Raw genomic sequence first — 121,896 nt, forward strand, 5'->3', positions numbered from 1 at the left:
CACTATTTTACCATTCTAAAATTTGCTTTTCTTGTTGAAAGGTACTTGTAAGTTTTAGTTGAACAGTTTTTAGTACTGTGCTTCTCGAAAAAAAAAGAAAAAAAAAAAAAAAAGAATATGTTTGGAATGTTTCCTCCTGTTGAAATTTCTAAATTGTGTTACTGTTTTAGTGGATAATTTCCGTCATGCACAGTGCATATTGAGCAGGGAAGATACAACTGGTTAAGGAGAGCACTATCAACTTGTCATTGAAAGAAGGGGGATGTTGTGGTACTATATGAACAACACCAATAGTTCATTGATGTGCGTAATGAGGCCGCGATTGGCGGAAGGATATGGGAATAAAGCACTTTCAAGATGGCCACTTATACATGAACATTGTCTACAGTGATCTCTTATTTATCCGTTCATCTGATCTTTCAACACCCTCTTCCCCTCCTGCGCGAGGCTTTGACGTTTTATTATTAGAGAAAGAAAACGATGCGTTTTACCGTTCTCTATACTCTTAATCCTTGTCTGAATTTCAAAGAGGTGGGGTCGAGGCGGCGGAGCCGGCCCCGGAAGCTCAGGGGTTTTAGGCGTTTAATTAAGGTCAGATGAGCATATTTTTGTGTATACCTTATTATTTTGTGACACTGGCAAGTCACTATTTGGCGTGGGGTCCAGGGGGCGGAGCCCAATAAATCAGGGGTTTTAGGCATTAAATTACCGTCAGATGATCATCTAAGGGCCCGCCGTAGGGCCCTAGATGGAATCCAGGGGGCAAAGCCCCCGGAAGCTTAGGGGTTTTAGGCATTTAATCACGGTCAGATGAGCATATTTTGATGCCTCGAGGCTCTCGATACCCGCCGTACCTTGGGCCCTGACATGTAGGAATCTCAAGAATCATATTTTTTGCCTGGTTGTAAATTTAGGAATTTTTTAATTTTCCAACAAACACATACAAACGTATAATTTACTAAAAAGTGTCGAAAAATTTCGGAAATTATGTCATTTCAGCATTATTTGTAATACACCGTTGTGGAATCAGAAATAAACCACGTTTGAATTTGATTTCCCCCAAGCCCCCCCCCCCCTCTATCAGTACGCCAGTATCTCCTCTTTTCCTTCTTTTTCTTTCCCTTTCCTTCCTTCTCTCTTATTTTTTTTTTTTATTGGGGGGGGGGGGGGGGGGTAACAGCCTGGGAGGCAAGGCCCTTTCGGCCCTCCCCCCGATCTCCTTCTTCCCCTTTACTTTTCTTCTTCCTCTTCTTTCTTTCCCTTTTTCTCCTTTTTCCCTTTCTCCCTTCTTTTCCTTCTTCTCTCTTTTTTTTTTTTGCGGGGGGGGGGGGGGGGGCCAAGGCCCGCTCGGCCCCCCCCCCTGGATCCGTGTTTTCAGGTAAGAAATTATTTTAATATTATTATCATCAATTCTAAGATTGTAAGGAAGAAGTGAAATGAGGTTCTTGCTCAAATCAAAAACGATTTGTGTCCCCTAGGCTTTTTGAGCTCAACCAATATAAGTAACATTTTACTTGCACCGTGCACCTGGCTCTCTCGTAAGCACACACACACACTCATCAGTCTGCAAGAATCTTCATCCGTAAAGGAGGCAGACCCAATTACAGAAGGAGAAGTGTAGGCCTATTACGGATCACCTACCCAAATTGCATGCATGAATAATAATCTTATTTTTTAAATCTAATTGTATCTAATTGTTTAAAACAATTAAATATAAAATAAGATGTCATCATAAAGTGAAACGTCTTTATGCATGCAATTTAGGTAGGTCATCCGTTACACTTACTGGCTGAGCTACAACCTACGGGCCGGGACACAAAGCGTTTTTAATTTGAGCGAGAACCTTATTTCACTTCTTCCTTACAATCTTAGCATTAATTTCTTACCTGCAAACACGAGGATAAGACTTCCAAACCCCCGTAAGTTTAACCAACAGTGGTTATAACTGTAACCAACAACCCACTAAAGTTTAACCAACATCGTGTGAATCAAAAAGGAATTAACCTACAATGGTTACAATTTTAACCAACGACCCATGTAAGTTTAACCAACATCATGTGAATCAGCCCCAAACAAAGCATAAATAACCAACAAAAGATTAAATTTGTAATCAACAAATGGTTAAAGTTTAATCAACACCATTTTAACCAACATTGAGCAAATTTTTTTAACCAATAATTGATTAAAATTTTTAATCAACCACAGGTTAAATTTTAATCAACAGGCTGTTGGTTAAAGTTTAACCAACGATTGTGTGATTCACCTGGTAATCCGTGGTTGATTAAAATTTTAACCAACTTGATTAAAAATTGTAATACTTGTTCTAACAGTGCGCTCTACGAAAAACGTTCCGCGGGACCTGCATATGTAACGTGTAAGACATGTGGTGATGCACATTTTTCGTCTGCCCCCCCCCCCTTCCGAACGTTTTTTCTCATTACGTCACTGCCCCTGGAAGGTGAGCCCCCTGGAATGTTCCCCCCCCCAATCCCAAACTGCTTCCGGCGCGCCTGATAAGCACTTTTACACTTTATCGTATACCAGTACTGTTGTCTAAATCTTGTTTCAGTTTATTTACTTATTTTCTCTATGTTTTCACCACCTATGTCTTCATGTAACATCTCATACAATCTGTTTTACTTCTATTTCTATTTTCATAATTTTATAGTACTTTTTTAATTCTTGCATAACTGACGCGATATTTTTCAATCTTATATTTACATATTTCCCATTGTATATTTTGTTTACTCATGCTATTCGTTTCCACCTTAACTTTTTGTATCAAATTCTTAACATTTTCTACATAAATATCGTCTTTTAACAGCGAAATATATTTATCTTCCAACATCCTTTGCCCCTTTTCGCCTGGGATATTTTAATGTTTAACGATATAGCATTTATGGTCGCATTTTTAGTGCTGGTCTAAATCATTTAAAAAGATTGAACCTAAAATATCTCTACTAATCAACCAATAATCCAGTCTTGAATATAGATTTAATAATGATTATCGCCATGTGAACTGCTTTTTTTTTCCTGATTACACTTTCTCCATATATCGACTTATATGTTTTTTGCTTGAAGACTTTTAAATTCCTTCTTTGGCAGATAGATATACCATAAGCATCTAGTCTTTTATTTTGCACACAATTCCAATCTCTATCTGCTATAATTATTTCACAACCAGGCTTGCGAGCTTTTATGAATCTACCGACTTACACAAAATTTCTTTTTCTCTATTCTTTGCCGGAGCGTAAATGGGGCCTGTCACCACGAAATGAGTCCAGTTGGTCAAAAATTTTATTCCAGTTTTTAAGTATTATATGAATCTACATTAAGTAAGCTTTAAATTAAGGGGTCACACATTAAAATTGATAAATTATATCCAGAAATATGAACAAAAACCTAATTGAACTTTATAAACAATGGGATTACCCAGTTTTGAGATAATTAGGTGTAAAGTTAATGATGCGTAACATAGCCTATATTATTTGCCAAAAAATGTTAGGAGATATTTTCGTGACCTAAGCTCTGGGGACATAAACTACAAGACATTAATAAGTCGATTTTTGGAAAAATCTTAAATGTGGTAGGTGGGTCAATTTTCAGTACATACACACTATACATCGCTATTACTACGATTGAGCCTAATGCGACACTGGACTCATTTCGTGGTGACTGGCCCCAAATATTGATACCAAAATAGGATTTAGAATGACATGAAAATCTAACAATGATGGCTCTCCCGTCTCTTTTTATAGTAAGCTGAGAGTGAAATTCAATGAAAGACCTTCACGCACTAGAATGGCCACCCCTTTTGAGTGGTTAGTACCATGGTCAAAGTAACATTGACCCTTCCAATCCATTTTCACACTTTGCTCAATCTGACCAAAAGTTTCTTGTAACAAAGCAATATCACATTTTCTGGTTATTCAACCATAATCAAATTTATTCCTTTTAAAGGGCCCATGCCATCCAAATACAAGTGTATTCATGTTGGTGTCCTGCATTCATCTCATATTTTGATATGTAAACTTCTGAATGTGCTTCATAGATGTAACTGTGCCAAAGTTGACCACCTGTTACAATACCACAAACAATAGCAACATATAAGTTGCTATGTAAGACATGTCAGACTAAACTAATATTCTAGAATAGACAATGGTATGTAATTTCCCCCAGCTCAGCACACGTTCATAATAGAATTGCATGCTTTCGTACATTATGTACAATACATCATCATTGTCTTTGTCTTCCTGGTGATGCTACAGCATGTCTGACATACACTGGCGTACTGGTGGGGGGGGCTTGGGGGGCGCCAGCCCCCCCAAATAAAATTGAACCATGACTTATTTTCACAAGTGTTTAATGTTCGTGATATCAAATGATTTTCAACAAAATGCTAGTTTCTCCATTATTTCTTGCAAACTGACCCATTCCCAAATAGCTAGGGAGAGCATATGTTTTTTATAGTCACTAAGGTCCTTACAGTGGCCACTAACAGCAGGCGCGGATCCAGGATTTTCCAATAGGGGGGGGGGGGCCGGATATTTGAAAATCGCGCAGACCGTTATTTCAACTCGACTTACCAATACTGACAAGGTTATATTAAAAGCACCGTACCGGTACATACAAGCGGGTACAATTTTTTTTCTTTTTTTTTCTCTTGTCCGATATCAACATTCCCTAAGTTTAAGTTATGTGCGAGCAATTTTTTTTACATTTTCATCAGGGCGGGGGGAGGGGGCTGAATCCACTTGCTAAAATATTAATTTTCTGGGTACACAATTTCGCGAGCGAGCGAGCGAGCGAGCGAAAAATTAAGCATATGTATGTTGTGAAAGTGTTATTTATCCCCAAAATACGCGAGATAAGACATACACAAATGCATATTCGGTCAGGTTGTAATTTTTAAATTTGCGGGGAAAGAGAGGCTGTACCCCACATTAACTGCAAGAAATGAAATTTGAATGCCTGTGGAGTAAATAAAGAAACAGCTCTAGCTACAACCATGATTACATGAGAGCTTCCATTATTTTGGAAATCCAGAACAATTAAACTCTTGTGGTGTTATATCTGTGTTTCATGACTGTCAAAATATGTTTAACACTTTCTTTATATCTTTACATATTTATATTCATGAATTACTTCATCACTATTGTTCGCTTATAAAATGCCAAGGTGCTCGTCGTGCTGAGTTATTTGCTATAACTATGATTGCAATGAAAACTTCCATTTATTTGGAAAATCCAGAACAATTAACTTGTGGTGCTCTATATGTGTTTCATGACTGTCAAAATATATTTAACACTTTCTTTATATCTTTACATATTTACATTCATGAATGACTTCATCACTAACGGTTCGCTTAAAAATACGATCGTGCCGAGTTGTTCGCTACAACCAATATTGCAATGTGAACTTCCTTTTATTTGGAAATCCAGAACAATTAACTTGTGGTGCTCTATATGTGTTTCATGACTGTCATAATATATTAAACACTTTCTTTATATCTTTACATGTTTGTATTACTTTATCACTCTCGTTCGCTTACAAATGACAACGTGCTCATTTTACTCCGTATTCATATGAATACAATATAAATATTTTTAACAAATCCGCATCACCACCAATGTGACATGCAGGCCCCGCAGAACGTTTTTCAAAGTTGGTGGGGGAGGGGCTAAAGTATTTACGATCAGGTAGAGCGTAGCGAGAGAAGCGAGTGAAGCGTAAATTGGCTTGGGGTCCAGGGGGAAAAGCCCCAGCGGGGGGTCAAAGGGCAGACCCCTCGGAAGCTCAGGAGTTCAGTTTAGGAATTTAATTACGGTCAGATGAGCATATTTTGATACCTTATTTATACCTTATCACTAATTAGCCCGGGGTCCAGGGGACTGAGCCCCATGAAGCTCAGGGTTTTAGGCATTTAATATCTTACACATACTTTTTTCTAGTGAGGGGGTGTGCCCATGCCTTGAGCCATAATGTATGGCCGTACAGAGGATTTTTTTCATGTTGGGTACCGGGGTAAAATGCAAAGAATTATTGATAATTTATTGCATTTTCTTATTTTTTTATTTTATTTGTGGGAACTGCCCCCTACCCTATAGCCCCCGCTGCGTACAGTCATGGTTCAGTGGCAAAGCAATGGCCTCGTAACTGTGAGGCCCCAGGATCAAAACCGTGTCGATGTGCCATATTAGTGCCCTTTTGTGGGGCATTAATCCTCATTACTGTCATTTATGACTTAATGGCTTAATTAGCATACACATGCTTTAGCAGTCACGCAAAACAAACACTGGCAAATCATTATTCAATAATATCTGAGAATGTATACTATTATCTAGATCTATTAGGAATAAATCATTGTCAAAATAATTCCATAAATTGGGGTAAAAAATAAATATTCCACATTATGAGCGACAGTTTATATTCTCATAGTAATAACATATTGTTTTTTATCATAATCATACCTTGTCACATCAATACTTTCATAAAAAACATTATATTCTTGCATCACATGATATCATATCTTATAATAAACATTTTGTTATCATTTCGTGCAATGTTAAGTCAGGTGATATCACATGAATGCAATAACATAAAGATATCATATTTATATCATGATCATATTATGTTATGTAATATCAATCATGTCGATCATATCTCCTTTGTATCATGATATTCATATGATTGTGCTGATAAAGTGTAAATTTGATTTCTTCAATCGTTAAGAGTTCATTTTACTGTACAAGTGCTGCCGTAATAATATGTCGCAATTATAATTTTGAAATATGAATGTAAATGTATTTATTCCTGTTATATTCTGGCCCGTTTCCTTGGTCCAGTGGTCAAGACATTGGCGTTCTAATAGCCAGTGACCCTTGTTCGATTCCCGGCGGAGACATTTTTCCACATTCGCAATCAATTCCGAAAAGGGATGACAGCAACTTAAAGTATCAAGGAAATCAATGTATTTCCCTGGCTTTGGATTTCTTTTTTGTCTTCGATTTCCATACTTACTTTCAAAATAATCTTTCAACCTTAAATTCCTGCAAAATTCAGAACCATCTTATTTTTATGAAACTGCGGACGTAGTAAAAAGTTAATTTCAAGGATTTGTATTTCAATTGTTTTAATCAGCATTAATATACTCTCTTAGAGTAGGTTAGATAGAAACTTTATAATGGAAAAATATGCATCAGTATTAACAAACTTAACACTTCTGTGGCGTGGGAAAGTGGTGTACCCTATTGTTCAGTGCTATCGTAAACAGACAGTAAGGTGGCAATTTAATTGTACTGAAAATTCAATAACCAACAGATGGAGCGTTCTCTTTTATACAAATATTGTTGTATCTACCAAAGAAAATCCACACTGTAGGCCTAGGCATACATACATGTACATCACAAGCAATAGATCCAATATTTAATACCAGCGAGAGCCCCCCCCCCCCCCCCACGTTCGGAATAGTATAGGGCTGCTGCTATTATCTCTCAGGAAAGTACCTATATAGTACATGTACATTCTTTTACCGTGTGCGTAGGCCATTTAAGGGTTTTTAGAGGGTAGATTTTCCAAATACGAACTTGTTTATGATGCTTAAAATTTGTTTTTAATGTAATGGTAGTTGACATTAATTATTATAGCACAGGAAACCATTTATCCAGGCGCGTATCAAGGATTTTCCAATAGGGGGGTGGGGTGGGGGGGGGGGGGGGGGGGGGGGGCGGAAATTTGAAAATCGCACAGACCGGAGTAAGAGTAATAATTTATTGAAACGTCAAAGCTTCCGCATTTCGCGCGAGATGGGGAGACGGACTAAATTCAGACAAGGATTAAGAGTCTAGAACGGTACAACGGATCGTCTTCTTTCTCTAATAATTTGATGAAGTGTCAAAGCATCCGCGCTTTGCGCGTGAGGGGGAAACTGAAAAATAACTTAGTTCCTGGCCCCGAGTTTAAAGGGTTAAATTTGTAGACATTTGGACATTGGCATTTTTATATTTGTCGGTAATTGGTGGCTCGTTTTGTCGGTAATCGGTGGCCTCTACACCCTCCACCCCCTCCCTAACTGAAAAAGATCTAGCGACGCCCCTGATAACGACACGGTTTATACACTCGAGATAATGTTTGCAAGTACTACTGGTGAAGTACCCGACCACCGTCTTTGTGCATTGTGCGGCATCAAAGCATAATTTATACTACGTCTCACGACCCCGGCCCCCCCACTCAGAGGTCGGAATGACCGCATGCGTGTTGCCAAAATGTCCGGTAAAGGGGTACTTTTCGTGCGACAAAGTCCGGCCCGAGAATAGTAAAAAAAAGGGGTGTATTTGACTTTTCACCCGGAGATTTCTTTAAAAAGGGGGTGTTTTTTCTTTTTCTCTCTCATCTCTTTGGACTCCTGAGAAATTATTCCGAATTTAGGGCGGTACATAGAGCATTTTTCCTGATTTAGGGGGGTCTCCAAGACAGGAAAAGCCCGCGAAAGGGTGGTTCGAAAAGGTTGGCAGTCCTCAGATAGGGGGTGCTTTCAAAAAGAGGGAACAAGCATATGCGTACCCTGAATAACACTGAGTGGGGGGGGGGGGGGGGCCGGGCTCACGACGTGACAGATCACTTTTCTCTTTCTTCTAACCAATCAGAAGGCCTCTTTTTTTTCTCCAGGAAGTGCCGGTGGACATTAATACGCCAACTGTGCTTCTCAAATTGCAAAAGATCCCTACTCTTGGAAGGGGTAGGAGAAAGCAAATTTACGTCATATTACTCCAGGAAGTGCCTGAAAATGCGTCTAATTTGGTTCTAAAATTGCAAATGCTTTTTACTCTGCTGGCCCCCTCCTAGACCCAACCCCTGCTTGGTCGCTCTGCTTCCTCGCCGTTGAAGCCTCGTTCTGACGCTTCATCGTTTTACATATATTTCACCCCATGCCATTTTGTGCGTGCCCCCCCCCCCCCCCGGTAAGAAATTCCTGGATCCGCCACTGATGCCCATACCCCTTGAGCTTCGGGGGCTCCGCCCTTGACCCCCGCCGGGGCTTTGCCCCTAGACCCCACCTTGAGAAACGTTCAGCGGGGCCTGCATGTTAGAGTGGGTTGGTTCAGACTTTTTTTGTCAGCCCCCCCCCCCCCCCCCAAACGTTTTTGCTCATTACGCCACTGCTGACATACCAACTTGTATGTTGCTATTGTATTACGTATTGTAACAGGTGGTCGACTTCGGCTAAGATACATACCACTTTCTCAAGTTAGCTCATATGACTGACAGATGATGTCACAAGGGGAATGAGATCTGGAGGTTTTTAGGGTGGAGCACAGCAAGATTGAAAAAAATTATTTAAAAAAAAAAATTAAAAATCTATGAAACACATTCAGAAGTTTACATATCAAAATATGAGATGTTTGCAGGACTACACACCAACAGGAATACACTTGTATTTGGATGGCATTGGCCCTTTGACTTAATCACTTTAGTAGTTATAAGATTTTTATATTCTCTTTGTTGATTTCTTTTTTGTGATTATATTTCTCAAATATAAGAAAAACAGACTGTTTATTATGCGATTTATAAATATTGTATTATTATTATTATTATTATGTGAATAGAATGAACAGGGGTTCGGGAGAGAAATGTGCCTAAATAGAATTTAATAAACAGGTGTATTATCTATGAATGAAATTTTATATGCGATTTAATTCAGGCTTTTATTATTGTTATGTTCTTTTGGGTTAAAAAAGCAAACCATCTTTCACTATGAACATAACGGACAAAGAAAGAGGAAAAAATATACAGTTCCTCAGGTAGATAAAGGAATATCCCTTCACTGCTATTATGTAAAAATGTGTAGAATAGGTGAATATGCATGTGACACCTGTTAAACACATCTTTACATAATACCAGTGAAGGGATGTTCCTTTGTCTACCTGAGGAAGTGTATATTTTGTCCTCTTTCTTTGTCCGTCATGTTCATAGTGACAATAGTGTTTACTCCGTTACTGCTTTTCTTTTTTTTCTTTTTTTCTTTTTTTTTTTTGGGGGGGGGGGGCAAAAATGCGCTATACCCCGACTTTTGGGGTTAATTCCCCCCTGCCCCCCCCCCCACTTCCGGTGCCTATGCAACCAGTCATAATTACGTCACTCATGTTGATACATTATTGATAACCCGCAGTCGATCTTGAAAATGTCTTCAAATACATTTACTTACAACACACTTTGGTACTGAAATATCTTCACCCTTACCAAGATTTTAAGGCCATTTTAAGGAATAATGACATACATGTATTACTTTGTATGAATATACAACACAATATCTGACGAATTGATCACCATTTCCAGTCTACACAGTCATCATTTGCCATGTTTTCCTTTATAAATAACACTTCTATCATGTTCATGCTTTTTGGTTTCTCTAACTTGGTGAAGTTGTATAGGTGTCAATGATGAAATACATGTAACAGCTTATATGTCACATATTATGATGTAATCACATTGTAGTAGTTGTTGTCAATCTCTGACAAATAAATTATGCCTAATGATAATGTGGCGTATTAGCAGCATGACTACCTGTTGAAAAATACCTATATTAACAATTGTTTGTTTTTATCCTGTAATAAATATAATACTGGTACTTATCATCATTATTAAAAAGTATCAAATTTTCTTTTTTTACTAAGATGTGACAGAGAATCTACGGGATGATAAAGTACAGGCATTTGGAACTATATTAACGTTACAATTTCCACGGAGAGAAGACATTCAAATTATGATAATGTTTGAACTTCAAAGTCTACAAATACCAAACAGATTTCAGGTGCCTAGTTTTAATGTTAACATTTCAAAACTGTTCAAAACTTTCAAACTGTTACACTATGAATGAAGCCATTCACTATTACCCTACCCGTAATTCCTCAAATTTTCATCTAGTCAACAAGAAATTTCTTATTGCCCATAGATCCATAAGACACCATGGTCCAAACCTATGGAACTCTCTCCCAGAATCTATTAAATTATGTTGATCCCTCTACTTAGTTAAGGCCAAAGTTAACATGATGTTATCTTAATTCAATTCATTTTCAATTCATTTATTTATTCAACCATCAAAATATATATACAATCAAAATAAGTTACATCAAAAATTTAGCAGAACACAATGATGGTTTGGTGACCCCGGAGAAAGCAGGGCTTATACAAAGGGGCCACCAAATTGAAATACATAAAAACTTAAAGGTCAACAATACTTATACACAAAAACAAACATTGAACATTAATATAAACAAGGAAAAAAGAGAAGTACACTTCTGCAGCAGCAGCAAGATCTATATCTACATGTTTATGAGGGCAAAGAGAAAAGAAGAGCGAACAAGAATATCAAAAACATATTATGAAGAAGTTAAGATTTCCCTGCTTAACTTTTTGAATCTGGAAAGGGTTGAACTGTTTTTAATATCGTTGGAGAGTTTATTCCATAACTTAGGAAAATGAATTTGAGGAAACGGAAGAGCGAACCTGAGGTAAATGTAAGTGTATAATTACTTTGCCAGTATGAATTGAGGAATTATCAAGTAATCTGCTTACAATGACAGTCCTTTTTCCGTAAATAATGTTATAATGGTTGAGGAAATTTAGTACTTATGACAGTTTCTCATTTCATTTTTGAAAATAACAATTGTTATATATATTTGCTTATTGTGAAAATATGGATAAAGGTTTATAAAATAGTCCTCAATGTTAATCCACTGTAAAATGCATAAAACGGTTTAATCACCTAAATAAAAGAAATAGAAATAGATTTCTTTCCTACCTTGTCTCGTAGAAACACCTGTTAAGTACAGATACTTGGAACATATATTATATCACAAGTAGTAGTTCAAATATTGCACAGCACCCGTAGAAAGAATATGTAAGACCATGTACAAAGTAATGACGCTTCTTCGCGAGTTAAGTAAAGAAGAAGAAACTTATAATCTCTATAAAGTAATAAGGCCTCAGAACCGAGTAGAGAAACAAGCGAAGAAATAGGACAAGAATTAAGATGAAGCTGAATTAGCTTTGCTGTAGATCGATCGACTCTCTAGAATAGGTGTGCTCTATATGAACAGCTCAGGAGAAGTGATGAAAATAGGTGTGGCAAATAAAGCAAGCAAGTGTAATGTACCTGTACAGTATAAGCTATACCAGTACATTAGGTGGTTGCACATCCCAACCCATAGGGTATGGAATGTGCTTGCCAGAGTAAGTATTTGTGGCACTCTAGTAATGCAACAGGTGTCACTAAAGAAATGAGTGACAATGGAATAAAAGGCTAGACTTCAAGCCACACAATAAAGACAAGACAATAATATTTACAAATGCAAAGTTCTCCAAAGGTCAAGTCACTACAGACCTTTAAAATCGGAAAGGGGTATCTATACAAAAAACGCCAGCACCTGAAGTTTACTAGCTAGGCTCGCGTTAGCCCACAATGTATGTCATCACATCTAAACTTATAGATTTTTAATGTGGCGATGAAGTTTAAGTGTATCTTTAATACTTAGAGTGAGACTTCCTTCCTTAAAACCAAAATAATATATTAATAATTTTTATGCATTTTCTGATGCATGCTTGGTATAGTCGACATAAAGATGAATTAGTCAATGTGAGGAAGGGAAACTATACGACAGAGCACACTCTATCACATGGTACAGTACCATTTTACCTTACATCACTGCAAGCAGACACTACTTTACCTCATTCAACATATGTGTTTCTCTAAAATAAACTAAAAATTATACTAAATTATATCCAATTTGACATGGTTATAATGCATTTAATGCTAATCACCTTACACTGGTACACACATTTGAATATAGCCGAGAGGGAAAGATACCAAATACATTGCATTTCTCCTCATAATTAAATTCATTAAAACGATTAAATGTACAGATATTGTAGTTTATTATAACTTATAATCATTATCATCATTAACATTATCATTTGAATGTGATCCCCAAGCGAACATTATCATGCATTACCATTTGCCTTTAACACGTTTTAGTTTATTTAACACGTTTTTTTTATGTGTGGAGAAATAAGTCCACATGGACACCTGCTAATGCTAAATATGAATACAAATTTCATCATCTGTTAATATTATTTCTCCAAACATGTAGAAATAGTACAGGCGGTCATGAAATGAACAGAACATCTATACGGTTTTCAGTATCATCTTTTTTTTGTCCAATCTATTATAAAACCCAAGGATTCAAACTTTATAGAAATAAATTTACTCATTAAAATCATCATTAAAAATCTGGTATGTTCCATGATATACATGTACACATCACTGTAGATGAGTAATCCAATTAACATAATTATATACATTTGTTTTTCAAGATATCTGGGAAATAATACATGTAATTCATAAGATGTAATAAACACTTTGTGTGGAGAAATAAGTCCACATGGACACTTGCTCATGCTAAATATGAATACAAATTCCATCATCTGTTAATAGTATTTCTCCAAAAATGTCGAAATAGTACAGGCGGTTTTAAAAACAAACACATAACACCTGAAATTCAGGAGTGTTGAACCACCACTTGCATGAAACTATTGAGAACGGGTGCATATGGTATAGGTACACTTGAAGCCACTCTCTTTTTGTAGTGTCTAGCATCAGTCATTTTTTTCCACATAAGCAGGCTGATTTTTACAAGCTTCATATCAATCATATTTTGTTTTTGTAATACATCCATACGGTAGCTGCACTAACTTCAAATCCAAATTGAAAAAAAGGAACATCAACTCTCCCGTATCTCCTTTGTATCATGAAATGAACTGAACATGTTCGGTTTTCAGTATCATCTTTATTATAAAAATCCAGGGATTCAAACTTTATAGAACTAAATTTACTCATTAAATCATCATTACAAATCTGGAATGATACAATGATAATAATAGTAAATAAAAAAAAAAAAAAAATAATAATAATAATAATAGCCTAATAGTCCACTCCAAATTTTACATGTACACAACACTGTAGCTGAATAATCCAATTAACATATTATAAACATTTGTTTTTCAAGATATCTGGGAAATGATACAATGTAGTTCATAAGATGTAATAAACAATTAAATGAAACTGAAATGAAAGATACACAATACATCGCAAGTTTTCCTCATTAACAATGCTAAATGTGTATATAGTTATATCTTTAATCTGATTTATCAATTTAAATTGGACATTCAAATGCATTATATAGTTGTTTATATAGTTGCACGTGCCCCCCCCCCTAAAATTTCCAAGATCGGTTGGACTTTTTTAGACCCCTTTTTTTGACCTCGATCGATTACTGCTATGCTCGATTGCATTTATTGTCTTAATCATTCTTTCATTATGAGATTGTGCTTAAAACCCCATAAGGATTGTTGATTTCACGTAAATAATTTACATGTAATATCTAATCGGTCGAAATCAATGCGACTTTACAAATCTTAACTTTTTTGCTCGCTCGCAAATGAATCTTCAGACAATTACACGTATCTGCAAAGTATAGTTCTAAAGCAAGTATCACGCAAAGAGAAAAGTGTTTAAGTTCATCCCAGATATACCAATTGTCTAAGAACTCGATTTTCACTTGAAGTTTATCTTTTGTAGGTGCCCCTATTATTCAGAAAGTGTCCTTTTTTATTGGTGCACCTCCACCTTGAAAGAGGCTCCGCCGCCCCTGTCGGAGGGAACTATTTGGGGCTCCGTGAATTTGATGGTGTCTTATCTCTCAAAGTACGCTATGGGTTGTTTGTTATGCTGCCATCTACGCCGAATTTCGTTGGTTTTATATTCTCACAGGTGTCTGCTCATAGAGTTCGTTGGCTCATGCTATAGGCAGCGCAGGCAGCAGGCAACTGCATCGATATGGCGATATGGCGATGATGCTAGCCAGCGGTAAGACGGCTGAAAAAGATGTGCATCCTTCACGCCCAGCCTAGCCTATAGCCTGCAACTTAACCGAGGGTGTGAGTGTTTCGATACCTAGCTTCTCGGCGGCATAGTTGTCAAGCGCTTGATCATCACTGTCTATATTCTACCAGAAAATCTCTCAGGGTGCGCCGAATTGTTATCGTTTTCCAGAAAAGAAGGCAAAACACTTGTGAAATTACTGTGGATTCGAATCAAAGGTGACGGAAATAGAAATTTGAGGTGAGAACCAGGCCAGTGGCGTATTTATCACTTTTATCAAGTTTAATTTTTAGCCCTTGTCATCAGTCACTCATGTCAGGAGGCCGAGGGACACCCCGACTCAAACACACAGGATCATGAGGATGATCCACATCATTGACATACATGTAGATGGGTTGGGTGGGGGAGCGGAGGGTAGGAGGGTGGTGCATGGTGGTGGAGCAGCAGGGAAATAAATTTCCTCATCTCTACATAATTTTTTTTTTTTGGGGGGGGGGGGGGGAAGGGGGTGGAGGTGGAGTGGTAGGAGATGGATTGCCTCATCTCTAAATAATTTGTAAATTTGTATTGTTTTTATTTTGATGATTATTGTTTGCAAAATACTGAAACAGTTAGCATATAGAAGGTCTAGTCTAGTCAGTGTTATTCAAATAAATTTGAGGGAAATGAGCTGAGTGAGCTACCTCTGGCTCCAATGACCACCTCTATAGGTTAAGCAATGTAGATTGTGCGCAGGACTGCGTGGTTGTCGATCTCATCATGTAGCCTCAAGAAAACGGACAGATTAGCTTAAAATAAGTCCTCATACAATTGTATTTTTAAGTTTTTACGATGATTTTCAATGTTATTTTTCAGTAGTTTATTGAGATCTATAAGATCTATCTTCTTTCCAATCATTATTTAAAAAAAATCAAACTGAATAAGTCTAAAAAAAGAAGAACCAAAGACAATTTTTGTGCAAAATATCCGGTGAAAATCTGCTAGTTAATGCCTTTCCGTGTGTGTGTGTGTGTGGCAAGGGTTGCTGTTTGTGTATGGGGAAGGTTGACAAATGTCAGTCTTATTAAAGAATTTCCCATACCAAATGGTAATTTCTGTCTAGACTTCTATACATGTATGTTCAGATGTGCTCTATTAGGCCAGGCCTTCTATGAGGAGATATAGATCTATGTATAGTTAACCCAGTCTCTCCTTTTCATCTGCATCTTGCCCATGTATCCTGTTCTTCCTGTCACCATTTTATGACGTACGTTGCATTAATTGTGGCCAAGCAGATTGATGTTTCACATACCCTGCAATAAATGAGTGAAAAGTCAGCGTTTTGGGGGTGTTTTTTTTTCCTGATTGGAAACTGGTTGTAAGATGGGGGAGGGGGGCAGATTTGCCCCCGTGCCCAGCCTTCATTGCCAACTTGGTGAAACTGAAGTTGGATCAATCAATTGTCTTTCTATGACTCTCCTGTTGATGAAAAAATAATGCGTGTTTGAATGGTGTTTCCTAGTCATAAGGCATGCAGGGCTGGCTCCATGCACACTTGACTTTTCTTTGGGGGAACCAGACTGGCATTTAGGGGCCTTCATGCATTGAGCCTATTAATTGAGCCCTATGTTGTGGGAGCAGGGAATCTTCATTTATTTTGCAATGATCTGGACAGAGATGTGAGGACATGTCCAAATCGGTCTGGGTAGGGTTATGGGTGAATTGCCATGTGGTCTACAACCAGTCTGTTCACTACCAAGTTAATCTATTCACAGCCTGTCTACTACTATCCACATGGTCTAATAAAAGTTCCATCTCTTTATCATTTGGTATTATAACTACCATTTAGGCTTAGAATAGCCTAATATTCATTTGGTCTAGTCTAAAATAAGTCTCCTACCCATTTGGTGTATTGTTCATTTAGTCTGATATTAAACCAGTTATTCTAATTTCTAGTTTGTCTAATGCCCATTTCGTTGACTATCCGTAATCTAATTTATCATTTGATGATGATTATCATTTATGATTTAATGATCAGGGCAAGTAAAAAAAATTATGTGTTTCTCGTCCAGACTTTTTTTAAAATCAGTGAGGGAAGCCCGTACTATTTGGAATTTTTTATTATTCTTTTCAAGATGGCCGCTGAGACAAAGCATTTTGATCATATATTGTATCTACATGTAGATGTAAAGCAGATGATATTTTATCACATAAGTTTGACTTCAGTTTGTCAATTCAGAAACAAAAATCAGAAATTAAATGATTTTCTCTCTCTTTCACAGACCACAGACAAGTACTAAATACATGCAGTGGCTAAATGTTTAATACCGTACAGTGCAAAAAGTTAGTGCCTATATAGAGATGTTAAAAATATCTAAAGTGCAAGATGTCAAAATTACTTGTCGATGACTATGGGACCTCAACATTCAACTGCAGTATCATACATGTACAGTAGCTACATGTAAATGTACCTCACCTTCGACGCCTTCTTACGCCCGCTCTAGGAAAACAATGGAAAACAAAATACCACATACAAATCATGTGAAACTTTTATTGCAAGTTGGTAGACAATGGGAACGTCTTCACTATCTCAAGATTGCCAAATATCCAGCTATTTGAACTATCCCGATCGCAAACTATCCAGCTAATTTGCGTCTTCATCAGACCGAAGTAGCAATTAGAAGGATATTTGGTCGGGATTGTCATCCCAACATATCTTGGGATAGTTTGCAAAATATCCCACTATTTGGCAAAATATCCAGCTACACTGTATTTGTCCCGTGCGTCTTCACTAGACCGAAAATTCGCAGTACGCGCTAATGCTGAGTAAAATATCTCGAGCTAATTTCTCAAGGTCGAGTTTCAAGTTTCGAGGTCGAATCTCGAGCTAATGAAGACGCGATTTGTAACTTCGGGATTATTTCCCAAATCAGAAATAGCGGGCTATTTGGCAATCTCGAGATGATGAAGACACGCCTACTGTGTATTCAAGGAAAGGTGTGTTCATGCAAACCATGAGTTGCCTCTTCCCTGCTTTCAAGCTGTCAGTCATTTCTTTTCCCCTCTATCTATCAATCATCCAGCCACTGCCAAATAAAGCACCCTCCAAACTTAGATAACATGCATACATGTAGATACTTTTTGAAAGCCCCCCCCCCCCCTAACAAAAACACAAAAACAAAGCAGCAATGAAATATTTGTTTCAAAGAATTTGTATACTGGTAACAGTTTGAAGTAAAACAATAAACATTTATTTATAGGTTTTAATGATTTATGAAAAACTAGAAAATGCACAATTGACCAATTCTTTAGAGTTTAAACGATGCCATTTCTTATATCAGGTAGAATGTTGGGTAGGGAATTCGTGTTGATTCTACCATGAACCTAATACTTCTTCAGACACTGTCCTGTTTGTTTTGCATTATCTCTTCGGGTGGATCCATTGGTTCAAAGAGCGTTCAATTGACCTCTTTAATAGTCAAATACTGAAATACATGTAGAGGGAAAATACTATGAAAGGCTAAAACTTAATGTACCATAGCTGCTAATTTGTGTTTGCTCTCTATAGAGGAATGGGAAAGGGTATCTGATTTGGGATACAGGAAAATGTTCATATATGTAGCATTTTCCAACAACAAAATAATAATATGAGCTTCCCTCATAGTGTACTTGTGTACATCCTTTTCAAAGTTTTGACTCAAATAGCATCTCATAAAATCTGATAATGGAACTGTGCCCCCTATTAAATCTCCATCTGCCCTGGGGATGAATAATCTTTTGATGGGAACTCAGGTTTTTGTAGAAGATTTGTTTTTCTTTCCCTTAGTTTACTCTTTTAAAATGTGAGCAATACTTAAGTCACATAATTTCAGCAAGTGTTTTTCATCTACATAAGTTATGCCTTTCAGGTTTAATTTATTCCTCTCTGTTTTTCCTGTGTTGTATTTACACAGAGCAAATTTGTCTCTTGGTGTTTGTGATGAACAAGAACTTTAACATTGTTCAAATCCGTGCCCCCAGGGCCTTTATAATCATGCACAAAACGTAGATCAACAAAGACTGCGCCTCACATCTCTCATATACCACTGACAAATAATGACCGGTGGAGCATGGAAATATTAAGAAACAAGGACTAGAAATACTAATCCGTGTAGGATAAAGGAAAGACTTATGAGTGAACATTGCACCCATGGAACTCCTCTTCCCCTCTATGTTGGGGATAAAGTTTAATCTTTTGATCAAGTTCACACAGATTTGGCTTCAGCATTGTGATGAGGACATGGGTGGAACCGTGCCATGGGTTGTTCTCTCCTTTTTTTAAATGTGACTAGTACTGAACATTTGCTTAGCAGCCTAGGCGTAGATGCAAGGTTTCTACATGGGAAAATGCAAATGTTCAGTGAGGGAGCTGTGAATCATGATTTATAGAGTCACACTATTTTTCTTTGCTTGAACCGGAGAGTTGCTGTGCAAGTGTTGGGAATATGGAGTTCTTTGTATGAGCCAGGAATGGACTAACTAAACAGTGAGTGATGTTTATTCTTTTTGTTGCGTCAAACAGGATGGTTCATCTTGAGAAGGGTTTTCCATTTGTTGATTTAGGGAAAGGCTGGATATTGTGTTTTTATAGGATCAACATGTCTATCATTCATGTTCAGCAGAGCACATTCAAGTTGGTGTTATTATTCTAGCAATATAATGGAGTGAGCTGTTGGAGTCACGTATCAGTCTATCAATATCAAGATGTTAACAGATTTTGTTTTTCTTGCGATACCTAAATGAAGAATATGGATTAATTATAATACGCAGGTATTGGTTTAAACATTATTTAATTTTATATGGAGATTGAGTGTACATTTTATTATAATTGGTATGACACAATCTGAAATATCTTCTTCCAAATTTGCATTACAAACACTTTTGAAGCAGGGATCTGTACCAGCTGAAAACTTTGTAAATTGAAAGCTTCAGTTTTAAGTGTTTTTTCTGAGGAGCTTGTGTTTATAAATAAAAAGGAGGAAGAAGAAGATGGAGAAAAGAAGAATCATTCACAAAGTAGAGTATTGTAGATGTGTATATGTAGGAGGACTATAATTTTCTTTTGCATGATATTTGCTGTTTATAGGAAAATTTTAGACAATGCATGATTCCCTATGCTTATGTGCACTGCATGATGTACAACTCAGAAAGTAGTTATATAAGCGTCCTTACTGCACATCCACTAGTCCACACATTTTTTTTTTAGGAAAGCAGAAAATGATTTAAATATGATATATCCAAAGTACACTTATTATCAAAATGACTATGTTATAACAATTATGCAAACCATTGATGTAATAAACTGCCATGTTATTAGCCTCATACATTTCTCTGTATATCTATTCTGCACAGGCCAAGTTCAGCTTGCATCACACATCTCTGTTACCAGGGAATTCCTGCCTCAAAGGCCATCGACCTTTGACCTTTGAACCCTGTGACCTTGACCCCATTTAGAACCTTTCCTACCCCTCCTCCATTCCTTCAACGCCTTCAAGCTTGATTGTGATCCAGATCGCTTAGCCAAAATGGAACAGGTATTTTACCTTTCAGTTCCACGTTTTGAACCTCATACCTGCATATCCATGGATGCATATATATAACCACCACTAACTAACCTCACAGCCTGCTCATATCACAGCTAGTGTTAACATGCTTCTGAATGTATCAACAGTTACACTGTATATGCATATAATTTTTGTATGAGTGAATGACTAATATTTAATTTGGCTTTGCCGATCTACCTTTGCACCTTGTTCTATTGATTCAAGATTAACTTTTGTTCAGGTCGCTCTGTTGTTTCTACCAAATGAGCCCCATTTTATATTTCAGATAGATGACATTCAGAAAGTGGACATATTTGTTTGATTGTGGAGCAAGTATACAAAAAAGTTCAATAACTTTTATATTTTTGTGCATGCAGGCCGGTATGAGGTTGTGTCAATAATAACGCCTGATATCAAACTTGGACAGCTACATGAATGAAGTATAAATCTTTATTCTTTTTTTGGTTACCATTCCATTGTTAACCAGACATTCGAGCAGGGATGCTTAACTTTTTGTTGGGCCAATAACCAATCTACTGTCATAATTCCTGAAATGCTCCTCTTTATATTCTAAAACAATAAAGGATTACCTGTTTTGTTGTTTTTAATAGAAAAAGAACAAATGTCTGCTGACTGATAGCCTGAATTTGCTCAACTGAAACAAGACAGGATAGAGGAATAATAACAACCACTGTTGATGTTACTTTTGAAAAACTGTTTTAGATAATAGTGTAAATTTTTTGTTTGTATAGATCTTTGTTGTGAATTATTGCTTCCTCACAAAAAGATTCAACATTGATTTCTACTTGTGCACTTCACAAAACTTCATCATAGCAAACATTCTAATTATGTATGAGATTTATTGCCGTCATGCACACACTTGCAAGCACATGTTTTGATCCAGGCATCTTTCATGGAACACACATGCAACCCCAGTTTCAGCATTCCATTTAATTGTGATCCGCAATGTATTTGAGTTTTCAAAAGCCTTCAAACCGTTACAAAAATCATTCATTTTCATGATGGGTAAAGTTATGACCGTCGATCAACCCTGTTTTAGCAGCTGCCTGTACAGAAAGACCACCTGCCTCTAAAGATAATCCATAATAACGTTATACACAGGTTTGACTTTTAGAAATGCATTAATATCATTCATATTACCTTCCTTTGATGAAAGGCTTCCAGTAGCTTCAAGAGCTTCAAGTGTCATAACTGTCAATATTTGTTCACACTATTTCATTCACCTCAACTGGTATAAAATGTAGTACTGTTTTGAAGCAAAAGTTTTTTTCTTTAAATTTTTTTTTTTTTTTTACAAATTGTGTTTGGCCATTTAAGCATATACTGCAAAGTTGCATACACCTGTAACTGTTAATATTTGATATTACTCAAGTAATAGCTTTGGGGGATATGGGATATTTGATATTGTATGTACAAATGAACTGTATCGAATTAACATCCTTCTTTACTCTTTACATTTTAGAGTCGGAACATCTACACAATATATAATTTTTTTATAATAGATTTTGTAGATCATAGACCTACATTTTTTTTGTCCAGTCACACATATTCCATTTAGTACATGGTTTTCCACCAAGATATTGTCATGTGGTGTTTATCCTGCATATTGGGTTAATCAATTAAATCACTTTAACATTTATCTAATATTACATCATATTCAAAATTAACGCTAATCCACCTGGTGTACATACATGTATGTCCTAACAATAGTAAAGTGTAATGCGTAATTTGGAGAATGCTTTTTTTAAATATATTTACAGCTCATTTGAATTACTCCCCATATCAATTTTGAAATGCAATTTGTCTTTGTAGCAAACTGGTAGCGCAGTGCTCCAAAAGGAAATATTGCCATTGTTAAAGTTTACCACAAAGTAATTAAAATTCTAGAGAGAGAGAGAGAGAGAGAGAGAAATAAGTATTTCACTATTTTGCCCTTTTGATATGTGCAGAATGTCAAACTGAACTGACACAAACAGCTTAATAGCGTAAAAGAAAAATCCAGGAATTGCACAGTATTTGCAGAAGACACAAAAAAGTATTGTGCCATATCATTTGACCGAGACATCTCTAGCTTGCATGATCATTCACATCCGGCTTTTTTGTTGCAGTTTGCACGTAAATGAATTGCCTCAAAAGAGATGGAATTTCAGTGCTTTATTATAAACTGAGTGTGCTCATTGAAAAAGCCATAAAAGGGCCCTGTCCCATACTGTGTGGATGTACTGTGCATGTGACTAACAAAATGAATTCTGGTTTAATGGTCAACGTTCCTTTCAAATTTGATGATGTATGCACGTTTATGTTGAAAATGTTCATATTGTTTAATCATACATCGTCTAGCTGTATAGAGTTCAGATCCAGAAGGGCGCTATCTGTGTGCTGAAGTATATGAGTTAACGCCCTTCTGGCTCCAATCAACCCATATAAAGAATTTGAATGAAATTGGAAAATTGGAAGTATTTTATTGATATACTACCAATGGTTTGGCACAAAAGCTCTATTATCTTAATCAGATTAGAATTGCTGTAGATAAACACAATATTTGAGTGGCAATCAGAGAAAAAATGTAAATATTTGCAAAAATGTTGAATGCTTTGTCATTTTTAAGTTTTCCTGCTTGATACAAGGATTCTGTTACCTGACATTCTTGCTATAAAGAAATGTAGAAAATGTAGATGACCAGTTCAAAGCATGTCAAAGCTAATAGTTTGCAAGCACAAACCCTTGTCAGATGTTGTGTGTAACAGTGTCTGCAATTTAAGACTGATGATGGCCTAAAATAGGCTCTTTACTTTATAGCTACTCTGGACACAGCCAGAGACTGAAAGAGCTAGGCTCTGCTCAAGGCTGTAGGAATTGTGATTAAGTCTCAAATTATTACAGCCTGTTGCCTGTAGACTACGGTAGTGACAGCGCAGTCAACCTACATTGCTTTTGTACCCTTTGATGAAAAGAGCTGAAAATATTCAATGTACTTTGCTCAAGTATTGTTTGCCATCTTCAGTTATCATCTTTACACTGTACTAGTAAAGGTTAATGTTAAAGGTTAAAGGAATATGCAAATACATTTTTCAGGTACAGAAGACAAACATTTGGATGGCAGAAGGTAACAGAAATCATGTTTATATCTGGATATGATTATATTATGATGTACCTTTCAGTTTTCCTTAAAATGTATGAACTTTAATAAGATCCTGTGTTGGTTGAATAGGATTGTTCAGAAAGCATAATATTTGCATGACTGTGCATTTGTTAGTGCTATACAGATGGCTTCAAATTCAAAATGTTTTGTAGAAGCTCATACAGCGTAGTACCCTCTTTATGCCTTATCTAGTTACATACATGTATATGAAATTCAATTGTAAAGCCACTGCTCTTTAATTCTTTTACAAAATTTTGGACCTGCTCTTGGTTTGAAAGTATGAGTGATCAGGCTCTTTTGGCTGTCAGCAGATTTTGGGAAAAAGATTCCTGTGAAGTGTTTTGTGAATTGATGAACGTAAATGTGTTAAAGCCCCACTGCACTAGTTTGGCCAGGAGGGAGTAGACCTCCCTGCATGGCCACTGACAGATAGTTATCTCATCAAAAAGGTTCTCCCCCAAAAAGACCAATGGTTACCGATATAGAGGGTGCAAGTAAGTGGGGCGTTATAGGTTCTTCACCATCTTCACTGCAATCTTTCACTTTCCTCTCTGACGATTCATAAAATGTCCTTGCCCTGTCATTCCTGATTATTGCAATAAGGCAACGAGTCTTAGGGTGCGTTCTAAGGCTGTGCATAACTGTGTAATGAGGTACTCGAGTACACTCCCAGGCTTACAGGCAAATACTCAAATACTTGGACGCCATGTTTTAAAAAAAAAATTGTTGTTGACACCGCGATACTACGGTAGCAGTATCCCAGGTCCATATCCGAAAACTCACATGATTTTACTTCGAGTTGCAGTTGAAGGCGCTGATTTAATGATATTAATAACGGTAAACAATTTTGTTTTAAAAACCAATGATGACAGACTAATCCATTTTCCTCCAAGTCCAAACAGAAATCCGGACATTTGGTCCCAGTTTCTGAGTGGTGAGTTGACAGTGATTGAGCTGGGAAATATTTTTACCCACGGTACCATGCTGGCACTCTTCCGGGCACGCAGGGCACGGGTAAGCGTGGGCATGGACAGTGCCAGGTGAACGGGGTGAATTTTAAATTTTTTTAATGGCGGCCGAGTATCCGAGTATGAGAAATTGTACTCCAGTAGTTGTCAACAGTGCTAGTACTATAGTATTCTAGTACTCGTCGCAGCCTTAGTGCGTTTAGGCGATTTTTTGAAGCTAGAATCACAAACATGAATCACAAATCAAAACGCTGATACATAACACGGTTACTGCAGGAAATCGTTCAAGCGATTTTCCATCAACACTGATTCCCGCTCATTTCAAGCCTAGCCACTGGGCATCACACTGCGAAGTTTGACTAAGGACCTATAGATCAACTTCGGTGTGCGCTTTCTGAATTTGTTTACGGTCGACTGTCAGCAAAACTGGAAGCAAGCCATGATAATGACGTCATTGAATCATGATTGAGATCTCCGTTTCATTCAAGCGATTTTTAGCGACCGGCTATAAAAATGCATCTTTTTTAGCATTTCATATTCATGTTTGCGTTTTCAAACCGTTTATTTTTACGACCGTCAAAAAGTTGCATGAAATCGCTTCATCATCATCAGCAGCAGCAGCATATGAGATGAGAGAATAGTTTCAATCGGCTTATTGGACAAGAAGTTGAGAACCCTTAACAATCTGAAAGGGGTATTTGAAGGAGTAGTAGAAGACAGTGGCACTGCAGATTAATTCTGTTCATGTGCCATGAAAGTTACCTCTTTGATCAAACCAGTGTCATCCAGTTCCTGGAGGTATTTGCTTTCTTAACGCAGATTCAGGATCTGAAAACTTGTCCAGAAGACATGACTTTGATCTTCAGAGTTGTGCTAATAATAGCATGTGAACGTCTCAAAATAAAGCGTGGGCTTCATGACATCTTTCTAGCAAGGTTGTCTGTGATTAGGGTGATGTGTGCTGGCAGAGATAATGTACAAGGTGAAACATTGTCAAAATTTAGCTAGATACTGTAAAACTAGAAATTTTTGCATGCATACAATGTTCATGAATTTTGTGAATCCTTCTAGTCAGCAAAAGTTTCATACAGCGAAATACTTGTTTACAATTGACTTTCATATATTAATGTTTTGCAATGCGTATAATTTTTTTGCTATGAAAATGGCTGTCCTTAAACAATATGCGAAAGTTTCGTATTCAAAATTGTCTTGTTTTACAATATAGGCCTACTTGTTTGTTGTTGTTGTATTTTTAAAGAAAAAAGTAATTGCATTAGGGACATAATCCAAATAAGCCAATTGCATTTTTTTCTGTTTAAAGATAACTAGTAATTTATGCAAACACAAATTAAATTAAATTCTTTGTAGATTGTTTGAGTGCGTTGGTGATTGCTTTACCCAACTGCTTGAAAAATATAATTGAAAGTAAGCAACCAGGGGACCGAGGGCGTTAAGTCCTCTCTGAGGGACTGGATGATGAGGATTAAAGCTTTAAAGGGATAGTTGAGTTCTATTGCAGAGGGCGCTACACAAATTGTTTTTTTGTGAGATAATGAAAAACTGGGTGTCAAATTTGAAAGAACATACAATTTAAATGACAAAATCATCTTTGATGCTGCTTTGTAAGTGTCGGCTTGCATGGTGATGTAGATATACAGTAGGCTTGCAGGTGCACCATGTGAGAGAGAGAGAGAGAAAGGATTGAGGAGTCCTGAAAAGGACTCTCGGTAATCTTTCTTGGGGGTGTGTAGTCCTGAAAAGGACTGTTTGTGTAGTCTTGAAAAAGACTGTTGGTTATCTTTCTTAGCTTATAGTTCTAAGGAGAACTATAGCGCTTGGAGAGGATGAGTGGCGGGAGTGGCTCAACGTTTCGAACAGGTTGACTATCCGTCGTCAGGAGTGACTACACAAACAGTCCTTTTCAGGACTACACATCCCCAAGAAAGATTACAGAGAGTCCTTTTCAGGACCCCTCAATCCTCTCTCTCTCTCACACATGGTGCACCCGCAAGCCTACTGTATAAAATCATCTTTGTTTGATTAAAATCGGTTCAGAGACGGCTGAAATATCCATAAATATAACAATTTCTAATACTTGTGTACCACCACACATATTGGATAATTTGAAAAAGCCGTTGAAAAAAAAATAGCGCTGTTTACGTCGCCTTTCAGCCAATGCCGATGTTGGCTTTTTTGTTAGCATTTTCGTGTTGGTTATATTACGCACAACCAGCCGGCCCATGTATTGTTATTTTTAATTAATTAATTAAGGGTCACCATACTTTTTTAAAGTGGAGCTGAATTGGTATGGTCGTATTGGCTAAATTTCACACATTTTAGGGTCTAAAATTACCTTCATAGCATTTTTAGGTTCTAAAAGGGCACTAGAAATGTCATAGATAAGAATAAGAGCAATAAACATGCACTTTGAAAGCATTTGTGGTCTAAAAACAGAACTCAACTACAGGTATCCCTTTAAAGTTTTTAACCCGGGGCCTCCCCGATTACAAGACCACTGCTCTACCACTTAGCCATCGCTCTCCTTGCGATTTATACAAGTATGTTTCTCTATTCACATCTATAGGAAAACTAACCATTGCTCTAGACTAGGTCTCAACATTATTCTGTTTTTGCAGGATATATTGATTTAAAAAGGATGATTGTTGCAATGGAACTGAAAGGTATGAAGAGAAAAATCTTTGATATCCATTATCCAGTGTAACATGCACTAAATGGTTTTGGAAAGAAAATGTGCTTTATTATCCAGTTTATTCAAGTTATTATACAATTTTCAACCCCAGGGTAAACTGAATACAAAATCAAGAGCCAAGACATTTAATTTGCGTCTTTCTTGAAACGTTTGAAGTTTGGTGGAGTGTTATTATATCAGCGGGCATGTGGAAGATAATAAAGTAAGTGTCTTGAATTCAAACTGACACATCAATGAGTTCATAAGTGCATCCTAGACTATAAGGGTTGTTTGATAACATTATTTTGTCATGGCAATGACAGAGATCATCACGAGTCCTCCCCCATGTTTTGGCTGATTTGAACTCTATGTGCTCCCGGCTCTCAGGATGATTGATGGTCAGGTATTATATCCAACTATTCTTATGTTTGCATAATAGTACTTGCAGTACCTTTTACAAGTCATGTGTGACCAGATGTTTAGATACCCCACTGAGAACTAGCCGTGAGAGACTCAGAAACTTTCTTGCGTCTTTTGAATTCAATTTTGTTTTAAATGATGGCTTTAAAAAAGTTTGTTGGGGGATGCACACGTAACATAGGCCTGTCATATAAAGGTGAAGGCAACTTTCATTGATATAATACCCCATTATCAGGAGAACAGTTAAAAGATGTCAAAATTGGACAGACAGACAGTCCACTGTCCAGGGTGTTATATACTACTGAAGTATGAATTGATCAAAGACCACTTCTGGTGATCATCTGTTCATCTGTAAGAATATCTTCAAGTGCACCCGACCTGTTAGAGGTGTGATCTCTGCCTACTTTATACAGTCCTCAGTCAAAGCCAAGGGTGTAACCAGGGTAATCTCTACTTGTTAGCATGATGAACTAATGTGATAAAGGATAAGTGATGTCATATTATTCTGATGGTAAACCCATGTCTGTTCCCAGCAGGGGATGCTGATTGAATTGGCCCTGTCAAGGTCAATATCCGCCCCAAAACGACCAGAGCTGAATAGTCTACCATCTTCAGACTTCCTTGTTTTCTTCAGAATATACCGTTTTATTTTTTTTAATTCTGGCTGTGGTGGATTAATTCAAAAGTATTTAGTAAATTAGTAGAACAAAAGAGCACTCTTGTGCAGTAGAATAGTTGGAAATATAACTTTGAAATATTTCAAGCAATATGCATATTATTATTTAGTGTGTTAAAAAAGGATTTTACTGTTTTTTGTAATATCTCACTTTCTCTGTTTGAAAACACCCATAGAAAATGTGTGTAACTAGCCTAATACTTACTTGCATTACTCTACATCCGTTAGGCAAACTTTAAAAAATAGTTTCTAGAATATCAGTTATCAACTTCTTCGGCAAGTGTATTCAATTTGATGTATGTTTTCTTGATCTTTATAACACTGGCAGTAACTGTACTTTGTACCATTTAAGTTAAACATAATGAAGTTGTTTAAAAAGATGATGATTTACTTCTTGATTTGGGATGGGGGGGGGGGGGGGGTGAATGCCAAAAGTATTTTTCCATTCTAGGAGTGTGAGTGAGTTGCACTCTCCTAGGATGCATAATGAATCACAATTAAGATCATACTTGCTCATTTTTAAATTTCATTTGGGGTATGTGTACTTTATAGCATATTGATCATTTAGAAAGAAATGGTCATCAGGAAAAATGTGACAAAAATTAAACTTAACAAGCGAGGCATCAAACAAGAAATTCAGGCCCTCTTATGGACCCATGTTACATTATACCACTAATCAAAAAATCAAATTTTCTGAACTTATTTACAGAATTTTATTGATGCACTGAGTTGTGATCCACAAAAAAAAAACACCTCTTGATGGTTTACATGTATCGGTATTAATGTATAGACACTCAACCCTGTTTCTGCATCCCTCCCACCGAGTTTAGACTTGCATCAACATTTATTCCATTTATTATTTCCAATTATATTCATATTGATCGCCACCATATCATTCATTCCAAGTCAATATAGAAGCAACCAAGCATATAATGTGTTTTCAGCCTCACAGTCAATGCATTGTCCGTCACCCGTTTCTTCTGCTTAGATACAAGTGCATCTGTCTTTTGGGCACTAAGCGCTCATTCATCACAAAACCCAAGGGACAGCTAACGGTAGTCCTGAATTTTTGAGGAATAGAAGTCGTAGCTATATTTGATGCAACCTGAGGTCCTAATTCAGACTATAATGGACAAAATAATGCTGTGAACTGAAAGTCTAAAAGATACATTTATGCAGATCATTGTCATTATTGGTCTTATAACAAGCAACACAAATTTTCAATTAGTGTTGAGCCCTGCATATGTTCATGTATTTTTGAAAGCATTGATTTGGCTGTTGGGAGCTAGGCTTGCATTGGCAATGTCTCTTTTCTTTCAAACCCTGTATGACATGATTCAGGATTGTGACAGACAGCTCTCTGATTGTATGGCTTCCTCGGATTGTGTCAAAGGCCTTCGATATTGCTAAGGATTAGCAAAGGAAGGAAATGGCGTAAAACATACTGGGGAAGATAAAATGATATAACTTGGGTATAAAATGGTTACATTCCTTTTTCCAAAGGTTCATATTTCACAAGGTTTGTTAAATGAGGGCAGAGAAGAAAAACATTATAGTCAATGAAATTCAACAAATTTAACATATTGTGCCAGTTTAACACTTCATAAACAAGATTCAATTCAATTAATGTCTTGAAAACACTACTGATACACATTAAACAAGCCTCCATGAGAGACTCATTGCACTTTGGGAGTAATGAATCCCCTGTAAAAGGAGGTATATATTTTTGGAATGATGAACCTTTGAACTACTACTTAGCCTTCAGAAAAATGAAGATTTAGAAAATGATAATCATTATCACTGGATGGCGCTGTTTTGATCAATTTGGCAGGACCATAGATGACTTTGCATTTTGTGTTTTTATCCCTACGTAATAGGGTATACACCTGTTTCATAATTGTTGAGGTTTAGTGTATCACTGGTTAATTAATCACTTTAGTACACTACCTGTACATAGGAGTATTTATGTATGTAATATGTATACTTAAAACCATGTCACATGTTACCATTGACCTTTTGGTTCTTAGTTCAGTCGTCAACAGCTCTTCAGAGCACTTCGCAATTTTATAAAAAACTGAAGATGAATCATGTGTTTGAATGTCACTCACAGGGCATATATTCAAGCTCATGTACCGTGTCCCATCCCATGGGGCTCACATGCTCATGTGAAGGAAATCAAAGAATCTCATACGAGCCATGTTTCTCCCAAAGTGCCTGCAAAGTATGCCAACATAGGGTACTTTATATTATTATCGGAATAAGAAAGGAGGAGCATATCACTCAGTGTCTAGAATGGGGGTTAATTGGCAATGCCTCCTATTTTCTATTCAAATTTTGCATCTTTTTGGCAAATCACACAAATTTCTTTTGCCTTTTATCTTCCCCTCTCTCTCTCTCTCTGTCTGGTTTTTGGAAATATAATGTTAGCAAATTTTATCAGACCACCCCCCCCCCCCCACCCCCGGTCCCCAATTTTAAAATGATTTAACTAAACCTCTGTATAGAAGGCAGATAATTTAGAGTGCCTCACTAAAATGTTCGGTGTAATAATAGTATTGTGATGAGTTTGGACAAATGTGTTCCTTCTCATCTATGGAGGAAGGAGCTTCAATTTCACAAGATGAATCAGTGGATTCTTGTCTTAAGGATCTCAACGTTGGTTGTCGAGTCTTGAAGGAGAGAACGGTTTGAAATCGGAAGCCCTTATGACGTAAATTGGGAAGTACACTGTATGTGCAGGAAGTGGTTTATTCATGAATGTATTTTGAAGGAAACTGTCTATTTTTAAAATTAAAACACACGAACATTCCCTTTTCCATGAGCCCTTACTAGGGGTATGTATAGCATAACAAATTTGCAGTCTGCTTTCAAATGTTGTCCATGTATACATGCATCCATCCATCATAGATTTTCATAATGTTTGTGGTAATATTTTTTACTTCAGTTTCTGACTTGCTTGAAACTTTAATACAAGTTTGCGTTAATTAATCTCCCAAAATATTGCACACTATATGATCTTCCTAGTTCCTGCGATCTGATTTTTGACAAAATAAGAATTATATTACAGATACAGTAATTAAAACAAACATCTTCCTGATTTAGGTTCTAAATAAGAATAAGAATTCTAACAACCCGAAAGTTTAGTGTATTTATGCCTTATAGTCAGAATAATAGCCGAATGGCTTCAGATGGTAGACAATCAGACTACTGGTTAAAGACATCACTACATTCCTAACTAGTGTTGTAACATCACGGATATCTTCAATTCCGTTTAACCGCTTAACCGTTTTACCGGAAAATCAAAAGAAATCAGATTATTAACAAATAATGTACATAATTAAAAACAAAATCACTGAACAAAAACGGAGACTTATACTGTCGGGCATGCCGTGGAAATGACTGAGTTGGTTTCACTTTGTTTCTGAAGCTAATGAATCTAGTACGCACATGTATTCATGTTTATAGCTCACTATCGTGACTTCTCGATCTACAATCTTGCAATTGATTGTTATCGTGTAGATTGTTGCTCTGCAATTCAACATTCAACAGTCAGGGCTGACTTGTGATGACTATAATGTCGCCCAAACTTGTTTTTGTTCAGTGATTTTGTTTCTAATTATGTACATTATTTGTTGATAATGTGATTTATTTTGATTTTCCTATGAAAAAAAAATTATATAAAAAAACAACAACAGGAAAACGAAACCGTCCAATTGAAAATGGTTGGATACCGGACGGTTGAACGTTTGACTACAGCACTATTCCTAACCCAATGCCGGTACTGCTTCTCCTACTCAAAGGAAGGTTGAAATCCATTGAAAGTCTATTTTTCTTCATCATACAACTTTTTCAGATTATCAGATTTTAGAAGTTTGAATGATCATATCAAATGCAATTGCAAAGTCTTCCAAAATCGGATCATAGTCAAATTATATAGTGTGCAGGGGGTTAACATGGTTTAATAAGACCACTATCATTTATATCTGTATGATAATTGTGAGCAATAGTGGCAAGGGTTTTCTTTACAGGGTCTGTCACTTACCATTACTGTACATTCTAATATTTACTTACTTCAATTGTAGTGTATGCATTTAATGGCAGGTCACATCATAACCTGGGGTTCGAGTCCCGCCGCGGCACTTATGTCCTTTGGCAAGACGTTAATCTACATTTGCCACTCTCCACCCAGGTGTTAAATGGGTACCCGGTGCGCAAGTTAATGTGGTTAGACGAGGAAGTGTGCGCTTAAATGATGCCTGGCTGGAATGCTCCCCAGGGAGTGGAGAATGTGTATACATTGTGTGTGGGCAAGCCTGAATTCAATGACCGGGGTAATAATATATCTGTAAAGCGCTTAGAGACATCATCGATGTATTAAGCGCTGTATAAAAGCGGAATATTATTATTATATGAAAGTCAATGTGCACCAGTGTGAATTTTTTTGTTTTGTTCACAATATCTCCTTTTGGATTTGCCATCAAGCAAGTGGGGATTTCAACACAGACATTTGTACATCTATTTCCTACACTGTTTTTCATCATACATGTAGCTCTGCCCCCCCCCCCCCCCCCCAGTTTTCGAGGGCTCTTCTAGGGCTGGCTTTCCAGGGTTAGATTGGTCACAACTCCTACATATTCCTTTCCACCGGTCTGCCACATTACGATGAGGGAGAGTGGGTCGTTATAGATCTGTGATGTACACCCAGGCTGCATTCCCCAAGCAATGGGCATATATATCAGCAGCATTTCATCTCGTCTCCCTTCCACCCCAGGACCACATATTGATCTCAATAAAATGCTGTAACATGATCAATGATGCACACATGGCCTGTCCAGTATGCGAAGATGCTTTTATTGATAAATAGTCTGTGGTACCAGATGTTCAGATTGCTTGAGATCAGTGTTTCAAATTTGATGTAGGAAAAGTTTTGTAATGTCGTAGATGCTTACAAATTCAGAGACTGTAAGGTTGTTTTTGATGGGGGTATAATTGGATGGTGTATATCATATGTATGATAACATATTATAGAAGTAGTTGCAAAGAGAAAGATATAATTGATGACATTTTGAGAAAACTGAACAGAATTTTTTATAAAGCTTTGGTAGATGACTTATAGCACCACTTCAGACTTCTGACAGTATTTGGAAAGCTATGTTATCTTTTAACCTGGCAAGTTATGTTAATTCCATTTACTAAAATGAAAATTCACTGAATGAACATTTCTTACTGGTGATTTGAATTTAATGTGCTCTGAACCATAACCTTAAATGAAGAGCTTGTCATGCCAAATTTATGTTTTTTTAATGAAAATTAACGAACAATTTATTAACATGACCGATAAATGAGATTTTCTGAATACCAATCCTGATTAAAAGAAACTTGGAAACTTATGTTTATGGAGTAGATAGCTATTTCCATAGCTGCTAAAGCAGACTCTGTTTCCATAAATTTAACGAAAGTTATTATGAAAATTCAATTCAATTGAAATGGACCAAGCCTTCTTTCAGATTGATTAGTTCATTGTCTGTTAGTCTCCAGTTCAGACCCTGCCGGATGAATCATTAGGTTTTCCAATCAACAAAGTCGATTCTCGGCTGAATATGAAGTCTCCATAGTGATATCGCCAGAGAGCTGAACTGGTCTTTGTGTATTGGCAGTTGTAGAATTCCCTGGGCACACTCGAGAGTAATCTAATTTGTACTGAAAGTCACGATCATTGCAATCCCAAAATAAATATAAAGAGTGTAGTTCTGACGGCATGCAATAATCGCCCTTGTACATTTGGGAGACACCTAGTGGTTGAGAATGTTGAAAGGCTAAGCATTATGCATTAATTCATGTCGTGAGCAGATTGAGAAGAATAAGATTTACACGACTACCACACATCTTTCTAAACAGTAGATCATCTCCACTGGGCTGATGATATTGATAATACAATGTGAGAGAAATCAGGAACCTCTTCCATATTAATATGTCAAACAGAATATGCCCAGTGTTTTAGTTAATTATAGCCCATTGGTTGACCTAGAGATCAATAGCATAATCCCCCCCCCCCCCCTTTCAATAAATGTAGAGGGTATTTCCCTATACAGTCAAACCTGCTTCAGTGACCACCTGTCTACAACAAGCACATTTTTTGTTTCCCTTGAAAATGATTTCTCACTGAAACATGTACTAAAGGAACCTGTCCACAAAGACCACTTTTTGTGTTTCCCTTGGGCGGTCGCTATAGACAGGTTTGACTGTATATATCTGTTATAAACAGCAGCATGTATAGGTGCAAAATAAATTGCCCCTCGTCCTCCTCCCCCCTCCCCCCTTCTCCTCCTCCCTCTCCTCCCCCCTCCTCCTCCCCCCTCCTCCTCCCCCCTCCTCCCCCTCCTCCTCCCCCTCCCCCTCCTCCTCCCCCTCCTCCTCCCCCTCCTCCTCCTCCTCCTTCTCCTCCTCCTCCTCCCCTCCTTCTCCTCCTCCTCCTCCTCCTCCCCCTCCTCCTCCCCCTCTTCCTCCTCCCCTTCCTCCTCCCTCCCCTCCTCCCTCCTCCCTCCTACCTCCTACTTCTCCCTCTCCCCTGCCACCCGATGAGAGTGGGAGATGGTTACAAATTTGGAAAAACATGTTTCATATCCAGCATTGTATTTCACTGCAGGTACTCAACACCTTTTATTGGTTAATATTGAATTGATCCAAACTTGTTTACATGAAATACCATATGTAGGGCAAGGGTTGTGATATTTGACCCCTGGGTCAAATGTGAAAGTACACCTGCTAACACTGCTTGTACTGTCAGATGGGGTGTCGTCACTCAAGGTTCTTTCTTTCTCCAGGTGTGGTGTTGTTAAGAAAGAACGGATGAAAGTGTCGTATGGAATAGTATGCCTCTGCAACAACGTGTTTGATGCAGATGCAGATGTTGCGATGCAATTCTGTTTCGGTGTGTCCCAGAAGTGCACTAAAGCGCAATTCAAGTTCAGTAAAGGGATTGCATTTTGAAAGAAACCTTGCTGAAAGTAATTCTAAATTGGTTGTTTAATGCTCTATGTGGATTATTTGGGCCAATAATTTAAAACAACAAAGAACATGCTGGAATTCACATTTAGTAAAGGCAGAACTCACAGTCAGGACTTAACTTGTGTTTCTTTGCTCATTAATCATCTTTTTAATATAGTTTGTCACAAAAATAATTTAGAAGATAATCTCTTATATTTTTAAAGTGTAATTATTACTCTTTTCATTTTTATTGGGAAGTTATTTTCCTGTTGATTAAAGAAGTTAGAACTTGATATTACCTTCAGGTAAAAGTGTTAAAGGTAAAGACCAGTTATGGTCATGCGATTGCATTGTGAAAGAAACGTTGTGGAATCGATCAGAAAAGGTTGATCATCTAGCATCTAGCATCTGCAAGGTTCTTGAATCATCAAAATGATAAGAAATTTGGCCCATTTTTCGTAAAGTTACAAGCACTATACACAGAAAGATGTATATGGGACTACCCTATATCTCTCACAGACCATGAGAGAAACAAATTTACCAAATATATGAATTAGTAGGCGGTTTCCCGGCAAATTTTTAATCATCATGTATTAGTCAAAACATATTCTTTCACATGATTGATAATGAGAGCTTCCATTTCATTTTTTGAAATTGGGGCGTTTCCAATACTGGTCTTTACCTTTAAATCCATGGATGTGATTCATCCATAGATACCGGTATCTGTCACTTCTCCATGTAATAATGTACTAGGATAGCCATTTCAAAGGCAGGTGTTTTTATCAAGGATCACACTATAAAATATTCAGAGACTTAAAACTGAAAGTGATACTTTAAAAGTGTAAACCCATATTGTGAGACATAATTGTTAATGTGGTTGACCTTTTGGAGTGCAAGATGCTTGGCTAATGTTTTGGGGGCGTACCTTTGTATTTTTATAGGCATGATGGTTTGTAGTAAAGTGGTCATTTAATATTTAATGCTTTGTCTGATTCAATGCATAAATAAATCAGAAGTACAGAAACGTGGAAATGCATTTCAGACTGCGGCGGTCAATGAGGAGGAGAGTGGGGTTGGGGTTGGGGGGGGGGGGGGGGGATAATGAACATGTAGAATGTAGATCTAGTTCTTTGAAAACCTAAATGGTATACCTTTTTCTGTGCACTAAGGAAAAATGTGTCTCCCAATTTGTGTCCATATTTTCCCCTCTTTTGTATTTGTGACTCAAAATACATCTAATAAACCCCTATTTTCCTTGTAAGTATTTTCTAGGTGTTATAACTTTATTTATCATTTATTACTCTTATTTTTCTTGTCAGAGAAGGATAAAGCAATCGTGCCCCTACTTTTACAGATTTCTGTATCTGCTCCTTCATTCCGCAATAGTAAAAACAGCAATGTAGGTCCCTCGATCACCTACTCCGCTTGATATAATCTTGCGATACAGACTGGTCAGTGAATAGTATTTGTATTCTGTGTTAATACATGTGTATTCTGGTTTCGTATTTAATATTTCACTGCCTTTGTGTAAATAGAGAAAAAAAAATTCTTTAGTTATTAGTGATATGTATAAAATTTGTTGACCTTGAGTGACTGTCATAAGGCTTTTTATAGGCTTCAACCAAATGTTTGATGGTGTTGTTTCAACTTTCATTGTGGAGCTGATTACCATACTACTCTTAATTTGTACCAAAACGAATTGAAACTGATCATTACGGATCACAGCATCATGCATTTCCACTCCGAGTAACCTTTTGCCTATCAGAACTGGGTGGTCCCTGTGTTAAAGGTAAAGACCACTTTTGGAAACGCCCCAATTTCAAAAAATGAAATGGAAGCTCTCATTACCAATCATGTGAAAGAATATGTTTTGACTAATACATGATGATAAAAAAAATTGCCGGGAAACCGCCTACTAATTCATATATTTGGTAAATTTGTTTCTCTCATGGTCTGTGAGAGATATAGGGTAGTCCCATATACATCTTTCTGTGTATAGTGCTTGTAACTTTACGAAGAATGGGCCAAATTTCTTATCATTTTGATGATTCAAGAACCTTGCAGATGCTAGATGCTAGATGATCAACCTTTTCCGATCGATTCCACGTTTCTTTCACAATGCAATCGCATGACCAGAACTGGTCTTTACCTTTAAGCCTATGTAAATGAGAGAACTCAGTGTTTAATAGGTAAGTTTATTAGTGAGGTATGTCCAGAAAGTTATAAACATGTAATGTTTTTAAGGCTTACAAACGTGTGTCAAATAGTATACTATCTGATGTATTGATACTATTTTGGGAAGTAATTCCATTCTTTGCCAGCAGGTTTAGAAATATAGAAGGAGAATTTGGAAGGGTAGATACATGTAAAGATAAGACTAGACAAGTAGGTGAAGAGAGAGAAAACACAGAAACCAGAGAGGGTGACAGAAAGAGAGAGAGAGAGAGAGATAGAGAGAGAGAGAGAGAGAGATATGGGGAGAGAAAGGAGAAACTATGGAATACGGAAGTAGAATTAATAAATAGGATGGGCTTGGAATTAATACTATAGTAATTAGAACAAAAGAAAAAATGTGTATCACCATCTAAATAAGAGTGTAGCCTGCATGTGACTCATGGTGACTCAAGTAAAACCCTGCAATTAGAGTTACGTAAAAGCCGTCCATTTGCAGAGAGAGAAGTACGCACACAGCCTATCTGCATCTGATATGAACACACTGTAGTGAGTCAAGAGGGAAAAGCTGCAGTTGAAATGTCAGAAGCTGTGTAGAGAGAGGCGGAAGGCCAACTGGGCATCGCAATAATACATTAATGGCTGCATTATATGGCTAGGGATTTGGAAAGGGTTGGTAACTAAACTTCAATGTACTTGGTTGCAATTGCGGTATGGAGGACATGTCATGTGGTTACATTGCGAAAGGAACTGTCTGGAAACAACTGGGAACGGTGGACTCTGTAGGAATGCTGTGAGGTTTGGAAATGATCTATATGAAAATAAATTGACTTACTGACTGTTGCTTAAACATCACATGCACTCACATAGAATGGGGTATATAGGACTACATGCTCATGTGGCATGACAGTTTAGTCAAATAAATAATCTATTTCTTGTCATATTTTGAATGTGAAGGCATTTCAAGAGTAATATTTTCTCAGGGGACATTTCTACAGTGATATTCATCAACACTGATATACAAAGAATGAAAAAGCTCACAAATTATTTTTATCTTTATCAGAACCAAACTCCCTGTTTAAGGTATAACCAGCTGTCTTTAGCATCTGAAACTATCCTCAGGCCTCCCTTTTAATAATTTACTATAAATTTCTATTTAACTTACAAATAATTCATCTATTAATGTGGCCCAGAGAATTTGTTTAAAATTTTATTTTATTATTACCTCTCTGTTAGTTTATTTTCATCTTGACACAATCAATGACAGTGAATATGATAAAATTCTTCTCACTTCATATTAAGGCAGGTGGTTTGTAATGTCATGTATACCGGTACTCTGCTCTCTTAAATAGGCTTGGAGCGTGGAATAAATTACATGCTGCATATAGTCCATCTCCATATCAAGTTATTGAGAGGCTCCCATAGGGCAATAACATCCAAGAAACATCCCTGGACCTATATACATCTCCGTAGCAACGCAAACGTCCAGGAGCCTCGTGTGAGAAAGACCTCCCTGCATCCTTAATCACCTCTTCAAGAATCTAATCTGTATGCTGTCCTCGAGGGGGATGTTATGACTCCTCGCTAGCCAATAATAATTCTGTTTCATTTGGTGCTGCAGGCAGAGCTTGACCAAGATTTGCCCGATTGTGCCGTTTCCTCCAGACCTCAACCATATATATTGCCATCAAGACATTCACTGATTCATCACACTTACAGGGTGCTACAAGAATTTTTTTCACCACTTGCCCTGTCGGGCAAGTGGGTTTTCAATTTACTTGCCCAAACAATATTTCCACTTGCCCAAAACTTTAAAGCGAAAAAGGACTCGAGGTTAAAGCATTTATTATCTCGTAATGATAAGTTAGTGTTTTAGATAGCAAATTAATGCACATACATGTACAGTGTAACTGTACTGAATAATAACCTAATATGTCAAAGAAAATGGTCAACAAAGGATGGTTGAAGGTTTAAAAAACGCATTTTATTGATTCTCCATAAATAATCAGATTCACATGAATCTATTATCAAAATGACTCGCTCGGTCGGATCTTGAGACCGCAGTAATAAATTGAAAACGAGACAAAAACATTCATCTGATTTATATGAGCAGCGAGTTTTAAATAATATGTTCACAATCATTAACAGTCATTATGAATAAATATCAAACATTTGACTTTTTGTACTTACTAGAAAATCCCTGTTGTTTATTCCATTCCGATTCGCACGTGTTCATTTCCCTAGAATAATGACGTCATATTTGGCGTGATTCAACCAATCGGCAATCAGAGAATAGCAAAGGCCTGTCGGTGCGGCCTGCAGAGCTAGAGAGAGAGAGAGCGCGAATAAGCTCGCAGCTGGTACGATCGCGCTAGCTGTCTCTAGCTAGCTCACGGCCGGCCGTGCGTGGAGGCGGAGCGGCATTCATGGCTTGAAGTGTCACTGTTGCATGCGCGCTGAGCTAGCTGAGCTGGCTAGCTGTCTGTGAAGTTTTTTCGAAATCGGAACGATCGCTTTTTTGCTTCTGGATTTTGACGACGGGTAAGAAGTTGACGGGTGAATGGTAGAGTTCTTGGACACTAGGAAATTACTGTAAAAGTATCACTTGCCCGAATCGGGCAAGTGATAATTTGATTTACTTGCCCGACGGCTCAATTTGGTTGCCCCGGGACGTCGGGCAAGCGGGTTTGTCGCGCCCTGCACTTATTTCTAAAATATAAATTTACCCTGCTGAGTTTTGTGATTTATTTTTCAAACTGTCCAAACTTGAATGCCATGTTCATGTGCACCTGCTCTACATATTGAATGGCATGTGTATGCGCACTTCTGTTTATGTATTCATTTTTCGAGCTATGATTAATGTAGGCAAACTAGGCATATACATGTATATGAAGTAAAAAGTAAACTATACATTTTTGCTTCAGTGCACTTTGGGGTGGGGGATCTTGGGAAATTTGAATTAGGCTGGTTAATGGTTTTGCTGTTGTATTAAAACAACTAGAAAGTCATTGGTTCTTTCAAACCAGTTACATCAAGTGATTCTGGCATACTAATAACATCAACACGTGCATGTTACATGAAAAGTATTCAAATTTCATGTAATGAACTAATGTTTAGACTCGCATCCTAAACTGTGTACCGGTATGATACAAAGTGGTCCACACTATCATTTAATCCAATCTTTGCACTAATTAACAGAAAGTCATGTTCGTTACTGAGTGTTTCATCACCTGTTGATCAAGATACAAAGCGCTAATGAGGAGGATATGAGAGGGAGAGGACAGCTAGGTTGCCAACTTGCAAAGCTGCTGGTAAAACATGTAGCGTCTATATCCTTAGCACGTACGTTTACAAGGGGGATGTCCCGAAAGGATATTCCAGTCATGAGCTGTTAATGCTAAGGAAAGCAGATAATATTGGTCTGAGGTCCTCGCTTTAAATATTTTGCATTCATGTTCTTGCTACGGAGAGCTAAAGCTGTTGCATGTGTATTGGGATTCCATAGGGAGAAGAGTACATTGTAGAGTCTCAATTCTCTTTGCTCTCAGTCTTTGGTTGTGTGTGATGAGGACTTTCCTTTCAACATTTCATGACGAGTATGAGGTCAGTTCTTATCTTGCTTTCTGATTTCGGGTGATGAGATGGTCAACTTGAGTTGAGAAAAGGTTTTTAGAACAGTTACATATTTATATCCATTATCAAATACGAGGTAATTACTTGACCATGTCATAAATTCTGAAGCATTGAAACTGTTATGTAGAGAAACTGCTGTTATTGCCTTGCTATAGCTAGCAGGGTAGTCTGTGCACACCTTAAAAATATCAGTATTCACCTTTTTAAATCGCTGTGGTAATACTTATATAATATTGGATGGCTTTGAGTGGGATACAAGAATATATTGCTCGAGCTATGACAATATTAGATGAGTCAGAGACGTGTCTAATATTGTCTTTAATAGCGAGAACAATATATTCTTGTATCACACGAAATATTATTATTATTATCTATATTAGGTTGACTAACAAAATAACAACATATTGACTTAATTATCTCAGTAAATATGGCTTTGGCCCGAGTTCACAAAGGAGGTTTAACATAACCCATAACGCAAAATAAGCGTACCCTGCGCTGCGCGCGTCTGACTGTGTCGCGCGTACGTTGCGCTAAGTTGATGGATGACAGGGGAAAACAAAAACAATATTGGTCGGTCATCCGGGTACTGTGCTAAAGATATTGAATACATTGATTTATTGTACCCCTTGGAAGACCCATATAGATAATAATGTCGTTTACTGTAGAGAAAAACGTATCGGTCGTATATTGGAAATTCTCTTCTACAGGCTCCAGGTCTGTTATTCTTCAGTGAAACCTAACAAGTCCCTCCAATTAATTAATAGACCTGCTTATTACTGGGACTGCATATTCTAAATCTAACTCTGCTCGGACAGACCACTTAAACATATAAATCTACACAGAGGGCAAGCAGAACATTCATCTGTTTGGAGCCAGAAGGGCACTATAAAGTCTGTCTTAAAGGGATCCGGTAACTTTGTCTCAGATTCTGAAACAAAATTCTGGATTTAGCTCATGATGCAATGATAATTATAAACCTTTAGGTCAGTCAGGAACCCCATGACTTTTACAAGCCGATCGCCTGTCTGATTATCAAGATATTTATGATTGGAATTACAAATTTTGAAAACCGTTCGCCTGACGGTTTTCATAACACTACAGTCTATTGGGGAAAACGAGTATGGTAAAACCAGTCACTCAAAGATTTTTACTTTTTTGAGGCACTTCTTGATCATTTTGAAGCGCAATTTTTTTTTAGGGCTTCAATATTACACCATATCACAGACACTGATAACACGTAGGGCCGTGTATCTCAGTTTTAAGATTGTTAAACGATCCCTTTAAATTATATGAGTTTATTTCCTGATGGCTCCAAGAGACGAAATATGAACTTGATAAAATGTGGATACTGATTTTAATATCTAGTCATTGACAAGTTGGTACACGGGATTTAATTTTGTTAAAATTATGATCTATGTGTAGTGTATAGGCCTGTACATAAACTTTTGCATTTCATAGCTTGCCATTTTTAGAGTGTTTTACACAGCTTTGTTCTTTCCTTTTTTTACAAAGTGAGCTGTAGCTTATAAATGTAACTCTGTCCTTTTTATTTAGAATCCTAGGCATCCCAGGCTGAGAAATGTCCTTACCTTACAACTGAGAAGTGATGGAATCACACATTCACACCCCCCCCCCCCACCCCCGCACACAAATAAAACAAGAAGAAGAAAAAAAATCCAGGAAAGTAAAGACCAGCAGTGCGTTACACTTTTGATAGGTAAAAGGACTGTAATTTAGTGTTATAGTTTATATATTTTCCTCATTAAATGAAATACAAAATACTTAACTTAACACGCAAAGTTCTATGAAGAGATGGGGAATGGTTTCAAATAACCTTTCACGTTGTTGCGATAGCCCTCAAACGGCCACTATATGCATATTTTCTTTCCATTTGTAACCAAATATTTCTCCACTCCGTCTCCGAAGACCTGAGGCTGCAATTATAATGATGAGAGAAGAATGAAGGGAGGACTGAAGAATGAAGGGAGGACTGAAGAAAACTGTGAAGATGTCATGGACTGTGAGAGCATGATCGTCTCGATGATGGGAAGATGAGCCCGGTAGTCATGGCGATTAGGATGATGATAGAAAAGACTATCAGTGATGATTGTTAGTCTGCAGGTACAGACTCTCATTGTATAAATTCCAGGGTGTCCACACACACAAGAAAGTAATCCCGAAACTATCTACAGCGAAACGTTGTATAGGTGCGCAGTTTGCTACTGCGGTCATGAAATGGAAGCGGAAATGAGAGGTCAGGTCTCCTTTCGTGCGAGGTTACGTTAAGCCCCGCCCATTTATACCGTTCTAGTTTGACTAGTTATACTAGTTACGTCCACACACAACACATTCCGTGATTATGCGTGATTCTTTATAGAGTTCTAGTTCGAAAAAATGCCCAAACCCGCGTTTCGTCATACGACATAGTGTTAGTAAGCGTTCACACACACAATTTCATCGTATAACTATCTCGAAACGGTATAACTAATTACGCCTAATCACGGAAAATGTTGTGTGTGGACACGGGGTCAGTCTCTGGCTGGGAGCTAGGAGCAGCTGAAGCACAGATCCCATAATGTGCAGTAGACTGTGTAGTCTACGTGATAGTCTCAATGTTCAGACACTCTCTCTCACAAAGACTGGCAAGGGTTTGTGCCTGCAAACTAGATGATGGCCAAGACTCAAGAGAGAAGGAATACATTTAAACTTTATAGCTGGAAGCATGCATGGTCACCTGTCGTGATGGTTGTCTCTGAAAACCGCATCATGAACATAGAAGTTTGTTCACATTTAGATGAGAAAGCATATTACAGGCAGGCTATTTTCTTGAAGCTATTCTAAAGGATTGTTCGGATATGCTGCGGTGAACCCTCCAAAATTGCAGTGTTGTTTTTTTTTACTAAGTGTTTAAATGAATGGCAACTATGCACAGCAAATGACCTAAATGCATTCACTGAGAAAATGTAAAATATATTTTACTTACATCATCATTAAAAAAAACTATGGCTGTTAATTTACCACGTCATGTCTGAACGCGACTTACTTTTGGCGGAATTCTATGTTGCAATGTCTATGTGCATACAAATAGATTTACCTTCATTTAGAGTGATAAACTTCCCAAAGCCCTTCACAGAGTTAATATATGAAGAGCCATTTTGTAAATTATACTAAAGGAGCATTGAATCCCAACATACAGAGCAGAATAAAACAAAAATTAAAAATAATTGGTCCCCTTTCACAAGTAATATTAGAGATATATTGTTGTACAAATAAAACTAAATGTCTGGACCTGTTTCTTGTTGACAGAGGATTACATTACACATTGTGCATAATGAGGAAGACTATATATTAAAGAGTGCAAATGAACAGTTGTCATTATAATCATGACATATATATGCAGGAAAGTTAACCAGTCAGTGGTGCTAATCATGCTGCATTTTCTTTCTTTGGTTGTATCATATCAGATTAAAGGGAAAAAGATAATAAATTATTTTGGAAGAAAAGAAAAGAAAATTATGAATAAAAAATCATCAATCAAGCATTTACCACAAACACCCAAGTCTCCAGTATTAAAGAACATGTGAAACAACCAAAGGGAATCTTTGCATGTGACTATGACACAATTCTGTTAGTTGGGTTCGTGCTTGATGTTTGCCGCATTTACAAGTTCAATATGTTTTCATTTGTCGCTCTATATTTGCTTGACACTCCTCTGGTTTCAAAACCGTGCTTTTGAGGACAAAATGCATGCGATATCACACCTTTGTGTCACTTTACAAAACTGAAAAGTGTGAGAAGCCATCATGGGGGTTGGAAAGGTGTGTGATGTGATGTGCTCTGGTCCTATTCAGGGTAATCAAAACAACAACCTGTCAATGTCAACTATGTAGAAGTCCAGGGTAGAGAGATGGAGAGAGAGAGACAGACCTTGCAAGCCAACACATACTGTATACAAATTTTATACGAAGTACAATACATACTTTGAATACCAATTGAAATTGACCGTAAAGAATGAAATGAAAAGAAAAGGGGACATAAAAGCAGAACTGCAACTGTGCCACAATTGAAGTGAGAAGTTTGACAATGATGAAAGCAAGTTTATGAGATTCCAATCATATTTTAGAGAAAAGAAACAAGCAATAACGTAAATAAACAAACTGATCGACAAAGAGTGCTTGGATACGGAGGTGTAAACAAATATATAAAATTCTGCAGGTCCATGCAATAACAATTATTCAAACTTCTTTAATGGGTTCATAAAACAAGTATTGTGACAAAATGATGCAAGAAATTAGACTCTTAGAATAGAAATATGTAGGGAGTCCAGCCACCATTGATACAAATGGCATCATAACTTACAAGGATAAGAATATATTGTGTATTTTGTGTGAAAAATAAGTAGATGTATCATGTTCTATAGAATTTCAGTTTGTTTTATCAGGGAGTTGGACATCTTCTGGATAGTGGTGTCAATACAAATCTTGTGTGAAAGCTACATGTACATATTTTTGTGAAAACAAAAATGACACCAATAACACTCTCAGATAATAATGAGTTTGCAACTTCAAGGAGTAACAACTTCATATAATGTAGCAAGGAAGCCTTTCTGTGAACAACTGTAGACTGATGAAATGTCCTAATAATCACATAGCATCCCTATAAAAAAAAACTTGTTGGATGAAGGAATTTTATTTTCCAATCTTGTATACGTCTAGTACATATACGGCTCATTGATAATGTGACATACTATACCAATATGCCAATCAAGTCTAGCTCACCATTTTGTTATAAATATTAAAACTACCATTCACTTTTTTGGTTGTGATAAATCTTCTCTGAAGCCGTGTTCTCCACGTAGGAATACAATCCTCGGACCCAGAGTGAATTCAACAAAAATAACAAACCCCACTGCGGTTGAACCCTGAAATATTGATATTTTTGACAGCTACAAATTTGTTACACCCCATTGGCCATGGGGCATTGTCCCCGCTGAAAAGCACCTACCTATATTTTTGAGCTTCCCACCTGGGGCAATTACCACGTGCCCCTATTGTTTACCTTGTGAGCAAAGGTTAGGCAACGCTGAGATGACGGCCATACAACTGCGACCGACCATCTAATTGCTTGTTCATTTGCTACCTGAAGGGCTGTCAGTAAGGTACAATCTGTCCATAACATGTCAGCTAGGACAAGTTTTCTTCAGCCATGTACGTGATTTAAAAACGTACATTCAGTTTGGATTATTTTACTATACACTTGCAAGCTTTTGACGCTGGGTTGGGATTCTGGGAGTCGATCGAGAAGGAGAGAGACACTTTGGCTCAGAGGTATGAATGTAGGGCGAAGTAGTACGAAATGTTTTGTGGCTATAGTCATGAAACCATGCAGTTTCATGCTTGAACTTGAGTTAACATTATTTTACAATTAATCCATTTTTAGATAAATTCAACATTCATCAACAGAATTTGTTCTCAGTATGCCATATAATTGGACATTTTATGCTTCAATTGGCAAAATACTGGGAAACACTAATATCAGTTACCGGTATAACGTTTGCAGAGACCAAAGTAGAATAAGTATAATATTGTGGCCTGTAATGTTATTATGCTTTGATTTTGTATGTGACAAGATATCTATTAAACAGTTATTGTATGAGTTGGGTTACAAGTGTACAGTCAAACTTGTCTATTAAGGCCATTGTAGACAGGTTGCCTTTATAAACAGGTTCTTCTACACATGTTTCCTTCTACAGTGAGGCAATACAGGCGACCACTATAGACAGGTAGCCTTCATGTAAAGGTGGCATCTAAGATTTGTATTACTAGGCATCAACAGTTGCCATGGATAATACAGGCGTTGAGGGTTACGGTAGATGTGACCAGTTCGAAATTTTGACCATTTACATTACATGTATGACCATTCTCTGGAACTGAAGTTGTAAGCCTATATAGTTGTGGAGGATGAACATGAATGAAATGGTTGGAAATTTGAACTTGTCTCCACTCTAATCAGTGGTTTCTTTTCTAGCCCTCTATCTCCAGGCATATTTCTATAGTACATTCCTATTTCACTTATGTAGTACCGGTACTGTGTTGCAATGTCAGCTGTATTTCTTTTTTTCCCCCTATTTCTGAGATTTATAGAATATACACCTTTGAATTGACTTGAATTGAATTTATTCACCACTTTCATAAAAACATACAAAGGCAAAGAATACAAAGAAATATTTCTTGCAAACATAGATAAACCAATAAAATGGGAAATATACTAAAACCTTAGATTAGGGTTGAACATCATTTGCTGACTTATCCTGAAAGCAATCTCAGAATAATGGAAAACTAATTTGTATTCATTATTAGGTTGAAAATAGATTAAGACATGATATTGGGTATTATACCATGTATATAGCACCAATATGAATTACAAGCTTTTATCAGATTAGTGCTGGGAGGAACTAATTTATCAAGCCGTCCTCGATTGTTGCGACAGGCGATGGCATTCGTACTGTTACCAGGTGCAGGTTAACAGGTGTCGTGCAGGACACTGACCGTACATTAAAAAATAGATCATTCCTAGTAGTCTTTCGATACAGGTTCTTTCCCACAAATTATAGTCTCCAAGGGAAATTTTTCATTCTTATTGACTGGCAGAGAGGTTAGGAAGGGTTCTTACTTGTTTCAAAGAGAGTGAACAGTTTTTTTTTTTCTTTATGGAAACTCTTTATGGTTTAGCCAACAAGCAAGTAAGATTTTGGTGCAGATCTTTAAAAATGTATTTTTTGACGAAATAACATCGGCCTATTCTAGAATGATCTAGAAAATATATGCATTGTTATAAAACAGTTTGCTGGTCTCTACATTAATCTCTCTGCAAAGGTAGTCAGTAATATTGTATAAAAGGAAAAGAAAAGAAAGGAAAGCTAATTGGTCTTGCTGTTTTTTTCTTGAACATATCTTTAAACGTGGAGGTAATTGGGAAAGCCATATGTTCCCTCGTAATCCATGCTAGTTATGGTGAATAGTTATTGATATAAATGCAATTTCAAATGGGAAGCTATGAGTCAATGTGGTCATCCATAACATGTAAAATGAAAAAGTATGCCTGTGCATGGAGGGCTGGAGGGAAATGAATCAAGAGATGAGGAGCAGGGATAAATTATTTGTAGGTGAAGAAACAAAAGTAATTCATCCCCTTACAATTAACGACAGATTCATTTACCGAGGAAAATAGGCATGAAAAATAGTGTACATGTGTACCGGTATATAGAAATCAATATGTTATTAGAGCACAAAAGATGCATGCCTGATTGACCAGTGTACGTAAGAGCATTATGCAGTATTGCATCTGCTCAACCCGCCTGTATCGCATCTATTCAACCTGGTACACGCGGAGGGCTCTGCATATTGTTACCGCAAACAATGACTCACTCACAAAATATCAAAATGTTAATTTTCTAGAGGATGATCGAGTGAGAGCAAGGTGGGAGAAGAGGTGGAAAGTGATCAAATTGAAAGCATGTCCACCATGGGCATCTCCTAGGATGTGAGTGAGTGATGGAAGGGTATAAGAAGTCAGATTTAGGGATTACTCAATTCTTAAGTGTCAGATTTTTACATGATTGATGATTTTAGGAGAGGTTTTAAGGAAGGAAGTGATGGAAAAGAAGAGGGCAGGATGGAGGAAGAGGGTGAGAAGGTGTGATTTAAAAAAAAATGAATGTATATATTTTCAAAACTGGCTGGATTTGAGATGCCCATATTTTCTTAAACTGAAGAAGATGGCAAGTGAGAAGGTAATAAGAAAGAGAAAGAGATAGAGAGAGAAAATAAATAAAGAGAAAATGAAAGAAAACAGAGAGAGAAAGAGAGATAAGAGAGAGGGGGAGAGGGAAGGAGGGAGTGAGAGGGAAGGAGAGAGAGAGAGAGAGAGAGGGAAGGAGAGAAAGAGAGAGGGGGAGAGGCAGGAAGGGATGAAGAGCAGAGGAGGGGAATAAGATAAATAATTTCCTTTAGAAGTAGGTTATATATTTACTGAGATAGCAAATATATCTCGTCTGGAAGAGAGGGTAGGATATTTCATTCCTGGAAAGAAGTTCCTGAATGACTTTCAAATTTCATTTGTAGAGTAATCCACTCCATGTGATTCATTTCATTTCATATCATTTCTTCTTCCCTCGCAACCTGCTAAAAAAAGACCTACCCGGTAGTCAGATATAGCACAAGGCAGCACGATTGCACTTAAAGGCCCAGTAATATTTCATCTGCTGATAGTGAGAGCCAGAAAGGTGTTAGCCCATATACTTTTCACACAGAAGTTATACCTTTTCTAGCTCTCCATAGATGATTTATGAATTCATTCAATGTCTTGGACCGACCGTGAAATGAAAGAGTTTCAGAGCAGTGTCATTGTACTGTTTGCTGATTACCTTCTCCTATATACATTCCCACTTCATTTGACGGACCTTCGCAAATCATCCGTTCACGTAGAGCCAGAAGGAAATTAACTCGTACACTGTTATCTAGATTCAGTGCCCTTCTGGATCTGAGTAGATGTAAAATTGGATTCCCTGTGGATATATCCGAGTATATCATATAGACTATTTCGGAGCAATAATACTTTCCACTCACTACCTAATATCAGCAAGCTGTGAAAAGTGATTTTCTTTCAAGTTCATGTCGATTGCATGAAGTGAAATGCATCTATTCATCGTTCAGATATAGATGAGAAGTGAAGGGTGATTGTGGTGATATTGATAGAAATATCATGGTACCATTAAATCAACTGCTGGGAGCTAGAGGGGCATTAATTCTTAGTTCTAGTGGTGAAGTGTGACGTCATCAAAAAATCTGAATGAATATATGTCCTATGGGAACTCAGTGTTATATGCTCTGGCTCCTAACCATTCGGAGCCAGAGCATATAACACTGAGTTCCTATGGGGAGTATATTTATTCAGATGGTCATATCTCAGCCAATACTTAACATATTCAATTGGTTTTCGACATTTGGACATTATTTTTGATGTTCTTTCGGAATATGAAGAAAAAATTGAGAAATTCTAAAAATAGATTTTTTGATGACGTCACAGCTTTGGTACTCTATAGTGTTTTGATCAACACCCTTCTGGCTCTCAATCAGCAGACAAGATCTTATCCATTTCCATCTCTTCCACCCATATTTCATTTCTTTTATATCATGCACTCTCCTTTTCTGTCTTACTACTGACTCTCTCTCTTTAACAATTTCTTTCTCTGTCATATTCTCCATCTCTCCCCATCTCTCTTTCTCTCCCCATCTCTCTTTCTCTCCCCGGGCCCCCTCTCAGGCTGCTGTTACTGCTATTCGTTGTATATTTCTATAAAGAACAGAACCTTTTATAATTTTGAGATAAAAACGTCTACATGTATTTCTAGTAATAAAGTAAAAGAACATGTTTCCGACTCCATTGAATGAATGAATGAATTGTATTTGCATCGTTTTTCTTCCTGTGACATATGAACATCTATACTGCAACATTCCAGACGGTTCAATGTGCATGTTTGTATACTGGCAGTGTAAATATAAACTGCATGTATATAGGCCTGCATGTTTTGGTAATTCTGTTATATGAAATACTGCCTGTGTTTTATATTTTGAACAAAATCTGAGCATGTTAAAGGTAAAGACCAGTATTGGAAACGCCCCAATTTCAAAAAATGAAATGGAAGCTCTAATTACCAATCATGTGAAAGAATATGTTTTGACTAAATACATGATGATAACAAATTTGCTGGGAAACCGCCTTCTAATTGATATATTTGGTAAATTAGTTTATCTATTGGTATGTGAGAGATAAACGCACGTGTCTCGCACGTGTGCGTAGTCCCATATACATCTTTCTGTGTACAGTGCTTGTAAATTTACGAAGACTGGGCCAAATTTCTTATCATTTTGATGATTCTCGAACCTTGCAGTACACACCAATACTTATATGCTAGATGATCAACCTTTTCTGATCGATTCCACAACGTTTCTTTCACAATGCAATCGCATGACCATAACTGGTCTTTATCTTTAAACCATTGAATAGATGTTGTGTTATCTGCATCTTTAAGCTTTCTCTGATGCCAGATCTTTGGTTGCTCAGTGTCCTAAATATTTACCCTAGAGGTGTGGTTGCCAGTGGTTGTTAAGTTTTTGATTTTCTAAACCGATTTGAACGCAGTACTTGAATTTTGAGATATAATTAGGTAGGTTACATTCCAGTCCCTTGTTCTTTAGAGAGAGAGAGAAATAGTCACAGTGTAATAATTTTCATATTGTGATAAATACTGAGACTATTCATTTGCAGCTTGCTCAGTTTGGAGTATTATGATCCACAAAATAGGATCTAGAATACTCAGTAGAATTAGATAAATGCTCATTTTTAATAGTTTATTACTAGTAGATCATCTGCCATTAAAATGCAATATAGAGGCCATCAAATTTTCCATAATTCATCTCGGAGAGATTTTTTATGATGCAGTAACCAATCTGTTCTTAGCTCTCCTTCCATAAGACAGATATATTATAGTAATACCCAAGTCACATGTTCAGGTTATTCTTTCCTCTCTCTCTCTATCCTGGCATATATGCCACCTTGTCTTAATACACACAGGCATGCACGTAGCCGCATCAGTAATTCATGCCAACCTGTTAGCCTCGCTTATTTCACGAGGGAGGCAGCGTGACGTGGGAGTGCGTGTCACCGCTAACTACCTCCTTCTATTCATTCCAATGATTCATCCCTTCCTGCCACGGTGCGTGCTTGCTTGCTTGCTCACTTGCTTGCTTGCTGGTGTATGCAGCAGTGTATATTTATACACTGTAGAGAAGATGAAAAGAAATGGATGAGGTGAAAGTAATAGCAATGAGTAAGAGTGTCTTCTTTAGCAGTGTATACACTTTAGAGGTGTTGGGGGGAAAGGGATGAGATGAAGCTAAATGAGTAACAGGTTTTGTTTATAGCGCAGTATATATACACTCCTGAGGGGTTGAAAAGAAAGGAGATGGGGTGAAGCCAATATGGCAATGAGTAACAGTGTCTAATTTATACAACCTATTACAAGGCCTACAGGAATCCGAGATGAAGAAAAAAAATGGGGTGAAACTAATTGCAATAAGGGGATGAATTTTTTTATAGATTGGATTTAACTCATAGCAATGAGTAACAGTGTTTTATGTAGCAAGAGTATGCAATACAAAGAGGATGGAAAAAATCGATGTGAGAAACTAATATCATTGAGGCGATGAAAATGAATCAAAGGGGTGAGGCTAAATGCAAGGAATAACAGTGTCTTGTATAACAGAGATTATTATAGATTGGATTTAACTCATAGCAATGAGTAACAGTGTTTTATGTAGCAAGAGTATGCAATACAAAGAGGATGGAAAAATCAATGTGAGAAACTAATATCATTGAGGCGATGAAAATGAATCAAAGGGATGAGGCTATACCCCTATACAAATTTCAGTACGCTAACACGCGAGCTCGTCAGCATGCTCGCCAACGAGTTCGTTGACGAGCAAGCAGACGAACTCGCCAGCGAGCTCGTTTCGTTCCAAATATGCAAATTAGCTACGAACTCGTTGGCGTGCTCGTTGGCGAGCTCGTTGGCGTGCTCGAAATATACACGCTCGTCACTGGCCGATAAGCTCGTTGGCGAGCTCGTCGGCGAGTTCGTCAACGAGTTCGTCGGCGAGTTCGTCAACGAGTTCGTCGACGAGCTCGTCGGCGAGTTCGCCGACAATCTCGTGGAAAAAATGGCTGCACACTTTATAATGGCGTGCTTAACAGCAGGTTGGCATTGAGAACAAATTTGTGTCTACATATAGAGGTGAACTTGATGATCCTGTTGAGCTATTGGCAAGCATATATATATATTTATCTAACTTATCAGCCTTTCAATATCCTGGTAACATCTGCAGGCTGGCCATGCAAGGGCAATTCAGTTGGCTAGCTGGTGAAGAATACAGTGATACTCTTAGGCCAATTTAAAAGCTCATTACTTCTGGGATATCAATCAATTAAATCACTAATATATCAAAGAACAGAAAGAAAAGATTTAACATAAAATGTAACTTAAAACAAGTAGCTCTTTATTAGAGTCAATACAAACCCTGTATAATGCATGTTACCTGTGTGCAGGGTTCACAACTTCACACAACAATATGAATGAATAAATGATTTCCAAATTATATAATTACACTGTATAATGAAATTAAATATGTGAGTAATTACACTGTATAATACTCTGCCTTTGAAGAAATATTATTATCCATTTTGGTAATTATTTATCCATCATTCTAATCACTCAAAATATTACAAAGATCCAAACTAATAAAGTGGTATTCATACAATAACTATGTAGCATCCCCCCTTTTTGTCAGTGTATTCACCAACCCAGGGTACCAAGTAATGATACATGTACACTATAGGATTTCTAGAACAATCCCTTCTTTATATCCGCTAGCAAACTAGTTTTCAGTATTCAGACCAAATGCATTCTTGTGCTCTCATGTTGCCTAAAAGGTAGGGTTTGTCATTCAAGATACAGAAATGTTTACATGAATATAACCTTATCACATAGATATCTAATGTTACTTTATTGAAGTGAATATACTATGTGCTAGATAGATAAACAAAATTCCCAATATATGAAAAGATATCTCACTAGAAAGAGAATGAATACATTATCTAATTAATCATTACTCTACACTTCTCTTTCATAAATGTATAAGAGAGGTAGGCCTAACTGTTGGCCTAGTCTTATTATAAATACACAATATAACATTTAGTTAAAAGGTGTGAGAAATTAGTTTTTCTCTTACCTAAAACAAAGGAGCTGCAATACCATTCAAAACCCATGTCTGCTCTCCACAACAGCAAGATAGAAAAAGACTTGACCAAATGGGCCTAAATCAATTCATTCTTGTCAGGAATGCTACCAGTGGTAATTCCACAAGAGAGAGTACACAAGAAAGTGAGAGAGGGGAGAAGAGAGGAATAGGGATTTGTGTCTAAGCAGGGGGGATCCTATGTACATAAGGAGAGAGCAAGATAGAAACAGGGAGTTGACCTCGAATCAAGCACTGGGTGTGTGGTCTTATGTAATACCTGATAGTGACATTTCAGGGTGTTAAATATATGATACATGCAGTCAGAATAAATGGCACCCCCCCCCTTCCCAATCTGGTATGCTGCAAATAAATGTTTCAAAGTTTCAAAAGAATTTAATTAAATTTACAAGAAATTTGGCAGGTTACTTCAGCATGAAAAAGCTATTGTTTCAATTTCAACATAAATTTTCTGAACTTTCAATGTAATTGCATATGTGTATTTTTATGATACTGGAGAGATTTCACCATGGATATTTCAGATCCAAGTATAAAAATAAAAGTATATTCTATGGTGATAATTTTGTCCATGTCTTAATGCAGATATGTAGTGGAGATAACTTAAATAATGTTGTGTTTCAAAACCCTGGGTTTAAATTTTTATGTAAAGTGAAACCCATTTTTTGCCCTTTTTAGGACGTACACCAAAACGTGACATGAAAAAACCTAGTTCCTGGTAATGAGTATTCTCTAAATTTGTATGACTATCTGATGTTCAATTATTGTCTGGTAGTAAGTGCTGAATCTATTTATGCTCATGTCATTAATAACCTTAGGTTGCGTGGCAAAGTTTTTTCATAATCACCATATTTCACATCTTGTAACAGTTGTTATGCATGGTGTCCACCATGCAACACGCGTTCCATTTGGTGCTTCTGCATGATGAATGCACATTATATGAACAACTTTGACAATTCCCAGTTTATTTCTTGGAAGAACTCCATGGATCAAATCAATTAAAAAAAGATGAAGCTTAAAATGTTATAGTTAAAAAAACAGCACATGTGTGAAATTCTAAAAATTCTTTGGTGTCCACCCATAACATGCGTTACCGTATATGAAAAATACAAAATACAATTTTGTTAAGAAAACTTCATTTATAATCGTTCTAATCTTTCACAAGAAAGGCTTTCTACATTGTGTATATAAAATTCATTGAATTGTTCAATTTTGAATCAAATAGATATTTTTAAAAAAATTATGAAACTTTGGTGTCCACCCTAGAGGGCTGGGTTTACCAGTTTAACCCTGAGTTCGCCACGAGCTCCCGAGTTTACCCCCAAGTTCACCACGAGCTCCCCAGTTTAACCCGAGCTCGCCACAAACTCCCCCTTTTACTCACGAGCTCCCCCTTTTACCCACGAGCTCGCCACGAGCTCCCCAGTTTACCCCCGAGCTCCCCAGTTTACGCCCGAGCTCGCCACGAGCTCCCCATTTTACCAACGAGCTCGTCACGAACTCCCCCTTTTGCCCACAAGCTCGCCACGAGCTCCCCCTTTTACCCACGAACTCGCCACGAGCTCCCCCTTAAACCAACGAGCTCGTCACGAGCTCGCCACGAGCTCCCCCTTTTACCCACGAGCTCGCCACGAGCTGCCCAGTTTACCCGCGAGTTCGCCACGAGCTCGTGACGAACTCGTTTACGAGCTCGTGAAGATTTTGTAAGATCGTTACTAGCGTCCTGGAAGCGTGTTACGAGCTTAAAGCCTAAAAAACGATCTTATTAAGCTTACCACGAGCATAATACGAGTTCGCGACGAACTTAAATTTGTATAGGGGAAATGCAAGGAATAACAGTGTCTTGTATAAAACAGAGCATACATGCATGTATATACTAGAGATGGGAGGAAACCTGTTTGGAGACAGGGCATCCATATCCTGTTCTGTTCCACCGAGTGCATGCCCAAACAGATCATGAAAAGATATAGATATGCATGAAGCTATCTAGTGTGTGTGTGTGTTTGTGTAAAAGGGGGCAGAGCTGAGGTGAACAAAACCTTCATGTGCCTATAGCAACCAAATGGTTCTTGTGTGTTACATTTGCATATAATGATACAAATCTTGGTTAAATATCCTCTGACGGGAGCCAGAACGGTGTTTACTCATTTACTTCTGCAGAGCGTTAACGCTCTTCTGGCTCTCAGCATACCATAGAAGTGTTTTCCTGTTCATGTCAAATATCGTGTAATCTTGTTACAGGATATGAACCATATTGAATTGATATTAATTTCAAACTCAATTGATAGCCATCTGAGACAAATATTAGTTCCTACACATTTTCATCTCAGGCTACAAATTTCACATCTTACTTAGATTAAAGAGAAGGTTGAGTTCTGGGAAGAGGTGAAAAATAATTTGTGAGCGTTATCATTCTTATTATGCAAGTGTGGAAGAACATCAGATAAGACATGTTCCCTGAAAAGAATGGCTCTTTAAATGCCTTCATATTCTAAATATGTCATGTAACATCGTAAAAATCCGGGGTAGGTTTTTTACGCCACATGTTCGTGTAGTCCCATAATACCCATATACATCTTTCTGTGTACAGTGTTTGTAACTTTACCAAGACTTGGCCAAATTTCTTATCATTTTGATGATTCCAGAACCTTGCAATACACACAAAATCTTATATGCTAGATGATCAACCTTTTCTGGTCAATTTCACACCGTTTCTTTCACAATGCAATCGCATGACCAGAACTCAACTTCATCTTTAAAGTAGATGTAAAAATGTAATATTTGCCAGAATTGGCTTTCACCTGCATTGTTTATTGAATTGTTTTCACCTTGGGATTATATTTTCCCAATATAAATTTAGCTCCATGTTTCTGGCTTGTTCCTATAAAGCAAAGATAGTGGCATTTGCTACATGCAATATTGAGGGGAAAAAAATCATTATGAATTTTACTTTGAACCGGTTGGCTGATGAATTCTGTCATTCTCATAGCCTTAATTTCACGAATCACCAGGTACTAGTAGGTAATGTGTTAAATGGTTTGCTCAGCAATATATAATTTGAATTGATCCACCATTGATGTTATTGTGATCAATGCAAAGTTAATAATCACCTCTGTATTCATTTCTAGCAGCAAACGAGTTTGCCATGAAATTCACTTACCAGACAATTACTGCTGAAAATGTCTAATACAAACTAATTTGGTTGCAATGTTAAATCAGTTATTCATGCATATGAATTTTGATGATATTTGTTCATTAAAATCACTTATAGCTTAATCAAAACGAAATAGTTTTTAATTGATAGGATATTGGTAGAATTAATGTAGAATTAATATGAAATGACTAGAGCAGAAACCAGACATACTTTTACTTTTTAAAATGAGGCAGATTTGATCGTAATTGAGTAATATACATATCTAGGTTAATGGTATATGTGAAGGTGGTTTTTTTGAATGGCTGACCCAGTTTTGGATTGCTATTTGAATCCAATCGATAGATGAGAGGAGCATTACGTCAAAGTGTCCTCCATAAAAATGCATAAGTCTATATTCTCTCACCACAAAATGCCCTTTGAATAGGAGGCCAACTTCTGGTCAAGATGAAAAGTAAGTTGTGAGCCTTAATGAGCTATGACATTTGACCTACATACTCGGAAATTGAACTTAGGTTGTGTTTTGATACCATGTACCTTTATATCAAATTTCATTAAAATTTGTCAAACATTACTCATGTTATTGAATGGAAACCAGATTCGCATATTTAATGAGCTATGACCTTTGACCTACATACTCCGATATCAAACTTAGGCTGTGTTTTGATACCATGAACCTTCATATCAAATTTCATTGAAATCTGATGCGCTAGTGCCCTGTGGTAAGGCATTAACCCTCATTACCAGGTCCCTCGGAGAGGACCTAAAGCTGTCGGCCGTCTGGTTGCTACTACTGCCGGATAAACAATCTAGAATAAATCATAGCAATTTTCTCTCAAAATCTGATTCACATACCAGAGCTCGAAGTTAGCTTTAAGATACCAGCTTAGCTTGGAGTATGTTAGAAAATGACCACTATCTGTTACCATGGGTCTACACAATAGTAATCATGACTACCTTAAGTGGTACAGCTCAAGCTCTTCATATATGCTATGTGTAATAAGATGAGAAATATATATAGTGCCTACCAATCGACATACACTGCGAGTACTTGTAGCTAAGTGGCCGGAATTAATTTGTTTGCTCGATAAATCATTAAGATAAAAAGGTTATGGCTTGCAAATAAAAGCTACAGCCAAATAAAACCCTTCAGGTGAAGATTTACAAGACCAATGTAAATATAGTACTGGTAATGGTTGAACTTTTACCTTTTCTACTTCTCTCTTTATCTTGCATCGATTACCCCCCCCCCCCCCCTCCCTCCTTCCCTCCTTCCATCTACTATAGTATTTTTATTTTATTTCTTTCAGTCTCCTACCACAAAATTGTTTTCTCTTTGAAATTGCCAATTATTTTCTTTTATGCATTTTGTTTTATTATGCTGTATTTACTTAACAATCTTGTTCGTTATGTATTTTTGTTTTCTTATAAAAATTTCCAGAAGTAATTTTCCTTTAATAGCGTTTAGTGAATTTGTGTTAGAGAGATGAGCATGTTTGGAGTTACTGGTAAGGTTGGATAAGGACTATTATTAAGGAAATGAAATATCCTACCCCACATCATGATGATGATGGTTATGATTGTGACAGAGGCCCGATAGCTTAGTCGGTAGAGCAGTGGTCTCAATCCGGTGAACCGGGTTCGAAACCAAGACGATGCGCTAGTGCCCTTTGGTAAGGCATTAATCCTCATTACCAGGTCCCTCAGAGAGGACCTAAAGCCTTCGGCCGTCTGCATGGTTGCTTACTTACAAGCTTTTATGCTTTCTTAGTAGTCAGGTAAAATAACCACCATCACCATCACCATCACCATCCCATAGGAACATTTATTTTTTTGCAAAATCAAACTAAAATACATTGTATGTCACACTTATGGCAGTTAACCAAAGAAACTACAATTATGTAGAAGGAAGTCATTGACAGGTCTGATAAAAACCTGATTTGAATCGGTTTCCTGGTTTTTTTGTTGATTTTTCCCGATTTTTTTTTCTTTCTTCCCGATTTAAAAAAAATTAAAAAATCCAGATTTAAAAAAAAAAAATTCCCAGATTTTTTTTTCTTCCCTATTTTATCCTGATTTTCCAGATTTTCCCAATTTCCCCCCAATTTTCTTACTCGAAAGGGGGGAATGTTGTTCGATGCCATTTTTCCACTGCAAATCCTCTTCTTTTTTTTTTACTCAAGGGGGGCGTGGTTGAGGGGAAAACAAAAAAATTTTTTTTTTTTTTTTTTAGTGCTCACTATCACCCCTGCATTGAGCATTAGAAAATCTAGGATATATTTGAAGGAAGAGAAGATTTTGTTGGAAACATAGACAAAGAGGAGAAAGTTGAGGTACAGGGATAAATGTAGGAGATACAAAAACAGGAGACTCAGAAAAGTTGTATGCTTTGAAATTCACGAATTCCATTCATGGCAATGAATTTTTTAAAGTTTATGTTATCTTCATGTTGCTTTTACAGATTTTTTTCCAGAAACATTTTACTTTCTTCAGAGTTAGCAATGAGCTCCATTAGAAAAATTGGTGTGGAAAGAATTATAATACAGTCAAACCTGCTTTAGTGACCACCTGTCTACAAAGACCACCTGTCTACAAAGGCCACATTTGTTGTTTCCCTTGAAAATGGTTTCTCATTGAATCATGTACTAAAGGAACCTGTCTACAAAGACCACCTGTCTACAAAGGCCACTTTTTGTGTTTCCCTTGGGTGGTCGCTATAGGCAGGTTTGACTGTATACCGGTACTGGTCTATTATTATTCCTAAATTTGAAAGTTTCTAAAAAAATTGCTTGAATGCAATCTGTTCTGAATATTGTAACTCTTTTTGAAAGATTTCATTCGTTTGACACGATAAGTAGAAGCCAATTTGGAGTTCCAAATGTTATAACGAAAGCTATAATTCCAGCTGTGGATTAATCACAAACAGACTTATTATGAGTCAGAACAATGTGGTGACCACTTGGAGACATTCAAATTCATATTGTCAGACATTTCCTGCTGTTTAATTACTCTCAAAAGTACACAAAGTATATACCCTGTGTCTTCCAAGTGGCTTGGATTGGGAAGGAGACAAACGTCTGAGCCAGGAGGGTGTTAATTGTGTATTAAAGGTACTGTCCCATTTGCAGGCCAAAAAAAATGAAAAGGTTAAATTCCAACGGCATTTGAAAGATAATACTAATTTAGAACTTCCCTAAAAAAGGTGGGGCTTGAAAATGTCTTGAAGTGGGAAAATATCGACTTAGGAGCTATAGAGCCAATAACTAATAGTCTTGATTTTCAGACTATTGTACCGAATGGTCATACGTTTTATGCTGCGCAAAGATTCAATCAGTTTAATTCTAGTAATTTAAATAAATCACTAGAAGTGGGTTATTGATGTAGACAAATGCTCATGTACCCCTTACAGCTCAATTTATGTATGTTATTACCAAAGATGAAAAAAGCCACTCAGTCACTCAATAATGTCTGACAGTGAATTCTAGCAAGTAAACAGGTTTCCTTGCGTAATTTGAATATTTGGACACTGCTAACGTTTAAATTACACAGATAGGACATACATGACATATATTCATAATTCCTGCAAAGTTCTACAACTAATTTGAGATTGGCTGCAAAAGGGACATAGTACCTTTAAGGTATGCCCTTCTTGGTCCAAACAGACACAGTATATAGTCCCAGGACAGGGATCTCCTTTAATACCTAGGCCAAGTTAGGGAAAGAAAGGATGATGATGATGATGATCCACAGCACTTGTATGGCGCCATTTATCTGTTTCAAACATTCAAGTTGGGGGGGGGGGGAGGTGGGGAGAGGAGGGGGTGGTGTAGGTGAGGAGACGCTTGCCTCTATTACTCCTGTAATTCATGTTCTAAGAATTGGTAACATGTGTTTAAATGATGTCAGCAAGCGTGGCATTATGTTAGTCAACATAATTTGATCCTAGATTTCTCTTTATTACTGTTAGGAGTTTAAGCCCACCGTACACTATATGATCTGGCTACGATCTGATTTTGGATGAACATTTAAAATTGTAACAGTTTAATAACTTGGGATCTGAATTATGATTAGTGATATCCCAATTTCAAGGAATTATCAAGTTTCCTTGGAGAAGAAAAAGCCAAATTGGCTCAGAATCGTAGTAATATCACAACAGTAATTCAATTGTCTATGATTTGAAGCTGATTCGGCTTTTATGATTTATTCTGACTAGACAAGTTAACTGCACTAAAATCCTGGTTTTTTTAGTAGACTTACCATCATTTAGAACTTAAAAAATCATGAAGATGAAATTTATTTTTTTAATGCCAAATGACTATAATTGCCAAATGACTATGATTGCCATTTCTTCGAAAAAATAGGATGATCGTATAGTGTGCCATTAGTTTGCAAGAGACAGGTGGCAAGAGAAATTGACTTCTCTTAAATTTTTCAATGAAATAGATTGATGTGATTGAACTTAATTTTGAGTTTATGATCACTGAACAGAAGACAGAATTGTTGATTGCTATTTTAGCTATTACTTGTGTCTATATGGACCTAAATGGGTTTCACAATTAGAATGAGATCATTCTGAGTCATCCGATTCATATTGCAAGGATTAGGACAACAGAGGGCGATAATCATGTTTAGATGTATCTGCTATCTGACTTGTATTCAAGTAAACTGCTTTCAAATGTATTTATTTATCATTATACTCAAATTGTCTCCAGGAAGTTGGAAGATATCATGTGCTATGGATATAAAAAAGGATATTTAGAGAAACTGTTCTGGATAATAGTAGAATTGTGGTCTGACATTTGTTCTGGTGTGTGACAATTTCTCCAGGCTTTATTTTGTCGAAAAGTATAGGGTTAGGGTTGCAGTTTTTTGTTGTTGTTAGGTTTAAGATGAGGAACAGGTTGGGTTCCAGGATTGAAGTTAAGAATTCAGTTAGTGTAGGAAAAATACCTTGGAGCAATTGTCTGAGGAGCATGTGTCATGCATCCTTTAGAACTAGAAGCCAACTTTCATGCCAACCCTGCTGCAGATCGAGACCTTCTAAGGAAACCAAACTGCTTGTTTGGAGCCAGTAGGGTGTCTACTCATATTCATGTACTTTAATACAGAGTTAAACACCCTTTTGGATCCAAACAGACAAAATGTTGACTCAGATGAGTCTTGTGAAACAAATGCTCCCCTGATGAAAAGAATTTCTTGAAGGGCAATCAGCGGGCAAACAGGTGGTTTGTAATGAGTGCATTGAAGGTGTTAATTAAAGGATATTATGAATTTAGAGGGACTTAGACAGGGGCTAATAATGAGATGAAAGGCATCATGAGTTCAAGTGAGAAGGAGAATGGTAGAGGGCTCAAGAGGCAGTGGAAGAGAAGAAATTCTTTACATTTTACTTCTATTTCTAATAGGAACATTGTTAAATGTAAACAATTATTAAACAAATTTAAAAAATGCTGATGTGGATTTCTTACAAAGAATTCAGAAATACAGATATGAAACTAGCCTTAGAGAAGAAGTTTGATATGAACTTGTATTAGTAGGTTCCTTGATAAACATACAGGTACCAGATTAAAGATTTGGAATGGATTGTTAAAGGAAATATCAAATATATACCATCTGGACTTGTCAAACAGGAAATTATTTCTACTATTTCTACGATTTTATTGTATTATTTGAATTGCTGGATCATGATAAAGATACCCGGTATGTTAAACCCTACACAAATTTAATTTATCTTTGTTTTGCCTGAAGGGTGTCTATTAAACTCATCAACTAAATAACAAAGAGTAACATCCTTGAGGCTCCAACGGACAAATGAAGTTTATCTTGACATATATACCCCTCCAAGTAGCTTCAAGATTATAATACCCTTCATCGACATTCAATGTCATAATGTATTGAATGCTATTATTTTTCATTTTGTTATAAATACAATTGGGTTGTTATTATGCCAAGCAGCCTTTTGTGAATCAGTCTGTAAAGACAACGCCTGTCATCCGAAGGCTGAGATAGTCAGAGATTGGGAGTACATCCAAACGCTAAGGTAGCTTTGCTAGCCAATAACATCTAGTCATAGATACCATGAGTATACTTTGTACACAGAACATTCAGACATACTGCCAACAATCAAAAGAACAATTGTCAAAAGAATATTTTTTGACACGACATTAAAAAAAAAAAACATTTCCAATGTCCATAATTGAATTTGGATTTTGTGTGGAAATTTTTTTATTGGAAAATAATAGAGCAGACACATTAAACATTGTATTTTCTTCTTTTATATAACTTCAAACAATGCAACCATGTATTCAAACTTGTTTGTATCAGTCTTTGGACTGTATCTGCAAGGATTTTTCTGTAAATAAACCAAAATGAATGAATGAAAATTATTCATATTTCGCCAATGATATATATGCAAACAAAACAAATCATTAGCGGTTGGGTCTTCATGATGAATATTATGGTGCATGCAAGCTGATATAATGATGCTGATTTACCAATGAGGAAATAGTTGGCTGTATAGTAAGTCTTTCAGCAATTTCCTCCAATCTTCACATGAATGTGTTAATATTTGTTTACCGATTGTCTGACACATTCTCTTTTAATGCTATGGAGACAAAAGGGATACTTGGGAGGGATGATATTCCTCATGTCAAATATTCTTGTATTTTATTAACCTTCCATTTTTGTAGCAATGATGGGTGTATGCAGGGAAATGGAGATGGCAAAGTTTTGGATGGAATCCTTGACACAACTTCCACAAACCTCTGTTTAATTGTTTAGCCTTTCTTGGCTCCATGCATGTCTCTTGAAGTCGTGGGCTGCCCAAGTAACAAGTAAACATGACAACCTTATTGCTCTCTGCCAAACATTACATTCTATTGAATTACTGATTCATTGCTAATCATGGCCCTTCAATTTTTTCATAACAATCAGTAGATGAAGAAATTGTCACTCTCTTATCCCCTCACTTGAGCAAGAATTAATCTTGAGGTAAATGTCACAGCTCTGACTAACGTGTAGCTATCCCCCGCTCAATTAAAGCCGCTCACCAAATTTTGTAGGGGAGAGAGATGGCAGTAGAACTTTGCAATAGACTAAGAATGATCAGAGCAAGTTTGTCAGGGAAGCAAGATTGACAGATGTTTGCTGCTGTGCATTAGGACTCTTGACAATTGATCACTCATAGGCCTGGTTCTGAATCAAAGTTCATGGATTAAAAATAAAGCGGAGTAGAGGTACCCTTTTCCGTTCCTGCTGTATACTTCTCATGCACTCAGGAATATCCTTGTTTGTAACATGCTTGCTTGGTAAACATTCTAGGAAGATGTGAAGGCAGCCATCTACTGAAGATCCCAATCTTAAGCTCAAATGTACCTTATATTGAAGCTTATTCCTGGACTGTGCATTTAATGTGCTCATGTTGCTAGGTGTTGTCTGAGAGACGATGCTGCCCAGGGATTTAGTTCAAAGGAAGTAGAAGGACTTCTTGAGCCATGTTAAGAGTGATCATCAGATGTTAGAAACCTTCATGTGCTTTTGAGATCTGCATAAAGCGAAAGAAAAATGTGTTGAACTTTGGATAGGATTGCAGCTTGCATGGTATTTCTACAGTTAAGACATCTTTAAACACTTTTTTACAGTGTCTCTTGTATTAAAGACGATAGCGAGCAACTTGGTAAGCATGTGTGAACTTTTGCATGGAATGGGAATGATGTTTTACTATTGGATTTGCAGAAAGGGGACTTTATCTGTGAAAACTGAACTAAGCTTCAAGAACTGAACTTGAAGGATGATTTTTGTAATGATTTTACAGTGTTTAAATTTCCTTTATTGAAATAACATAATTCCAGTAAAGGAAAGATCACCTTACAACATAATTCAGAAAGAGTCATATTGGTTTAACATGATGCAGGATATGTATGTGCAGGGTGTTTGAAATTCAATATATTATTTCAAGGTTTCAAGAGTTTCAAGAGATTGTTTTCCTGTTATATTTTTGAAGTGGTAACATATCCTGTAATTGATTTTCAAGTGCTTCAAATGATCTAGATTGGAATGAATTGGTGGAAAAAAGAGTAAAGTTATCATTCCTTTCCCTGTATGTGCAGTTTACGATGAGGCCTCTCATACCATAAGAAAAAACAACATATTTAAGCCTCGACGCGATAAACCGCAGACAGCTTTTATATAATGACGAAAGTGGAATATGCTTCACGTGTATCTTATAATAAAGATCTGTGAAGAAAAAAAAAGACCTTTGTTGCTGCCGCAGGCAATTGCCATTCATTTACAAGTCATAAAGAAGATGCCATGGTTTACCACTTCATATCTATAGGAGCTACGTGCATGCATTGATTCAACGATAGGACTTATTCTTTTGATATCAAACGTGTTGAAAGAAATATCTTTTTTTTTCTCTCTGACAGGACATGCCGTTCAAGCTGATGCGCCACTCCAAGTTTCGGCATGTCTATGGCAAGCCGTACCGCAGGGAGAGGTGCTACGATGGAATCAACATCAGCAGGAATGCCCATGACAATAACTTCTGCACCGTCAACCCCCTCTTCGTGGCCATCGTTACAGAGTCTGCTGGCGGAGGAACATTCGTTGTTCTTCCTCTTGATCATGTGAGTACCGGTATATTAAAAGGAAAGCATACTATTGCTGATGACTGTTATCTTTGACATTGTCATTGCATAGATCATGATGATGGATTACTAGTGAGTGTTTTTGTGTCTTTCATCTGCTTGGAGGCACGAGAGTGATAACTCTGTGCTAAAAAATATGAGTTAATTCCATTGTGACTCCAAACAGACAGACATATCCTTTTAGAGTGTATGATAGGAATCTCCAACTGTTTAATTAAAGAGCAATGAATATTATAGTAAAACCATCTGAACTTGCTAGAAATTTTGCAGAGACTTTAGAATTGTTGTAGAGGTAGTATTGGATTATTGGTATAACAGAGATTTTTGCTCTGATGACAATTGCTCTGGACACTATGGTCCGAATTCATTAAGGAGGTTTAATTTATACCATGGTTTGAAACTCAACCAACGACTGAAATAAGCGTAAATAAAGCATATTATCATAAGCGTATTTTTAGCCATTGGACATGAAGATGCACACATACAGGGTTATACCATGGATTAAAAACCTCTTTCTTTTCCAATTCATGCCAACATCCAAAAGAGTTAAAGGGAAATCCAACCTAAATAGATAACTACTCTAAAAGAATGCAGAAAAATAAGCGAAGCAAACTGATGAAAGTTTCAATTGAATCTGACAAAATATAAGAAAGTTATGATTTTTTTAAAAAGTTGTAATTACTATAGTATGGGCACTTCAAAGAGAAGGTTGAGTTCTGGGAAAAAGTGACTAATAATTTGTGAGCGTTATCATTGTTATTATGCAAGGGTGGAAGAACATCAGATAAGACATGTTCCCTGAAAAGCATGGCTCTTCAAATGCCTTCATATTCTAAATATCGTCGCTGTTTTCACGAAGTGACGGTAGTGAAAAAAAATTGCATTCACTTTGCGTTACGATTTTCCTCACTACCATCACTTCGTGAAAACATTGACAATATGTCATGTAACATCGTAAAATCCACAAAGGATTTTTACGCAACATGTTCGTGTAGACTATATACATCTTTCTGTGTACAGTGTTTGTAACTTTACCAAGACTTGGCCAAATTTCTTATCATTTTGATGATTCCAGAACCTTGCAATACACACAAATTCTTATATGCTAGAAGATCAACCTTTTCTGGTCGATTCCACACCGTATCTTTCACAATAAAATCGCATGACCAGAACTCAACTTCATCTTTAAAATTGGCTGAAGCGGTAATGTCAATGTGATTTAGTGCCGGACTACTTTTCCATCTGTTTCTTTTTCTAAAATTCATGGCTCAGGAGGGTCTATTCTTTTTAGAGGTCCAATGATAATATGTTATCTATAATATATGTTGATAAGTGCCCAAACAGAGAAGGAACTTACAAGAAAAACAGAAATTAATGACATTTTTGTACATGGCAAATGGGAGAGTTATCCATGTCCTACGTCACAATCCACTGACCAAACTACCAATTTGAGATTTGCATATACTCAGTGATCTCTTATTTCAAACATTAAACTTCCTTACTATTGGTCTGATTCATTTCAAACTTTTGCCATTCTGTTTATCTTATTTTTCTGCTTATATTCAAATCAACTTATTACAAGGGTTGGTTTTATGTATCATGCATCCTTTCTCAATCAGTGTCTTGTGTCTTTTTGTGACAGATTGGTCGCATTTCAGCTAGCTTCAGCAAGATATGTGGTCACACAGGAAATGTAATGGACATCAAATGGGATCCCTTCGATGATCATAACATTGCATCGGCAGCTGAAGATGGGAAGGTAAGGTAGCTTCAACAAAGAAAAAAAAAACGAAAAGTAGATATTGCCTAAGTGTAAAATGAGTTTGAAATATATGTTTTTATATAACTTACCCCAAGAATCCAAAGCAAAATTTGTTACAAATCATATTCACCTTTTCTTCAAAGAGAATTAAAAGATTAGTTCAGGACCAAGTTTCATGAAATTTAGCCTTGACACAAATTTGCTCACAGCCAATCAACTGTTACAATTTCGGGAGCTTATAACCTATTGTTATTGATGACAAGTTTCATGAAACAGGGCCAGATTTATTTTTCAGCAATGGACTTACATAATTATTTGTAAAGGTAATATCAGAAGCTATTATCACCACAGCTTACATATATTCTGATTATTGATTACATTTATCCTTCCATAAACTCTGTTAGTTGGTTCATGAAAACAGAATCACTTGCACAGTGGAAACCCTAGTGGTCCTCAGCACAGCTGTGTAACTGCGGTCTTTTCTCCTGTGAATTTCTTCTGTCATTCGGCCAAGTATTGGGTTGTCTGTCCAACCTTTTGCCTAGAGGTTGAGGGGGTTCATTATGGAGAATAAGGTTTTTTTTTTTTTAATTGTCACATTTTAGTTTCTTTTTTTTTCTTGAGGGAAAGAGAGAGAGATGGAGGGAGGGAGGGAGGGTGGGAGGGAGGGAGGGAGGGAGGGAGGGAGGGAGGGAGGGAGGGAGGGAGGGAGGGAGGGAGGGAGGGAGGGAGGGAGGGAGGGAGGGAGGGAGGGAGGGGGGAGGGAGGGAGGGAGGGAGAGAGAAGGGGTTGGGGTATGGAGAGGGGGAGATTAAAAACAAAATTATACTGTTACAAGTATGTATGGAGTTTGTATAAAACGAGTGTAAGTCCTGTAGTTCTTTTAATATGTGGTAGTTTTATTGAGAAAAATCAAATGATTTTATTGGGAAAATATGTAAACTATGCAATCAATAACAAGTTACATCAGGACTCAACACTGAGTGGGTCTGTTGCGAAAAGGCTCCTGAATTATAACTCTAGACCTCAACCTCAGTTTTAAATTTTAGCACAAGGAAGCATACACGTATATATACATCCCTTAAGAATTTCAACTTACCGGTAGCCCCCGCCTCTTTAAATATAGGTCTGTGTGGGCAATGTTTTTATGTTACAGTACTCCAAATATCTTGGACTGGTAATCTGAAGGATGTACTATTCATTTTCAAACTGGCTTCCTCCCGGTTACAGCAGTGGTTTTGGGGTGGTTCCCATTTCTCCTATTCCTCACAGTAGTATTATAGTTAGATGTTGAGTTTCCTGCATTCTATTTAGAATCATCTCCCCACAGTTTAACTACTAACCTCATCCAGGCTCGGAAATTTCTGTCAGGTTCAAAATGGGAGTGGGAGTAAAAAGAAGGTTATGCCATGTGGAGAAGATCAGTTTTTCTTGTTTCATTTACGTCCTCCCACACATGGTTTGTGAAGCCATTACGGAACAAATGGCTGACGGATACAGAACAAATATCAAATGAGAATGAGAAAAACAAAAATATTTGAGAAAAACATTATGAATCATCACAGTAATCTCACACGTGTCTTATGTTTATCACCCTGAAGCATTCTTCAAGTGATTCTTGGGTGATGATGAAGGGGACCCATATTGTATCAGGTGACAAGTCAGCTGATCTGCAACATGTCAGGTGACTCATCTGGGCTAGGGCGAGGAACTTCAGGAGGTTCTCCCTTTGGGTAGACTCACAATTCTTCAGAGGGGCATTTCTGACCATTAGGAAATCAGAATAATGAATAAATACTTAAATGCTTTATATTAGTCAATTTCCACCCTCTGTGCTGCCCATATTGAGGTCAGTAACTACTTGTTTCTGTTTGATTGTTATGAAAGGAAACATTTAGAAACCTGATAGACAGGCGATACAAGGCCAGAGGGCTACTCTTGAAGCCGATCATTACTCAATCAACCGCCCTCTATCTTGGCAGAGAGACAATGTAAACTTCCAGGGACTTTCCAGGGGTCACTTGGAGTCAGTCCAACCTACATCTGTCCTTGTGTTTTCAGTTGTTGTTATAAAACCTGGAAAGACATCTTTAAAACCAAATTGATGAAATTGAAATGATAGCGCTTCACTCAATCTTTGTAACCTTTCTTTGACCTCAGGTTCGAGTTTGGCAGATTCCTGATGGAGGTTTGACCGAGAACATGGAGAACCCCAAGATAACGCTCAATGGTCACCTGAGACGATGCAGTGCCATCGAGTGGCACCCCACCGCCAAAAACATCCTTGCAAGTGCAGGGTATGATAAACAGGTCAGTATGAAGTAGAAAGATGTTACCCTTTGGTTTTACCCTTGAAATGTGAGTGTAGCCAAGCCCAGAGCCAGCCAGCCATACACAGATATTGCCCAACTTGGTCACTTGGTCACAACTTTTGTTTTGTGATTGCCCAACATAGCATCACTCCCCATGTGCCCAACTATCACTGGGTTGTCCAAACTCTGTAGGCCTTTTACGTATGGCCCTGGCATAGCAATGGACATCATCTCAGTCTATTGATAGATTGGTTTGTGGCCAAGAATCTTCAGACATAATAATTTTAATGTGCCTATAACTCAAGAAAGTAAGCATACATCCTACTTATTGAATTTTAATGCAACATTTGTGTGGGAAATTGAAAACAAATATTGTAAAGGGTGTGAGTAACATTACTTCCGTCATACGAGCTTTAATCACATTAGTGTATTCTCTCTCTCTCTCTCCTCTCTCCTGCCATCTTATGATCTTTCTTTGATTTAATTCAATATTCCCTTATTTTTTTAAATCCATCTATTTCACTTCGATCTATCCCTTGCTGGCTCTTTAGTGCAATGTGTATACCACTGGTGCAATCTGAGCCTGCCTGTAACCTCCCTATTTAAGTCACATGAAAACACATGTAGCTCAAACTTCTTTGGGTTGCTGAACCTGCGGCACATATTATCCATTAACTAGTAAATTAATGCTGTAGTTTCATGTACTGGGTGGGTTATTGACCGGCTTTGACACAGTTGGTTTGACTCTAACATGTGTGAGTAATAATATAAGCTAGGTTCACATAAGAGCATGTAAACTTAAGTTGAGCTTGTGGATTGAACTTACAGGCTATCTTGTAGGTAAGGACACCAGGTAGACGCACTCATGGTTTCAAAACTTACAGTGTACTAAAAGTTAAAGGTAAAGACCAGTATTGGAAATGCCCCAATTTCAAAAAATGAAATGGAAGCTCTTATTACCAATCATGTGAAAGAATATGTTTTGAATATTACATGATGATAAAAATTTTGACGGGAAACCCGCCTACTAATTGATATATTTGGTAAATTAGTGTATCTCTCGCCTGTTGAGAGATATGAAATGCACGTGTCGCACACGTGTGTGTAGTCCCATATACATCTTTCTGTGTACAGTGCTTCTAACTTTATGAAGACTTGGCCAAATTTCTTATCATTTTGATGATTCCAGAACCTTGCAGTACATCTATGGTAGATAATCAACCTTTTCTGATCGATTTCACAACGTTTCTTTCACAATGCAATCACATGACCATAACTGGCCTTTAGCTTTAAAGAACACAGGTAATCTTATGGGGATGTATACGTGATAACTATATTAAAGCCGGGAGGGAGGGGGGGGGGGCTGGGGAGGGGGGGACCTTGAGTGTTCCTACTCAACTACTCAAGTTTTGAGTCCAATGGACGTTATTAATTTTGCGGTTTCACCAGCTTTTTTGTATGCTTGCCTTTTAGTTTAAGACTATATAAAGACTTGCTTGCTACAGGGGTGAACCCTAGTTGTTATTAGGTCATTATTTAAAACTATGTTGTTCCTGTGTGAACATATTATATAGTGTAAGTGGTTTTCTACACGGTCATTGTCGGTACAGCTGAATGGAAGCTCTGCACTCACATCTGTGCCTCTACTTTTTTTACTCCTTCCCTTTCATTTTTCACTCCTTCCCCTTCATTCTCCCTTCCAATCATCCTTTTCCGGTGTATTTATTGTTTTCTTCCTTGGATTACTTGTTTTTTCGCCTCGTTCTCCTTCTTCTCCTTCTTCTCCTTCTCCTTCTTCTCCTTCTTCTCCTTCTTCTTCTTCTTCTTCTTCTTCTCATTCTTCTCCTTCTTCTTCTCCTTCTTCTTCTCCTTCTTTTTCTTTATCTTCTCTTTCTCCTTCATTCTTATACTGGTTATGTATGACCTTAGCTGACTTGAATAGGAACATGTGGTTATAATCATACAGAAGCAAGTTTCAACTATTTATTCTAAATCGTACTAGTCAAAGTTGAACTAACGAGGGGTACGTGGAACCCGCATAATTACTGAGCGTAACTCTAGTCTGAATGAGGAAGTCTTGAGATGGCGACCATATGTTACTTCTTTTTATCATCCTTGCCTAGTCAAGATATAGAGCATGAATCTTGACAAATCTTTCATTCTGTCAGTTAATTAATGCTCCGCCTGATGTACTTGGTCTTTACATTATACTTTACAATCACTTTAGTTAAAGGAAAGTGTTCATTTGTCTTCTTTTTTTAATTTTAAAGTAAACCCTCTATTTTATTCATAATCATTTAATGCATTACTTTTAGAGTACCTTGCTAAGAATAAATGGTTGTGTATGTCTTGTTTGTTTTGGATGTCATTTGCTCTAATGAACACATTTTGTCATGTTCAACATGATTTCAAATTTGGTCTATTGAAATGTTGATACAGCTGTACTTTCTGTGGTTTATCTTCACATTTTATATGTTAAACAGGTACAGGGTGGTGCATATAGTTATTCCTATTTTCCTCTGTTGGACTACGTATCAGTGACAGAATGTTATACCGTACCCTTTATTCAATAGATAACATATCTAACATGCCCTTGAACCTTTCCAGGTCACACCTGTCAATACATTGTCATTATTTATGTTTGAAATTATGTTTCTTTGCACATTTTGATCATAAAACCTGAAACAATGCATGGAAGTGATCAAAAGGTCCCCCAGGTCAGCACTTTTGCACTTGAGATTAGGGGGTGGGGGGGGGGGGGGGGGGGGATGAGGGGGACTCGATGAAAGAGGAGCTTTAATGAACTTGATAATGTTGATGCCATTTCAATAGTTGATAAGAAGGTAATTGAAGTGAAGTTGGAGTATCAAAAGAGACACAGGAGTACACCAAGAGAACAAGTACCAGAAATTAAAAGGGAATCTTTGTAAATGTTTCTTCATACTAATCACAGAATATTTTGAATGCTTCATTAATATCTCTCATTATATGCTACTAAATCCATTCTCTGCAATAGGCTTAACCATATATACACCACATGACCAGGAATACTTAATTATGACCGGGGGGGGGGGGGGGCTCACAAAGACTAAGATCGACATTAAGTTGGACTTATATGGCCGGCCATTCATGCCACTGGTTGCTGTCACCATTGGTCTCTCAATTATGATCTTTAGATATTACTTTTGCCTTCAAAAATGACCTATCAAATAAGGTAAATTCTGTAGATTTGTGACCACGAATTGTACGTCCCTTGAGAAACAAATGCCACAAATGGTTAGAGAAACTAGTGGCATGAAAGGCCTGCCATAGTTAAGTTCAACTTTATAAAGTCAATCTTAGTCTTTGTGAAACACTCCCCAGGAAATGTAAACTGGGCAAAGAAAAGAGAAAGGGAAGGAGAGAGTGGCATTGTTGCTCCCTAAATGACCTGTGTAGTGAATTTACAGTGCACTGTTCTCTAATTGCTTTATGATGCAATGAATCTCGTACTGTGATTTCAATTTTATTCTCTGCGACTTAAAGCGGCAAACTTTCGGCAAAAATTGTGCCAAAAAGTAAATATTCAATTTCCAAAAATGCAGCACCCTTTTGATAAATGTCACCTGATCATTTCCCGAAGAATTAATTGAGAAGATCGTAGATAAGTATGATAATCAAAACATCTGGGTGTATATCACATCCCACGTCCTCTAAAATCGTTCTACTGATTTTGTTTTTAATTGATTTGATGTCAGGATTGGATTTACAAAGTGACATTGAGATCTTCATTTTATCTGGATGTTTACGTTCATGTTTTGCAAAAACATCCTGTATCTCAATATAATGAGGGAAACGAACGATACAGGCTTTCATAAATGATCATGGTCGGATGCCGCTCATCCTTTCTAATCACTTATCAGCTATTCACTCAAGAATGTAGAACATCAGTTCAAGGGCCATCTCTTCAGTTTGCATTGCTTCTCTGTACATAAAGGAGATACCATTGGTTGTATTCTATAGAAATCATAGACTATAGAAATCATGTTTTAGGAGCTACTAAAGTGGGGACATCCTATGGGAGATAGCTCTTAGTCCCATGTGGTAGGTTTCATGTCATCGTTTCCTTGGGGGGAGATTACCTAGCACATTTTGAGTGACATGATAGGGGTCGGATGCAGCTACTTATAATAATACATAGCAACATGAGTCCTGAGGGTATAGAAAAGTTGACAACCCCCTAGAGGTTTTTTTTTTTTTTTTTTTTTTACTTAAAGGGCTCTTATTAAATGTTTTCCTGCCTGAATTGACTTACCGGTATTCCGTAAATGAAGTTTGTCAGAAAGAAAAAAAAAGTGCTGATTTGGGAGCTCTCATGGGAATTCAGTTTGAAGTGTGTGAATCGATCAAGGCAGCATAGTCCAAATTAAACACTGATTTACTATTTATTATAATTGACATTTAATCATGATCTTATGTCTATTGTGTTTGCCCCCAAAAGACAGTTTTCCTTTTTCAATATATACAAGTACTAAAAGTTTGGCTTTTTTATAATGACTTTAATTTCTCTTGATTAAAAAAATCCTTGGAATGATTTTCTGTGTGCCTTTTTCCCCCTCCCCCTCCCCCCTCAGCTTCAAACTGAATTTTGTTTGCCAAGGTGTAGTTCACCAAAACTTGATTTTTTGTATCAAATCAAATACTGCATGATCATCTCTGCTCTATATTAGTTCTTAGATTCATCAATAGTTTAGGTGGTAGACAATGAGAATCTATTGTTGAAGTAATAACCCAGACATTCTGGAACAGCAGACTTTAGTCTGGTTTGGGTTTAACTGGTATTAGTCTCTGTCAATCTTTGGTGATTACCTAAACATCCTGTCGTACTAGTCTTTAACTGCTAATTATAAGACAGACAGACAGACCCTGTAATACAGGGAAAGGTATATAGTGTCTAGCATGGATCTGCAGGAGTCTGCAAGATGATCCGTAACTGAATCCGACATCTTCTTATTAAATATAATTATCTATAATGGTAACATAAAGGAAATTGGATCAAAAGATGTCATAAGATCCATGTGTAAGATGTTCCATTCATGATATTCAATGTATTTGAAAAAGGAAAGCCATTTGAGCCTATCACTAAGATCGGAACTAATCTTGCAGAAGTTTATACATATTTGCACAGTACAGACTTATTGTCATATGAGTCGAACAGTAGTGAAAATGTATTTCCTGCTAGCGATTTATAATTATTTTGTACTTCTTATTTGTTTAATGGTCAACTTGAAGAGAAGAAAATTTCACAGCACCTTAATCTTACTTACGGTTTACTGAATTTACCAAATGACAGAAATATGAACAGGTCTTTTCTTGAGAGGGGGGGGGGGGGTGGGGGTCACTGAAACTGTATAAATGGGATTCAAACTAAAGATGAGATCTGTCTAGAGTAAATATGGTCTTGCAAATAAATGGAAAATAGTAAATTAATTTTGAAACAATATACTTGAGTCCTTTGAATATATAAGTAGAGAAATGTAGGTCAAGTGGTCATGCAAAAGTTTTGGAACCTTGCAAACAGAAAGAAAATGTTATATTGAAAATGTGAATATGTGTGTGAATGGTCCGAACTGAGTGTTTAATTTGTAATGTGTGACATGGTGGCATCGATTGAAAGAAGGCAGGATGATACAGCACAAGCTTGTCAGGCTATATTGACAAAGAAAACTAGAAGAAACGGTTTGACCGTAGGACTATAAGAGCGGAAGCTGGAGCTGGAAAGTCCTCTTAGCTGAAACTTTTAGAAAACAAATGTCTTTGAAAAGTTTCTCTGAATTGAGGTCTGTGTTTAAAGGATGCAGCTTAATGTGAGGGCCAGACTGGGAGGAAGGCTCCCTCTCTCTCTCTTTCTCTCAGGAGGGAAGGAAATCTATGGGAGATTAACAAGTCCAGGGAGATACATGTAGGTCAGAATCTGAACTTGAGGCTCCTCTAGCTGCTACACAATGTGACCCCATGCAGCATTGAACAGCCCCCGCAGGCAGGACGCATCGTCTGCTTAGAGCCAGGAGGGCGTTAGCTCATAAGTACTGCCTTTACATGGAGCTAACGTCCTTGTAGCTCTCACTGGAAAAATTATGTGATAGGTGCAGTGTTTATTCAGGGGCTACCTTAAATAACTATGGTTTCAGCTAGATTAAAAGTGGCTCGGCTTGGGTGGCAGGGGTAGGTCGGGAGAGGAATTTCAGTAGGAGAGGTTTTTTCTGTTCATCGGGAAGGTGAAAAGGATGAAGAGAAAGAGAGATGGAAAGCAACTGAAAAGAATTGAGAGAGTGAAAGTGGGACAGATCCAGATGTGTAAAAAAGATATCAAAGGAGGAAGAAAAAACTGAGAACCAAAAGACATGACTCATTTTTTGAAAATAGATAGAAAAAAGAAGCGGTATATAGAGAAGCACAATTTTGTTGATTCTGGGTGTTTTCATATTTAATTGTGTTGATATGTATATCATTAAGAATAAACTGTGTTCATGGTTTATTACAGATGGAAAATACCCTCTTCCATCATTGATCAGTGTAATTTCTTGTTTTACTCATCAATAGTTATATTAGTTGTGTTTTTCTTACTTCTGTTTGTAATCTTCGATATGTAGCTTTTTATTTGACTTAACAGATAATGCTGTTTAATTTGGATATTGGAACTTGAATACGACAACTAGATATTTTAAATACTATTAGTAACTTGAATCAGTGGTTTAGGGCAGCTTGCCTAGAGCCTCTATTTTAGGTGCTTCATGCATTAAAATAGCTATGTATTCGTATTTACCGGTATATAAATATTTTCTTTTATTTTTACTCTTAGCTCTTGATCTGGAATGTTGGTACTGGTGAGATTGCTGTAAAGATAGACTGTCACCGTGATATCATGTTCAGCTTATCTTTCAACTGGGATGGCAGCAGACTAGCTACAACCTGTAAAGACAAGCTCATCAGGATCATTGACCCCAGGAATGGTGATGTTATGCAGGTAGGTACCCTAGCTAAAGGCCTGTTTACATATGACACGGTAATGCCTAGGTCACATATAAACCGGGCTCGGTACGATTTCCCCTACCCGGCGGCTTACCGTGGATATAGAGACCGTACGGGAACCTTCCGATTTTCAATTCTACGGCATGTGTGGTCACATATTCTGCGGTGCCCGGTGAAAATTGGTCGAGTGAAAAGGTGCCCGTAAAGATTTTTTCATGAGAATTGACCCTAAAAAATTGTGAGGGGCGCGCCTGGGCACCGTCCAGACCACGCACGGGACCCGTAAGGTGCCCTACGGGCTTACCACGGCCTAACGGTCAGATAAAAATGCCGGGAGAATTGGGAGCAGCCAACTCAGCACCACAGCGCCATAAACAGTGCACTGCTGCATTTTCACACCACACCCTTTAAATTTTAGAATGACATAAATGACACATTATATTTATTCATATTAAAGTGTTCTGGAAAGCGTGGTACCAGTAGTTAATTATCCAACCCCTCCAGTTTGATCCATTGATGATTTCACTCCACATTTTCTTCATGAATTTGGCAGACAGGCTAAAGTGTTATTTCACAAAAAGCATTGTTTAGTGACACATGCCATAGTGATAATTTTCCTTGAAAATTTGCCCATTTTGAAGTTCTTTTCCAACATAATAATAAGAGAGGATTTCTATATACAGTGATGGTTTGTATTCAACCTTGGGTTTGCATCCCTAAGTTTGGATCATTTTTAGATGTACATGTACATACTTGTATTCTACTTTTTTTTTCATCTCTAAAGTTTGTATGTTTGTTTTTCATTTCTCCTTTATGCGCAGGAGGGCAAAGGTCATAATGGGAACAAAAGTTCAAAGTGCATATATGCTGGTGACACAGGGCGGCTGATCTCAGTAGGTCACAATCGCAACTCTGGTAGAGAAGTCTTTCTGTGGGACCAGGTCAGTTCATTATCATGGTATATTGTTCAGAGGGGCGTTTCACAAGACTTGCCATCATTGACAAATGACAATTTGTGTTATAAGCTACTGAAATCCTTGCTTCCAATTGGTTATCAGCAGATTTGTCACTGATTTTTGTTATTTTTCATTGAAAAAAGGCTTTGTGAAACACCCACCCCCCCCCCCCCCCAGATGATGCATGCTAATTAGTCTATTATGTGATCATTACGAGACTGTGTTCATCTATTGTACAAAGCGATCAGGTGGATTACGATGTGTGCATGACAGCCTGAACAAGAGCCGATAGAAAGTATAATGTATGTGTTGACCTACTTCTACATTGAACTACCTTATGAAGTGGTGCGTGCTGTCGCGCACAAGTGAATGGAATTGGAAATTAAGTCTTTAATAACAGGGTTAACCTTAATTTTCACTCCGTTCATTATTAAGGGCAATCAATCTTGAGATCCGATAATAGAATTGCATTTGAAGTAAAGTTATCTTTCAGTCGTCTTAAATTGGCGTTGATTATGGGGATGTTTGGATAGCCAAAAGTTACATGTACTTATAAAAACATCCAACATGGAATGTTTATTACCTTGTATTTTCTTTTTATGCTTAAAACTATATGTATGTGTGTGTTTTCTATATTAAGATTTGTTAAGGAGATGCTAACTCCTTGAATAGTAGCTTCTACTGTTCACATTTCTTTTGTGGTGATTTTAGATTTTTATTTAATCAGTAGAACTCAAAAGAATAAAATTCCAAGGTATTTATCACGGGTGATATAATTACATAAACTCTGAATGTTTGATCATGAGATATGACTAATAAAGAGGTTTTAGACCCAGCAAAATAGTCACAGAACCAAATCTTGCTGAATACTACAAATACCTGGAAGCACTGTTAATAGATTTAGGCACATCGGAACATATACTACCACAAGAAAAAGGTTTTGTGGTCCAATATCTAAAATGTTTCTTTTTTTTATATTTCAAGAACATTTCTTCTCATGTTACATTTCTGTGATATTCTCTGATATACCTGGGAATGAAACACATGATAGTTTTTTTGTAATGTGTCTCATATGATATTTGTTCTTTTTCCACACATTAATCCCAGAATGTAGAATCTCTTGATTTCTCGACCTTTGAACAATGATGCTTTCTGGTATTACTACCACTAGTTATCATCATATCAAGAGATATGTCATTCATGGATGAAATATATGGATAAATGCCATATTACGTTTCAGACACATTGTATACCTACCAACTAGTAAGCTTCCACATCAAAACTAGGAATCTCCAAAGCCAAAATTAAAATATAGTGCATTTTTAAATGTAGTAGTAGTAGAAGAATGGTTTTATTAAAACAACTGCAAAATGGTAGCCCGAAAGCTAAATTACATTGCAAGTTTTACAATTAAAAAAGTACAAATAATATACAGTAAAATAGATCATAATTTATTACATATTCCATACTTGCAAACATATTGATGATACAAATAGAAAAGATTCCTCATTATTATTATTTTGTAATCATTGTTAAGTGAGGAATATTCAAATTTTAAATAAAAATTAATACTTTTATACAGACATTCAAGAAACACAAGAGGAACATAGGGTTCCTCCTAAATAGGAGTGGTTGACAGCTATGAGTCAATGCACAGAATCGTCTTAAGATGATAAATTATTGTATTTGCCATGACACTAGTTGAGTGACATGTCAGTTATCATACAATGTCATGTTCATGATCATCCTACAGGATAATCTCAGTAGCCCAGTCGCCAAAACAGAACTCAATCCTGGAACAGGTGTTCTCTTTCCATACTATGACTCGGATAGCAATGTCCTGTACGTTGCAGGCAAGGTGAGAACGTTGAAATAAAATGTACCATTTTTCTACTATCCTCTACCGACGTGACCACCATCCTCCTTCTACTATCTTGTTTGAAAGCATTTCATTCATATTTTTTTTCACACCTACCATCCAAAAATTCTAATATTATTTCATATTTTCATTCAAATTTACCTCTCTACTATAATTATTCATGACAGACCTAGGTTTTGATTGTTTAAATATTTTTTGTTGACAATTACAAGTAGAATTTTGATATAATGTATTAGATACCAACTTTTATCATAACATTAAATGTATAATTCATTCCTTTTTTTTTGTATGGCCTTCATGAAATCGTTCTTTATGTCATACATTTGTCATTTGTATACCTTCCTTTTTGTGGATATAGAATCATATTGATACCCTTATACAACAAAAAACAAAATGAAGTAATAAAATTCTACCAACCTTTTTATATATACAATTATATGCACTTTATAAGCCCTGTATTCAACTAAAATTTAAACCTGACTCAGGATTTAGGTTTTTGTTCAAATCTGGTTTAACAAAGGAAGTTAGTCTGAGGTCAAAGTTTTATTTCTTGTGATTGTAGACCCAGTGTCAGGTTTAACTGAATTAGAATACGGACCTAAGAGTTAGGGTACGATCCATTTTCAGTTTCATGAAAAATTCTAGAAAACTCTGAGACTAAAGCAAACCTTTACATGTTTCACACATTCAGGGTGACTCCAGCATCTGGTATTATGAGATCCTATCAGAGAAGCCGTACCTGTTCTACCTGAGCCAGTTCATGTCATCAGGACCGCAGCGAGGCCTGGGCTTCATGCCCAAGAGGGGGGTAGACATGAAGATAAATGAGGTGGTCAGGTTCTACAAGGTCCATGCCAGCAAAAATCTATGTGAACCAATCTCAATGATCGTACCGAGGAAGGTCAGTAGAAGTTTGGTCAAACTTGGGTTCCGAATTATGTGACTTTGGGACAATACATGTACTTGGGCCAGGGCTATATTAATGAGCGTCTTTAACTCTACATAGTTAAAGCACTAATCAAGTCCTCTTGCATTTAAAAAGGGTTGTTTTCTTGAGCAAGTACATACGACTTGATTCTGCTTATTTTAAAGTCAGGATATCATGTTTTTTATTTTTGTTCAAAGTTACATTTGAACACTGCTTATGCAAGATGCACTAGACATTATAATTTTAAAGATTAAAAAATAAATCACAATTACATACAGTAGAGCTCTTAGTTGAGTAATTCCGTGAAGATAGAGATTTATTCCTTCTGATTTGAAATCTGCAAGAATAGTAACATTTTTCTATGAGATGTAATGCTTTCAATTCTTATCTACTATTACTAGGGAGATGCATTCCAGTCTGATTTGTACCCAGACACTGCTAGTGATCAGCCTGCCCTTACAGCCGAGCAGTGGCTGTCAGGTATCGATGCCCCACCCCACCTCATGTCACTTGGAGGAGTACCCCGTGCCATCAGTGCTTTCCCTCCAGCTCCAACCCCGGCCAAGGTTCCCCTCAGACAATCCAGGAACAGTGACAGCATCTCCAAATCATCCTCATCATCGTCCACCTCTATGTCGACATCATCGGCTTCGATGTCATTGCCATCCACATCGTCCACCATGATGGGTAACAAGCCAACCGCCATCGTCACCGGCGTCAACAAATCAGAGAGGGACATTCAGCCCATTAATATATCACTGACTGATAGTGCCGCACCGGCTTTCGAGAAAGAGAATGTGAATGTCAATATTAAGAGGGAAGATTCAGAAACAAACTCTATCAAGGAGAAGTCAGAGCGAGAGCTTCTTGAAAAGGACACTGTGAACAGTGCTGGAGGAGAGCAAGAGAAACCTGAGGCCAGATCATCATCATTGACGTCCTCCCCAGCAAGGTCTTCAATATTTGCACAGTGGAAGACGCGAGAGGCAGAGAGTAAAAATGGTGGATCCTCGTCAAGTTCCTATTCAAGGGCCGAAAGCAGAAAGTTGCGGGACCATCCATTTAAAGATCAGTTTGAGTCTCGCAGTCGATCCTCCAGTGGTGAAATTGAAATTGCACCTCAGCAGCATTCCAGGGAAGATTCTGGGTCTTCCAGCTTCAGGACGCCGCTGTCCTCCACGTCGGACGACTTTGAGGTGGAACGATCGCTGAATCTGGAAGGTAGGGAGGTGATACGAATCAACATGAGCCCCACCCGTCAACCCAGCTCGACCTCCGGGAGTCCCCGGCGAGCACCCGGTGTCTCCGACTCCTCCACTAGACGTCAGATGAGTGTCTCTGTAGAACCCTCCAGGGCACCTAGCCTTACAGACACCAACAGACGCAGTGTGAGTGTGTCAGAGGAGAGACCGTACTCGCCTATGGCTAGCACCATCGCTAGTCGGTTCAGTATCGGAAGCAACGGGTCAGAGAGAAGGAACATGGATGATGAACCTCTGCTCATGTCTAAAGACATGGGTATGGATCAGGTGAGTGGGGCTACGTGCTGTCTTAGCATTTGTATTTTTCAGCCAGTAGATTTACACCTTTTCCAAGTTGCCATCTATATTTTACATTTTTATTCTCTTTTTCTTATTTCAATAGTGAACTTGGATGGATATGTTTTGCATTACAGATATTTTGATGAGATATGTGAGATAGATTCCTCCATGTCATACGACCTGAATATGCAAAAATATAAGAAGGACGCAAACAATTGTTGACCATGTTTCGTGTTTGTCATGAGTGTGTGATCAATATTTGCAGAAAGACAATTTAATATGAAACAAAATGTAAAGCTTTATTAAGCCTATATCTTAAGTTTTGTCCTGTATTTCTTAAGGCATCTTCCTTTCTACATGGCGAAAAAAGATTGTTTTCAAATCTATCTATCAGATCAAATGCTGTAGATGTTTGTAGATAAAACGTATAGCCCCACAGTTATGCAAGTAAAAGAGAGTGAAGCATGATGCATGATGATTCTTTTGCAGGACTCGGAATCGAGTGAAAGACGGGATGAAATATCTGAAGAAGTGTTCACCCCAATTCGGTCCCCTTCAATCCAAAACGTGAGCTAGGGCGAATTGGTTTCATGCAGTGAACTGATATAGAACTCCATCATTTGCATTTAGGGAGCTTTTCACATAACACATTCAATAGCTCCTGGTTATAAAATAATTTTCTTTATGTGTGCTTTCTTTGACTATAAAGTAATATATTTCTGCTGTGTTGCGAGTGCTAAAGCTTCCCTCACAAAAATAACAGCAGTAAAAGTAATTTTATAAATATTGATAGCTGGTCTCACAGCCTGTAGACCATAACTTTCCTCCAGTTACAGTGTCGATCCTTTATTTGAAACAATTTTACTGTAATTTCAAAATCAAAATAGTAAAAATTATTTCAGATTCAATGTTCAAAGATCCGTTGAAAAGTAAGCATATTTGAAAGACACCCAAAATACTCATGGCAATAAGAATGCAAGAATGGGTTTCAAAGCACCCAGTCAAAAATTAGTTTCCGAAGTAATCAAATCTCAACGTAATATTATAACAGCTACCAGTAAAAGTCTAAATATACAATACATGATAGTTATCATGTTACCGAAGTGTCCTTCAGTTAGGTATTAATCCCTCGGAGAGGACTTAATTAAAGCCTTCGTTCCCTGGTTGCTTACTTACAAGCATAACACCTGCTTTCTTAGCAGTCAGGTAAAACAAACTAACAAACAAACAAAAATATCTACAATGTACATGACTTGTATACATTGGATACTGATTGAAAAACTGCTCTAATAATTCATGGAATGCTTTCATAGGTACATTTGCTATTGAAAGGACATGATACATAACCTGTACATTCTTCCCATAGCATATTTAGAGAGATAGTTGTGACACGCGCACGCACACACGTACGCACTCAGGGTTCAATTCATGGAACTCCAAACAGTTTCCTCCCACATACAATCTGTATGGGAGGGAACTATTTCAGAGCTCCAAGAATTGAATATTGATTGCTTACATGTGTGCGTGTTGCAACTTTCTCTCTCAGTATGCTATGAGTCTGTCTGTGTGCTTGGGAAAATTGGTAATATGTACTCTCCTCTTCTCTCTCTCTCTCTCTTCTCTCTCTCTTTTTCTTTCTCTTTCTCTTTCTCTCTCTCTCTCTCTCTGTCTCTGTCTCTGTCTCTCTCTCTCTCTCGCTGGCTATAGCAGCAAATGTGACAGATGTTGCCTCTACAGTTAACGTCATCTGTTCAAAGCCAGAAGGGTGTTATTTCCATGTCATAGTATATGAGCCAACGTCCTTCTGGCTCCAAACATACAGTGTAGAAAGTGCATCACATCATCATATATATTGCTTTCTTTATAGACCATGAAACTAATACGTACACTCTCCTGGACATATTCATCATTAAGCTTGATCATGCTTCCATGTGAGGTCTTTACCATCGTGTTTACATGTACAGTGTATTGTTTGCTATGACGGTGAATGGTTATGAAGATACTGCTGACTCAAGTGTAATCATCATTATTATTTTCCCAGTCTTGCTCAATTCAACCATGTACAGTGTATACATACGGTACATGTAATTGTGCCTGTTCTGGGGCCCGTTTCACACAGCCTAGCTAGCTAAATATTGCTCACTGATTTTTTTTTTAGATAATGAAATATTTACCGGTAACATTCAAAGTTTACAATTAATCACATCATCAGCCACCTTTTAGGGTAAATTCTATATATAGAAATATTATTTTAGTTTCCTTACTAATGCATTAAACCCTAAATTTTTGTACATCCATCATACATTGTAGAGGGTTTCAGAACATGATGTAGCATACATTTTTTTTTCTTTCTCCAAGCAGTAAGCTGCATTGCAAAGACTTTGACAAAATTTAATCAGCTTTAATTGTGCATCACCTAGTGTAACATGCCAACATTACAGTGGAAAATTATATAATCTGAACATTATATTTTCATGCAATAACTGAAAGTCTTTATTGTTTCAGTATAACATCCATTCTCTGCATTCATTTGTTCATTATGCTGCTTATGATAACTTACATTTGAACTTGTATTCTCGTAATAGCAAGAATTGTATCGTCTCACAGGTTTCAACTAAAATGTAGAAGTAGGGCGAGAGAAGCTTTGTTCCTTAATATTTCACTGAAATTTACAAGATTTAAGTAAACAGTTTAGGCCAGTGGCACAAGTTCTGATGTTGAAACTGCATTTAAATAAAGAAAAGTTGATTCTAAATTGTTATGTCATACAATTTATGTACAGGTCTGTATTAGTTCTAATGACCAGCCCCCCCCCCCCCCAAAAAAAAAAAAAAATTAGTGAGACTTGAACTTTTCTCATCGTGAGACATCAAGATTACCTTTGACTTTGATAAATGGATAAAATTCTTGATGTCACACTGAATAAATTTCCATACACTGTACAACTTAAAGTAATACCGCACTATTTTCCTTCATATTTCTTTTCTGTGCAGCTACGTAAGGCTTACCTCAGACAACAGGAAGAAATCAAGCAATTGAAATCAAAGATACTTCTCAAGGATCAGAGGATACGACAACTAGAGAGGGAGCTAGAGCAAGCCTCAAATGAATCAACAGCATAGACGAATCAGACTGCCAAGATGCGCTGCTCAGCAAGGCCCAACACAGATATTTTAGTTTTACATCTTTCCTTTGGGACTTGAGGTGCTGCAGGCCATTTCCATTTAACTCCGATAAACTGTTTAATGAATACAGGAATTAGTTGATGCTTACTTGTATAACTTCATGAATGCATTGGTAAAATGGATGGGATTACCTTTGCTTTGTTAAACATTGTGTTTGCCTGTGGCCTTGCTATGTGTGAAGAACTGTATCCAAAGTGTTCAGGATGTGTGTCTAACAGTAGGATCTTCTGCCACATGAAGATATTAAAAGATTGCTCCAGAAGAGACATGGGGCTCACAATTCCTCTTTGTAGAGAAAAAAAAGTTTTCATTCAGATCTATTTCTGCTCCAGCATCATTAGCTAACATTTGGCAAAGAATCCTTTTGCTTACTCTTTACACAGCATTGTATGTGTAATTGATTTGTTTAAAAATATCAAAAATGTGAATGAGCAATTTATTACTTTTTAGTGGCGGTTAAAACAATCCATGGTTTACCATTTACCATTCCAGGCAAACAATATTTTTTAAAGGTATTTTTAATATATATGTACCTTTGTTAAGTTGATTCTAAAATAGGAATGTAAGTGTGACAGCACCCCCCCCCCCCCCTCTATTAAGAAGGCAAAAACATTTTTGAAAAGGGGAGGAAACTATTAATATTGTCAAAAAGGTCATCTTAAATTGGCTAGTTTTCTTGGTTCTATAATCTTGTCAATGGTCGTGCAAAAGTAAAATCTATTAAATGTATGCAATATATTTCCTATTTACATTCTCTTGTTCATTACAGGAAATATTTCCAATTCCAATTCATTCTCTATGACCAAAGATATATGTAGCCCCATCCAAATTCATAACTCTAGAATTTATATTGATATTACTGAGATATTATTTGTAATTTTTCACTTTTACATTATCAAAGAAAATGACATCTAAATATGTGGTTTTGTACATGAGGTACATTTAGAATATTTTAATTATATTTCTTTTGCATGATGTGTGCACCAAAAGGGTTTCTCTTTTTCTTGAAATTGAAATTCCCTCCCATTTTTCATGCAGGTATTGCAAGTTTAAATGCTATGATAGCATTGTTGCTCTATTTTGTTACTCAAATTTTCTTCATTACATTTCAAATATGACAATGTATATGACAATTTTGTGGGAAAAAGTTGTGAAATCTTGTACTTATATTTGTTTGATGTTCCTCAGCTATTGACTATCATGTGGCTACCTTTGTCTGTGTCTACATTCAAAGTTTGAATTGATCAATCAGATCAATTACATTTGTTTTTATCACTTTTAAAAATATGCAACAAAAAACACAATACCTCACATCAGCATCAGCAAGGTTTAATTTGAGTTTTTGTTTTAATGATGATTTGAAGATACCGAGATTACTTTGACAAAATAACTGCAATGTGGATAACGCAATGTGAGCTTGTGATGCACATGGACATGCATTGGGCATTATGAACATAAATGATTACAGAGAGTGGTATAGAACAATGGAAAAGGGACAGTGAAAAAATACACTGGGGCTCAGGGCGAATTAGCCCCTGAAAGTCATAAAAGAGCCCCCAAAAATGTGCAAAAGAACTTAAAGAGTGTTATTTTCATGCAAGCAAGCTTGAAAAGTAGCCCCAAAATTGTTTAAGTATTTTTTTCCCTGAAAAGGGATTGTAGATGTAATATGTGGGGGAAATGTGAAAGAAAGCTTAAATTATGGATAGATTTGCTTGATGTTTAATGCTGGATGTACATCTCAGAATACAGTTTAATTATTTGATGCAAACACAGGTCATAGCCTACAGAGTGCCAGGTTATAGTATATCTATCATAAAGAGAGTGGTGAGGTTAAACAGTGCCAAAGAATGATTTGCCATGATGCTATTATGATTTTAAAACAGCAATTAACTTTGAAGAGTAAATAATGAATATTACAAAATAGATATTTAGAAATTACTAGTTTTAGTTGCAATGTAGTGTGGATTTTGAAAACTGTCTTATTGAAATTGGTTTTATGTGGATTTTTAACAATGAGCTTTTGATATGTATGTATATATGTATGCTTAACAGTATATGATATGTTTGATGAATTTGTTTTGTGCATGTATATATTTGATAAGCTGAAACAAATATCAGTTTTATTTAACTTTTTTGAAAACTTATTTTTAGTGAGCCTTGAGGGGTTGTAATACTAGTATCACTTTTTAATAAACCCTGTAGCTTATGATAATGTATGGTCGCATCACAAAACCTGTCTTTATCAACAAGACCAAAGAGAGTGTCTTTCGTAGAATTACTAGAAAGTCTCCATTTCTATCATATCTGCTAATACAATGTAATAAATAATTACAGTTTCCTCCGAAGGTCGCAATAATTCTTTCAAATCCAAATCATGTCAGTTTTCAGTATGTGTTTTTATGTCCTTATAAATGTATAGAAATAGAACAATTATTTCTACTCTTCAATTTTTTGCTAACTTGTCTTTTACCTTTTCATGACTAATTAGCTGTTTAATATTGGTAATGATACCAAATTGATAAACTCTTTATTTTACAAGTCATTCCAATGGTGTTACAAATGTTTGATATTTAAGTTATGAATAGTATATTCCATTTTTGAAGCCAAACATAGAGTGGTGTGATAACTTGTGTTTTCTATTCCTAGGAACATCTCTTTTGGAAAGTATCACGTTTTCAGTTTCTGCTGAATTGCATTCCTCACCCACGAGAAAACTTGGTGATGCCGTCTTTATTCGTGTTATATCGTGTCATTTTAGTTTCATGGGCTTTTGTTCTTCTGTGTGTGGTGGTATCTTGAATGTACATTTATGATGTCAGAATTATAAAATATATGTGGTTATGCAATATTGTAATATGTAAGTCAAATATGTATACTGTAGTCTATATGTTTATATCTACATGCATATTGTAAAAGAAGTTTGTTTTATGCGCTAGTTCAGTGGTGATATTAAAAATACTTAAACCACCAAACATCACTTATAGAAGGTTTCATGTAGTTCGTTGAGAATAGTGTCCTCAGCTTATCATGTCTAAATTGCCAATGTTTTTTAAAGATGATTATTTAATCCACAAATACATATGTTCAATATTAAGATTACAAGTAAGGCAATAACATTGTTTTCTCCGTTTCTGTGTAAAAGTAGATTTTATCGCCATGCAGTCATGAATGGGGAGCATTATTTCGTCTTATTATCACAAGTTCTTATGACTTTAATTTTTTGTATTATTATTTTTTTCTTATTCTTATTATTTGTAAAATCTAAAGTTCTCTTTTTCAACCATATTATTGCTTGGTAGATAACCCTTCTTTTTTGTATTTAACAAACTAAGGTAATACTGTGATGTTTTAAATGAATGGAACAATTTTTAAGTACTTTCCTTCACATTTATGTTCAACATATCTTCTGTTTGGAGCCAGAAGAGCATTAACTCATATACTTATACAGAGCCCTAATGCCCTTCTTGCTTTGAGCAGACCACTATTATGGGGTAGAAAAATAGTGCCTTTTTGTTTTGTCGACACCAATTCCAAGCTGTATAAGTTCTCAATGGTCTATATGACAACATATGTATATTAAGAATCAAGTAATCTGTGCATATATTGTAATTTAATGTTTCAATTTATGGACTTCATTTGTGTATGGTGCAGCATGTTGTATAGTGCATTTGTTGAAAAAAGAATGTAATTTGAAATTTAGCACCATGTGCAAATGGAAAGAAATAAAAATAGACAAGAAATTATTGCAAGTCCTCATTTCAGTGAAGGTATGTGCAGCTATCTGAGAGGACAGGAAGGGGATACAGGGAGAAGAAGAGAGGGGGAGGAGAGAGAGAGAGAGAGAGAGAGAGAGAGAAGAGAGGGAGAAAAAGGAGAGAGAGGAGAGATAGTGAGAGAGAGGGGGGGGGCAGACCTGCCAACCAGTTCGATTTAATCGTATTTTGTACGATTTTTAGAAGTAAATACCACCGTACAATTTTTCTTAATAAAATATGATTTTTTAAAAATATATATATATTTTATTTTTATTTTTTAAACAATTTTTGTTTGTGCGTGTGCCATTTTCAATGACAAAATGCCTATTCTGTCAAGTATCGTACGAGCATCTCACATCAGCAATTTTGGGATGTTCATCGAACACAGTGACACACCAGTCATGACAAAATCATGCATATTCAACCAATGATCCATTAAAAAAATTTCTTCCTGTATGTAGGGACTGTATATTGAGGCATTGATCCATGTTTTAAAAAAAAAATACAACTTCTGAATACAGTTTGTGAACTCAAGAGGTTGGCAGGTCTGGGGGTGGGGGGGGGGGGGAAGAGAAAAGGGGAAAGGCAAACATTTTTCTACATTAAGATTATATCATAATAATAGCATATTATTTCATGTTTCCATGTTTTTAATTCAACCCCTATTAAAACCAAACATGACCAGAAAAAGAAAACGACTTCATATTTTTAGTTTATGATAACCCATCATTTATTCCAATCACAATTATACAGGGAAGGCCATTCGTTCATATCAAGAAATGCATGCACCTGTGAATGATGGCATGCTCTCAAAAATAAAATTAGAAACTTCTAAATGAATAATGCTTCACACTACATACATGTAATAATACACAAAAACTAATAATGCCCAATCCTTTTTCCAGACAAATAAAACATGGTGTCCATCATCAAAATCACAGCATTTACCAATACATGTATCTTTATACAACTATGTGCCGATTAAAAACATGACTAGAAATGAATACAATGTTATGTACATAACCTTTAAAGATTTGTGTGCAATATTGCATTATTGTCAATGCTAACATGTTATCTTTGAAGTTGTTCAGAATTCTATCCCTAAATTTGAAGGAAAAACAAACAAACTTTTTATCAAAAATTACGGTAGTAGAAAATTGAAGAAGAAAAAAAAAGTACCGGTAGCGATTTTCATGAGAAGGGATCTTCAATTACATGTAACAATTCATCTCAAAATTGTCTAAAAATCATCTCAACGCAGAACAATTTGTATAAAATCTCAGTAAAATCATTTTCGACCCTTTCTGTGCCAATGATGTCATTTTGCACACACATCCCATAGAAGAGCTCTGTTGTATGTCATACAAAGAGTTAAAAGCAACTTTTACATCAAGCAATGAAGCATGGATAAGCAGAACTGAAATTGGAGCTACACTTAATCTTTTGAAGTCTTTTATTTAATCAAATTTTTTAATACAGAACAGTAATTCATGGCACAGGTCCGTTCATTGCCCCCATTTTTTGGAAACTATAGCCCATCTACAGCTTCCTTCACACACCGAATAACTTCCTCTTGCCTTGCAAAACAATATGAAATAGCTATTGAATAAGGTATCATCCCTTACATGAAATAAGACTCACTTTCTTGATTCAGTAAGAAATATAATGAATACAGCCTTTTAGGCCACATAATCATTTCATAAAATTTGAATTTTTTCCACACACAATTGTTTTCATGATTTGTTGTTATTTAATAACATGCTTTTATACCATTATCTTTATCAAACACAATATTGAAGTATATTTTCCCTTCAAAAGATAATTTGTACTCTGCATGATTAACTCATTTGTAAATAACAATGTATAGAGTATCAGAAGCATAAAAAATTTTTTTTTTAATCATGACAACTAATTATAAAATGTTCTCATATTGTTGTCATCAAATATATTTCTTTACAATTATTGGTATGTTTAACAACCTAATTTACCATCTCTAATCTAAGGTATGCAAAAATTTGGAAAAAACTTCATAGAATGATAAAATATGATGCAAATATTCAGACATATTGATTCAGACTAATCAAGATCAAGAAATCTCAACAATGCTCAAAAACATTGTTAACATTACATCATTTTAACTTTTTTTTCACAGCTCTATTTGCAATTGTGATCCACTTTAGAATGAATAAGACACAACAAATTGGGAAAAAACTTTGAAGACATAAGTTTACTTTCTGACTGCATGGAAGAATGATAAAATATGACGCAAATATTGATTGATTCAAGTCAAGAACAAATATCTCTCAAGCATCATGCTTTCATCAACACAATATTCACTGTCAAACTAATATTTGATAAAAAGCAGTCAGAACATTAAGATAATCAAAGGCATCGCGTATTGTTGAGAGATTGGATGGTATTACCTTAACATAACTAACCGAAACATGTGCACACCTCAACACGATATATACATATGTATTCTGACATACAGATAACAATAAGTCCCCCTTTTCTACAAATTCTATATACATATATCTTGGAGCAAAGTATTATATGGTACAAATAAAAATACTAAGCAAAGCAGAATGAAGAGAAAGTTTTTAAAAATACACGGTTCACCATTTACACATGCCAATTGTTTCAATTGATAGCCAGGATTAAAAAGTCATCAGACTATGAGAATTTATCAGGAGAATAGAAATAGATTATGAAAAAGGAATAGAATCATTTTGAAGAATATCACAGCCAACATCTATGATTACACATTCCAATTTGCGCACATTCAACACAAACGCACATTTCCACTTTATTTACAATACTGTACAGAAAGTGAATAAATAGTAGATAAGATGGAAATTTCTAGAGGATATCAGTAACCCAACTAGATTCAAAGAGGAAGCCAAACAGTACACATAGAGGAAGTGGGCATTTGGAAGTTTCTTAAAGTTTATACCAACACCAAACAAAATTCCATATACAGTATTAAAATAGAATAGCAAGATTTATCTCATATCTTAAGACAAAATAAAAATAAAGTATATATAATCCGACCCAATTATTTGTTAAATTTATCCAAACAACTTTCCAATAGGCTTTATATGGATAATTCAAATTTGAATCCTTGAGTTTATTATAACTGTTGTTCACTGACTTACAGATATATATATATATATATATATATATATATATATATATATTCTTATTATCTTTGCTTTCAATTCAGGGGTACAAATTACACTTTTGAATGCTCAATCTCAACATTTTTTCCCACAAGATACTATATCAGTGGAAATCACTTAAAACATTTCCCATTCTCTATCCTTTGGTCCATTACCTACAAGAGTTGCTCATTTGGAAAGGCATTGTTACATGGCCAAAGTCATAGCAACATAGGATCAAAGGACAAATTCATTCCACATAAATTACACAAAATATACAAATGCTTTAAAAATAAAAAGCATACCGATATGCAAATGTTCCAATGCCATATGAAGACAAAATGAATGAAATTCAGTTTTTCAGACGAAATATAAAGAACCAGTCTCCTTTCAACACAATAAATAAAAGCTCAAATATAGCTACACCTGATAAGATCACTAGCAGCCCCTCTACATAGAGCCATTATGTATACCGGTATGCAGCTTGTATATAAATCATATCACCTAAAACATCATGCATACACATATGAAACGCAGCTCATTGCCTTCCGCAGATCCTTTTTAAACATAATCAGCGATACTTCAAATAAATATAAAAACAGACTTAAAACCACTTACCCCAGCTCCTGAGGGGATGGCAGGGGATGGCGGGGGGGGGGGGGGGGGGGGGGGGGGGGGGGGAGGAATGTTACTTTAGTGGGAGTTTAGTAGCTGCAACAGAAAACCTTGACCATGCACATGTACATGTATCCAGTATAAGCACAGTTCTATAATCATAGTATGGTATTAGCCATTATTTGCCCGACATTTTGCGTAAGCGACTGGCAAAGTCTTTTATAATGTGCCATATGAGGGGGGGGAGGGGGGGGGGGGGGTGACATCAACCGTCAAATTATTTGGAAAATGAACAGTTCACCAATAGCCATGAATTACTGGCGTATGAGGTAATTGCCTTCATGGGGTTGTTTGGCGCAGATAATGATGTAATCAAAATGACACTTCGTGTGCAACAGACATTAGTCCTCCTCCCCTATAAATCTAAATGTTAACAAGCTCATACATTTATGGACATTTACAGCTACATGTTGAATGTGCCCTTCCAATACGGAATTTATATTTCATATCATCATTTTAAAAACACTACCTAATTTACTTTGCAGCATACCAATACATATTCCCAGAGGTTATTCTTATTGTAAAAATGCTGGTTCAAGGTGAAATTATATTGCAACCAAAAAACAAACACTTTACAAATTTCTCTATGATATGCCTGTAGGTATTTACAGCTAGTTTCAGCTAGTCAAAAAAGTTTACTTTGGTATTTTGTAAACCCGTACAATGCTTTAGTCGTGGAATTAAAATTTAAAATTAAAATTATAAAAAATAAAATTAAAAAAAAAAAGCATGGAACACTGTTTGTAACGAGACATAATGAAATGAATGATGATTTAAAATCTGCCTTTGGAATCTTGGTGGCAATATGTTTCTTAAATTGATTACACCGTAACTGTCAATACCTGACACCAGACATGTTTGCAGATAGTTTTTTTGTGACACACAAGTGTATTAAACATGTACCCTGTTGATTTTTGATGATTCCAGAACCTTGCAATACACATCAATACTTATTTGCTAGATGATCAATCTTTTCTGATAGATTCCATGTTTCTTTCACAATGCAATCACATGACCAGAACTTGTCTATACCTTTAACAAGATTGATAACTTCAGTTGGTTCACTTTGCCAACATGCATGTTATATACTGCATGACAATGCATGTAGACAAAAAAAAGATAAATCTACTACAGATAAGGTCACAAAGAAATAACAACATTCCATATTAGGACTCCACAATGTACAGAACCCATTTTTCTGAAAGTACACCAAATTTTCGAAAGATAAGCATTTTACCAACCTTAATTAAAGTCACCTATATGCAGCTTTTGCTATGGCACAAACGTATTTCAAAAGGTAATGGAGATGTCTTAACTTACAGGTAGGTGTCAAAACACGACAGCAATGCCATTTACTTTATTTCATTCAGCTAGACTTGTACCCCTATATCTCTGCTGATTCACATTCTTTCACTCACCGAGGCCATGTTTCATAAAGCTTGAGCTCAACAAATCATTCTATGACATATTTGCTCTCAGCAAATCAAATGCAATTATTTCAGTAGCTTATCGGTAGCCTAGCAGAGCCTGGGTAATACTGGAGCGCCTTGAGCACCTTGCATGGTGAACAGGTGCGCTATGAACATAACCAATTATTATTATTACAGTCAAACCTGCTTTAGTGACCACCTGTCTACAAAGACCACCTGTCTACAAGGACCACATTTGTTGTTTCCCTTTAAAATGGTTTCTTATTGAAACATGTACTAAAGGAACCTGTCTACAAAGACCACTTTTTGTGTTTCCCTTGGGCGGTCGCTATAGACAGGTTTGACTGTATCATCATAACAGTCACTGTAAACTAATTAAGCTTTATGAGAGAGGGCCCCGACAGATTGAGCAAGAAATGTTACTCAAACAGCGCTTTCATGTCAGCGAGGACTTGCAATAGATGATTGACATATCTCTGTGAGTTGGTGGTGGGGCAGGAGTGTTTAGAAGAAACGTGAAAGAAGATGCGGGTATCCTCTGGAATCATGTAAGCGATGCCGTAGCCCTGGTCCGATACAGGGGCAAAGCCTCCTCCTGGACAGGCCTGCAAGATGAAAAGAAACAAGAATTATCTCTGTGTGGGATTAGTATATTCCTCTACAATTACAAAGTATAACATGAAACCATGAATATCATATTGGTAATCTCTACCACTCTGTCTATACGAGAGGTTAATCACTTTTGTCAAAGCTATTTTATTGTCAACATAAATGCATAACAACAGTATTTTCAGTCTTTTGTATCCCCCCCCCCCCCCCCAAAGTAAACAAATACATCTATATCACATTTCTTGCGATTTCGTCTTGCATGATGTCATCAACAGACCATATGCTGCCAATAATCATCAGATCTCCATAAATCATGACCATCATACATTTAAAACGAGGATAGATCCTTCTAACTGAAACTGTATTAGAAGACAAATTAAAGGAACAATGCAGTAGAAAAGGATAGGGCTTTTATGACATGGAGCACTATGAAAGAAAAAATTGGAAATTAAAAAAAAAAAAAAAAAACACTTCTGAATAAGCGAGTTCGTAATTAGGATTTGCGCATGGGCTGATAAAGGTCATTCGTACCCAAATTGTAAAACCATTGAGACAAATACTCTGATCGTGCTCATGATAGTTATGTAATCAGTATTCATTTATGTACCAACAGTACATTTATCTGATACACAGGTGGAAGTATTTTTTTTCAAGTGGCAAACAAAAGGTATTCATGAAGCACCTCTATCACTTTGGCAGTGATTATTCTAAAATGCACACGTGGGAAGTATCCATCGTGTCTAAGATCTGTGGATATTTTGGGGTCATGCGGTCCAAAGCTATTTACGAACTCGCTTATTGTAAGTCATATGCTATCGACACCGACCTTGTCTTTGTATCCTGGAGCATTGACATTGACCCGACCTAGAATCTGATTCTGAGGAATCTGGCTCGTTGAAAGCGTCCATGGGAGTGTGAGGGCATGCTTCAAAAAGTCACATTCCTGTAATAAAGAGTCAATTAAATAGTTAATCGTAGGGCAACTTGGGTACTTTCCAATCTTTAATGAAGTAACTACAAATGTAAAATAAACCTTCGTAGAAATGTGGCTTGTAATGGAAGCAGTAAAAGCACTACAAATTTCAATGAAACTATGAGAAAACTCAGACACAATAATAAATCAGAATTATCAAATTTGAAAGTTGATATCACTAAAATGTCGTCTTTTCTAATTTTTTACTTAAAATATAAATTCAAAATATCAAATGTGATAAACTTACCAGGTTAGATCCTTTGCATGCCACAAAGAGAGCAAAGAGATGTCTATCCACTCCCTCAGCATTCATACAGCCACGGAACATCTCTTGATGTTTGGCGATTGATCGTTCAAGGTACATCTGTTTCTCTTTCTTACTCATCTTCTCATTTTCCATGGCTCTACGAGGAGAGATAATTTCATTTGTCAAAATGTACTGGGCAAACGAATTACTCAGGTAGAAATATACGATAAAGAAATGAAATTAATGAAGTAAAATTTACAAAAGTCTGAATTCCTTCGTTTTCGCTGAACCTAACTTTTGTTTGGTTATATAAACATATAGTTTGTGGAAGGACGAGTATACACTACTTCATTTTAAGCTGTACACAATACACATGTAATTTGATGCCTATTTCAGATCAAATATTTTTTAGTGTACATTCATGGCATTGATCTGAAATGTGACCGTTGTCAAGCGGAAAGAGAGGACCATCCAAAATGAAAGTACAGAAATAGACTTGCAATGAAACACAGAGCCCACTAAAATGTAACAAAACATAGCCCTTGAAATAAGAATATCGTCGCCTGGGTGGCAGAAGGGCGTTGGCTCGAATTTCAGGTAAAAAATGAAACGTTAAGCATAAGGGCGTTTGCACTAAATCGCCTCAAACTTTTTATAAAACTGACTTATTTCCAAAAAAAATTGTGGTCGTGTTCTACTTTAACATTTCTATTAGTCTTTCAAGTTTAAAACCAATTTTTGGGACGGAGAGCAGTTTAAATATAAAATAAATCTTCAAATGCGAATAATTCGAAAAGTAGTTTTCGAGTCGCTCACGTGCTAACGCCCTTCTGTCAGCCGGCCGACGATATCTTCAAAATCCACTGATTGATAATTTACAGGTGAGGCATTCTGCCCCAGGAGCATTGTACACATGTGTAATCATGGCCCATACTCTCTAATCAAATGAACCATCATGCCCATCAATGAAAGATTCATGGCTGATTTCTTAAAACGGGACTGCACTACTGGTAGCTACTTGCGCCCTCTACATAGCAAACAATGATGATGAGCTTATTTGATGAGATAACCACCTGCCAGTGACCACGCAGGGAGGTATAAACCCTCCTGGCCAAACTAGTGCAGATGGGCTTTAAAGCTTTCAGCAAACAGGTAAATCATCAGGTGGGTAAAGTACCTTCGTTACAACAAATTTTATGTGAGATATTTAACATGGACATAATTGATTAATGTTCATCGATACATTATATGGACCAATATGTAAGATATACTTGATTGAAAGTCACAATTTCTTTATAGCTTATATGTAAGAAGATATAGTCAGACGACTTTAAGAAGGTAACTCACAGGACATATTCCTTGCATTCTTTGGAGAATGATCGGACCGTCTCAGTCCTACCCTCTCGGTAAAGTCTGAGGGCGCAAGACTCGTAGGTCAGAGCATGCTTTCCAGCAGAGTCTCGGTAGTACGCCAGCTGAAGGGCAGCTTGGATAAAACCATCTGGACTCAACTAGAAAAAGAAAAAGAAACCAAGGAAAGGGATAATGTACATTAATGTTTAATATTCCAATAATTACAACATCGCTCTTGTCTGTTTGGACCTAGAGGAACACATACATTCCAACAGAGAATGAATGCCTTTCTGGCTCTCCACAGATGATACACCTGGGACCCGTTTCACAAAGCCTTTTTTCAACGACAAATGACAAAAATCAGTGACAAGTCTGCTGATAACCAATCAGAAGCAAGGATTTCACTAGCTTATAACAAAAACCGTCATTTGTCAGTCTCTGATGACAAGTTTTGTGAAATGGGGCCCAGAAGGATGACAACATTCCAATCAGTGGGAGATACATTTTAACTGAATAGTTCCCAAGAAACACGGCCAACATCAAAATTACTCTGAACCCTTTGATAGCTAATGTTGTTAACTGCAAAAGGTGTTACCCAGATGAGCTTGGAAAACAGTAATATTTCATGTTACATTCAACCTCATCAAAACATGTTTGTCAGATGAATTTTAAGAAGATTATGACTCTTGCCCCCCAATTAAATATACCCGGTAAATTGAGAGGGAAGTAAATACATGATGGCACCTTCACATATATCACTACCTTGAATACTCTGACAAAAGTAGAATGCCTACAGAGAGATATGGGGTCTCATTCAAAGTACCGTAAATCTCTGTGTATAAGGCACACTTTTTTGCCGCCGAAAAAAAAAGAAAAACAAGGGTGCGTCTTTTTGAAGTTTCGATTTATGTCCGGCGCTATGCCTGGCAATGTCTCCCAGCTCATTAATCTGTGTGTTGACTCACCACTTGGAAACTAAAACAACACTCAAATTTGTCTATCATCTTGGTTTGAAAGTAATCTTTCTAATAGATCTCAATATGTAGTTTATAATAATAATTCCTCAAATTTTCTTCTATAACATGGCATACCACAAGGTTCTATCCTAGGTACTCTACTGTTTTTAATTTACATTAATGATCTTACACATTCTTCTAAAAACGACATTGTTACTTTTATTTGTGACAAGTTCACAAGCACAAATCGACACCTTCAACTGCACCTCAATGTTAAATGAAAGTCCTTCCCCATGTGGGTTCTCGGCAACAAAACAAAATAGGGGTGCACCTTATACACAGGTGCGCCTTATACACGGAGATTTACGGTACAGGAAAACTATGGCTTACCTTGACAGTCTTCATGAATCCTTTCCCGCAGTCATCAGTATACACAACAACATGGTCAATATCGGCGACTTTCTGAAAGAAAAAATGTCAGTATGTTTTGTTATACAATATGTATTTATTACTGAATTCAAATTTGAATTTTATTTCTTGTATTTTTACTGCTGAAAGGCTCTGCTGTAAACAAGCAGAGTTGGATTTGGCTTTCTTTGTTTAAAAAAATCACATCATTTCACGTCATGTCACGTCACATTGCATCAAAATACATAGAATCAAATCAAATCAAATCAAATCAAGTCATATTATATATATTTTAGCAAATCATATCAAATCAAATCATATCAAGTCAAATCAAATCAAATCAAGTCATATTATATATATTTTAGCAAATCATATTAAATCAAATCATATCAAGTCAAATCAAATCAAATCAAGTCATATTATATATATTTTAGCAAATCATATCAAATCAAATCATATCAAGTCAAATCAAATCAAAAGATAACAAATCAAATCAAGTTACATAAACTCAAATTCAATCAAATCATATCAAATCAAACCCATTTTTATACCTTAACATGTATGTCCTTGGCTTCCAAGATAATCTTGCTTAGTATATTGTCCACCTCCCATACCATAGGCTGAGGCTCATGGCCTGTACGACTGGCTCTGTCTTTGGGTGGGGCACAACTGCCTTCAGGTGTGTACAGACTAGGATCTAAGTGCCTAAGACGGAGGATGAGGAGAAGATATAAAAAGGTGATAAATATGGTGATGGACGAGTGAAACATATTAATAATATTTAAGGAATCTCTCCTTTTCATGTAAAATCAACTATTATAGCCAGACATGTAGAATTAACTCTTAATTCGCTGCAGAATGATTGCCCAGACTGCCACATACATGTAGGTACAAGAGTATATGCTCCATTCCATATACACTGTTTGTGTGACAGAAGTCGACTGTGGCAATCCACCGTTTGGTGAATGAGTTGACCAAAACAGACAAAGAGTTAGCATCAAACAGAAATTCCTAAAATTCTTGCATTCACTATTGAGGTAAAGGGGTCACAAGAATCACATTTTCATCATTATTATTACAGAAATAAAGTTACGCTTTAAAATGGTGTGCAACTTTCAATTCCCATATAATTCAAGAATCAGACTAAAACAAGCCAAACTAAAAGCAAGTAAAGGCTTACTCTTCCATGAGTGAGTACTCAAACATGTGAGCCGTGACGAGGCCGTCGCCCCAAGAATGCTCAATGTTGGCACCGATTTTGCCGTCGGCAAAGACCAGAATGTGAAAACACTTGTCAAACCAGATACTGCTTCCATCGCCACTCATAGAGTACTTGCCTCGACTGCTCATGTCAGGCCAACTTGTGGTTTCAAGGCTCAACTGATTCGGGAAGATATGATGAAGTAAACACAGTGAATCAAAAAGCTCATATTATTCTATTTTTCCTAAGTACTTTTTTAAAGTAGCATAGCAAATTGTCATAGCATAGTAAATATCTGGAGCTTTAAAATTCATAATTTTTGGTAATATTGGTGCATGTGAAAGTATATCAAAATGAACTCTGACAGATAATTTCTGCATTTTGTAGCCCAATCAAAAAGTTCCACGTTCATGAACATACTAACTCTAGATCCTAATATGTCCTAACATCCTAACATTATCAATTTAAAGATTTAGTACTGCCATAATGATCTAACTAAATCACACAAAGCTGTTTTGACTTATTCAACAGTACCAAACTGGAACGGGACTAAACAGAACTTACATACCAACAAAACAAAACAAAAAGAAAAGATTCTAAAAATGGGTTCCACCGAAGGATAAATACATGGGTTGTATAAAAATGAATTTGTACTAATTTAAATATCCGGTAGCTGACCATGGTAAATGTAAGTTCAGATTTAAGATTTAAAACTGGTGTATGATTTACACTACCACAACAAAATAGAATACTATTTTCAAAGGAGCAAATAAAATCTTCATGAATGCTCAAGTGTACACATTATAAGCATGATAATACTTACCAAGAATATGGAGGATTCCAGAATCTCCAATGACTGTGCATTAACGCCCGATCCAAACCAATGTCTGCGAATCTTAAACCATTCATTGCGCTTCATCGTAGTCAGTGAGGCAAGGTAATAGCCAGCCTTTGCCTCTTCAGAATCTGTCACCAGGAATAAAATGATGGAAATCATCTTTTAAAATTCACAAATCGACGCTGACAAAATCAAAAGCAAAAAATGAACTACAGAGCAAGTTTTCTATATGCTACATCTTAAAGGGATTGAGGCTTTACTCATACAATAGTTGCAAACCACTGTGTCTTTAATTCTTAACACAGATTTCTAGGGATGCATCTGTGTATATAAATAATACTGCTTGAAATGGCTCTTTGTGAATAGACACATAACAAAATGGGAGTTGGTAATTCACAATAAAATAATTTTTGATTATACTACAAATTGTATACAATTAAAATCTGCATTGACTACATCATCCAATATACACTGGCAAAGAGGTAACAAAACAAAACAAAAATCATCGTTATTGCATTATATTCGATAAAATCCAACATTTATCAGGCAAACACTTTGCATTACATCAGAATTGTCCTTTTTTTTCTCATTTTCTATATACTATTTTTCATGTCCTTGCATGCCTTCTGAAACACCCAGTTTCATATGGCTGCACTCTGACTGTACTAAACCAAGTATAAAAGCTTTGTTTCTGTGACAAACTGAGCCTAGACTTCACTTTTTACAAATGTCTAGTTCACAAGTTAAGGACTCAGAAAATAAATTTATTCATTGGCAATTTTCGTTTGGGTGTGTCAAACACGGTCTTCCTAGCGGATGCGTATATATATTAAAGAGTATGCTTGTTGCTCTCAAAATATTGCAAATATCATGAATGACAAAGAGGATTTACATATCCACTTTCACTGTCTAGATGGATGGATGGACATATGGGGGTGATAGATGGATGGATGGATAGATGGATAGATGGATGGATAGATGGATGGACGGATTGATAGAAAGATGAACTGATGAATGGATGGGTGAATAGATAGAACGATGGATGAATGGATGGATAGATGGAGGTGATGGATAGGTGGATGGTTAAATAGATGGATGGATGGATTGATGGATAGATGGAGGGATAGATGGGTGGATAGATTGACAGATAAATGGATGGATGGATGGATGAATAGATGGGTGGATGGATAGATTGGATAGATAGATAGATGGGTGATTGGATGAATGTATAGACAGGTGGATTAAATGCAGTCCTGTTAAGTTATCCTCACCTTCTCTCTTATCTGCATCTTCAATGATCCATTCTATTTGTTTCTGAATAGCGAAGGCTGAGATTAGCTTGCCTTGGCTGTTATGGGTGTCTACCTTGTAATACAAACCCTTCCTGAAGACCACAACATGCTGTATAAACAATTAAAATGACAAAAATGAATTCCTTTATTCAAAATTGATAAATCAATAAGAAAAGACAAGAACAAATATGGTATTATCATTGCCTTGTAAATGAATATAGCTAGTGTACATCTGTAGATGTACCACACACATATTGGTATATTTGAAATACCTCTATTTCACAAGATTGAGATTAAAAATCAAAACATTAAAAAAAATTCCAACTCATCATAATGCATGTGATATATATAATTTGCTCAATATCTTGAACATATACATGATGAGGTGATCTTTCAACCAAAAAGGCATATAAAGAGAAGGTAATGGAGACTTTCATACACTTCTAAAAAAGTATGTTTCTTTTTTCTTCATAACATAATGCAGACCTGCCAACCTCTGGAGTTCAAAAACTGTATTCTTTAGTCACGAAAGTTGTATTTTACTGACAAAAGTTGTATTCTTGAAAATAAACATGGATTTTTACGCGGATCACTGCCTCTTACAGTTTCTACCTACAGGAAGAATTTTTTTTATTGATCATTGGTTGAATATGATTTTGTCATGACTGGTGTGTTCGATGAACCAATGAACATCCCCAAATTGTCGATGTGAGATACTTGTAGGATACTTTACAGGACAGAATGGACATTTTGCCATTGAAAATGGCGGACGCACACACAAAATATTAATTAAATTTTTTTTTTTTTAAATCGTATTTTATTAAGGAAAATCGTACTGTCGTATTTGCTTCTAAAAATCGTACTAAATACGACTAAATCGTACTGGTTGGCAGGTCTGCATAATGTACCAGAAGTACATGTTGTAGATTTTGTATTAATCTATCCATCTATCCATTCTACACCATACCTTGTATGGTAAGAGCGTCAATAATGTTGTTTACTTTAAATAATACCCCTCACAGAAAACAAAAAGGGTATTTTGCATTGTACTACTCTTCATTCAAATAGTTTTTAACAAAAAAAAAACAACTATCTCACTCTTCCACGAACTAAAAGGTGTATGTTTATCACATTGCATTATTACATTTACCATGAAATATTAAACTTTTACTTGATTTTTACCAAATAAACCCAAACTGTCATCAATTTATTATTTATTGCCATACACGTACCTTGGATAGATCATAATGAACAATTTCATCGCATTCCTCCCCAGGTATCCTGCAATTAAAAACAAATATGTTAAAAAAAATAAACATTTATAGAAGAAATTATAACATGGCAGACTATAAATATGACCACTTTCAGCAGAAATTCATACGGTAGAACTTGTAAAGTGAACAATAGCATAATTAACATGAAGACATTTTTCATTGCCATTTCAATTCTTTTCGTTAATTTGTAAGAATATCTGACAATTTCATATACACCAAATGCTTTTTCACTCCCCTAATAGGTAATAGCACCATCATTATCAATTACTATATATTTAATTGGGTGGTTGCTATGGAACCCAGTAGATGACAGAGTTGGTAACCATGGAAACGCACCTGGTAGTTGATAGGCATCTTTCATACTGGCTCATACACATAGGGATGGTGTTCCTAACCCAGATAGGCTGTAGCTTCTCTCTTTCCAACTCCATCTTGAAAAGCATCTCACGATGGATAACCATTGCAGATCTGTCAAAGACACCAAGACCATGGTTTAGTTTATTACTCCTTACCACACCATGGAGAGAATATTGCATCCAAAAGACTTAACAAGAAAATTAGATTAATACTGAGCTCTGAATAGCTAGAATTGTCTTCCTGAAAATGAACCAGGTATTTGGTGTTTGATATACAAGATATTGCCATGCTTAGAGGAGCAATGAGACATAGAATGAAAACAAACAACTGACTTTTGAAGATTACTATATGTATGATATGCGTACCGGAATATAATGTTGTTGACACAAAAAAGGGTCAAGGAGATAGATAGAAGGGGATTAAAAAGATTTAGAATGAAAGAGCATACATACATGTACATGTAGTCTAAAGGAGACAAAGATTTTTAAAAAGATGATGGAGGATAAAAATAGAGAAAGAAAGTGAAAGACATGTAGAGGGAGACAAACAATGAAAATAAGAGAAAGAAAGATAATTACACTATCATCATTTTTTGTTTTAATTGAACAAAAATTGTATATAGCAAGGTGCTCGTTCTTGTTCGGAGTAATCACTAAAACCATTTTGTTTTTACACTTTTAACAAATCTATTTTGTGAATGTTCATTGCAACACTGTACACGTACCTTGCTGCTTGATTAAGAGTAGGTTGGAAGTTACAGAAATCCAGGCAGTAGTAGTTGGAGTACATCGGGATGGCCTCTCGACTGGACAGGTACACATACTTCTCCCTGAAAGCAAATGACAGAATTTCAGCTTAAAGGGATAGTTGAGTTCTGTTGCAGAGGGCGCTACACAAAATAATTATTTTGTGAGATAATGAAAAAACTGAGTGTCAAATTTGAAAGAACATACAATTTAAATGACAAAAATCATCTTTGTTTGATCAAAATCGGTTCAGAGACAGCTGAAATATCCATAAATATAACAATTTATAATATTTGTGTACCACCACAAATATTCAATAATTTGAATCAGCCGTTGAAAAAATGAAATAGCGCCTTGTACGTTGTAATGCCGATGTTGGCTTTTTTGTTGGCCCTTTCGTGTTGGTTATATTACGCACAACCAGCCGCCCATATGTATTGTTATTATTAATTAATTAATTAATAAACGGTCACTGTATTTATTTGAAAGTGGAGCTGAATTGGTATGATCGTATAGAGCAATAACCATGCACTTTGAAGGCATTTGCCGTCTGGAAACAAAACTCAACTATCCCTTTAATTTGCTACTTTACCATCAGAAAAGTAAGTCCCATTCAGAATTTGATGCAATAATAACCACATTGAATGAATGGCAAACAGTCAAAGCGCCAAAAACAAAAATATGAGAAACTGCTTTTTTTTATCATCTCATATTTACTGGTCGTCAATATCATAAGTGAAAATGTGTAGCTAGTTCTAGCTATCTCTCTTTTTACAATTTCCTTAAGGGATACATTCTCATTTGAATACTTCAGCCGTATAAGATGGGCATTTTCATTTTGTTTGCATCATGACATAAAAACATATGGTAAGATTAGAGTTGAGCTTGTGAGAGGTAGAGAAACATACCACCAATCAGTGACGTAGTTTGAGGCCCACCAGGATTTCAACTGGAGTAGTTTCTGCATCTTGGGGCCATCACCAGCTTCAAATGCCTAGGAGCAGAAAGAGCGATTTAATCAACTAACAAGACGGTAATCTGATATTTGCACTAGCAACAACTGCTTAGGGCTCTAACCCATATTAGTTCAGTTTTCTTATTTTCTAACTCAATCAGTTTTTCCTCTTTAAATTGTCAATGATTAATCTTTTCATTTCCACTCCATCATAGTTTGAAAAATATAAACATTTTTATCAAATCAATCAATGTGAGAAAAACAATCGCAAAATCTAATCAAAATATTGTACACAAAAATAGTAATTCATCAAACAAATTTGACACCTATATATTTTCTAATTCAATCAGTTCTTCCCTCTTTAAATTGTCAGCAATTAATTTTATTATTTCCACTCTGTGCACTAACTAAAAGCGCCAACAAATTGCTATTCCCCAGAAGAATTTTGATTGAATTGAATTGTTGATTGTGGCAATCTTTCATGTGATAAATGATTTTGTGAGATAATTGTGTGAGATATCAAATAAGAGAAGTACTAGAACTGGACCAATATCATTTTAGCAAGTCATAAAGATTTCTGCACAAGCGGTTGCTGTATATAACAGTTTCTGAGTTTACAATAAATTCCATGAATTGATATTTCTCATATGCACCAAGATAGCAATTGAATACATTAAATGAAGAAAGCAAGTCCAAATTTGAGTTACCGATATCAAGGGAAGAAAAACAAGGTTTAAACAACAGAACGTTTTCATCTTCATGCATATTCATATATTTCCTGTTTCCTTGAAATATTAGATTTGTCCAAAATACCTAAATAAGGTTGTGCCCTATTTCCTTTCATGTATCCAACCACAAACTTACCTTGGCTTGACATTTAAGCTTCTCGAACTCTTCCTCATCTATCAAATGTTCGACAGATTCCAGGAACTTGGCAATGGTTGTTTCTAGGGCAGGCACGGGCTGTCGCGGAAGGCACATCTGCTGGCTGTAGGTCGTTGGGTGACGGCTACAGATCATTCGGAGGATGAGTCCCCACACTTTGGTGGTATTACTCAGCTGACGAGGGGGCTCATCTGAAGATTCAGGAAATATGATGCCATTATTGTCATTTTCATTATCATTATCATCATCATCACTGGCCTGACATGAGCAGTCGAGGCAAATAGTCTATGAGTGGCGATGGAAGCAGTATCTGGTTTGACACTGACAACATCCAAACATCATTATTACCACTGCTATTACTCAATATCATCATCATAATAATTATTCTGACCTTTAATATTCAGACCCAAAATCCTCGTCATCCTCATGATTCTCTGCCTAAAGTCATCATCCTCTTCCTCCTCCTTATCATCACCATCACTATCAACATCATCATCAATTTTTATCATCGAAATCAAACTCTTGTTTTATAAGACTCCGTCTCAAGAATATTTCCTAATGTCCTTTCAAAAGTTTAAACATGAATAACATAGGAAAGCCTTTGATGAACTTACACATCCATCTTCTGTACTTGAGTAGCACTCTCATGAGGAGACGTCTAAAGTGGATCAGTAAGATGAAGTAGACCACGCCCACTGTTGTTGAGACAATGGCCACCTGAGTGAACTCTGGCAGACCTGTAAGAAGAAAAATATACAACATTTTTTAAAGGAGGAAAAAAAATGGAACATTATTTCACACTTTAAAGCAAGCAACCCTTCAGATACTATGTCCCTTTTGCAGCCAACATCAGATTCTGTAAAAATTTGCAGGAATTATGAATATGTCATGTATGTCCCACATGTATCTGTGAAATTCAAACATTAGCAGTGTCCTAATATCCAAATTATGCAAGGAAACCTGTTTAACTTCTAGACTTCACTGTTATACACTATTGATTGACAGACTGACATCTTTTTTCTTTAATGATAACATACATAAAATGAGCTGTAGCAGGTACTTCAATAACCAACTACTGCAAACTTGATATGGCCAAAATTAAACTGATTGAATCTTTGTGCAGCAAAAAACGTAGGACCATAAGGCCTAAAATAAAAACTTGTTGTATTGCCCTTTGCGACCGAACCAGAAATCTCAAAATCTACGGTCGGCATTTAAAAAAAGTTTTTTTTACCGTTTTTTAGATTTTTTTAAAATTAATGAATAATATAACATGTATTTTATTTGTTTAAATGGGATATAAATGCATAATCAAATTATTTCAAAATTCTCACTCGTGAAACCATGGATAATTATGAGATGAAAAAGATATCAATGGAATGACGACGATGTATTAAAGCACTAAAAAAACTGAGAAATATCAGCCAAAAGAGGGCGGGGAAACAAGAAGAAAAAACAAAAACAATAACATTCAAATCTGAAAAATATTGGCCAAAAAAGAGGGCGACAAAAAAGAAGTTTAAAAAAATGACAGCTTTTCCGATCGACCGACCCATGTTTTGGCACCCAAAGGGCAATACAACAAGTTTTTATTTTAGGCCTAATACCAGGGTCACAAGGTACAAGGGTCTGAAAATTCAGACTATTACTTAGGTGATTGCAATCACTAAGGTCGTTTTGACATCCAATGGTCATTATTTTCCCACTAAAAGCCATTTTTAAACCCTTTTATTTTAAGGGAAGTTTTTAAGGGAAGTTCTAAATAAATATTGCCTTTCAAATGCCGTTGGAATTAAACCTTTTCATTTTGTTGGCCTGCAATGGGACATGGTACCTTTAAACATGGCTTGACACTAACATGAGCCTGGTCAGGCCTGACCATGGGGCAGGACGGCTCCAAATGAGTCTTACAGGCGGTGTGACCCTTTTGCAGGATGAAAATATAAACTTGTGTGACTCCTGACCTAAACTAGCCTTTTGACAAGGCCTCGTGACTCTGGCTAAGTGGCTGAGATGAGTCTAGATACCCGGGGTGAACGCGCGACTGCCACGAGAGCCTTTTGCAATCTAGATATTACCGCTCCGCATGAATTATTCATAGTATCATTCATAACGGCTATCCCCCAGTTGGCTTCGTTCGTGATTCGTTCATTATCAAAACATGTGAGAAAAGGTAAAAGACGTAAATACGTTTTGCTTACGTGTGTGTGTGTGATGGATACTACATGCTGACGTAATGCGAGGATACGTTCAGTGATTCAACGCTACCATTTCACTAGAGAATTCCAGTCGGAAACACAGGTTAACATAAGAAATCCAAACCAGATTACCAAAGGCTAACTGGCTGTGATTCTCGCTCTGTCGTTCATTAGGGCTTTCGCGATTAGTCTCTTTTTAGTCGCTCGGCGTCTATCAGACATGTGGCCTTGTTCAAAGGCTAGACCTAAACAAGAGACAATTCCAACTAAAAACTCCCCTGAAAAGATTAATTAGCACTGGTAATTGCCTCTCTGTGGAATTATATACGTTGACCATTAGGAGTTTTCGCAACGCGTTTCAACAATTATGCGTAGAAAATGTACCGTAAGGTCATATGGTTTGTGCTGCGCAAAGATGCCAAAGGTTCAATCATCTAAATTTTGGCCATTACAAGAAGTGGGTTATTGATGTGTACAAATGCTCATGTACCCTATACAGCTATTCTATGTATGTTATTACCAAGGAAAAAAAGAAGTCAGTCAGTTACTCGATAGTGTCTGACAATGAGTCTAAAAAGTACACTTCAAATGTTTAAAAATCACAGAGCTACAACCCAAACCTCTTCATTTTTGTCCAGACAGCTTTTCTACTTCTGTAAGAGGATTATTCTATTTCTGTGAGAGGCAATGAGTTCACATCTAATAAAACAAGAAGCTCTTAATAATCACTAAGAACATGACTGACAAAGAAAGCGGACAAAATATACAGTTCCTCAGGTACATGTAGACAAAGGAACATCCCTTCACTGCTATTATGTAAAAATGTGTAGAACAGGTGTCACATGCATTTGTATTCACGTTTTTACATAATAGCAGTGAAGGAATGTTCCTTTATCTACCTGAGGAACTGTATATTTTGTCCGCTTTCTTTGTCTGTCATATTCATAGTGAATGCTCTATAAGCAGGAAAGCCTACAACCGGACTGCTTTATACAAATCAAATAGATTGCAAAATCTGAACTGAATACTGATTATACAAGTGCTTGTTATATCTACACATATATTTCACATCATTTACATGAGATATTCAGTTCTAATTTTTATCATACAAATCTCCACCAGGGCTGATTATGCTGCAGTCTACTCTTATCATCCTTATTTGTACATTTGAGATATTTCAATTTTAATTTTCGTCGATGAAAGCCACATTATCAGTAATGGATTGGCAGCTTATCAGTATTAGATTGCTAGTGCACACATGTCAAAAAAGGTAAGTTCACACCAAATTATGTCTCTCAAAAGATAAGACTAAATAAATTGTCTGTCTTATCGGAAATGTAAACTACTAAACTATACATGTATGAATTCATAAATTTAAATTAAGTGTGATAAAAAAAGATGTAACACAAGTGTACATATACAGTGTAGACTTTACATGATAAATCACTTAATAGACAGTACATGCTTACACCCTCTTTCTACAGGCTTACATCGAAAGGGTGCTTTGCGGTGTGGTATAGGTATAAATGTACATTAATATTTTAAAGGTAATGCAAAGTTTTTGAAATTTTGAAAATTGGATGGATAGTAATTCTTTAAAATTTTGATATATTTGGATGCCCCTGTGGATGTATTATTATAAGCACAAAAAAATTAGCCCCTAAAACACTTCAGCTTTTGAGCAAATTGAAAAATCAAAATTTACCGGTGCTCCTGGTAAATTTCAAATATAAAGCAATATCAGTCTTGAGAGGGAGCTACACAACTAAAGTGTTTAATATTTACAATTTCATCGCTTTAGACTTTATTTCAACCGTGATAACGATCAGTAAATATTGTAAAATCGCATATGCTTCCACATGGCCATTTGAACCAAATTCATGACATCATACCAAAACTTTGTATTACCTTTAACTTGAGGCTATTGAGCTGGAAATTACTTTAATTCTCTCCCTTAATGTAATCGATATGAACTCTTTGTGTATTTCATGGCTGCAATACATCTTCAATCATAATTGATATACATGTACATGTAAGTACCAGCACTTTTACACCGACATGTACATGTACTTACAACCAGAATACAATTCCGCAATGACTGAGAGATTGTTTAAATCTTATCATCTTATTCCTGAGGAGGGGAGGTGCTAAGGTGTGGCTTGTATTGTAATTGAGTTGGCTCTCTATGTAAAATGTTATTGTACATGTATGACAATCAAATTGAGTTAAACAGTCTGTGGTCAACATGTCGGCATATTGTTGTTTCAACCATGACTTGTATTGTGTACACGTAATTAAGGGTGTATTAACCACACTTTTTTTGCCACTTTTTTTGCTTTTTTGGGGTGCGTCTTATACACGGTACACCAAAAAAAAAATAATTAAAGTTTCGATTTATGCCCCTCCACCTGGCGCTATGCCTGGCAATGTCTCCCAGCTCAGTAATCGGTGTGTTGACTCACCTCTCGGAAACTAGAACAACACTCAAATTTGTCTGTCATCTTGGTTTGAAAGTAATCTTTCTGATAGATTTCAATATGTAGTTTATAATACTAATTCCTCCAATTTTTCTTCTATTACATGGCGACGGCGTACCACAAGGTTCTGTCCTAGGTCCTCTACAGTTTTTTAATTTACATTAATGATCTTATACACATTCAGCTTCACCTCTCAGTTAAATGAAAGGCCTTCCCGCGTGGGTTTTTTAACACGGACTTGGCTTGCTGCCGACAGAGTCAGCAAAAAAAAGAAAAAGAGGGGTGCGGTTAAAACACGAGGGCAGTTTATACACTGTTGATTACGGTAATGCAGGGACTTGGGATAAGTCCCTGGGTAATGTATATAAATTTGCTTAATACACAAGAGGTATCTTGTATGCACTGCATGAGCCATGTTGAATTCTTTGGGGTCATGAATTTGGTTCAAATTAACATTCAAAGCATATGTGATTTTATAATATCCATGGTCGTTGGCACGGTTGAAATCGAGTCTAAAGTGATGAAATTGTATAAACTCTTTATGTTGTCTCCCTCTCAAGACTGATATTTCTTTAGCTTTCAAACAATGTTTCTAGACTACAATCGACCGATTTGCAATTCTCGTTTGAAAAATAGGCTACCAGTAATAAAACAACACGTTTCCTAGAACTTGAGATTTTCCCCACTTGGAATGCATAATGTCTATCGATTGGTCATGTCCCTGGTCACAGCCCAGTGCAGATTTTTGTGCATAAAACGATAGACTTCAATTGAAGTGGAAACCAATTGCCTTGCAGAGGTCAGTGATTACAGTATGTCTATTTCCTGTTGTAAGCTGCTAGACATATATAACAGGTGATAAGGGCTACTCTATGCCATATTAGGACAGCAATAGCTGGTTAACCATAGCAACTCTTTATCTCAATAGACTGCATGTAAAAAAAACTGATTTTCTGCAAACCCGTTTTGTCAAGCTACAACGTAAAGGACGATTCTATGTCGTAATGTGTCCCGTACAAAAATCTTTTTTCCCCTTATTTATTTCATCTAAAACATCAAACATCATGTAACCATGTGATATCAGACAGAACCATTGATCAGTCAATGTTCACAGTTCACACCAAGAGATTATCACTTTTTAATGTAATAAACTGATAAAGGCCATACCATAGGGTAAACATTACACATTGCACCCTAAAATGGCAAGAATGATCTTAGGCCAAATAAAAAAAAAAAACATGTTTAGCGTCCTGTTTTTTCGAAAAATAGGAAGGAGGAGGCCCTTTTTTTTCTTCTTTTTTTTAAAATCAGAAATAGATCCATTTGAGCAGTGTTTTTCATGTTTTTTTTCTTTAAAAAAAAAATTTTCAAAAAAAAAATTCAAAAAAAAAAAAAAAAATAGGTGGCCCCCCAAAAGGAAGCAGGCGGGGACGCTAAACATGTATATTTTTTTTACATGGCCTTATATGAATGCCATTTAAATATAACTTAGAAGCAGAATTACCCTACAAAAAAAAATTCTAAAACATTTCTTTTTTTAAGAAGAAGATGAGCAGATACAAGGTCATCTTCACAATGTTGTTGACCAACCCTGGTTACATAACCATGATGACACACTTTGCTTTAACTCCAAGATATATTTTTATCAATGAGACACTAGTCTAAAGTCAACATACTGATACTACTATGAATGGGTTATATTTGCATTGTGAAGTGTGTGTAAGAGGTGTGTGGGTATGGAGTAATGTACATATCCTCATGTACATGTCGCTGATAAAACATATTCCATGTAAAGAAGAATTATCTAAATCTTGATCTTATAGTTTAATCAGAACTAGATAACGAGATTTCCGTAATTAGCTCCATCCCTCGGTTAGACTTGACCACATATTAAACCTACATGTACATGTATTAAGTTGCGTTGTCCCATAAGATGATTGTTTGGTAATCCTAAATGTATACCGGTAAGTACTAGTTCAGTGATGTGGTCAAATGTTCCGACCGTCCATGGCACTATTCATTTTCAATTTGACACTTTCGTTTACAGAATTTTTTTTTTTTTTTAATTGATTTTTATTGGAAAATGAAAAGAAATCACAATATTTACAAACGATTTTCATAAACAGAAACAAAATCACTTAACCAAAACAGAGACTTTACCATCGGGCATGCATTGGAACAATGACTGGGTTTCACTTTGTTTAAGAAGCTAACAAATCAAGTTTTGCCGACATTATCTTGAAGTCAGCATTAGTCAGTCCTGACTTGTAATGTTGAATTGCAGAGGAAGAATCTACACGAACCCACATGACTGATGCCATGGAGCTGATAATTTGAGTGCTCATCAACATAAATATAATATATATCATAGAAATTTTACATCATTTCTGCTCAAACTGCTCAAAATTCTCTCCCATTTTCCCCCTAATGTCCCTATCTATATTATATCAGTACACAACATGATTTTAAGTTGAATATTTCATCTTCTTCATACTGTGATCTTACACACACCACTTCCCATCTTAAGGCACACTTAAAAAGCAAAAATAGAATGCAATCTGCGCTCAAGTTTGCCACATGAAGTTCATAACACACACATGTACATGTAGGCTAGGCTTCTTCAACGTTCAATTGAATATTTTATACCTAATATGTGGGTGTCTAAAAATATGCCAGACAAATAATTTATTTTTTGAAGATTATATCATTTCAATGTCCAGTGGGCACAGTCACGTAGAACGCAGTCATTCCTCTTTTCACAATGTTTGTATTTGCCAAAGCTCTCAATTGAGGCAAACATGACCTTTGGATCTACATAAGTTGTTGACTCAAATGAAAATGCTCAAATGTTAAACAATGGGTTCACATGAATGTCATGAATTATATTAACTACTGACGATTTTTTGTTTTAGGGGGTGGGGGGAGGGGGCAAAGATTGAATTGACTACTAAACCTTCATTTATCTTGAGCAAATAAAATTGTGAGTTAGAACATTTTGAATGATGTAAATTTAATAAAGAAAAGAATGTACTGTAGGCTCTCGAATTAACTTTGTTGCTATGTACATTTTTAAAGATTATATCATCTCAACGTCCTGTGGGTAGGCCTACAGTCATGTGGAACGCAGTCATGCCTCTGTTCAAAATATTTGTATTTGCCTAAGCTCTCAATTAACACAAACATTACCTTTGGTTCTATGTATATTTTGCTGACTTGATGGAAATGCTCAACTGTGTAAGAATGGGTTCACATCAATGTCATAATTCATATAACTACTCAAGGATTTTGGCGGAGGGGGGGGGGGGGGCAAAGATTGAATTGAATGCTATACCCTTCGTTTATCTTGAGCAAATAAAATTGAAGGTTACTAAATGTTAAGTAATGTAGGTTAAAGATAAAGTTGAGTACGGTCATGCGATTGCATTGTGAAAGAAAAGGTTTGGAATGGATCACAAAAAAATTATCATGTAGCATGTAAGTATTGGTGTGTACTGCAAGGTTCTGGAGTCATCAAAATCATAATACATTTGGCCCAGTCTTTGTAAAGTAATAAGCACTGTACACAGAGAGATGGACTACACGAATGGTGTCAGGCCTGACAGGCTGACAATAATTAGCCAGTTCGTAAATAGCTTAGGAATGCATGACCCCCAAATATCCACAGATCTTTTACACGATGGAAACGTCCCACGTGCATTTTAGAATAATCACTGCCGAAGTGATGGAGGTGCTTCATGAATACCTTTTGTTTGCCTCTTGAGAAGAATACTTCCACCTGTGTATCAGATAAATGTACTGTCGGTGCATAAGAGAGTACTGATTACATAACTTTCATGAGCACGATACCAGAATTCGTCTCGCTGGTTTTACTATTTGGGAACGTACATGTACAGTATGACCTAGACCTTTATCTGCCCATGCGCAAATCCTAATTACGAACTCGCTTATTGATTTCCTGTATCAGTATACACTATTCCTTAGCCAGTATACATTTTCTACCAAAATTGTTTAGCAAATGACATTTATTTGTAATCTTGAACATTCTGTGTAAGTTTCGTTTGATTCTGTGAGAATTCATTTTCTTTTTTTACCAGAACTCATGTTTATCTTTAATACAGAAGAGTATGAACCGTCTGGGTCTTTTTTTGTTGCTCCCTCTAATTTACTTTGTTGTTATGTAGTATGTACATGTAAATTGTTTATTGAGTTTAAACCAAGTTCGTATCTCACATCAGGTTTTATGAAACAGGGCCAAAACCATCTACAGACTGAACAGACAATGACATTACCCCTAGCGGCCCCAAATTATTTCGTTTTGGAGTTGGCCTCCAGTCTGTCGGTTTGCCGATGTGACTGAGGTATTATTTACAATGGTGGTTGGAAAGTCATTGTACGTGTCATGGCTGATCTAGATTCTATACAATTATCTTGCCAATTGCAATACTTCAATGCTTCCATAATATTATTACACCTAGAGCCGGCTTAGATTTCAATGAAATCGGTTCTAAATTGATCATTTGGATCATTGGATGTGATGTGGGACTTGTAAAATACTACAATAACAATTATTCACATTTGCAATATTACATCATTTATAAGCATGATGAGTTCTGAATTAACCAGAACAATTGGTATGTAGTTTGAACATGTACCTTTAAACTTTGAGCCCAGCTTGAACCCCAAATCCCTTGTACCCCTCTCAAGGTCGTTCAATATTGAATACATAGACTGCACAATGCACATATTAAAGTACATAATACATTTATGTATAATACAATAGTACATCAGCATCAAGGTTGGATAACAAAAAAAGAACATTTTATAATATCCTGCATGATCTGCATCAAAGATTTATTGGTTTTTGATTGTTTGAGAGTTCTTCAAGTGACCAGAAATATTACAACCATTTTAAGGTTGCTCTGAAAAAGTACTATTTGGGAGTACTCTTTGGGAGTTGAAAATTCAGTGAGCGTGCAAACTACGCTGTGCCGCAGTCTAATTAACTGCGCTGCACTACTGCAGTTGAGTTATTCTGCTTGATTATACATTTTTGATGGAGGATAAAAACAAATATACTCTGCCTTCTTTTTGAGGTACTGGTACAAACTATGGGCCTCGGTGGCTCCAATAGTACTATTGCCATTGGGATGACTCCTCGTGCCCATAGTTTTAACCAGAACCTCTCAAGACGGTGTATACATTAAATTTGTATACTACATGCAGGCGCGTATGCAGGGGGGGGGTTGGGGGTTGAACCCCCTCCCCTTTACCTTTTTTGTTGTTGTGTGTTTTGAAGGAGAAAAAAACCTTTAATTTTTTTTTTTTTTTTTAAATTGTGGTAATAGGTGACCAAAAAAAAGCTGTCCTTACCCCCCCCCCCTACGAAACCAAATATTGATCGGCCAAATTTTGGAACCCCCCCCCCCCTCCTAAAAAAAAAAGTCCTCTTAGCCCCCCCCCCCCCCCTTCCCCCTCCCCCTCCCCCCACGCTTAATTCAGCAGCTGGCTGAGTTGTTGTGAAATTTTCGGCGCGATTTAAAAAAAATTAAAATCCCCTCCTTGCTAAAATCCTGACTACTGGTATGTGTATCAACCAATTGCATTTGGGAACCAACTGGCTCCTGTATTAAAGCCTATGGGGTAAATGGCCTTCAGTGGTCAATTGGTTAACAACTATTAGTTCAATCAATACCTTCACATATGTTGAGAGAGCTGGCCACCCTCCACAGGGCATCATGGATGGGCTGAAGGAACGAGATGTTGATCATCATGATAAAGGAGATGGATATAATGGCGATGCACAGGTTCCAGGGAGAAGTAGGCCACAGACCATTCATGATCAGATTCCTAAAAGGAGATGAAGAGAAGAAGAAATAAAATAAAAGCTCCCTTTTATCCCTTCCTTCATGATCATTTTGTCATCAAAATGAAATCCTTGAAATGGGGTTAACTGAAAGATTCATACTGTGAGCCCAGGCATAATTATTGCAGCTTTCTATTATTAAATAAGACGGTTTAAACTTAAAGAGAAGGTTGAGTTCTGGGATGAGGTAAAAAATAATTTGTGAGCGTTATAATTGTGATTATGCAAGGGTGGAAGAACATCAGATTAAACATGTTCCCGGAAAAGCATGGCTCTTTAAATGCCTTCATATTCTAAATACGAAATGAAACATCGTAAAACTCGGGGGTAGGTTTTTTTCGCCATGTGTTCGTGTACATCATTCTGTGTACAGTGCTTGTAACTTTGCCAAGATTTGGCCAAATTTCTTATCATTTTGATGATTCCAGAACCTTGCAATACACATGAATACTTATATACTAGATGATCAACCTTTTCTGATAGATTCCACGCCGTTTTTTCACAATGCAATCACATGACCAGAACTCAACTTTATCTTTAAAGAAGAAAATGGTCATAAATGGTAAATAACACCATCATTTTCATCATAAATGGAACCACCACCATCATCATCTTTGTAAAGTTGTAATCAGAATCATGATGATCATCAATATTTTCATTATCACAATCATCACCATCATCACCCCCACCACCAATGTTATCATTATCTCCACTAATATCACGTTCATCCCCTACCCATGTTTAAGGGTCATTTTAGCAGATTTTTCTTGAGGAAAAGCCCATTTTTCAAATGTTTGGGGCCTAGGGTGTTTATGTTAAAGGTAAAGACCAGTTTTGGAAATGCCCCCCTCTCAAAAAATGAATTGGAAACTTGATCATGTGAAAGAATGTGTTTTGACCAATACGTAATCATACAAATTTTGCTGGGAAACCGCTTACTAATTGATATATTTGGTATATTATTATATCTATTTGGACCTGATAGATATAACGTACGTGTCGCATAGACCCATATACATCTTTTTGTGTACAGTTACAAAGACTGGGCCAAATTTCTTATCATTTTGATGATTCCAGAACCTTGCAGTACACACCAAATTATGCTAGATGATCAACCTTTCTGATCAATTCCATGCAATTCCATGCAATTGCATGACCATAACTGGTCTTCATCTTTAAAAATGGGACCCATGATTAGAGATTTTTGTGTGCAACAGATACCCATTAGGCATTAGAGCGGCACATCCCTGTTTGTAATAATACATGTATGTGAGTACCCCCCCTCCCCCAATATATTTAGGCTGTATATATAGGCCTGTATAGTTAGGCTTGTAATACTCTACTAGTAGGCTGAAACTAGCCTCATTTTCACTTCTAATACAGCGTTATTTATCCACACATGTGTGTGGTGAGTTTTTTTAACACAGAATTCAGAATAAGTAATGAATTATATACATCACCAGGATAACAAATTTGTATAGAAGAATTATTACGCACCGAGTTCGGTATAGATTTCTGACCGAGCTCCGCTTGTATTTCTCGAATCTACTTTCCCAGGTATTCTCCCTCGTGCTGGTAAAGTAGTCCACTTTAGGCTCCGTCTCATCCGCAGCACTCCTGGCTTCGGCCATGTTGGTCAGCAAGTAGAGCTCAACGAAATGAATTCCAAATTGAACGTTACTCAAGTTCAATGATTAGTCTAAATGAAAACAAATGTCACCAGAACAGAGCGCGGTGCAACCAGTACCAGGTCAGTTATTCTGATCATGCATGCACGCATAAAGCACATGCACGTAACGTAAGTCAACGCTATCGCGACGAAAAACAAGCAGTGAAACTGAAAGCGGCTGGCTATCGTAAGAATAGATGACGATTATTTATTATTGTGAGTTCAACCATGGTTCAACCATGGGCTGGAGCACATGTTGTTTGGCCTAGTAACTACCTGCTTGGACAATACATTCAGGATTCAGGACAATCGCTGGAGGACCACGCTGAGCTGACCGGACCCGATGAATGATCGACCGCGCCCATCTGTAGTCTAATTCACAGACCTTGTTTGTCATGCATGACCAGCTGTACAACTGGGGGTGTGCGGGGGGTGTGTCGAGCGCGCGATGACAATGTGCGCCTGAAGCTACCTGTGTTCTCGTGTCATTCGGAATAAATTGTCATTGTCATTGTCATATAACTCCCCAAACTCAATATACATGGCAGCATTAGACTGAAGAAGAAGAAGCATCAGAAGGATAAAAAGAACCAGTTGAAGAAGGAGAAGAAGAAGGAGGAGGAGGAAGAAGAAAAAGAAGGATAAGTCGAAGGAGAAGAACGAGGAGGAGGATGAGGAGGAGGGAGAAAAAGAAGGAGAAGAGGAAGAAGAAGAAGAACTTTAGGAAGAATAAAGGAAAAACAAACAAAAAGGGAAAGCCACAGAAGATTTTCAAATGCCTTTTAGGGTAGGACACTCTTGAAAGGCGATGCAACGGACTCGAACGGAGCGCGGTATTGAAGGGGATGGCATTTTGTTTTTTATCGTCTCCTCATGACTGTTATGCCACATTATGAAAAGGGGCACGGGTCGGTGTCCCCATGTACACCCCCTAACACACTACTGATGAATGGTGTGGATGGAACGAATGCAGAAATACAGAAATGCATGTTATGGGCACAGGCACGGATCCAGGATTTCTTAGGGGAGGGGGCCCAACTTTTTTTTTTTTTGCTCCCGAAACTTTGAAAACCGCGCCGGCCGAAAAGTCGCTCAGTGGAGGGGGGGGGGGGGAGGGGGGAGGGGGGGGAGGGGGGAGGGGGTAGTGAGCACAATTTTTTTTTTTTGGTGCTCGAAATTTTTTCAATTTGCACCCCCTCCCCCCTTGAGCGCCAGGGGGGGGGGGGGCCCAACCCCCCCCCCCCAAAAAAAAGGTAAAAATCACGTGATTTTACATGAATTTTTTTCTCAAGGGGGGGGGGGGCCGCCCCCCCCCCTGGATCCGCCACTTTATGGGCATGCCTTGGGGCGAACGGGCCTGAGATCATCTTGCTCTCATGTCGCCCAGCCTGGGCCCCGTGGTCAAAAAATAAATTTGTTCCCAAGAGTTGCTGCTTTCTTCACATACTCATTAATAGTAGAATTTTAAAATATTTTACTTTTTCATAGTTGTTTGGTTTTTTAAAATGATTCGGTAAGACGGTAACAATGTTGAAGGTTGATAAAAAAAACTGTGTAATTTGTGTATGAAATGTTATTATATTCCTACCTTTTACTGTACTAACCCTCTAACATGCAAACAATTCTGAAAATATTTTCAAACCCCAAAGATATTTATGGTTTTCTTTGAAGACGTCACTGTGCAACACCCTCTATAACAGTAAATTCTCCCAACCATTTTTGAATTTTCCCAACCGTTTACCATGAAAATAAGAAATAAGACAGGCTTTAACAATCTTTCAACACCTCAATGTCTGGAATGGTTTAAAGACCCAATTCATTGCTTTGTGACGATTAACAGTAGTCTAAAATGTAATTAAATTGTAATAATATAGTTTGGAGAATTAAGGAATCGATCAGATCAGTTTTCCCCAATTTTTATCATGGTCTGACTTTTTACTCAAACTTTCAGATTATCTTTGTTTGTATACAATACATCTAGCATTGAAGTCACTACCTTAGCGCCATTTATTCTCATCTTTATATGTTACCAAGTCCCTTTAATCAGGGCTTTGCATGAGAAAAAATAAGGACAGTGTTTTTTTTTTAAGGGATTGATCAACCAATGCGATTATCATTTTTTTATATTTTTCCTTCTTCATCATGGACTCTTCTGTTTGGGAGTATATGGAACAATCAGGCGCGTACGCAGGGGGGGGGGGGGGGGGTTGAACCCCCCTTTGGTATTTTTATGTGTGTTTTTTTTAGGAAAACCCCTCTAAAACCCCCTCCCCCCCCCTTTGTTTTTTAATCGTGCCCATGGCTGACCTAAAAAAGAGGTGGCCTTACCCCCCCCCCCCAACGAAGAAAAATGTCAAATTTCGAGACCAAAAAAAAAAGTGTCCTCTTACCCCCCCCCCCCCCCCCCCCGCTTATTCAGCGGCTGGCTGAGTCGTTGCGATTTTTTTTTGAGACCCCCTCAAAAAAAAGTGTCAACATAATACGTTGACAATAAAAATATGAGAGAAATGATCCATCTGTTTCTAAAACATCGTTTACGAAACATACCCCCTTAACACACCAATACAAAATAAATTAACTTGTATTCTAGGATTATTCCAAAGGGATTGACATCTACATTGAATTGAGTAAAAGGCCATGTAATACCTCTCCCCAAAATGGGTTGCGCATTTATAGTGGCTAATTATTCTTTGTAATATTCAGCCCCCATGAATAACTGAAGAGATGTATACGATGGAGGCAAGAATGATTGGACCATATTATGAAGAGTGAAATTTTCAGAACAAATATATCTTCTTATTCATGATATTTTAAGTGATTTAGAATGCATAAAAATGTTAGGCATTTTAACCCGACCATCATCGTCCAATATTGCCCCATTTGTTTCCTACTCATTTTTTCACGTTTGCCATGCCATGTAAATTCGAGAAAACATCAATCGATATACTTCATAATTTCTAATTTTGCTTCTGGAAGAGATTAAAAATAGGTGATTCAATTTGGGTACAAATAAGGATTTTACTATGGTTACTCTCTTTAAGGGAGTAAAATGTTCTTATAAACCATATCGTCATCTGATCTCTTGAACCTTTTCTTGACAAATTATTGTGATCAAGCATTTC

General features: G+C 36.7%; 2 protein-coding genes and 1 long non-coding RNA gene across 5 annotated transcripts; 2 read left to right on the plus strand and 1 right to left on the minus strand.

Annotated features, from left to right (window-relative positions):
- The first annotated feature begins 14,823 nt into the window (after window positions 1-14,823).
- On the plus strand, window positions 14,824-21,031 carry LOC115919461. The gene is made up of 2 exons (XR_004061861.1): window positions 14,824-15,178; window positions 20,309-21,031. It is a non-coding gene; the product is annotated as an uncharacterized LOC115919461 (long non-coding RNA).
- Window positions 21,032-40,663: 19,632 nt separating this feature from the next.
- Window positions 40,664-89,204, plus strand: LOC578005 (coronin-2B). Of its 3 annotated transcripts, none has more exons than XM_003726969.3 (11): window positions 40,664-41,177; window positions 65,657-65,857; window positions 67,521-67,637; window positions 69,801-69,950; window positions 76,794-76,958; window positions 77,785-77,904; window positions 79,673-79,777; window positions 80,490-80,699; window positions 81,128-82,255; window positions 82,757-82,834; window positions 85,261-89,204. In XM_003726969.3, the coding sequence occupies exons 1-11, from the start codon at window positions 41,139-41,141 to the stop codon at window positions 85,387-85,389; spliced, it is 2,442 nt and encodes an 813-aa protein (XP_003727017.2). In that variant the 5' UTR covers window positions 40,664-41,138; the 3' UTR covers window positions 85,390-89,204. The 3 variants fall into 3 exon arrangements, with proteins under 3 accessions (XP_003727017.2, XP_011678483.2, XP_011678480.2); XM_011680178.2 differs by lacking the exon at window positions 40,664-41,177 and adding an exon at window positions 43,702-46,534; XM_011680181.2 differs by lacking the exon at window positions 82,757-82,834 and having other exon boundaries at window positions 40,670-41,177.
- A 5,523-nt stretch (window positions 89,205-94,727) lies between these two features.
- On the minus strand, window positions 94,728-119,134 carry LOC577934 (carnitine O-palmitoyltransferase 1, liver isoform). The gene is made up of 17 exons (XM_030972386.1): window positions 118,603-119,134; window positions 116,935-117,089; window positions 107,182-107,304; window positions 106,547-106,758; window positions 105,636-105,721; window positions 104,706-104,810; window positions 103,961-104,092; window positions 103,583-103,631; window positions 102,330-102,459; window positions 101,044-101,186; window positions 100,200-100,399; window positions 99,571-99,724; window positions 99,002-99,073; window positions 97,650-97,813; window positions 96,303-96,459; window positions 95,909-96,025; window positions 94,728-95,078 (listed from the first exon to the last, which is right to left on the minus strand). Exons 1-17 carry the CDS (start codon window positions 118,734-118,736, stop codon window positions 94,893-94,895), a joined length of 2,319 nt encoding a protein of 772 aa, XP_030828246.1. The 5' UTR covers window positions 118,737-119,134; the 3' UTR covers window positions 94,728-94,892.
- Between the last annotated feature and the right edge of the window lie 2,762 nt (window positions 119,135-121,896).

The sequence above is a fragment of the Strongylocentrotus purpuratus genome, unplaced genomic scaffold (genome assembly GCF_000002235.5).
Source record: "Strongylocentrotus purpuratus isolate Spur 01 unplaced genomic scaffold, Spur_5.0 spur5_scaffold_6, whole genome shotgun sequence".
NCBI lineage: Eukaryota > Metazoa > Echinodermata > Echinoidea > Camarodonta > Strongylocentrotidae > Strongylocentrotus > Strongylocentrotus purpuratus.

What these genes read in the sequence shown, in the direction of transcription:
- LOC578005 (XM_003726969.3), top strand. Translation starts at nt 41,139, where the DNA reads ATGAGGACTTTCCTTTCAACATTTCATGACGAGTATGAG. An exon ending in AAGTCTTTCTGTGGGACCAG is followed by an intron (nt 77,905 to 79,672) that starts GTCAGTTCATTA and finishes ATCATCCTACAG; the next exon opens with GATAATCTCAGTAGCCCAGT. An exon ending in CAATGATCGTACCGAGGAAG is followed by an intron (nt 80,700 to 81,127) that starts GTCAGTAGAAGT and finishes TACTATTACTAG; the next exon opens with GGAGATGCATTCCAGTCTGA.
- LOC577934 (XM_030972386.1), bottom strand. Translation starts at nt 118,736, where the DNA reads ATGGCCGAAGCCAGGAGTGCTGCGGATGAGACGGAGCCTAAAGTGGAC. An exon ending in AGCTTAAATGTCAAGCCAAG is followed by an intron (nt 105,722 to 106,546) that starts GTAAGTTTGTGG and finishes TTCTGCTCCTAG; the next exon opens with GCATTTGAAGCTGGTGATGG. An exon ending in TGGAATCCTCCATATTCTTG is followed by an intron (nt 100,400 to 101,043) that starts GTAAGTATTATC and finishes TTCCCGAATCAG; the next exon opens with TTGAGCCTTGAAACCACAAG.